Source organism: Rhopilema esculentum, chromosome 16 (assembly GCF_057945365.1).
Source record: "Rhopilema esculentum isolate cy_ngs chromosome 16, ASM5794536v1, whole genome shotgun sequence".
Lineage (NCBI taxonomy): Eukaryota > Metazoa > Cnidaria > Scyphozoa > Rhizostomeae > Rhizostomatidae > Rhopilema > Rhopilema esculentum.
This window is the reverse complement of record NC_142830.1, coordinates 10788170-10899858: the sequence shown is the minus strand read 5'-3', so window position 1 is coordinate 10899858 and position 111689 is coordinate 10788170. Positions and strand designations below refer to the sequence as shown.

Sequence of the window (111689 nt, the reverse complement as noted above, 5' to 3'; positions counted from 1 at the left end):
AACCGGGATACACTCTACTACTGGAATATCGTTTAGTAAAATACTTACAGCAGCTCTTGCAATCAAAAAATATCCTTCTGTGTTAACATTTCCAAGGTCTGGACTACTTCGCATTATCATTTTAATTCTAGTTAATGGCAACTGAAGAAGTTTGTTTGATTTGTTTGGTGAATCGTCAGCCATTTTGTACAGTCTTTTCGTATCTGGCGGGCTATCCAAACTGAGGCTATGGTCTTATTGTGAATATGAAACGAGGTCAATGCAGTTTTTGCATTGAGCTGTCTAGTTTCCATACTTATCGACCTAATGACGTAATTAGTTTACCCTAAACCTAACCCTAACCCTAAACCTAACCCTAACCCTAAACCTAACCCTAACTCTTACCCTAAACCTAACCCTAACCCTAACCCTAACCCTAACCCTAACCCTAACCCTAACCCTAAACATAAGTTAAACCTTTACTCTAACAACTAACCCTTTACTTGAAATAATTAATCAAACTAATTTATGACTATTAATCATGCTTATTTATGACTAACAGGTCGAGCAGTATGGAAACTAGACAATTCCTTTTTTGCGTCGGCGCTTCTTTCGTCCCCCCCCCCCCCACTCCACCCTTTCTCGAAAGCTAGCTCAACAATATTGCCAATGGCTGTGCTTGTGCTTCAGCAGAAAACCTTTCAAAAGTCAAATTTTCAACTGTTGAGACGGCAGTATTTGCCTATTTCCAAAATTGTATAATCTATCTATTTCATTGAGGGCTTTATGCTCTGGTTTAGTACAAATGAGTATAGACCGAACAGCTACAATCCTTGCCAAAAATAACTGGAACGCCTTCCCATTGCAGCATGCAAATAAACAAAGCAAGTCTAAAACTACCTTACCAAAATATCACTACCGCTTCATAAATTTCGACCCCCTCCCCCCGTACAATGTTGATTTATTTTTTCAATACTTTCATACAGCTTTCAGTGAAAAATTTTTTACATTCAGGATCAAAACAGCCCAATTGAACAACATTGTAATGGGGGGTAGGGGGGGATTTTTCAAAAAAAGCTTCAGCTTTGCGCAAGTGTTCCAACAATTTTGGCAAGGATTGTACCTATTGTTGACTGTCATACCGACATTAAAAGGGAAACATTTTCCAGTATGTTGGTAAAGCGTAATTTAACAGAAAAATTTATTACTAACTTCACACATATAGGCGTACGGGGTGAGTTAAGGTAGGAGGGGGGGGGGGGCTGAAATTTGTTTGCCCGAAAATTAATATAACCAAATTTTTAAGGAGTATACTTAAACATTTTTAAGGAGTGTGAGCTTTTATTATTAGTCAAAATTTATTAAAGTGCAACGTAATTGAAATAATGTTAACTAATAAGCATTTTTAAAACTTCGCTCATTTTTATTAAAAAAGTGAATCTCTTTCACGACAGCGACCAAATATCCCGATCATTTTATCGATATCTTTTTGTCAACATAATTTGTATCATTTTCAGCAGTTCATACACTTTTTTGCTTACCTGCATATTCTTGTAGTCATTGAACAATTTGTGTTCCATTTCTAGGAGGTCAGAAACTCAAAATCTATTTGTAGAAGGAGCAAACATTTATGATGATTTCTGTTGAAGGGTTATCATTCACACTTGCATTCCCTAATCACGGGCCAGTGGCATAACGCAGTCGAGGGCATCCTAATTCAGCGTTATTCAACCTTTTCTATCCACGGCATATCATTTGCGGATAGTTATTAATTTTTTCAATTTTATAGACCATTTAAGTGAAATTAGCTAACGTTAGCTAACGAGAAAATAATTCTCATTTTTATCTTTTCCTATTGTGTTTGACATGCTCTGCACCATTTAATGTGATCTTCTTTCTGTCCGTGAATAGAAGTCTCGTAGCAGTTTTTTGCTTCGGGCCCCAGATGCCCCCATTACGCTAAAGCACATAAAATGCGATAGTCACTATCACTAAATCGCACATAGATTTCTTCCAAAATTTCATTGAACAGAGCTTTCGATGGGTTTCGGGTTCTTTATCCTTGCAAAGAAAATTGGTGTCCTGTCTACTGCCTTTACTGACTCGCACTGGCAAGCCAAGTGCGTTGCGCTTTGTCCTTATTACCTATATGACGGTTCATTCAACTTTTCTCTTGAAATTACATGTCTTTTGGTGTTGGCCTCAATGAAATTGTAGATACCTTGAACAACACCAAGCTCATTTCTCATTGACTTACTTTCTGCAAGATTCAACTAATGGCCAAGGCAGTTTCAACAAGATTCAAGATTCAACTAATGGCAAAGAAGCTCAGCGGAGAACAGTCATACATTCGCTTTGCCAAGGCCTCAGCTTTGTCGCTCATTTTAGACTGTCGAAGCTTTGGCCAACAAGTTTCTACATACGCTTTAAAGCCCAATTTGTACAACTGCTGAAGACTGAGTATTGTAAAATTTAGCTGACACAAACTGACATTTGTTGGTGCTGACGAAAGTAAGATGTTTCATCAATAACGACAGTTTTTTTTTACTTCTTCAACAATCTTTTCAGGCATTAAATGGGCTGTTGCTGTCCTTGTCACTTTTTTGTGTTTTTTTTACCCAACAGATTTTTACCATATTCCATTACCTCCGAAAGCGCTCACGATTACGACCACTTGATTTTTTCATCTCAGATATTTTTAAACATGTTCAAAATGTAGTTCATCTTATACTTATTGTTTTTGGAGAAGGCTCCTGCCCAAATGTTGCTCGAAAAAATCAGCTGCTCGAATCTAGGGGGGCTGAAGCCTCCCAAGACCCCTCCGTCCCGTACACCTATGTTCACACATCTTTGTACCAAAGCAAAGGCCCATTTTGCTCCACCATGCTTGTCGTGCGCACGAAATGACACCACTTAGCTAAAAGTGAGAAGCGTTCTTTTAAGTATCGGTGCAGATTCTTTCTGTTGTGCATCAAAATTCAAAGGAAGACAAAGCTTTTAGGAGATCACAATGTCTCTAAAATCACTATAAAATTATCATGTTGAAGCCAGTTTACAAAGGCACTTTACCTCATTAAAAAGTTGCTTACTTGCTATAACAAACATTGTTACTATTGTAATCGACATTGTTCTGAAGATGGGATAATGAAGCAAAAAAAAATAGGAAGGGATTTTAACTGAAGGAGGTAGTCAGAACATGTTGCCTGCTAGTTTTTATAAATGGTGAGTATCGTAGCTTTGCCAGTTTTTTTGGCAAGGATTTTAGTAGTTTACGCAGTAAAGTTTAAGGTTTCAACAATAGTGCTGCTCGTACAGAGGATAATCTTCTGTAAAAACGACGATGGAATGAAAAATTATTTCATGATCAACATTAACACTATCCAGAGTTAATGTACAGAATAATGCTTTAGAAATTTATACAAACAGAAACCTGAGATGATTATATTCTTATGTCGAATACTCGAATCGCAAGATGCATATAAGGCTAGGTATGAGGTCGAGTTCCGGGCATTATTTAGCAATGTTTAATACACTTTATTGTGTCCCTTTTGATCAACAAGTGGGCGTGTTTCAGTATCCAAGAGGCATTGCTGTCTATGCACCTTGCATAAGAAACTAGCTTAAACAGATCGGGGAGAAGACAACGAACTAAAGCTTGGAACGATCAAAAGATTCCACTGCACCACAGAATTTAGTACCGATGAATTGATTAGGAATTAATGACTAAAAGGTGTTGAATTCATTTTTAGTTATCAAAGTACCTTATAACAGATTTCATTACCATAAGTTTAATGATGTGTTCGTTTTTTTATAACTTGAAGTGTCATGGAGTAGGATCCCAGGGGAGTCACTTAAAATTTTTATATAGGGGGTCCATCCGATAGTTATAGGTAAGAACTTTCTTTGTGATCGATACTTTTGGGTATCTGTATTTGATAATATATATTTTTGATACTTATGTGTCCAACTAGCACATAAAAATATTAAAAACAGAAATAAAAAAACAGATGTGTTTAAGCTGATTATTATAAGAAACAGTCTAAATCACTATGGCTAGCAGTCTCTAATGTGCTCGACAAAAAGATTTTGTCTTCTGATATTTCTGGATTTCATCAAAACTTTTTGACTGATACTTTTGGGTCTGTCAAATTTGTTTTCGATACCTTTGGGTGAATTTTGATAATTGCGGATGGACCTCTGCGTATATAAAAAGTTTGAGTGACTCCTCTAGTAGAGGGATTTACCGGTAGCAGGGCACAATCTTGATTATAAAAAAAAGGTTAGGACTAAATGTTGCTTCTATTACAAAAGCAGGTTAAAGCCTAGAGGCATACTTCTTTGCAACCAAGAATCCTATTTTTGTACAAATTTTGAAATCAAGGACCGTTCGTTTACGACAAAATCAATAACTGCAACAGAATTTTAATTTTCTTCTTAAAAAGATCACAGTTAATTATTTAAAATCAAAAGGACATTAAATAGCTACAGTTTTGCAGCAAAAATAATTTGTTAAAAAAATTTATTATTAAATCTTCAATTTAATTTCATTAAAACAAAAACATTTTATCGAAGCAACTGTTTAGTTATTGATCAAAACAACTTTAAAATAAGTTGATTTTATTAGATATCTATATACTTGTCCTTCTATACACAAAGAGCGTTTTTATCACTTTCTACTCTCTCTGAATCGCACCTTTACCTTTAAGCTTGGCTTTTGGTGTTTATTGTTCACCTGGCAAGAGAAATTTAATTCCCGATCGATCTTTGACATGGGTTACAGGGAAGTGCTTGATTCTGGCAAATGCCCATTGCCACTTTTCTTTTGACTTCTAAAAGCGCTAAATATTCTCTCTAATGCTGGTCGGCTTCTGGTATTACCATTGTGTAGCTGTTTTCAAGATAGGCAAATTGATTAGAAAAGACATGAAATTAAATTAATAAATAAAATTTATCTCAGAATATCTCAGGAAAATAGATAGGCCAGACCAAAAAAGGATCTAGATGTAGACAATACGACAAGGCCTCGAAAGAATTGACATCAAGAGACCTCTCCAAAGAAAAAAAGATTAAGTAAACACTTGGAATTGATGCAAGACAGGCATGAATGGTGCAAAGCTGTAAAAAAAACTGCATACAACTTCAAAATTTAAGTATTAAGTTTTATGTAAAAATAGAGCAAATTCAAGCCAATAGATTGCAACATCAAATTTTCTTTTAAATGAAACTTGACAATATATATGAAGCAATTCTTTCTATGGCTATTAATACCATTAGTTTCATAACGTTAGATTTATATTTTACATTGTTTTTCACAGGTATGGTGAAGTTGAGAGGGAACATAATGAAAAAACCAACCAAACGCTTTCCGTCCTTAACTTTCAGTAAGCAGGTCCGCGAACGTTCTTTTAAAAAGAATCAGCTGGGCTTTTTTAAAGTACCAAATAGCAAGTCCTTCTTGTCCAGCCAAAGTTAGATTTCTTTGATTTATAAAAACAGTAGACTTTGAGTACTTAAGCAATGACATCATAAAAACAAATTTTTAGAACTTTGAAATTTGGATCCAATAGCCTGAAAGAGCGTTGCAAAGTATTTTTTAATGTTCAAAAGCAGTTAAATGTGCTACAAATTGGCTGAGACATGGCTACAAGTTCACAGGATCTATAAAATCACTAGGTCTTTGTTCTTTAAACTACATAAACCAGGCCAAATAGCAACTATCCGTTTGCAAACCTGAAATCACAACAATTTAACTTATTTTCCATACTTTGGAGTACCTAAAGGTGTTTTTTAGGCTATGTGCTCAAAAGTCAAATATTCTAAAAAAAGTTTAATGACGTCAATCTTAAGAACTCTATTATCCACTTTAATCAGAAAACCCCAGCTGAAATTTGAGATAAAGCCATGGGAACTGAGCAGATTGAAGATTCTTTTTATGCTAGTTCTCTCAATTTGACAGTACTTTTAGGAAACACTTGACAGTGATATTCAAAATGAGGTGAAATCCAAGGCTTTTTAACAAGAGTACTAAGCAATTCAACACAGTTAGTCTGAGAAGGTAATTATAATCAGTTGAATGACCTCAGATACTTGAGCACATCTTTATTAAAATAAATGCACATGGCACACTGTCACAGTTCTGATAATACAAGCTGTTTGAATAATGTAATGTACTTGACATCTCCACTACAATTACAATTTAAACGTTTCTTGAGCTGCTTTTGTTAGATGAAAATTTGTTTGCAACTACTGGATTAAGAGAGCTTAGCAACATCAGACTCAAAACTACACTAACAGCAATGTTGGGGTGGGGTACTCACGGCAGATTGCAAATACGGGTTTATTAATTTTATCCAAGTATTATCTGCATATTTGCAATGAGTGAATACTGAAACATCCTTTAGGTTTAAAATCTTTGGCAAACTTCCCCTCTTCTTGATATCTTTAATGAAAGACCTAATTTCATTCCTTACAACAAAACCTTCTTCTAAAACCATTACCCAAAGCAAACACAACCGATGAAAAACGATCGCCATCTTACAAAGTAGTTGCAACTCAGCTGTCAAGAAATTCAGTAAGCAAACCTAGATTTTAAAGACAATGTTAAACGTTTTCAATTTTACCATGACCATTCTCTTCGACTGGAAAATTTGATAAAAACCTGACCTTGCTGTCGTTCATTCTTATGTTCGCTACTTCTTTAGCTTGTCGACTTTCCAGCTCTTCCAGTTGTCTTATCCAGTTATCTGCGAATTCTTTAATCTGTTGTTTCAAGTCACTGATGTCATTTTTGAAAATGTTGCGCTGAAAGTAACTCACTTTTCCAGATTCCCACTGAACCCTCCACTCCATCAGCTCTGGCTCTAAAAGAAAATAAAGCCGTGGTTTGATTCTTCCATGACTAGGTTTGCAATCGTCAAATTGCATTACTGTATTTCTTCTAATGAACCCCGCCCCTTGATAAACGCCGCCCTCTATTGAACGCCGCACCTTCAGTCATCCATTTGGAAAAAACGCCGCCCTCTGATGAACGCCGCGGCGTTCATTAGAAAACACACCACTATTCAAAAGCTATGAAAGTTTTTATGTCATAGAGACGAGGACTCTGACGGAGGAAGGGGTATTGAAATTCCTTGACATTTCCATAACATGAAGACATTTTTGTAATTTTCAAAAATTGTTCACACAATCTTTATTACATGTTTTGGGAAAAGAAAACATTGTTTAAAGTCTGTTTTTATTATTTTTCATCGCATTTTTCATTTGAAAAACTTTTCATTTTGTATTGAACACCGTCCTCTGATCAACGCCGCCCTCTATTGAACGCCGCATCCAAAATTTGGAGTTTGTAGTAAACGTCGTGGCATTCTTTAGAGGAAATACGGTACTCCAATCATTGGTAAAGTACAAATGACTTTATTAAAACATAAAAAGGAAAAGAATTACTTAAAAAGTGATATTTTTCTTTAGGCCTGATAATTGAAACCGCTACAGGAGAACGACGGAAATTGTTTGAGCTAACGAATGTTTGATTTTTTCAAGATGTCGAACAACGCATTAGGGATGATTCAAATGAATCTAAAACAGTATGAGTTATCGGGGAATTCGAATCATCGGGACTTGAGTTTTCGGGGCTGTTAGCTATTCGGGCTTCAACCTGTCATGTACAATTTTTCTGTGACATACAAAATATTGAATCATTACCATCGTGAATTATTGCAATTGGGAAAAACTGTGCATACCTTTTTTATCTGTGGCGCTATTGGGAGCCATTTGATATTTTCTCTTTCTCGCATTGACACATTCGCAAGTAAGGCCAACGAGAAAAAGTAAGACAAACGTTCCAAGGCCGATGAACACAATGTACTTGAAATAAACAGAATCAGCATCGAAAATATTTGCTGACTTTTTTGACGCCAAATTTGAATTCCCTCTTGTCTACAAAAAACATATATAGCCATACAATGATCCCGATATCTTCAAGGACTTATAAACTTAATATGATAACATCCATAGAGAAAGAGAGAGTAATTTTAACAGCTCCCCAATGGCCTCATTAAGCGTGAAACTGTAAGTCGCAACTTAAAAACCGTCTTCTTCTATAAACCAGAGTGTAAGAGTCTAATTATTTGTATTACCAAATTGAAGTAACATTCTAAACACTTGTATAATTTTTAAAACCTGGTGGAATTAAATCAATGCATAAAAAATGAATATTGGAATCAGCTGTTATTCATCGTATTTGCTGAGTGGACGAGCTTTAATATTTTTCCCTGAGTGCTGCAACTGGTTTGAGCTTAACCTAATTTGAGAAAAATGAAAATGCTTTCTTTCTGAGCCTGCCATTTGTTGACAAGGTCTGCATCTTCCTTCACAGACAATCAATACGTTAAATTCATGACTGCTACTTGCTGCATATATCAATTCACTTATGCAGACATCTGAAGCTTCCCGAGGTTATTTGGGAACCCGAGGTAGCTTGGGCCCTTGACACTCGTGCAGACACTCGAGACTGTTATTGAGGGCCAATAACTAAAATACTTGAAAATAAAAAAGTATGCATTGGGGGATCAAATAATCATATTCCTTCTTGTTTCTACTTGTCAGAAAGCATTAGAAACCAGTCCTCTTGTGCATTTCTTGCACACGAACTTCTGAAGCGGGTCCATTATATTTACGCGATTATGCAGATTAGACCTAAAATCGAGTGCGATTAACCGTTTACGGCATCGCTGCGATTACGGATATTTCCAAAAAATTTCATGATCAACGAGCATCGTAGGAAAAAGGTGCTGTTAGGCGGATATCAGACCCCTTATAATGGAACAACCTAACAGGTACTGTATACAGTGAACGTACAGTCTCTCCAGTCCCAGTGACCTTTCTTTAAAGTGCAAGAGCTTTCATTTTCTCGGCATAGCACTCATGGACAAGATCTTCATCTTTGTCCTCAGCTGAAACTTCACTTTTATTGCATAAACACGTTGGTTAAAGATAAAGAACATCGAATGTTTGGTTTTAAAATACTAGAAAAAATCTACGTTTCGTGTTAATTTTTAATACTAGCGAAAAGACTCTTTAGGACACCGTCAAAATTATTTTCAGGTCACGATGCCCTGCCCTTTGAAGTAAGTACAATTAATATTGTTTCGTTAATGAAAGCAACATAGCAAATGAAAAATATTGTGGCTATTGTGATGAAGAGATCATTTCCATTATCGGACAGCATAACCAATTTTATACATTCTAGTTCACTAACCCGGGCCAAGGCGTCGGTACTATGAATCTTTTATCAAAATGTTTACCTTTAATGGTTTGATAACTTTAGATATCGTAGCGTATATCTGACTTTGCTTGGATTCCAAGTAGTGGGAAAAGCACTTCCTTAATGCCAGCCCATCTCTTGACAACACTACTCCGTATGAAAATGAATAGTCGATAACTTGCTGTAGCCGCAGTGACTTTAACTGTTCTTGAAATTCCCCAGCTATATACGTGTCCAAGAGAATTCCTTGCACTTCACCCTCTTCGACTTTGCTAACAATTTCCTCCACAGAATTATAGGCTGAAAATAGAAATGATTTGTGCAAAAGTTTTATCTAGACTATGTTAAGGAAATGAGCAGACTATGTTAAAGAAAATTTAGGGCAAATACATGGATCGAAAAAGCTATAGAAGTTGCCACACCAATCTACTTTACCAAAAAAGTGATTTTTTTAAAGGATGTTTCTACTACGCTTTTACAATATGGAAAACTTTGCGTGAAATATTTGAAACTTACAGTTGATAATTTTATTCCATAGGCTGCCCCCCCCCCCCCCCCCACACACACACACACACACACATACACACAACTCCTATGTCTCTTACACCGATGTTTAGACCAGCGTAATAGGCAATTATAAATTTGGTCTCTGTATTAATTTTCGCCATCTTGGGGATTAGTTTCTTATATTCCTATTTCGCAAAAGGAAAGCCTTTCCCAAACACTCTAGTATTCACTAGTTTGAATGTAAAATTACAACTTGGTAGACACAGGTACTTGAAATTCAATATTCTTTCATTCTCTGCTCATTAATTTATAACTAATTCAATTCATGATGTCTATCCATATTTCGAATCATGTTACCTTTAGTCTCCGCGTTTCGCTTCACTCCAAGCCTGTATTCCTCACTGTTTTCAAGCACCCCAACCTTGGTACCGTACAGTTTTGTTTCGTCTGAGAGACTACTTGCTGTCAGCATTGTTGTTATTGTTGCTGTGAATGTTGATATAATTACCAAGCCAACCAAGATCCAAACGATTCCAAACAGTCTTGCAGGGAATGAGCGTGGAGCTTTGTCACCATATCTAGAAAATATTAAAGAAATTATGTGTCAGCATACTTGGTCAATACTCCCAGGTGTCATCTACCATGGCATACTTATGGACAAAAGCAAAGTCTACCATTAGCTGCATTCCAAAAAGCTATAATTAAATTCCAACTACGAAAAATTGTTGCACTATTTGAATCAACGTGTTGTCGTACGATATGTGGGTGTAAGCAAGGGAATCTAGTGTTGGGGCTAATGAAACGAAAGTTCCACAAGGTTCACGCCTAGGTCCTCTGACTTTGATTGTTTTATCAAATAGCAATGAGGATCTTCATTATTGTAACGTTTATTAATGCAAATAGTGTCAGCTCTACAACAAGTGCGCTTTAGCTGAACCTGGTGGGACCTGGTGTTAAATTTTGGTCTTCATAATAATTAACATTTGTTGTTAGGCAGCAAACAGTAAGGCAAAAACAAACAGGGCAAAAACACATTGTTACGATAGAAGCTAAAGAAAAACTCCTAGCTGCTGAATTCTAGCTACGGCTAGAACTTACCCCACTGTTGTCATGGTGATAAATGCCCACCAGAAACCTTCCCAGCTTCCTTCAATAAAGGAGTTTGGAAACTCGACTGGGTTACGTACTGTATCCTTAGAAATAAACGAAGGTATCGTTAAATATAAAAAGAATTTAGGCAGAAAACACAAGACTTCTTTATTGATTGAATATATAAAGCTTGAATGGATAAAGAGTACCATAGGTGCTATCTTGGACTGAACTACTAAAGGGGAAATATATTGATTCAGTAAGCATTCTTGCTAACTTCTGACAGAAACTTTTCCAGTCAGAAATTCTAGTTAAAGATTAAGAGATGGTGTTCTTATGGATGTTATCAGCAGAAATTTAGCAGAAATAATTTAACAACCCGTAAATTCTATCTCAAAAAAGATAAGAAATGTAAATTATTAATGTAAAGTATAGCGATTGATGGAATATTGAGTAAATATGGAATGAAAGAGCGATAGCATACCAAAAACCAAATTATTACTCCAGATAAACACGCAAGCAAAAATGTGATTGCAAGAATAGGCCACGTGCTTCCAAGAGAATCGAGAAGTGCACTCTTTTCCTTTGGTTTGTCTTTTATAAAGAAGGCGATTCCGGGCGATTCGACTAAAAATTGATAAAAAGTAGCTAAACTGCAAAAGCTTTCTTGATGAACAGATAAAAGTAAAATGCAAATAAAAGTTTATTATCTTTTAACTAGACAGTTTTGATGCAGCAATTTCATGCAGTAGAAACTCTATTGGAAAAGTTCACATAATGTGCACCACCCTACACTACCCCTTTCCTATTGATAGCGCTAAAACTTGTCATGATGCTTACAATGTTTATACGAATCTTCAATAAAAGACAACGTTTGCTGTTTATAAATCAAAATGAGCATAATGAAATTCAAATTACTAAGTAAAATAAAATTGGACATTACCAATGGGCATGAACGGCAATCCTTTGAACAAGGTTTGATCCGGAGAGCCATACAAAGGACAGCCAAAATCGACTGTTTTGTTAACTTCAATTACAGCTTCCACATCACTCGAGCCATTATACGGACCATCAAATGATAAAAGAGAGCAGTTTGCACAGCAAGCGATGACAACCTGAGTCAGCAAATCTTTGAAAAGACCAAATGGCTCTTGATTGGAAGAATTTGCTAGGTAGGGACTTCGCGCCCACCAAGCGGCTTTAAATTCTCCCGTGCATTCAGGTGGTGGAGTACAACCAAGGGCTAAAAGGAGATTTGAGAAAGCGTTAATTTCTTGACAGAATACTAAATCGATCTTCTTCAATACTAAATGCCTTTGAAGTTTTTTTCGAAGGACATTTCGTTTTGATAGCCAGGTAACCATCTTTGGTACTTTTGATGGCGAACAGAATCAGCCAAGATGATGCTGGAGTAAATTCATTATAGAGTTCATTTATACAGTATTTCTACTGGATACCAGGATGTATAGGTTTTTTACAACATACAAGGCCACCTTTCTCCTTTTGCACAGTAGTGGAAAATTTCTAAACTTTCTATATATGTTAAAGAACTCAAAACAAAAAAAATTAATGATCAGTTTTGGAAAGACTCCTTGTTTTGTAAAGAGGAAAGAACTTTATTAATTAAACAAAAATAGTCCTTACTGCAAGTGTTTTGTTAGACCTAATGTCACAACATCTAGAATACATAACTCCTATTTGACTTCTTTACTTAAAAGTCATTCATAAACTACTTGTGTTGGATTGGTCCGTATTTCAATCACCATCTGTTTGATCTCATCGATCAAGATGTCTATTGCTAGTGCATGTTCTGCATAATTTGAAAACATACCAATGAATGGCACACTGGTTTCTTTGCTGTTTATTCGCGGCGGTATCTTGTAACTGATTTTTGAAAAAGAATCTAACATAACTTATTCTAAAGAGTAACTAATAATTTGCTATACCATCTTATTGTACATATCTTTACATGCCCATTTTTTAAACTGCATTGCATTCATATTTCAGTCTTTATAATATGAAATACGAGATGTCACGAAGCAGGTACTTAGACATAAACAGCTATGTGTGTCAGTAAATTAGGCAAGTTGTGAGAAAGAAAGAGAAAACATCATACGTTCGCAATAATCAAAACCATCTCCCTTATATCCAGGGTTACACTTGCATCTGTAGCTGCCAGGTTGATTGTAACACGTGGCATTGCCTGTGCAGTTCGTGAAAAGGCATTCGTTGATATCTGCAGAGAAAAAGATGATTCAAAAGATTTGTATCTTAAAAGGTTTGTTGATCTAAATAAATTCAATGCATAAATAGGAATTTTCTGAACCAAAAACCTAGCCTTTTACTGCATAATTGTATTGTCGATTTTACAGCAATACAAGTAAAAATCATGTATGGATATGCCTAGAATGTAAAACAATTACTTTTCTTCATTCAAATCTGCAATATATAACTATTGAAATAAACCAGGTGTTAAGTAGTTTAATCCAAACATCCATGGATGAGTTAATCTCTTAAAATTAACGTGTATATAATCTACAAAAACCACACTTCAAAGCCAGTCAAAACCAGTTTTGTTGATTAAACAACTTGTCATATAGATGTAGAGCAATTTAGAACAGCATCTGCAATGAAATTGAATTTATTCTGACCTTAGATGCATTTAAGATGAAAACAAGATTTGTGCGCCTTTTGGACGTATCTGTGACCTATGCAAGCAGTATGCTTGTTATACTGGCATATCCCATAAACGTTAAACTCAAGATTGTCATTGAGTCTGCCTTTTAAAGTTGTCTTTACCTTCACAAACGGTTCCGTTTCCAGTCCATCCTTCGCGGCATTGGCATTTAAATGAACCATAAGTATCAGAGCACGTCGCTGCATCATCGCAAGGGTTCTTCTCATAGTTGCATTCATTTATATCTGAAAAATGAAATCAACTATTAAATTATGCTGCAAAATAACAAACAGGCTTAAGAGAAAGTATACAGAGTTCACTTCATTCATTCAAAAGAAAGATTCTTGGTTGAGACATTGTACAGAAATCGTTTCAGGGCGAATTGATTTTCATTTCTCATCGTTTCAAACTTCATGTACATTTTTCGAGGCACCAAACATCTTAATTAAATATCTCATATCGCTTGTCTCATGCTGACGATTTTGTGATGATTAGTTCCAAGCAATTATTTTTACTTGGCTTGATTTAAAATCATTTTTAATTGAGTTAAAATTTTGTTTCCAAAAAGTGGGATAATTATTACTTATTATATTACACGAAGAACAATCATCCTTTACAGAAAAAGGGTGTAACATAAATGAAAATAGACTTCAATTTGTATTCACTTTCACATCCATATCCATCACCATCGAAGCCTTCTTTGCAGTCACAACGATAGGAGCCAACAGTGTTTATACAATCAGCATCCTTGCTGCATTCATTACTTTCCAAACACTCGTTGATATCTAAGACAAAAATCCAAAGTACATCACTGCAATGTTGTCTAAATGAATGGTGTTGATAGTGAATTACTATGGCAATGACTATAGCAAGGAGCCGAGCTCTGAAACTGCAAAGGTACAATTGGAGATTTAAGTGACAGAAGTCGCATTTATTAATGATCTTCCTTTATACATCAAAACTTCGCAGTGTATATACCAGGTAAAATATTTTGTATCAAAGGCTATACGTGTTGACACAATCCGGACTAATTTGTAGCATAAAATCATTTGAAATTAGTTTCTTTGTGGTATTCAAGGTTTGATTACCTGAGCACATGGTACCATTGCCTCTGAATCCAGTGTTGCACCGGCAACTGAAAGATCCAATTGAATTCGTGCACGTTGCATTGGCGTGGCAAGTGCCATTCAACGAACATTCATCTACGTCTATGGAACAATCATTTCATTTCATTTCTTTTCATTAAAAGTTCTTTACACACAAAATCCCTCTAGCTTACAAATGGGAACGAATAAATAGGAATAAATAGGAACGTAAATATCACAGCTCATTCAGGTAGACGATAAAAAGAAATGGTCCCAAGCATCACCCTTTGGATATACCACATGTTGCCAATCTAGCCCCTAACTGGTGCCCATTAGTTAAGCGGAACTGTTTTCTATCACTTAATGAAAGCGTGAACTCTTTTCTAACTTTTTATCAATATTTCATCATTTACGGTATCAAATGCCTTTTTTAATCATGAATGAAGGCCAAGTTGAGTTGTTTTCTACCCTGTCATATCTGCCACATGTTCTCATACAGTAAAGAATAACAATTGTGAGCGATTTTACATCATAACAAAACATCAATAAAACTGTCAGTTCGGCCGTAAACAAACGTAACTCGTTAAAAAAATAATCGAGAGTTTCTATTTATCGTAAATGTAAAAAACGTAAGACAACAAAAGAAAATAAATCATCATTTGAAATAACAAAGGAAAATAATTAATCTTCAAGTTATTAAGAAAACACTTTACAGCTGCTGCGCTAAGGCTAGAATAAGCCTTAATACATCTGCGAAATGTGACTACAAGAAAGATAGAACATGACATTGTGTGGTTTGCACAGTGTTCATTTCCCTCGCAAAACATTTCCCTCGCAAAAATATACATAATCTCAGAAACAAAAATGGTCTATGGGGGAACAATCTGGCCTTGAAATGCACCTGTTCCATAAAGTTTAATTGCTGTGAAGCAAAATTGGAAATTTTTAATCTGAAAAGCCGTCAAAGAGCGGCATGAATAGTTTAATAGCTTTGTGGTGCTATGATCTAAATCTCCAGAAGTGACCTGAATCCTATCGATGGAAAAAGGCAGCTTTTCTAAGCCTCACCCTTATTACAAACCATCAAAGGTCTCTTTAGCTAAAAGTTGTCTGCATGTTTGTCGAGTGCAAAGGTTGTATTTTCAGCAGTATCATTAAACGTAGTGTTTTATAGCACTATCATTAAACGTTTACGCAAAACTCTAAGTTGGTGTAAAGTTATCAGGCTGAAAAGTTACCCTTAGAACGAAAAAAACGAATCAATTCGCTGACATATTAACATAACGATATTCGGTTTCGATTGGTTGTGAATTTGTTACTTGGTAAATGCCATGCAATTTAGAAAGCATTCGCTGTGGCGAATTGAGCAGTATGTTCTAAATCGACTTTGACAAAGGCATCTCAACTTCCATTGAGCATTTCGCACCAAAGTGGCGCCAAATTTCCATCACAATGTAACCAAGATAGACGTTCTCTTTAATTCAATTCAATTTGATTTTCAGAATACATTGATTCAGAACTGACAAACGTAATCAAGAATTATACAACAAACAATGAATTCAATTCTAATTTACGCAATCTAGCAATTTTTCTTCATTTGGATTCACTAAAGTTGAAATTACCTTTACAATAACGAAAACCATCTCCATTGAAACCATTGTTACACCGGCAAAGGTACGAGCCAATTGTATTAATGCAGTATGCGTCAGTGTGGCAAAGCATCTTAAGCTCCTCCGTAGCATTTTGTTTGCATTCATCAGTATCTGCAAGCGCAATCAAGTTTCAGAGTTTTCAGAATTGACAAACCTGTAGTTACTGAATCAATCTACTCTCTCTATCCACGTTTCTTATTTTTTCGCATAATTTTAGCCTAACGTGCTTTTGTTTCTTATTTCTTTAACGGAATTTCTGTGCATAATAGTGTCCGGATGATTTTGCTTATCGCTTTCTGTTTTTCTGCTGCTATTCTTTCATTTTTCAGTTTTTGCTGGTATTGTTTATCTTGAGTTTTGTTAAATTTCAGCCTGCCTTGCTTCTTATGTTGTGCCCATTTTTTGGGCAAATCTCAGCTTGGTGTTTCTTATAAGGGTCGTTCGTATAAATATAGGGTGTAGTCAAAGAGAGGTGTTTAAAATCGACGAAGGTTGAATGACTGAAGTTGTTGAGCTGTGGGATGCAAGAAAGAGGATAATCAGCTCATTTTTACAAGAACATGAAACCTATTTTTTCAACTATGGTATCCTCAAAAAATAGGTTTTAAGTTTTAGGCCTGGAAATATTCTGTTATTTTTTCTTTTTCTAACAAAGTTGCCCCTTTAAAAAATACGTGTAGACAGCCCCAGTGAGAAAAGTAGACCGTGCCAAGAGTTACTTTACATAACTGCCTACCTGAAATGTCGAGTGTAGAAATTCTTGAGTTGCGTACTGTTCCATTCATATTTGCTGTGCAAAAATAATAGCCTGATTCCTCTGGTCTTCCGAGTACTTTAAAGCTTTTCCCGTAGCCAACGACCTTCTTTAACTTTGTTTCCTAGAAAACGTTTCAGAACTTTGGTTTTAGAAAGATTCGGAATTTTATGAAGTGAACCTAAAATTAGGAATTAATGGCGGAAGCTTGAAATTTTCATTTGCAATTGACATCCTGAACTTCCTTATATTGAAAGTCTTTTCATTTCCCCTCGTTTTGAAAGAAGAAAGGTCTTTCAGACGTTCACTATCTCGAATTTTATCTCAGAAATTATCTGTCTCCAGCTCTTTTCTTATTTCCTTTTGAGGGAAACTGCCCGTTATCTCACAATTGACGAGCTTTCTTCTGAGCTCCGTTTTATTTAAATGTTGGAGGACAGTCAAGAAAATGAAATGATGAAATTTTATATGATAATTTACTTTATATGAATGATAATCTTAAGCTAAAATAGAGTTAACTGGACTTCGAATTACATCTTTTGAAAAAATAAAGTTTATGAAATTTTGCAAAAGAAATCTTGTCTTTCAGCCAGTGTCTTTTACCTAATCTTGAACCTTAAATTTCCTGATTTTTATTGGACTTCTATAATTTTGAATATTCGCTTTCTTCAGTAGATTTTACATTCCCTTATTTATGAGTTCTAAATAGCAGGCGTGAAGATACTGCCAATGATCGTCGGAAAATGTTTCCTTCGCACTAAATTCCTAACCAGCGACCAAAAATTTGCAGGCCCCCATTAAGCATATCTTCGTTACGTGAATCATGTAACTATGTAGCACCAGTAAAATTCAAGCAAATCGCAAGTTATACAAGAGAAAGGATTTTTTTACCCTGGGTCGACCATCTTTTTACCGAGGGTCTGGTACCCAGAGTAGGATTCTTCTTGCGCGACCCTTACACTTGCAAAGAAACCTTGCAGCTGCTCTTTATTGCATCTATCATCTGCCAATGTTTTTTATCTTATCACATCAAATAAAAAATTTATGTCACGGATTAAGAGCAGAACCCTTCTTACCCTGCTTATCCAATTCCACGTGTATGTTGTGATGCTTTGTGATCCAATAGCTGCACATTGATATTCAAATATGCTTGAATGATTGGTATACACTGGCCAAGGCTGCTCAATGAAACTTGGCCCTCTGTCGTCATAAGCCAGAGCAGCTGTCTTTTCTGTATGAAAAATTTTAAGGCTTGTCAACTTTGAAAACATAGAAAACAATGAATAAAGAGAAAGATTCATCTTTAGGAAGAAATTAATACTATCAGTGGCTTACCAAGCATCACAATCGACATCCTAGTTCCACCTAATACCGTCACCGAGTCATTTACATCGGTCAGAGTCAAGTAAAGACCAACAGTCTGCCATTTTTGAAGCTTCAATGACGTAATGAAACTTGTCCCACAAGTTTTACCGTTCTGGTTATCACACAGTGGAACAGAAAAGCTATGCTTCTCTAATTCGTCTGTTACAGAGAGAAACAACGACCTAAAATTGTAAAGGAAATGATGATGAATTGTCATTGTTTTGTATAATTAACACGAAGAGAATAAGAAAGTCAACTAGGGAACAGACTAAAGGTCGTGGCTTAGTGACATTTGGGAGTAAGCAAAACTAGTGTTTCAAGAAAATGAAAGTTTTCACAGACCGCCTCGGAACATATTTATAATACTTGCTTGGGCGAAATTAACTAATCACTCTGACATATAAGTAAATATTCTTTCACAATCCATTTTTCAAGACATACCCCCTGTACGAAGGAGAAAAACTACTAATAGCCTTAGTCAAATCCTAAAGAGGAAGGGGTGTTGTGAATCCCAGACGTCTTTCCATATTCCCTACCATACAGTTTTCCTTTTCCACATATCTTGCTATACTCAGTATAAAGATATATACATTTTTTATAGTAGGCTGATGACTCCTCGTTGCAAGGATGAAGCGCGTTCCAGAAAAATTATAAATGGTCTTTTGTCATTGTCTTTCTAAAAATTTTTATTTATATAGATTTATGTAGATATTGCGCAAAAAGCAATTGATACTAGCAAAAAGCAGATGCTACAATCCTTGACAAAAGTCCTTGGAACACCCTGCGACCAATGAAAGATTTTGAAGAAATAAAAGTTTCCGGCTGTAAGATACAGAAATATCCCCCCTCCCCCCAAAAACAATGTTGGCTGAAAAGCCTATTACTTACCCTAGCTGATAAACTGACATTGGACGAATTTCAAGCTTTGAAACTGTTGTTATTCAAAATTGTTTCAAAGGGGAAAGGGGGATGCTACTGAAGTTATGCAAAATTTTAGCTTGGTGTACCAAGACTTCTGGCAAGGATTGTAGCAATATAGATTTAGTCGCAGAAAAAACAAGTTTTTTGGTACTGGGTTCAGCTTATCATGCAGAACCTTCAGCCAATATAACATAAATTGCAAGCAAAATGCTGTTCTTATATCGGACATTTATTTATTCGTTCAACATGTGACTAAAAGTATCGTGGCATCGTTTGACATTTTAAATTTGACATTTTTTTGCATCTGATTGGCCAATAATGCAGGATGTATTGGCAGAAGCAAAAAATTAAAGCTGATGCTACGACAATGTTTCACAAATTTTAATCAGGATCAATGAATTCGACCTGCCTGTTAATTCTATCACTGATTTCTTTTCTCTTTGGCAATGCTAAACACGACTTTTTTAATTGAATTTACAAGCATGGATGTAAATATGCCGTTATCATGTTTACTTGACAAACGTTTAATTGGCATTTGAAAGTTGGTTAGCTACCTTTTCGTCATATCTCTCAGCCTGCTGTCAAGACTAATTACCCTTGAACCAAACATCTTTTCTTACCATTTTCTCTATTGAATATTAATCTTTATTTCTATAGAATCAGGAACGAGTTAAAAATTATGTTTTCTGAAATCAAAGATCCGTTAATTTATTAGATTCTGAGAAAAAAATTATAGCCTCACCTTTTACCCTTCCTTTGGGCAACAAATCTGAAATTGACAACAAAAAGATACTCTGCAGGCAGTTTGCTGATAAGCAAACCACGCTGAAAATCAAATTTCAGTTCGTTCTTAAAGTTGAGAATCCTTTCCCAGCCTACTAAGACTCTGGACGTTCTATTGCTGGGTTTCATCACCAAATTTTCAACAAGTGTCAGAGTGATTCCAGCGTTCAAAGATGGTATTTCGTATAATGTAGTCATGTTTGCATCAAAGTTGTTCGCGCTGTCTTCACACTCCAAAACCAGGCGTTCATTGCTGCCCAGGTAGACAACAGCAAATACAGGTTTGTTTTCTGGTGTAACAGTTCCTCTGTAATCAACGATGACGTCAGAATTCTTTTGGTCGTCATCTTTCCTTTTTGTCAATCGAAAGTTATTCAATGTGCTGTTTACGTTGCTAACAACCACTATGTATGGTCTATTCTTCAACGTTTTGTATTCAACTTCTGCATAATTAGAACGAAAGTACATTGAAAACTAACAAAGAAAAATTAATAAAAGTGAAGAATTCATTTATGTATATGTATCTTAACATAGTTTAAAGATTGTCCTGGATTCTTTAATAAAGAAAGAGTTTAAAAAAGCAATGTTTTAACCGACGTATGAAATATTCAAAGACAAGCTTTAATCCAAATCAATCTTATTGAGCTAAAAAACCAGGTGATACGGCTAAAGATGACAATTATAAGAAATCAATGTACAATCAGAAACATAGACATAAAATGAGTTTATTGATGAATAAACTCAATATGTTTGCAGGAGAGATGAGCTATAATCAAAGCCAACATTATAAAAATTATCAAGTAACTTTATTGCTTACCAAGTTTGATATTATCAATTACAGCTGCCTTCTTGACAACAGAAGTGATAATCCCTTTCCAGTATTGCAGCAAAGTTATGGTCATAAATGTCAAGCCCAAGAACTGAATATCGTTCTCTGGAGTGCACATGAATGTGATTTTCGTTGCCTTGTCGATCAGTGCAATACCTGATATTTGGTAGAGCCCACTTCCTTTGAAGCTTTCACTCAAAATTGATTGGCCGTGCTCAACTGATAGAAATCCGCATTCAACAACGTCCATCAAAGATGCAGTTTGTAGCTCAAAGTTTACAGAAATAAGATATCTACCTGAAATAGAAAGAGATTATTACATGGTTTTAAGCTTGATGATAAAATATGAAGGGCCTATTATCACTTTTAGGCTTCATAAAAATAAAAAGGGCCTACACATAGGTGAAAATGAGTATTTTTACATTAAATATATTATAGTACATTAATAGCGAAAATTGGGAAATTTTCAGCATTTGCAGTAAAGTTTTGTACGTAAAGTTACATTGTTTCATTTGACAATAAGTAAATAAGTAAGAAGAGAAGATATGCCTCAGAAAGGTGTTGTTCAAAGTTATGAACCTTTAAAACTGAAAGTTGTTGCAACGATTGAGGTATTTGTTATTGAGTTTTGTCACATTTTAGATACATAGTATTATCCTTTAAATTTTTTATATTCAAGAAGCGTTAGACATGCTGTTGTCATCTTGCAGTTAGGTATTAGGCAATTTCGTCTATGATACCAAAGTTTTAGCGTAGGCTTTTAGCTACAAACCTATAACGCCCTGCCTAAAAAGAGGGAATGCCCTCATTTCCCATGTTTTGATACTTTGTCAGTAAATTGACCTAAAGGTAGATAAATGTTCATGAATATAAGCAGGCTTCGCAGAAATCTTTATCGGTACACTCTTTTTCCAAAAGAACATTTGGCTCCAGTTTCAGTCTGGCGTTTCTTAGTTTTTCGCATAAGTTCAGCCTAACCTGTTTCTTATTTTGTTTCTTTTTTAAATTGAATTTTTGTGCATAGTAGGGTCCGAACATAAATGTGTTTGAGAAAGATATTGATGCCAATTCGCATCAATATAATCGCTTTCTGTTTTTCTGTCGCTATTCTTTCATTTTTCAATTTTTACTGGAATTATATTTCTTGGGCTTTGTTGAATTTCACCTGCCTTATATTTTATGTTGTTCTTAGTTTTTAGGCAAACCTCAGCCTGGTGTTTTGCATATGTCGCAGACCTTCGGCGACCGTCACCGATGCAAGTGTTCTCATATACTGCTTGTCTGCGATGCCCCTGCGATCTTCTGGCCCTGTTGTGACCATGAAAACAAAGAGCCTCATTTTGATAATTTTTCGCCAATTCTGATAACAGTGTTTTTACTTAATGAAAACGTCAGCCAATGCATAAAGTCAGATTTTGAAACAGAAAATATAACTTCGATGAGACCTTTGCAATTTTCTTCCAGCAATTAGCTTATAATCTCCTGTCTTGAAAGCCTTTACATAATTGATCGATAGATTTTCATACTTCTTTAGATTTCTTGGGACAAATCCTTCTGTTCGGCCATTTTCCTCGGCGCCAGTGTGGTCATAGAGGTAGACTGGGAGCTAGACATTTTTCCATCGGCGATCATCGCCGACGATCGCAAGAAACAAACTATTTTGGTTAATCGGTGATGATCGCTGATAATCGGCGATGTACAAAAACTTATGTCCTTATATACCGCAGGCATTGCAAGGTCCACATCGGCGACGATCGCAAGAAACAAACTATTTTGGTTAATCGGTGATGATCGCTGATAATCGGCGATGTACAAAAACTTATGTCCTTATATACCGCAGGCATTGCAAGGTCCACATCGGCGACGATCGCAAGAAACAAACTATTTTGGTTAATCGGTGATGATCGCTGATAATCGGCGATGTACAAAAACTTATGTCCTTATATACCGCAAGCATTGCAAGGCCCACATCGCGACGATCGCCGATATATGAGAACCAGGCTTTATAAAAAAAGCTTGTATTCGCACAATGTGTATGGAGTTGGAGCCAAAAACAAACTTTTAACAGTGTTCTTCTCAATTGAAACTTTACCTCATTGATAAAAAAGATGACAAATATAACTATTCAACATTTAATCATATCAAAAAATAGCATCGTAAAAAACTTTGTGTTTTCGGTTTAGGCAATTGGATTTGACATATTTCAAGCACATTTTTGCTAACTATTTATGAATCTGAAAAAAGGAGGCGGCCTTGTGATTCGTTTCTTTATTGAATGTTGTCATTGGCAGAATGACGGCAAAAGGGGATTGAAGACAAAACAACATGAAGCCAGGAATGTTGATACACTTTGCTTTGCTTTGTGTGTGATTTTGAGCAAGATTATTTTATAAATAGAAAAGTTCTTTCAACGTCATTCCTGATGTCTTAGTGATTTTCCACTCTGACGCCTTGCCATTCACTTTGTTTTGGTTTAACTGGCTTCATAAAGTAACACTTTGTTGGCAAAAATTTTAAGAACCTTGTCTTCTAGAATTAACAAGGCTCCAACAAACGTTTTCGAATCCTTGGTTTTCTAATTTGTAAGTAAAGCTAGATCAATTTCGAAGACCATTTTTAAGAAAATGCTTTGTTCAGTGTTTACACAAAGATATCCAATAAAGATAAAACAAGACGTTTCAAGCTTCTGCTGAAATCATTAGAGATTATAGCGACAGGATACCTATTATGTTAAAGGCACTATATCCCGGCGCATTTCGCTGGCAATTTAGATTTCCCATTGGTTGGACTACACAATAGACCTATTGTTACGTACCCAATCAGCAACGTAATTTGCAATGTTCTGTCGATCAGAAACGCGCTACAAAGCCTATTGCTAACTCAGAACGGTTGACTGACAGGACATAGTATCTTCAAGAGCAGCCAATGTTTTTCTTTGTCTTAGAAGAAACGACCTCTACTTCTTCTTCAGCTAATAAGGTTCTTGATTCTTGATAACAACAGAAATTTTCATGCGCAGAATTGTTGTTGATGAGCGATAAAGACTTAATACAAATTGACTATTTATTGTAAGAAATCTATACAAGCGCAAAATCCACGAACGTTTCTTAGTGAGTTGAGTTTCTTAGTGAGTTGAATTTCTTAGTGAGTTGAGTTTCTTAGTGAGTTGAATTTCTTAGTGAGTTGAGTTTCTTAGTGAGTTGAATTTCTTAGTGAGTTGAGTTTCTTAGTGAGTTGAATTTCTTAGTGAGTTGAGTTTCTTAGTGAGTTGAGTTTCTTAGTGAGTTGAATTTCTTAGTGAGTTGAGTTTCTTAGTGAGTTGAATTTCTTAGTGAGTTGAGTTTCTTAGTGAGTTGAGTTTCTTAGTGAGTTGAATTTCTTAGTGAGTTGAGTTTCTTAGTGAGTTGAATTTCTTAGTGAGTTGAGTTTCTTAGTGAGTTGAATTTCTTAGTGAGTTGAGTTTCTTAGTGAGTTGAATTTCTTAGTGAGTTGAGTTTCTTAGTGAGTTGAGTTTCTTAGTGAGTTGAATTTCTTAGTGAGTTGAATTTCTTAGTGAGTTGAGTTTCTTAGTGAGTTGAGTTTCTTAGTGAGTTGAATTTCTTAGTGAGTTGAGTTTCTTAGTGAGTTGAATTTCTTAGTGAGTTGAGTTTCTTAGTGAGTTGAATTTCTTAGTGAGTTGAGTTTCTTAGTGAGTTGAGTTTCTTAGTGAGTTGAATTTCTTAGTGAGTTGAGTTTCTTAGTGAGTTGAATTTCTTAGTGAGTTGAGTTTCTTAGTGAGTTGAGTTTCTTAGTGAGTTGAGTTTCTTAGTGAGTTGAGTTTCTTAGTGAGTTTCTTAGTGAAGAACATTACTGATTTTTACTTCTAAACAACCACAACTTTGTAATACTATTGTTTCGAACAGTTAGCTGCTCCCATTACTGTTAAAGACTACTTGCTTTCTTATAAGGAACCTACCTCAAGGCCTAGTTCCAAATGTTCCTTATTCGTAGACCTCAAATCATCAAATTCTAGTACCAAAAGCTCCTTAATTTGTTTGACTACAATAAGCCTTTACACTTAATAGAGAGAGGGGCGAGAAAGCATATGCGGAAACTACTCAATGAAATGAAGCACTTGACACACGAATAGCAAACAATCTATGCAAGTATTGGCTGCAAATAAATGGAACCGGCTTTTTAGTTCTTGATGCTTGCAGTTAAAAAGATTTTTCAAATTGGAAAGCTCCTTAGGGATTTCGTTTTTAGTAGCATAAGTTCTTTAAATATTTCGGCCTTCTACATTTAGGTTCCTTATAAAGTGGTTCCTTATCAAAAGAAGCGTGAAAAATGTGATTTCAATAGTCCGAACGAAGTACTTGATTCAACCCAGGGCCTATTTAAAGAAATTTTCGATACTGCACCTCTATAATTATATTTTTTTAAAGGAAATTTTTGTTGCAATCATCGCAAACCCCTGTGAACCCTAGGTGTCTTAGCCATGCAAGCGTAGCGAGGAAATGCCCCGAGTTTTGAACACGTGTATAGGCCATGATGTAGAAATCACATACAGACAGACGATAGTGTACGCAATCAACAATAACTCTTCAAAAGAGCAACAAAACAAACAGTAGCTACAAAATTTGAATAGAAACATAGTCATTTATTTCTTGTAAACGGAGTCACTATCTCATGTTTTGTCTGGACAGTACAACGAAAAAGTTTTATTAGGCTCTTTTTGTTAAGTTAAGTGAGCTTCTGCCAGATGCCCAGAGCATGATAGGGCAACTGATAAATTGTTAGTGAATGTTTTGTCTTCAACAGGATCAAATTACGAAATTTACAGCAATGCTGACATTTACAGGAGATGTTTTGTTTTTGGTTCTGGGCATTTCGTTTTGTTTAAAGTTTTGAAAGAGAGTCTTCCCGATGGTCATACGAGAATTACAATACATGAACTCTATATCGAACTGACGAGGAAAACTACATTTTGTGAACAAAGCAGGAATCTGGGATAGCCGCAAATAGACATTTTCACAAATCCCAAAATTGAATACTGCACAATTTCGAAATCAATACTGCACATCTTTAAATTAATACTGCACAAAGTGTGAAATACTACACACTAAAATAGGCCCTGATTCAACCTCATTTTGTATGTCTAAAAATCTTTGTAAAAGAAATATTTCAGATGTTGCTTTTTATTTTAGATTCAAAACAAAACTCAGAACTATGAAAGAGTATCAAATGATGTAGACTTGTAGCAGGAAAGATTGAGAAAATCTAGAAAGTAATGACTGCAGCTTAAAGAGATAACACCCAAAAGTTATAATAGTCTTACCTCCAAGTGGAATCTGGAAGTATCCCTGTGACTCGTTGTATGGAATGTTGTCTTGGTAACAGCCAGAACAGTCGTTCTTTAGTATGTCTTGGGTAAATAAAAAATGCATCTTGTTTCATCAAATTTAGTGAAATAAAATTGAAAAATTTCCTAATATAATGCAAATGGAACTTTTTGTACTAGGCTGACTGATTCAAATGTAATGGAATATACTATAATTGTTAAATGCTACCTATATTTTTTCTCACTCAACCCAGTTATTCAAAAAGCGAAAGTTTTTTGATACCATACGAGTCTTTTGCACATTCCTCTAGGTAGAAAATTGCAAAATTGCAAATCTAGTTCAGAGAGACCTTGCCTGATGACTTTGAAAAAGGATACAAACTTGAAAATAAGCTCATCCACCAAATTAATCCATGAATGCTCACGAAAATAAATACTTTTGCAAATTGCCATTACATCATAGATGGCTATAACCTAGAGAGAATTTTGAATATTTTCTGTACTGCTGAAAATCGCTTTCTACTTTCTAGTACCTAGTTACTTTTAACTTCCTAGTGTGATGCTATAAGTTTTCTACTAATGCTTTGAAACTAAATTTTTCCAATTGAGATTCTTAAAGCACCAGAATCGGTATCAGAGTCATCTTGACCGACAGATTTTCAATTTAAACGAGAGATCAAAACTTTGTTGCGTGTAATTGAAAGTGAAAAGAGAGCGATTTGCCAGAAGGTCATACTACACGTTATTTGCTCTGATGTGAAATAAGTGGATTAAACAGAATTACTAGTGAAGCGAAAATGTATAATGAAATTTGTTTAGCTTACAGCGAAATGTTTTCTTTCCATTGACTTGACCAACAAGGGACTTGCGAACACCGAGAGTTAGACCAGGTTTAGTTGAAGTGCTTGACAGGAACACAGCTGACATCATAGTTTTTCTCAAGACATAATATGTGCTTCGTCTGTTTAAACACTGTACTTCCACGGTAATCCTGTCTTTGTTTTTCACAAACAGAGCTGCAGAAATTTTGAGATACTCGACTGAATCAACATAACTAGTCACCGATAAAACCCTTTCAACGATCTCCTCGTTGATTCTAACATTCAAAGTCAATTGGCTGCCACGGTCAACATTCACGTGAGCAATGATGTTGAGAAGCAGAACGGCTTCCTTTCGAATGATCATTTCTCCCTGTCTTTCGTTGAATTCAAAAAGTGCTTCCGATTTCTTGGAAAATGCACCTGCAATGGCATCCTGTGACCAGTCCTTCAACGGAGAGCTCCATCTAAACGAAAATGCCATAATGTTTCGTAGCGAAAGTGTGAACCCAGGCGGAAGTGTTGATGACCCGTGCATGAGGCTTGTAATAGAAAATTTACTACCGTTGATTATAGTTATGTTTTGGCTATTGATAGCGCTTAGTACCAGGGCAACTGCTTGGCCTTGATTAAGTTTCACTGGTACAGTCAAAGTCATCGACTCTGGACCATCCCCTGAAACAGGAAGTGATTCCTCAATATAAGAAGCAGTACTGTTTGTTATGTCAATTCGTAGACTGACAGTTCCCTGTTTTTGAATATTTTGCACTATAAGCGTGCAGATGATGAGGTAAACCCCAGTGTGAGGAGCTTCGTACACGCCAGTATCTGCATTGAATGAATTTGTCAGATAGAAATCAGCGAAGTGCCATGACCAGCGATCGATATGAACGCTTTCTTTCACTGATTTATTTTGACTTGCTGAAAGCTTAGTCGAGAACCCTTCCATGTTGAAAGACTTAGAGAGCAGTACAGCAGATATTCCTGAAGATGCAGACAATTTACAGTCTTGACATCTGAACATTAAAAAGAGTTTATCATTGGAATCAAGATTGACTGCACCAGCAAGACTCAAGGTTCTTGGCTCTTCCCTTAAATTTTGTATACCGTACATCATTTCTTTGCCCTTCTTGTTGTTATTTCTTTTAAGAAAGACTTTTGCCTCAAAAGCTCTTTTTGGTGTGACTGTCGTATTTAGTAGCGCAGCTTGAAAAGAAGCTGATATGTAGTAAATTCCTGCTTCTTTTGGTGAAAAACTCTGGTCTTTGATATTCCAGTAAGAACTTTGTGTCCTAAATGGCTTCTCCCTAATCTCTTTATCAATATTTATAGCCTGCCATTTTGTTATAGTCTCATTAAGAACACTGCTGTTTATCAACGGTAGGAGCATCATAGGCACACGCGGCTCTTTTAAAATGATTTTCATTTCCCCATCGGATATTCTCATCTTGGATCCGAGTTTGCTTGTTATGATCAATGAGATGTAACTATCGTCCACTGTTTTGATCAAACCTGTCATAGCAATCATCCTCGTCCCTGATCCCTTAAGCTGTAACGTCTTATAAATTCCAGTTCCTTCCTTGGTACTTACTCCACCAGGAATAAGAGCAACTGTTACGTCATCACTTTCAAAAGTAGTGACGGACAGAGAAAGGCCTATAAAAGCGAGATTGGCAGGAAAAAAGACCTTGCCTTCCTCACCCAAAAGTCGAAATGAAGAAGACGCCTGGACTTCTTTCCACAAATTGACTTCCAGCCAGTTTTGGTTTTCAAACAAAATATCATGAGCGGATGATATAGAAAGGGTTTCTACCTTGTCATCCTCACCAACCAAGGCACATGAAAGCGTTGTCGCCTTTGAGACAATGATGCTTGCATTATACCCTTTCAAGGTCGCTTGGAAAACCTCCTTTTCCCGAAGCGCGAAAATTTTGCTGGCGTGGACAGTTATAGTTGTTTCTCTGTTTTGAAACTGCCTTCTGATTGTAAAAAGAGTCCTTTGGTTAGATTTAAATGTTACCTCAACAATGCCATTAACATATTCAAGAACTAAATTCAAGCTGCACACATAATTGTTGGAAACAACCGGAACAAAGATGCCTTCAGCACTTGAAAAACTTGTTAAGCTCTTATGATAGGCTTTCCAGTTGACAATTCGAGACTCTCTATTTTGGCCAATCCGCTCGTCTTCGAGAGTCCGCGCAAGGAAGCTCGGTAAGACACCAACTTGGCCTATCATCTGCATTGAAAAAGAACTCTCGGGAAGGATAGTTACATTTCCAAATTCATTATCGCATGTTACAAGTAGTCTTTCCCCAACAGTCAGGCGTAAATTCGCAGAAAGAGACAGTTCTTTATCAATGTCATAATTTGTGGTCCACGACGAAATCGAATGGCCAGCCAAAGATGACATCAGGCGTATGCCATACTGGACATTACGAAGTGCATTTTCCAACAAAATTTTCAATCCGACAAAATAAATACCCGACTGAGGCACCACTGGGAATAAATCTTTGTCGAAATTTATGCCATTGATGTAAAGGCCTTCATCGTTGGTTGGGTTTGTGTCCCAAGGCCCAACGTAGGTTGTTCCAGTCTTCGGAACTAACTGGCTCCGGAGTTTTTTTAGACTAAAACCAGCTTGCTGAAATGAATTTCCTGTAGAATAAATGAAATAACCTGTCAACTTTTTTTAAGGAAAAGCAGAATGGTTTTTTAGGCCGATAAAGGGCTGCTAAAAGTCGTACAGACGAGGAAGGCGAGACAGGTGGGGGCAGGTGGGGCAGGTGGGGGCAGGTGGGGGCAGAAAAAGGACGAAAGATAATTTAGAAACAGTTCACCTTGAGCAATAATCTGACGTTATACCTCGCATTTACAGTTTAAGAAAATAACTACCATTTGACTTGGTAAGAAAATGGCCCAGGGAAGCTACGAATAGTATTTGTCAACAGCTACCTGTCTTGCTTTTCAACAGTGGAGCATTACCTGTCTTGTTTTTCAACAGTAGAGCAATACCTGTCTTGTTTTTCAACATTTGGCATCATTTTAAAAAATTGCAGGTAGGATTGTGAACTGTTTCGCAAGGAGCTACAAAACATGCACCGCCACTCAAATACCTATTATCATGCAAATGAACTGCCTTTACAGGTATCTACTGTTTTGGGATTTCGATCAATGCATTAAGTCAACTCCTTCAGCTTAAATTAAAAGATCATCGAGAAATCAGCATGTATTTAATCTGTAATTTGCAAAGTTTTAATGAACAGCTGAGTACGAATAGAACTCAACCAAAGCTTAGTGAAAATTTATCTCAACAAAAGTAATGATAAACTAAGTTCGCATTAACTAAGCAGCTCTAAAAAGCCTTGCATGCTGTATCAAAGCTTTTGCATGCAAATCGAGCTTCTTTCTGCTTTTCTCTTAGTGCATGCATTTTTGTCAACTCGTCTATTTTTCAAACATAGACTGTTCTGTTATTAATATCACCTTCAACCTTATTATGAACAGGGCCATTTTCGTTTATAATCAACCACAATGCACGATGAGCTCCACCTTTGCAAAAAAGAGCCCACCATTAAATCCACCTTATCAACAATTCTAGATTCTTTTGAATAATAACGGGGGTAAGTCAATGGATTAAAATCGCACAACATTTCATAAAGGAATAATCGACTTACCTACTGCCTACGCTAAATAATAAAACAATAATCTGATAATAACTAAAACTGAACAATAAAGGGATAAATTGATGCAGTATTAAAGAAACTGAGCAGCGCCGCGGAGAGGATTTATGGGTCCCGGGTTGGGTCGAAAGATAAATAGTAAAGCATGCCCAAGGCAGATCCTTCTAGGGGGTACGGAGAATGCTCCCCCTGGAATTTTTAAAAAGGATTGTGGCTAAACTGTTTTGGTGGTTATTAATTCTGTTTGCTATTTTATATAATTTTAGCATAACTGATATCTTGACACCAAAATGCATAAAAATGAAAATTTCTCAGAAAAACGTTTAATTCGTCAACAAAACTCGACATAATGTTGTAAATAGATGCGCGTGCAATTGTGTAAATCTGTATGACGTACAATGCCAACCAAAAGTTTTGGTACATTAACGTCAGTTTTCAAAGGTATATTCAGCCATTCCTCATTTCCTCCTTAATTCATGTTGGTTTACGACAAAAAGACGTAGAGGATTTAAAAGTACGCTTTTCTGTAAATTCTATAATATATTTCTAAGTTATCAACTTTTAAGGGGGGAAGGTGGTGCGGAAATAGGAGTATTCGGGACGAGTTAAAAAATATGAAAAAAACAATGCAAATTGCTGAGTGTTCAAAGTACTTTTAGCAATGATTGTACATATTGCTGTATGTTCCCCTGCTATATTCACATTATTTGGTACACATTCCGAAGCTTTTCGACTTCTTCAGCTCGAGCCCACAAAGATTAGAAATTCTCAACAAAAATATAGTATCTTTGACATTCAAGCAGTCAATAACTCAAACTGCTTCTACCTTATTTCTTTATAGACTTTTTTCATTATTTTTTCTATTAATGAAAGTTTGAGGTATAATTTTTTATTGAGGTATTATTTATGGTCTACTTTAGCCAAGGCACCCCGTCAGTAACCCATCTGAACCCCCCCCCCCCTCCTCTCTCTCTCCTCTGCACTGAACATGGGTAATTTGGTCACAAATAGAAAATCCACGATGCCGTTGTTTTTGTGAATATTTCTTGTTCTTACAAGCAAAGCTATTGCAACGAAGGTTAATCTGTTGCCCGCAGACTTTCAGCACAATTTTTTTGAATACGTTACGAATAGAGAAAGAAGCAAATAAGCACTTATTAGTCAAAATGCATTTACTTTATGCTTATCGTGGATTTTTTTCAACAATGATATGGTATGATGGTTGAAAAATTGAATTTAGACTTAAGCCTATACAATTTATTGCTAAATAAAATATTTGCAATGATGCAATCTACCTGTTTTTCTATTTCAAAGTTTTCAATTTGGAATAACAAATTTTTGTAAATTGTTCTCATACAACTACCAATGACCTGTTAGATATATTAACTGCAGATGACCACTGGCTGATGAGAAAGCTACCTGATAAACCATTAGGCAATGGTATATATTTAACAGGCTGGGGTTTAGATGAAAATAATCCTTACAAGCCTAGATGTTGCAAAACAGGTTGCCATTTCAATGGAATAAAAGAATGTTAGGCCAAAGTTTTGGGCTCCAAACCCTGCTCACCTGCTCTGTGGTGCCTTATTTATAAAGAGAAAACATTGTACTTGTTATTCTCCAAAATTTATCATTTTGATTATCGCCTACGCGGCAATCCTGTTGCATTCCCACGGTTGTTAAATTTAAACAAATTACATTGTAGTTTTTGATTGGATTATGATATGTCAAAATAGGTTTTTCTACCCTCTTCAGAATTTCTTTATTCAGAGGTTTGGCCGCTCAAATTACGTTTGCAGAAATGGCATAACATGTTTGTTAATAGGCTTTGTAGGTTGGCTGAACACATTGTTAACAACTTCATCAAACCCTATGTTTAAAAAGCAGGAAAGTTTTAATGCAAATATTTAGGTATAAGATAAGTTAATCGTTAAAATTTGAAGCAGATGAAAGCTTTTTATTCATTTATTTCCTAAAACCATTAGCTCAATTTTCTCTTTTTAACACTATTGAAAAAACTTTGAAATTTCTCATTAAATGTTTATACACAAACGATAAGGCCTAATGGATAATTTCAATAACAATTGGCTAGCAATAACTCAAACTAGAGGGTAATAATAACGCTGATAAGTGATCGCGTAGATCTATGAAGAATAACTTATTTTGAGAGGGGAAAGTGAAAACACATTATGTGACTGACAAAAAATGCTGTTGTTGTTTTAAGGCATTTGGCAGGCATTATATCATGTCTTCACCGGTGGGCAAAAATGAGGGTATAATACGAACAAGAAGTTCTTGACTGTTGCTTACAGTAGCAGTTAGCAATTGCAACTGATGGTATGAAGTTGGGCATGTACTAAGCATATATTTTGAATTGGTATCGATCATATAAAATAATTTCAAAAGAAATGGTACTTTGAAACAATCATATCGATGATGATTACAACACTTTAAAATGTCAAAAATTAAAGGAATTTGCAGTAAGATGAAAGCATTAATTTTTTCACGGTTTACGTTCATTGCGATTTTGAGCATCTGTTGTTACAATTTTATAAAATTTCATTTCCCTTTTTTACGTCAGTCAAAAACTTGAATTTTCCAAAGGTTGCGATTTGAATATTGGATCCCTTAATTATAACTGCAGCAGCTGCTGTCAGTGATTAATGACTGGATCAGCATTTAAGTCATTTTCTTGTAATTTGCTACATAAATTTGTTCTTCGTTGGCATTATAGTTGCTACAAAAAACATACTTGTGCATGTCTACCACATCATCAATATAAAACATACTGTGGTATCTGGAACTGGTAAAAAGTACCAAAGGGCTGTCAGTCCTTTTTTCTGTTTGTAAATTCCACTCGATTATTGCCGTATTTCTCAAACCCATGTCATGTTTCTTATACTACTAAATATCTTTAAGGCAATGACATTTCAAATACCAGTCAAACAGGTGTGGCTCACGTGAAAAACACATAGCTACAACCAGAATTTTGGAAAAAGGGGTGTTTAAGTAATGCAAGTAGCAGCCAATGGAGAAGAGGGTAAATGGTTTCGAAACAGCAAGGACAATTGAATCTTGGCATATCTAATTGCAAAATCTATTATGTTACTACTAGAGAATCTATTATTGAAGTTTCTGCCTCCAGTAGGTCTAGCGAAGTTTACGTTCGGAAGGTTTAACATAAAGAGCTGCCAGGTCGTAGGGGATTGCAGTACTGTTTCCCACGTAAGTCAAGCAGTGTCAAGAATAGCCAGGTTGTTTGCAATCACAAGTCAGGTTGAAATAAAATAGAGGGCCAAAGGCGAAAACAAGCTGACAGAAGCGTCGTTAGATTAGAATAATTGTAAGCAAACAAAGCGATAATAAACAGACATGACAGTCTTTCTGTATTAGGGGACTACAGCTTCTAAGATTGCCAAGCATTTCTGACGCTTATCTGTGACAATTTTAAGTGACTGCTTTATTTTCAAATGCTTCATCTTATCAAGAATTGGACCGCATGAAGCAGATTATGTATATAATTTCACTTTCAAATAATAAATAGGAATATCTTGAAATCCAGCAAATTAGAAACACTTTCCAAAGACTATTGATATATTTTCTAAATATTATCAAATATTGCAAATGTATTGTATCCCTACCTCCGTGTAAGCTTGAGAACGTAATCAGTGAAATTATCAACAGACGAAACAATTCTTTGTTTTTGGCAGTTGTCATTCTACTTTCGTTCTTTTTCCAATCGATTAAAAGTTGTCATGCAGCTAATTGCAGAGCCACAACAAGATCTGTGCAAACATAATTGCTAATTCACTTTGTGTGTAACTTCAACACCTTCTGAGAATGTACACATATATTGAATATAGTCCATCCAATGTACGGAAATGCAATTCAAAACTTGATCCTGATCCTGGTATGATTAGTGGCTAAAAGCACTCTGACGAACTGCAACTCAAGGCTACTTCTGCATCAAACTGCATGGCTAAATTGCAATTACGGCTTATGACAAGATTTCTTTACTGGCCATCGATACTTTCACGGAGCAACCTCTTTATTCACGATAAGCTCTGCAAGTGGCAAATTGTAAGGCGTTAAGAATATTACGTGATGAAAATTCATTAAACTTTAACGAAGCTGTACGATTCATTCGGCGAGAGCGGTGCATTTTTAGCTGGTGGAAGATAAAATTCACTATACTATGCAAGGTGTTGATTCTCGACCTGCTAAAGCGCTAATCAGTTCTGTAATCGGCGAGCATAGTCTGTCTCAGTCGAGAGTCAAACCAATAAGAATGTCGGACAGACAGAAATCTCTGGGTTCAGACAACAATGGAGTTCCTTCAGTATTTTCTGAAACCCTTACTCGCTTTAGTGAACAAATCTAATCGATGACAAGATGTGTTCCAACACAAATACCTTGTATTTAATTTCTTGCTTTAGCTTTGTCTTTAACTCCTTTCTTGGTTTGGGTTTCTTAGCATCCCAAGTTTTGTTTTGCAAATTGCCCTGACTACACAATGAAATTTTTATTTTGACTTTCACTTTCCAGTCGTCGTGCACTTGCCACTTTGTGTTCGCATTTTCATTTATAGATTTTTTCGTCAGATAGCACTGCTGTTAAAACTGAACGCGCAGTGCTGGACAAGAGTGACAATCGCCAACTATTTTAGACGATAGCAAGCTGTACTAATGCGTGGAATCCACCCCTTAACCCCCCTCTCCACGAAAGAGTAAAGGAAACAGTCCTGATTGCCTAGAAACAAAATTATTGTTCTCTACTACAAACATTCCTTTTACATGGTATTAAAACCTTGCAAAGGTATCGACTAATAGTGATTGCATTTCTCTGACGTCTTTTGATTTCTTTGCTCTGCTGGTGTCCGTATTTATTTAAGGCGGCAGTGACTAGCAATACACGTTTACCGCAATTCGACCAAAGCTGGGTACACATACAAGCTTTACCTACCGCTTTTTGTTGTTGAATTCAGCAATCAGTTGATCACTCATACTTGAGGACAATCGATGCAAAATTGTTTTTCAATAAGTGTTTAATTTTTTAAGAAAAATCCTTACGAAGTTTTCTTCGGCTTTCGGCTATGTGTTTTATCGGCTGCTTTTAACTTATACAGCTGATCCTTACAGGAAATTCAAGTATAGTTTTTGTCTGATTTTGGATGAGGCAATTTAAGTTAGGAAACTGTTAACCATTCCCTTAAAGAAGTTTCATTGCGAACTGCCTTTCGTTCACTAAGTAAAACTTATAATATATTTATGAATATGCAATCAGTACTTACAGCCTCTTAAGTCTTTGATGCATTCGAGGTATTGGAAAGAGAAGATGCAAAAGCACTTTGTTTTTTTCTTGGCCAATTATGACAGAAAATAATGTCCATGCAGACTACTCAGCGCAACCACAGAATATAAAAAGCCCAATTTCTATTCTGTGACGTAATGCATATAGTAGATATATGAATATAGTCGGCACTTAATTTAAGTAGAGGTATAAGAAATGTTAAGACTCGCGGCAATGTTTGTTCCAGTTATACGGCCTAATCACAAAAATTCGAGGAAAACATGTATATTGAAAGAATCTCTTGAATAATACCATCTAATCTTCCTGCTGAAAAGCAAGCCTGTCTTAAACTATCTCAAGCGGTTATACATGGTAATTCAAAACTCATGATTCAAGCCTTTGATTGAATAACTCAGAAAAAATGTGGCTTTGAAACTGTGCTTCTTTTCATCGAAGACATGAAACGATTATTTTCTTGCAACAGTTTTTTACAAAATTGGAATGCAATGGGGAGACTTGAATCTGGAGGTAAAACTGAGTGGAAGTAGCTGAAGTTCATGAGCCCTGTTGACAAAAAATTTGGGCTAAAATAATGAAACAGCTATAACTAAGGCATTGAGTCATGGTAAATATTGGTTCTCCGCGGGGGGTTTGTCTGTTTCCATGTGATAAGTTTGTTTTCATGTGATCAGCGATCAGCGATGTGATTTGTCGAAAGCGAAAGGCATTTGAAAAGCCTTTGTGGCATTTGAAAGGTACAAATGGGGGAAGAAGTTTTTAATTTTTTTTTAGAGAGCAAGATAAAAGATAGAGAAAGAAAGAACCTTTAGAAACGGCGGAACAAAGAGCACTTACAACATCGTGTGTGCAGTTTGCTTGACAGCCAATCAGATTAGCGAAGCTATCATAATGACTCAGAAATTTTTGCAATTTGGGTATACGCTTCCTTTTTACCATGACTCAATGCCTTTAACCATAGGTAGAATATAATGTTTCTGTGCTGCATTTACCGAAAGCCACCTAACCGAGGGCTAATCCAGCGCAGCAGCCAAAAGTAAGCTGCCTGGAGCAAAACATTTTTTAATGGAGGAGGCAAGCCTCTGTTCTAATACAAAGGCTAGAAATTTATATATAAAAGGCAGTTTTCCTACACGAACACACCTGTTTCATCGCGCAAAACGCGCAGAAAATTTTGCTAAGTAAGCGTTTTTTTAAAGCTTCATTCATCATTCATTTTTAAAGCTTCAAAAAACAGCTTAGAAACTCCGCTAATCCTTGCAAAACTAAACTTACAAATTGCAAGCTGAAAAATTGCAACTGGAGAATTTGTGCATCTCAAACGAGACCGCCTTATCTAGTCGTTATTAAGGAATTTGTGTCAAAAACGACTTGCCCACTTATAATATAAGTCGTGACATTGTACCCGTCCAAGTATTCATGACATCCTAAGATACTTTTTAGCAACTGCCGGTATTGTAACATCATCTCGTATGACTGGTTCATTTTGCATGTCGGGTATATTTCTATTAAAATGACAAGCGCGCTACCCCCCTTCCCCCCTAATTTTTGCCAAGATAGAAATCAGCGTTTTTTCAATTATGTTTTTGAAACAGAGCTTTTAGCTAAAAGAGAAAAAAACAATTTTTATACTGATCAATTTTATTTTATATATTTACAGTAAACTCCCGATAACTCTATACTTCATGAGACCAATGAAACGGTTCGAGATACCAAATGTTCAAGATATCAGGGGGTTCACATGAAAGTATTTTGCAACTGTAATGCAATATCAGTTCGACTTAGCGAATGACTCAGATTCGAGTTACTGAAAGTTTGAGTTATCGAGAGTTTACTGTACTATCTTATTTACGCATATTTATATAATTTGTCTATAACTTGCATCTAACCAGCATGCCACTTTCCATATTATTGCAAGGTATTCTTTTGGAGGTTGAAACATGGCCTACTCAAAATACTCGAGACAAGAAAGATGCACATTTCTGTTCAGCAACAGCTTCCAGTATTCACATCGATGTGTACTCTGAAGCAAAACTTCACACTTTTTTCCCCAACGTCTGTCACTAGAGTTTTAGCATGACTCCACCGTTCCCCAACTTTCCAATAAACAATAATCAGTGTTTCCTGCGAAACGTCGAATTGTCTGTCCTGCGTTGTAAAGAATTCTCCTAAACTTTTAGGCTAGGAAATGCTTTTTTAACCATTTTAGAAGGTAGTAATTTCAAAAATCTTCCTACACGTCGGACCCAACTATTGTAGATCCGCCTATGTCACTTAACTTGAATCTTAGCCGTCCCCCCCGCCCCCTCCAAACCTAAGGTTCAATTTCATGGCGCCATCTCTGAATGAGTATGTTTTAGAGGTTGGGAAAAAGTTAACAGGTAAGAGCCTGGTTGTTTCTCGGGTTAATCGGAAATGGTTGCATCACATTACCTTACAGGCTTAACCTTTATATTATTCCTTTGGGTGATAATTTTTTAACATATTTGTACTTCTATAAGGAGCTCCAGGATTCAAGAGAGGGGACATTTAAAAGGCGTTTTTAAAGTTTAGAGTCATTGCCCCCGCCTTACCTTTTATTTTCTATTAGGTCTGTGCATGTCAAAATCATTATTCGTCTCTTCTTATTCTGCAATGAGGAACAGGTCCATAATTTTAAATTTTATTCTCAAAATTCACTGTTATTGCAAACTTGAGCATAGCTAATTGGGTCAAGCTGACGAGCGAAAAGTTGTGAGCTGATTATAATTTTTCTGAATTGATCTTTAAGTAAACCATGAACGAGTTTTATTTTCAAGTTTGAAAAGCCTATTAATATGGCTTGATTTAGAGCCTAGATGAGTAGAAAACTACAAGGGGATTTCTTCACAACTGATTAATTATGTATTGCAACACTGTTTGCGAGAGCAAATATTAGTTAAACCCTGCAAGCAATACCAACAAACTGACTATTTGTGAGTATTTTGGCAGTTCAATTTTTTAGATGAATTAATACGTTCAAGGATTTGCTTTGAATTTAAAGCAGAAAATTATCATGACCTAGGAACATTTTTGTTCCATTTATTATGTAAATCACATCAAATTAGGCCTTCCAAAGTCTATTATTTCAATTGAATACATGAATTCGAATCTTCCTTCTACTTCTCTTATTTCTCCTCCACGGCGACCCTTTTTTGCAACTCAAATTCTCCCTTGCACTTGCAGTACAAAAGTTTTCTTTTAAGGTTTTACCATAAAAATAGACTATGGGAAAGTCTATAGCCAAACTGCTTACGTCTAAAAGCACTATAAACAACATCAATTTTTTAAGCAACAATTATCGCTAAAGTTATAGATGTACAATCAATTTTTCGTTCTGAGAAATATTTTTATTCTCTTTTTGATTTTCAATACTTCATCGTGGAAAATAAGAGACTTGGAGTTAGTTATTAAGAATAATCTTCTAAGAACTTTGAAGAATTATATTTGATATTTTTGTATTGGTTGCGTGGATTTTGAAGTTTCAGTCAGGTATTGTCTGTTGATTTTTTTGCACGTAAAAGATCTTATTATCTTTTCCATATCCTAAGCTGGTTTCTTATTAAAACGAGTTGTTTTTCATAACAAGCCTCGTTTTGAATGAATGCTATAGTAGTCTGCTTTGCTCTGATAACTATTTTGTATATCTCATTATCTTAACTAGTTTCTAAAATTAGCAGCATAAAGAAACGATTCCCCGCCTTCTCAAAACATTAATCACCAATATTAAAATCAAACTCAAACTTTTCATTCAAAGAAATAATTTCCTAGTACATTGCATTTGTATTTAATAGATGAACCACAAATTGCGAATAATTTTCTTAAAAAGGAAACCGCATACAGTAGATAATTTACAGTTCAGTATGTTTGCTGTCGGACACAGTGGTGTGGTGGTTATTGGGGGTGGGGGTGTTGGGGTGGGGGGCCCTTTGAGTCCAACATTCGGCAAAAATACCATACAATCGGTAATATCTGTTGTTTGTTATTTCGGTTTTCTTTAAAAAATTTCTTAACATCGCTCAGAGGTCATTCTCAAACTCAAAGGGCTATCGCTGCTCTCAATTGAAAATCGCTGAGAGTTTGAACTACGATGAAGTTCTAGACTTCTTTACAAATATGTCAGAAAGGAGACTGAAATTAAAGTAATTCAAATAAAGCCTGGAGTCAAGGAAGACTCGTCATGTACTTGTTTAAGTATTTGTAAAATTGCGCTTTGATGTTAAGAGGCTTGTGCTGATCCCTTTAAACCCTGATTCTGCTAGGTATGTCGTATGATAACTTGGCCATATGCCCAATTTGACGTGTATAAAACGTACAGTTTGTAAACGAAAATAAGGTATAGAAAACTACAGCGATTTAAAAGAAGAAAAGAATGTAAATGATAATGAAAAGAACATCATTCGGTTAGTCTAATTAGAAATGTTGATTGGCTATACTAAAAATTCGATAATGTTCATAATCAGGTTCAAATGAGTAGATCAATTCGACTCTAACAAATTGTTTTCAGGTTTTTTATGAAAGATGGCTTATTCGCTAACCTTTTAATTAGCAGTGGCAGAAAATTCCAAATTTTGACTCCTTCATATTCAATTGATTATTTTTTGTAATTTGTCAAGACCAAAGGGAAAGTGAAGTTCATGCTGATGACGTATATTTGTTTTAAGGGACAGGTGTTTGAATAGGTCATTACCGCTTTCATAGTAGAAATCAAACATGAATTTAGCAACTCCAAGCTTATACATGTTATCAAAGTTGAGTAGATTATGTTTCTTGAATAGTGGTTTACAATGAGCTTGGTATTTGGCAAAATTTATAACCCTAACTGCTCTGTGAAGTTTAGATTTTAATGGCTTCAAATTAGTTTTAAAAGCACTTTCCCAGCTTAGTATACCATAAAGTATGTTAGATTAGACAAAAGATTTGTAGAGTGTAAATAGTGTGCTTTAAGGTACTAAGCGTCTTGTTTTGTATAATAAGTTAATGCTCTTTGAGACTGTAATATTTGGTTGCTTGATGTGTTGTTTCCAATTAAAACTGTTTATCAATGATTATGCCAAGATATTTAGTGTAGTTTTTTGATGCGGATTTGTAATCAAAAAAGTTGATTTTGATATATTTAAGGAAAGTTTATTGGCTAGTAGCCAATCAGAGATATTTGCCAATTCTGAGTTTTCTGTTTTCTTTGTAGGCTTATGTTTGAATAAAGATGGCTGGTATCAGCTGCAGAGGTGAAAATCCAGTTTTTGTGAGGAATTATAGATGTCATTAATATTTAGCAGAATGATAAGTAGGCCTAAAAGGCTTCCTTGTGGAACTCCACAGTTAATAGAGAGATATTCTGACATTTCACCATTAACTGAAACAGTCTGTTTTCTTTCTGTAAGGTAGGATTTGAACCACTATAGGCGATACGTCTTATTAGTGTCGGAGCTAATCCAACAGAATGGCATAATTAACTGTATCAAAGAGAAAATAGGTTTATCTTGCCAACATTTATATGCCTCACTGGTTTCTTTACTCTCTAGTCAAAACAAACTTGTATTATCTATGTATTTGAAAACATTTTACCTTTGTTGTCACTATTGATAACACTGAAGGTAAGGAAACATGCAGTATGGGAGTGGCGCAAAGGATGTCAGGATGCCATCTCATACCGAGCTCCAGTGGCGAATGGGGGGGTCCGGACCCCCCCCCACTTTTTTAAAATATGGACCTCGAGATTTGTCCAAAAACAATGTAAAACTCATTGGGGGGGGGTAGTATACTGTATGCTTGTATCAATAACAATTGTAAAATGCTTTGCTATTTACCGTAGCTAACATGAATAAAAAAATGGGGGGAAATTTTGCAAAAAGGGCGTTTCCCCGCATTTGCGAGTGTTTGAAGGGCGTGGTCCCAAAATATTTCGGGGACTACGCCCCAGACCCCCCCCACTATTGCAGCCCTGGGTACGCCACTGCCGAGCTCCATGTTCATCTCTTCATTGTATACTGTCAAGATGCCAATTATGAATTAATCAATTAATAAAGCTGCGAAAATGTCAAGTAGCTTTCGCCAAGCATTGGCAATCTGGTTGCAAATTCCAATAAAGTCGACCAGATGCGCCCACACATGCCCACACGAGACTAGTGAGATCTTATATCCCAAAAAACAGAATATTATATCCATAATTAGTCTGGATTTTGTATACAATCAAAAATGCAGGAAATGTTAACTGTACTGCTTAAAATGTTAATAAATCAATCGCTTTGGCTTTAGTCATAAAAGCTTATGCAAGGCCCGAAGCAAGCAGAAAGGAGGGAGACTAAGGGCAAATTAAAGCAAATGATTTGCATAAAGAGGGTTTGCTTTGTCCAGACAGAGTCACATTTAGAGGAAATAACAACATTTTCTCAATGAATTGGAAATAAAGGTTTTTGTTGTGTAAATCTAAATGATTCAAAACGCATACCCCCAGTATTCAGTGAAAAATGCTAATAACAAACTCCAATATCAACTAAACTACTACACAAATAAAGTTACAGTGCCGGACCAATCAAATCGTAAAGAACTTTTCTTCCATGATTTGTAGGCAGATCTTTATCCGTAAATCCACAAAAAGTCAACGTCTCACAAAAAGTCAACGTCTTGTAACAATCTGATTTTATGCTGAATCTTTTGTTTACAGTTAAATCGAACTTTCACCTGGGGCTTGTTGAGGGTTCTCGCATAAATTTTATTCACTCCCCCCTTTTAAGTAGCATTCTCTAAATCTTCCTGCCTTGGTAAGGCTATATCCAGGTTCAATATTAAATAATTCAACTTGACATGACATGTGTCCTCGAAAACGAATTCATTCACCTGGGCAAATTATCTATGAAAAACCGGCACCTTTTCACAGAAATAATCGTGCTTCAGTCTGATCTTCTGGCACCCTGGTTGCAATAAACATCATTTTTATATCAAAAACGATTGCCAGACAGATGTTTATCAAGCATGCAGGAAAAATGCCGACTGTCCAGGTCACAAATTTAAGTCTGAACGTTAAAGTCTTGAAATAAAGCGGATCATACCATAAGAGTCAGAGCCGTCAAATGCGTTTTGAATTTTGAGGGTTGCAGGGAAAGAAGAACAAATATAAACAAAATGCGAGTAGCCATATACAGTTTCAGGGTTTTAATGAACCAGGGTTTATTTCCACAAAAAGGATAGATATTGCTACTATACTGATGAAAGTGGTGACCTGTTTGGGTTGCTTGCTTCCAGATTTTTCAAAAAGGCTATGAATTATAGCAGTAATATGATTTGTCATACATCGAGGAAAACACAATTGTTTCTAGTACGACTATGCAAGGTGTGGCCTTTGCCCTGTTTAAATTATGAAAAAAGCAAACTTTTACTAGAAAGCATTTTGGGTTCATTGTTCACCGATTCCAATCATTTTAGGATTAGACCACCCCAACTGCTGTCGAATTTGTAGATGCACTTGGAAAACTCGAGAGGAAAACTTGAGAGGTAAATTCGAGCGGAAAACTCGAGTGGGAAAACTCGAACGTATGGGAAAACTCAAGAAATTTCGTTCCGTCGGTAAAAATGTAGCAGAAATCAATGTTGTCTATCGGAAAAAAGCAAACTCATATACTGAAAATAATTTAGAGCATGACTTATGGAGGCTTGCTGAATCTAAAGTTAGCACTTTCTAATTATGGCTTAATCTAGCAAATAAAAGTCTTCATTCGTTGAGATTTGGCCCTGGCGGAATGAGCAAAACATCGTTCATCAAACATAAAATATCATCCAACATTGTTGGAAAGAACATGTTCTATTCCTTTGGCCACTATGTCTTGATTGTTTGAAAATGTTTCAAAACGTGTGTTGATGTTTTACGAATATCAATGTAAAACATATTTTCTGTTCTCACGTTTGATCAACAATATTCGTTTGGCCACCCCTTACAACATTTGCTCTACACAGGCATGACAGCGCCCTTGATCTACACAGGCATGACAGCGCCCTTGATCTAGTTGAATGCCAATTTTAAGGCAATGCTATTTTGTCGTGATATTACGTCAAGAGCATCGCTTACCTTTTTTATCATACTTTCAAAAGTAAGTTGAAATATGACCTGCTGAAATTAGCTCTTCGTGCGGCATGGATTTGAAACTCAAAATGAAAGAAGGAAATGATGCAGTTAAAGCGCTGACAAACTTGAAAAATTTTGGTATTGGTACACTTACTGAAGGTTTTTTCGGGGCAAACAGCATTAGAATTGAGAGTAAATGTGGCAAATATAGTATAAAGAAAGGCAGCTGAAATCAGGACAATTTGGGAGCAAAGAGAGACAAGCTACAAAATGTACGTTGAAATATATTGCCTTAATCAACTGACCATATTAAAAGCCTGGAACGGAGACGATATGTTTCTATAAGACAAAAATCACAGCCATAAGGAAATTGAGATAGAGAAATACTTCTGCTTTGGTGTACAACCCTAGAAAAATTGGTAATATTTCACATTTGGAGAAAATGATTTTCCTAAATGACCTGTTTTGACTATGCTAGAAGATTTAAGGAATAAGGGAGAAAATTGTCCCTTCAGTCAAGACACTGGTTAATATACCAATACAAATTCATGATCAACAAGCACGGAAGAAAATTGTCCTGTCACTATGCGGAAGGGAATTCGTAATCAACAAATAACCTTATTGAGTTAAGCAGATCGCAAATCTTACTTGCCTTAAAACAAAACGGTTTTTTACTGTTTCAGGTCATTCCACTAGATAGCTCAAGAACACAATGGATCTCATGTTGAGCCTGGCTCTGACCTTAAAGAAGAAGTTAATCACTTTTCTTTCTTTTTGCTTATAGGATTTTAATTTAAATTCTTCCTGACTGTACTGTATAGAATCAAAATGCTATAAATAAGCGAGCCATTTGCCAGCTTACTACATTTACTTGGTTGCAGCACGTGTCTTCCTGGAGCAATCAAAAAACACAAGGTAATATTCTTTGAATGTTCTTTGAAATTAAATTTTTGCTTATTATAACAATTCCTGAATCGCACTATTTTTTCAACACTTGTTAGTTGCAGAATGTTGAACACCAGAGTGTGTTACTTTTCTGGACTTTAATTACCATTGTTTATGCTAGTTCTGCTACATCATTGCGTCTATCAATGTCTCACGGAACAATTGATCGGCTTTGATCAACGCCAAACTAAGAGCTCTTGAAATGGAATAAAAAATGTCTGTTGGACAGAGCAGTTTCTCATTGTCCTCGTCAACAACATTTATGCATGATGAGAGTCAGAAAGCTACACTCTGGCCATCGCAAATAACAAATCTTAGTGTTGTTTATAAAAGGTAACTGTACAACATCTCATTAGCTTTTTGTTTTCTCGTGTATCGTATAACAATGAATGCAAATTCTTTCTTATGTAAATAATTCATAATCAGTTTATAAGGTTCTTTCGTAGTACCTTTCCCCTTTGGCCAACTCGTTTTGTATAGCTATGCAATCAAGTGGATCGTCGCTTGGTATCTATTTAGGTACAGGGGTCTCTTTTATTGCCTCTAGGTGTCCCCTTATCTACTTCTCCTTCTTCTTACCTTTCCTTCTTTTCTTTAACTACCCATTTTAATGCCATCGCGTACACTTTAAAGTCCGTTTCTAAACTTTAATTTGTTAATGTCCTTTTTTCTTTGTAATTATGGCATTATTACGTTTTACTTTTTCTGAGGACGGTTTTAAGAAGTAAAGGCTATTGTCTGAAGAAAAAGTAGACATTTTTCTGAATTCTGAAGAAGATCTTACAACTGTTCTCCGTTTCGCTTATGCCAACAATCTGATGGCTATCTCCTTTCTGTAATAGCCTTGTTCCTAATGTATCTATTTTCATTAATATTGAGGAATATCGAGAAATGTAAATCATTTTTCAGGAAAGATGAAGCTGCTTATAGTATTTGGGTTCTGCTGTGTTATTGCTCTGACTGCAGCGTCAATAAATGAGAACAATGAATCAACTGTCATGGGAGAGGAACCCGATGCAAAGATGGAGGTCATGGAAAGCTCTGACCAAGACGAATCAGAAGACCAGCCCTTTGAAGACCGGAAAGAGATGAACAAAGACAACGACGATGATGACCTTGAAATGACAGAAGGCAAAGAGGACACAGAAGATGCCAGAATGGAAAAATCTCCCTTTTGGAGAAGAAGGCGTCGCCATGTCATTTACGTGCGTCGCCGTCAAATTTACTATTACCGCCGCCGTTATTCTTACTACTACCGCCGCCGACATTCTTACTACTACCGCCGCCGTCATTATTATTACCATCGACGTCGCTTCTACGGTTAAAGACTTTTTTACGTTCTCTGTTTCATATGCTCTTTGTTTTGGATACAGTTTTTAAGGACTGTTTCAAGTAGTCTGAAACGTTTTTCATAGAAAAGATCGCGAATTTGCACATTGTTTTTATTGGCCTCACTCCTGCATAAATGTAGCCTCACTCGATGTAATTGTCGCAGCTAGGTTCGTTATTTGGAAGCTTCGGCTTGATGTCAATCAACAAAACTTTACAATTGCACTTTAAACAATAAACTAATCTCTACAGGGACTTAAAAACATTTGACATGCATGACTAGAGCGAATCTAAAAATAACTTAGGTCAAATTGATCAAAGCACGTGCACAAGAAAGGAATTAGAAACTGCTCACGTGAAACCACTGCGTGCTTAAGGTGTAATGTTTGCAAGAAATGAAATGAAATAACATTTCTCTCATCTTTCTTTACCATGTACTATGAACTTAAGAAACTTCAACATGACAAAGCTCTCGAATATTCATTTTCAAAATTCTTTAGCGAAAGTAATCCGTTGGCAAGAGACTGGCTAGCATCAACGCCTTAAGGTGTTATGTAAAGACCAATTACATAAAAAGTAGTTGTATTAATCATTATCGAATTTTGAAAACCATGCGTTTGGCACTTTTGCAAACTTTCTTTTAGGAAGGGTGTCTTATAGTTTATTTAGACCAATAGTTCACTACATGCCTGCACATATTGAAGAGACACTGTTTTTCTATCATTTCATATTGTAAGTCATCAGATTTTGCTTTCCAGTATCAATCAGTCACCTTATTTGAGTAGTATTGATACTTTGTCCTTCAAAATTAAAGTTTTTCAAGGAGAGCATCGACATATGACGTAGGGCTTTACAATGCCAGTATTTGCACCAAACTGTATGCGCCAAGTTTTGCGTTTTTTTGTCCTATTTCAACACACATTGGTCTGAATCTTAGAAACTCAAAAGCTAGCTGAAGCAGCTATTGTGTTTACGAAACATTCAAAACAAAATACATGTGGAGCGGAGGTACAGTTGAATCTCGTTAAATCGGGTAAAGGAATGGTGTCACTTAGCGAATGTCCCTATCAGCCGAGGTACGACGTTTGGTTTGAATTAAGTGGGAGAATCTGAAGAAAATCGAAAATCGGATTTAGTCAAAGTCCGAGTTATACTGGGTGCAACTAAATGGGATTGTATTGTAACTCAATTCTTGGAACAGAAGGTCATTTCATTTGTAATATCACATTATGGTGAAATAAATTGCCCTATATTAGCCTTAATAATAGTATAAAGCATCTCGTCATGTACGCCCGCCTTTTAACGTTAACTGACCAGCAGAATTCACCTTCAAATGAACTGAATTGGATGCCATAATATTTCTACAAGAATCATGGCCTGCAAATTTCTTTGGGCAGTTTATGCGCTGCATGAATCAATAGGTCATGCGAAAACAATTCGGGGAAAAGGGTAAAGCCTAAAATTAAAATTGAATAAAAGTCGATTCTATCCGGCGGTTAGGAGAAGGATCTTTCTTTATTAGAATTTCCATCTTCTCGACATTTCTTTTTTGTATGACAGCAGCAATGAATTAATGTCTAAGACCCCGTTTACACTGTGCCGGACAAAATTTATCCGCATAAAAGTTGTTCGGATTGATTTGCGTTTACACTGTGCCGCACAAATTTTGTCCACTTTGCCCTCCCGTTTACACTGTGCCGGATAACTGCAGTCACATGACCTAAATCATGCACAGAACGCCCAAAATGAAGTCTTCTCTGGGCAACAAAATAATAACAAAATTCCCGCCAACGTAAAAAGACTTCATTCTCTCTTCAGAATCATCTGCTTCTCTGTAGACCAAATTCAAAAATTAGGCCTAGTTTGTTTTAATAGTTTGTTCTTGAAACAAAATGACACGGAACTAGCCACGAAAGTAGGGAAAGCTGACAAGGATGCCAATTTTACGTGGACTGGCAAGATACTGCACTTTTAGCATGAGTATTTATCGACAACAAGGCAACCAAGATGGCGGAAGGTCTTGATTGGGAGACAGTGAAAACTAAATAGGAAGAAATAGCCAATCGCTTTCGAGCAAGATACGATGTGAATAAAATTTATCCGGATAAAAGCGTTTACACTGTAACACATAGCTATCCGAACTAATTTAATCCACTTTCCTAGGTGAACTTATTTTGTTCGGATAGCCGCTCTCAAATTCGAGGGGATAGCGTGGGTCTAGTGTAAATGGGACGCCTATCTGAACTTATTTTGATGCGGATAAAATTTATCTGGCACAGTGTCAACGGGTCTCATATTCGTGGGGATAGCATGGGTCTAGTGTAAACGCGACGCCTATCTGAACTAATTTTGATGCGGGTAAAATTTATCCGGCACAGTGTAAACGGGGTCTAAAGAAGTACTATGAAGTCTTTTTGAGTGCCTCAGGGTTCGGTTCTTTGGCTATTGTTGTTTCTAATACAAATCAATGACGATGCATTGCAAGACACACCTTTTTGCAGATAATACCGTGCTAGAGAACATGAAGTAGCTTCAAGCCATGCAAAGAATCTTGAGACCAGGCTTACAACCTTAAACTTGGATGGTCTTCTGAAATAGTACCTAGTGCTGAAAAGACAACGTGTATGTTTTTCAAAAGAATAGTGAACCAACTAAGCAATATCAGCATCAACTTCAGTGCCAATGAATTTTAAGCAAGGTTTCATTAAACTGAAAAAAAACTTAAGGAAAAGCCTGCGCGGTAGATTTTGTTATACTTCAAAAGTTCATCAAAGGAGCACTTTTTCAAGTTCGTCAATTACATTTCACTAATTCATGCATTTCTCGCAGCGCTCGCTTTAGCACTGTAAGACTTAAAGTTTTCAAACAATATAATGATGATATCATATTTGTGCATAATTATCAAAATCTGTAGTACATTAATTAATCAAATACATACATTTTACTTTTTAATGAGCCCTACTGTGCTTAACTGAACATTTTTGTTATATATACATACAAATATATAAATTTATCTATATGGAGATATAAATATATAAATATGCGTACTTTTAATATTCAAAGAAGTTAGCATTTCTCTTATGAATTCTAATATTGATAATTGCTACCATTGTTATTGCCAACGTTGCCAATGACCCTAATAAGCAGTTCAATGAAAACAGAAGAATACAAAGGACTGCAACCAAACGGTGTTCCATTTTCATAGTTTTTGAGATGATTTTGAGGGCTTTTGGCTAATTGGCCAATGGATGAAAATGTTACTTAACCCTGTAACTAGCGCAGAAGGGGAATATTTCAATGACAGTTGCTACCCTCCTCTCTCCTAAAACTTACAATAATACCATTTTACCACGTTTCAAAGTGCCCATCTCCTAATGATGAAAAAATATAAGCATTTAAATTCTCATCTAGACAATTTCGTAGAAATAGTATAAAGCGTGAAACTCTGGAAGAAAAATAGAAAAGCGTGGTTTAGAATTTATGTAACATTGAAGTAGAAGTACCCTCATACTAGCCTGATAGCAAACAGATCAAAATTGGCTAAGCTCATTTCTATTAACCCGAACATTGCAAATAACCCAAAGAAGAGGTTCTAAATAATATTTACCTTGAATGCAGGGTAGTTCATTCGTTTTCTGCTACGGCTTCTTGTAGAAAACTTCTATTTTCATTATTTTTCCTTTTCTTTGGATTTTAATAACATACAGTATTCAGATAGTCTTCATAACAACTATCATTATCAATGGGAAAAAGGGAATTTTCTGAATGCCTAATGTCGAGGCCGCAAATAGAAACGAGACTGTTGGTTTCCTGGCAACAAATTTTTGTATACGATCAACCTTCGGGATAGATAATACCAACTACCAGCTCAGTGTGAACAATGTCACTTCTTGCAACAGCTTATCGTTTTGAGCGAGAAAACTGCAATGCAAAGGCACTTAAGAAAGCCATGGGTCGTCAAGCAGCCCGTATAAAGGTATTAATTTTTCACTTAATCGAAAACATAGAACCCGAATAATAAAAAAGCTCATAGACCTAGTTTTCCAAATGTTTTTGAGTTGTAGTGGACCAATTGTCAAATAATTTATTCAAAGTGACCCTAGGAATTAGCTTAATGCAAATTTTTTAATTTACACAACTCTTGTTCTAGCTATTTCCATTGAAGCCAAATTCTTTTTACAAATTTTCTAATAACTATGTCCTTTTTGCAGGAGGATGAAGAGTTCTCTGATCGATCATTTGAAGAACAAGCGTAAGTTGCTTTCATTAGTTCTACGGTTTTGTAGCAGTCATTTTTGAAAATTTAAAACTTGGAGTCTAGTCTCAAATTCTTGAATTTTTAGATGGAGATAAATAGAGAATTTCCCAAAGAAAAGAATGACATAAAACTGGTCAAAAACATGTTTGAAAGAAGTATTACAGAAGGCAGGATTTTATTTTTTCCTTTAAGAAGTTCCCTTCATTTTTTGCAATCAACATCTGAAACAACAAAGAGCAAAACAATAAAGTCCTGCCAAAAGATATGAAATATATTATATGAACTTAACTTAACTGAAGCGAGTGCTTGCAAAAACAATTCATGCATTTTTCTCCAAACAATGTAGGGATTTTTAGACAAAGTTTGGGTTACATACGGCCAGATTTGAAGGATAATTTCAAGTTGTAATTTTAGATGGATTTATATTTCTAATCAAGTTTCTTCCATTTTACCTCAGAAACTCGAGGGTAAATGAAATAGCAAAATGGTCAGAAAGCCTGGAAGAGGTAGGCACTTGTGGATGTAAATATTAAAAATATTTTATTACCTTTTTGGTTAACTATGCAGCTGCTCAGTTGTAATTATAGAACTATCAGCAATCACAAACATTTCATTTCAAAGTTTTATTATGAAAGAAGAATGATCACAAGTCCTCCTTGACATACTTATAGAGTTGACTTTAGTTGTAGTTTTCTTCCAATTCCACTAAGTTTTTGTGTAACAATAATGGTTAGATAAAAGCTATCAGCAATTTTAGATTGATGGAAAACAAAGGAAATATAAACATTATTGGTGTGATTTTGTTTTGAACCTGCATGGTTTAGTTGAGTGCTATATAATTTAGATGGTCAGCAGGAATTCATATCTTTTTGGATTTATAATTAAGGGGTTTGAGCCCCCAACCCCCCCCCCCCCCCAATAACACATCACCATATCTAAAATATTGAATATATTGGATCTTTGGATGGCTTCACACTTACAACATCAATAGTTGGATTTTTCTTCTGCTTTTACTGGCAGCAGGTTGTAACCATTCTCTGCTAACTGGTACAGTCATAAAGTTGGGAAGGGGTGCATTGATTTAAAATTACTCACTATTTTTAGTTTCTATTGAACTTTTATTTATTTGAAACCTATTAATATATGGATGTTTAAAATGAATTGTATTATGCAAGGTTCAAGGAAAATGTGCTTGGAAATTTTCTCTCAAGTTTTTCAAAATGTTGAATATGGATGTTTTCCAAGAGCCCCACATACTGACAGTAGCGTAAGCCTATATAAATATATGCAGTACTTATTTCTATACATTTTCATTGCAGGCAAGTGATAAAAGGAAAGTTAGAAGAGAAATTAAATCTGTCAATGAAGAGCTGAAATGTTCAGGGAAAGCATTAGTTAAGGTAGGTCAATTGCAATTAAGATAAAATTTTGTCTTTATATTTCATCCAGTTAGCCAGTGGCTGTTTGGTGAGGATTATGTTTTAAATAAAATTTTACACACTAAAATCAAAATTATATGTGTGAAAGTTTTTATTTGATTGGCTGCTTTTAAGAAAATGACCACTTGTGTGAAAGCATTTAAGTTAAGCAAATGAGAGAAAGATCACTGCAGGTCCAGATAAAACAAAAAGGGATCAAAGCATTCTATTTAGCTGTACTGTGCAATAAAATGAGCAAGCAGGGCCTTAGGAAAAATTTATTCAAATACAATAGGTAAAAGTACAAAAAGGTCTGTTTTTGAAATGACAGAAGATCAGCTCCCTGAGCCCTATAGCTTTAAGCCCCATTCCCTTCCTATCTTTATCTTTGTCTTCAAAAATAACAGTTACAAAGGAATTTCCTTCATGAATTCCAATTTGAGAAGAAAGCCTTTTTTAATTATGGCTTGAAATAAACTCAGCAATACCCAAGTAATATTGTTATAGTTGCCAGTCATCAACTGCCATGAGTGACCACCTCTCACTCCTAAGGGATAACACCCCCCGCTCTGGATCTGAACGTTATTTTATCCAAGCAGGCAATTTTGATGTACCAACATCTCAATAGGGATATCAGGTTTTTCATTGTTCTTGATAAAAAAACTCAGATAAAAATAAAACAAAATCAATACACATCTTGTTATGCTGCATCAAACTTCTCGCTGAAAATTTTCTTTTTTAGAAATTTCATATCCCTAATTATAATGCAAGATAAAATTCTTTTTTCGACAGGTGCGCAAGGCACAATTGGCAAATTTGCTTGAAGGAGAAAAGAGAAAATATGAAAGTGAGCTTAAAGCTTTGGGAAAAGCTTTCTATATAGAGAGACTGTAGCTTTTGGACTAAAATTGTAAATACATTTGAATTTTCAAACTTTTGATGTAACTTCTAGTTTTATGTATATATGTAGTTTTCAATTTTTTGTCCCTTATAATATTGTCATTGAGACAAAACCCTATAATATTTTGAGATCTAAGATATTGTACTTGTTAACTTATAATGAAATAATGAGTAAAGGGAGGTTACTTCTTGAAATATTTCAAGAGAAGAATTACACAGAGAGGTGTCCAAAAAACCGAAGACAATGGGCCCTTTATGCATACTTCGAAACTCTTTTTTTAAGATATGAATTAAAGGGTCAATTGATATCTCACTTTTCTCTTTCAAATTATACCTGCTGAACAAAAAGAATACCTGCTGAACAAACATGAATATTCAAGTCATGAAGTTGTACATAATATGTCACGTCTTATTCTTGGGTACCAAATTGCTGTGGGGTTGAAATAAAAGAGGGCTTGAGAAATTCTCCAAAAATGATAAGCAGAAAGACTGCAATTAGGTACCCAAAAGTATGATAGGGGCGAATAAAATTATATTTGGTTATTCTAAAGGACATCAGCATATGCCAAGGGTGATTTGGCCAGAGGGAGGGTAAGATAGGATATTCGCTGTTCTGAAAGTTCAGTAGTATTTGAACTTAATTTAACCATGTTTCAAAAAACAAAACAATTCTGCCTATGGGCACTGCAGTGCAGATGCTAAACGATTACGGAAGAGGAGCTTGCATCCAGTGGCGTACCCAGGGCTGTAGGAGTGGGGGGTTCTGGGGCGTAGCCCCCATAAATTTTTGCGGGGAAACGTGGGGAAACGCCCTTTTTGCTAAATTTCCCCACATAATTAGATCATTTTAGCTACGGTAAATAGCAAAGTATTTTACAATTGTTATTGACACAAGCATACAGTCTACTACCCCCCCCCAATGAGTTTTACATCGTTTTTGGACAAATCTCGAGGACCATATTTTAGAAAAGTGGGGGGGGGGCGTCCGCACCCCCCTATTCCCCCCCTTGAGTACGCCACTGCTTGCATCGATATTACCCAAAAAGTATTGCTAAATTGAGATAGAGCTGCCTGAAAAGAATTTGAAATGCGATAATGTTGCTAGATTGAGGGGCTGCAGCCCTTCCTGGCCCGTTTACAAATATTCCAACTTCTTTACCTCTTAGAAAGAAGGTCCCACTGCTCTCTCCTGCTTTTTTTTCTACCAAGTTTCTTATTCTCGATATCACTTGGTCCAAGGCAACTCAGTCTACAGCTACCAACCCTTTTCCAAAAGCATCTACTGGTCAAGGAAACTGATTGACCAAATTTAACCGGTTGGACGTGGTGTCCACAGCCTCAACCCCCTGGAGCTTCCAATGTCATAAAATTTCGGATGTTTATCAATCATAAGAAGAAGCAGGAGATAGCGGCAATTTCAAGTTGTAGAAGGAAGAGTGAAGTGTCATTATGCGAAGTTTGAATTTGCAAAATATTAACGTTTGCAACTGGCGCTGATTTAACATGATTTGACACATACAACTTCAGAGAAGTTTGTACGAAAACAAAGTTCCATCCAAATGCCTATTATAGAGAAGTATAACATACCACTATATCGACCAGCTCTTCTGTTACCATTCCTTTGATTGTTAGGTTTGAATAGTTGGAAAAATTGTTGTCATCAGATTTTCACCTACACTTCAACAATTCTGCTACAATGAACTCGAATTCGGGTTCATTCATTTCCATCTCAATGCACCTTCATCATTTCCCTTGCAAGAAACTTTTTTTTGGAGGAAAATGGATCAAGAGTAATTCTTCAGCCGTGCAGATGTGGAACTCTTAGATCCAAATGGCTTTACCTGGAAGTATCAAGAATTTTGGCGCGAAATGAAACAAAAGGTCTATTGGCACACAGGGCCATTGGCATGACTCTTGCGCCACTCTTTGCAAGCAAAAACAAAACTACTTTGATATACATTCTTTTATGTGCGTGTACTTTTTACCTGCCCTCCCTCTCACTTTTAAAGCCTTTGAGAGTGCCCCTGGCAAAGGAAAAGACCATTTCACGACACCTGTTAAAACTCTGAAGATTTAGGAAATGTTTCCCAAGAAGCGTGTGACTTAATGAATCCAACGTACTGGAAGATTGTTCATAGAACGATGCGAAAATGCAGCTAAAGTTTATCTTGCGTTTTATTTTGGACGGGGATTGCAAAACTTCTAGAAACCTTTCTTCTGATCCTCATAAGTAAGCATCGGGCAAAGTTTGGACTTGATTAACTGTGGCCTAGAAATGTGGAACTCGTTTACCGGCAGGAGTGCCGTCCTAAAAAGTTAGGAAGGGGGTCTGTGCGCTAAAGGAAATTTATAGAAGCCACACCAATGACCCCGTCCATAGCCACACCATGTATACTTGCATTTGTGTTTAAGATTCCGGTGAGAAATCTCCTGACCGGCGAGTCCCGCATAAAATCCCCCGCCAGACCAAGAAAAATGTTTCAGTCCACTGTCATGTTTGCTTTCTATCTCCCATGAAAAAATTCTCACCGGGCTTGTTACACACGGGTATTTTAGCTACAAAGTATCTTGCTACATCGGAACCTTAAAGACCTACATCGGAAGACAATATAAACAAAACATACGGCTTTGTTCGGTGAATACATATGTGATTATGTGGTTGAAAATGTATGTGTTTTGTTATACATTTTTACAAAAGTAAGCTTCACATGAGCTTTACGCTTCTTACACGTATACACAGTACACAACTGCAACAACCATAATATTGATTATGAGACTTATATACTAAAACCATGTCCACAAAATATTATGTTGTCAAACTGAAACTAGGCTGTCCAATTGTAATATTCTAATTTGATCGCAAGTACCGTTTTAAGGTTATATAAATATTAACGGCGTACATAATTTCGTATCAAATCTGAACATCGTGAGGCGGTTACAAACAATCAGCTTTCTTGGGTACCTCTGCAAAATGGGTGAGTTTTCTTTCACGAAATAGGGGCAAACACCAGATTCAGAACATAAAGGAGGGGGCAACTGCCTCTTAAGATAGCAAGTTTTTCTATACATAGGTCTATGTCGTGGGGAATTTCTGGCAATGAAGGGGGATATGCGCCCCTTGGGGGATCGGAGTCTTCCATTGACTATTTTATGGACTTTCATGGCGTCAAGCCAGTGGAAACGAAACTCCTAGTAAAACATCACTCTCTGCTCAAGGCAAAGAATCACTAGAAGGGTATAAGGGAGAATGCTCTGAGATGTTTGCTAAAAAGTGCAAGAGATGTACAACATGCATCAAAGATTAGCTCCGAATAATTCTCAAACCAAGGTTCTCGCCAGCAGCTATCGTTTGGCCTACTGAAGGAACAAAAGCGAAAGGCATTGCGATTAACAGCTTGCAAATTTGCAACACGAAATAAGAAACTGAGTCCAAAATAAGCAAATAATTTATATAACGAATGGTTTATGGTTATGAGCAATTCTAGTTTTGAAGACGTACACGAGAAGAGATAACACGAGAATTGGAAAGAAGAACTACAAAATCTACTTTCCTTGATTTTTGTGACGTAGAAATGATGCAGCTGTGGGACTGTCAGCTCATGGGCAAAGGTGAATGCAAACTCAGATGAAGGCAGAACTAAGCCTTTAACAATGCAAAAGGTATAAATAGGAATGAATAATTAACAGTAAATTACTTACATTGAAAAAGATGCGCTAGGCAAAACCCTATATTACAAGGCGATATAAAACTAAATCGAAACTTTCCCCTCTTGTAACCTGTCACAGCCCAACGCCACTTTATACACAGATTTTGTCGAAATTATCGCAACACAACGACGAAGTCAAAAAAAATGCAATAACATATGAACTGTATAAATTAAACGATAAGGGTTCGTTTAGATTTAAAAATAAACTTAAAAAAATAGATATCTTTTCTCTAAAACGCACATTCTTTAAAAGTCTAGGCTGCCGTTATAAAAGGTTCAAAACCACAAGATTTTGTCGCTCTCTACGAAAGGCTGACGCACAAAATTACCTCGGGTAAAACTGGCCGTATTCTGGTTTTGGCTGTTCTGACCCAGTTCTCCAACGTTGCACGCGGACGCGGTCGCCTTTATTCGGTTCATGTTTGGAAGCATTGATTGGCAGGGACAAGACTTCAGCACGTTTTCCTTTAGATTGATATGGAGCACTCCTGTCATCAGCTTCAGGAATACTGGACGGAAATTTATTTGCTTTGAGAGCACCCGGATCACTATCTGCGGTTACTTGACGCTGTAGGTTATTCAGCAACGCGGCAAGTTCAGAGTTCTCACCTTGTAATTCTTTCATGTTTGAATCATGTAACAGCTCTACAACCTGCTGCACATTTCGATCGAGTCTTTGTAGCGAAGACTCGATGTTCCTGTGCGCAGTAACCGCGCGGTGAGGATATTGCGAAATATCAGATGCAGACACGATGACGCGCTGTGTTGGACTCAATAGCCGCTGCGACTTGTTCATCTGCGTCTTTTGGCGTAAACTTGCAACTTTTTGCTCGTCAGTCTTATTAGATTCATTATCGTAAATGCTTTTAGTTTTCGAAGAGTCTTGTAATATACTTGAAACTTTCTTTTCAAGTTCTTGCTTCTTTTGACGAAAGTTATCAAACCTAGCTGCCATATCGGGCGTATAAACGGGAGTGTTTAATTTAGCCGCGCTTAGGCCAATGACTTTGGTTTTCAATGGCTTGTCGAAGCGCCTGATCGATGCGGCGAAATCCGCCTTTTTCGAGTGTAATTGTGCTCCATACCCGAGGGGATTATTTCTCGAAGCATCAAATCTGTCGATCGGAGACGTACTAGAGTTATTTGAAGAGGAACTAGACAAATTTCTCCTTACTAACTTTCCGTCCTTTTCTTGGAAATTTGGATCCAATAAAATTCTCAATTTCTCGTCTAAACTTTTTGCACCAAGATTTTCCACTGTCGTGATACTTCTTGCGTGACCAGCGTCTGCTATTGGGATCGATTCCGAAATAGGCGATTGTTTTGCGTCTTCATCAGACGTCTCAAATTGTCCCAAGAACAAATCTAGCTGTCTCTGCTCGCGCTCCCTTTGATCAATTTCATCTTGAGTGAGCTTGTAAGATGGCGCCTTTTCATCGCTGCTGACACTTTCAGCTATCCTTCGAGAAGTGATCTTGTACTTTCTTGCCGATACTGGGCTCGACAGCGAGTCTAAACTTTCCTTCCTGCTGCTTGCATTACTTTCACTTGTAGTGCTCACACTGTCGTCACTGTCCCTCACTTGAGACGACAACACGTCATCTCCTATGCTCTCATCCTCCTCTTGCTTCAAGTCCCTGATAGTTTTCTCGCGTTCTTTGTCAATCCTCTCTCTTTCCGCTTGTCTCTTCTCCATCGCCACTTGATGCTCTACGCTCACCTGCTGGAGCCGTAGTCGCGTTTTTTCGCTTAACATCGCCGCTTTGTACGATTCAGATGTAGTGTCCCTTTTGTCGTAATCCCTTACTGTTACTTCAGCCCGCAATGGTATTTGCAATGTAATATTCGCCCCGTTATTTTGCCGTAACTGTTGCGGTTCACTTTCACACGAATTCTTACGCGATTCCGATTTTGGTTGCTTTACGACAGTTTTATTTCCTTCAGTGCTTGGCCCAAGTGGCACAGCTCTGGAGTACTTTGCCTTTATTTTTGATTTCACACGAATATGGTCGTCTTCATTTTCTCCTTCTGAGGCACAGTGATGTTTTACTGAACCGGAATCCTGTAACAAAATTTGAGGGTCTGACGCCAGACGCCTTAAATGCGGAGCCGTCGAGTCGTCTGTTTGTACACTTTCAGAATCAGGACTCAAAGAATTATCTTGTTTACCCATTTTCTTTGAAAACACGGGCGATATTGCTTTATTCCTCAATTTCAGGGAAATTCCTGATGTGAAGTTCGTCAGGGACATTATTGCCGATGCCACACCCTGGTGGGATTGAAAAGAAGACACAGTCGTTTACAAAAAGCTAGATTGGAAAACTTCGATGCTAAATATTGACAAACAATACCCACCAACCCTCCTCCCCTACCCGAATTCCTAACTAGGCTTTATTTAGCTCAAGATTATCAAAATCGCGGTCGGCGGGTTGATATTTTACGACCCGCTACTTGACAGCATAGCTATCTGTTTATGTGACCCCTGTGTTTTTTTCATCTTTATATCCATAAATATTATTATGACGCCATGATTCGGGAATCCCCTCTCGGAATATGAATAAATACATACATTTTGTCTGGGTGTGAAACGGCCATATGAGATATATAGGGCGGCTTGAATCTTCCTATAGGTATACAAGCAAAATGAGCTCTTTTTGAATTTCTGAAAACTTCTTTCTTGTTGGATGTTTGACGCGGCCAAACAACCTAGAATCAACCTAGAATCAACCTAGAATCAACCTAGAATCAACCTAGAATCAACCTCCAGCGACCTCCAGATAATTTGATTTTGAGACCCCTGACACAGATTCAGTGTTCTAAATCTTACAAATAAACAAAGTATTTGTATCAAGTAATATATACCTTATCCTTTACATCTTTTGTTCCAATATTTTTGTTTGGTTGTTCTCCTAGAAGAAAATTGACAGTGACTTAGTATGCAATGACAAACGTATTACATTTGCACTTTTTAGAGACATTTCACCTGGCAATAATACCCGGGACACATCACCCGGGACAACTGAAGCCTTGGACACATCTTTTGTGGACAGGAAAAAAATGATTACCCAGAAAATGTTTAAGCAAATAAAACTACGGAAAGGGTAAATTTCTGTCCCATTTTTGTCGAAAATGGATCAAATTTTGAACTGGAGCTTGGAGGGATGTCAACGTCATTAATGGAGAATGATTGAAAGCTAAAAGAATGAAACTAAATTCTTGAGAAAACTTTTTCAAAAATATTTCATAAAATTTACTCGAAACATAAACATACCTTCAAAATTTTCTGCCATCTGTCCTAATGACTCGAGTAACCCTCTTGAGGCAACATAGCATTTGTTTCCATCAGGGTCAGCCTTAAAAAAGATGAATTTACAGTTAACATCCCTCAAAAAGAAAACCTTTTTCGCAAAGAGTCAATATTGCTCTTGGATCTTGTTTTAAAAGTGCAAAAAAGGAATTGTAAGGTCACGAAGTCTTAACGTGGGTTCTTATCCCAAAACTGGCCAGTTTGGTTGGTTAAAGTAGTTCAAGCGAAAATGCTCTTTAGAATAGAAAAATTACGAAGTTTCAGGTAGAAATGGCATTCCTAACAACAAAGTGCTGAAAGTAAAAGCGAAATAGAAATTGTCTGGGTTTTTCTTTGCGCGGTTTACTCTTACTGAATGCAATTTCAAAAGGCGCAAGTTATTAAAAAAAGCGTTGGTTTTACGTAGCAATAATGGCAAAAGAAACAATAATGGACAAACAAGAGTTGGGGGACATACCTGCATACCCTCTTCAACTGCACACTCCATGCTGTCATCTACAGAGTAAATCCAATCGGCCTAAACGAAATAAGGCATTATTTAGGTGATTTATAAAAGCAACCAAAAATGAATAATTCTAGATCTACTGTGTGTCTTCCTCTTTGATTTCTAAAAGCATCCCTGCAGCCACTAAGATTCTTAATCTTACTCCATGAAAAACGATTAGAGACAACTTCACAAACATCTGCTGAAATTTGTAAGTACTCCTTATTTTTTAAAGATAATTGAGGTCATACAATGAATCAAAAACGTTTACTGAAGTTGTTCAGAAAGAAATTAAGATGAATTTCGGTATTCAAAAACGCAGTGAGGTACCTATAACGACAAAATAATAAAACTACAAAAAGCTGATTTGCTTCTACAACTGGTCGCAAAAATCAGATGAAAAAAAGTGAGAGACCTAAAAACCAAAGATGTACAGTGAAACCTCTATTAACGGACATCATCCTTCAAATGACCTTTACCTCTAACGTACACCTCTCTACAACGGACATCATCTTAAAATGCATACCTGTCTACAAATAGGGAAATCTCCCTACAACGGACAAATCCATAAAAAGGACACCTCCCTACCACAAACATCTCCATAAAAGGGACACCTTCCTACAGTGTACATCTCCTTAAAACGGACACCTCCTTAAAACTGACACCTCCCTAAACCATGTTTACAATTTTCATTCAACAATCTCGGAAAAAATACAAAATTGATGATTGCCTTTTAACAATATGCACACAGCACGTTGTTTTAGAGTCAGAAAAAACCGTACCTGATGAATAAGAGTTTCAATAATGCGGCATTGGTCAGACATGTCCTTCACCATTGAAACCATGTTCTCATCACTCGTGCGAACCACAGTTGGACCAAACACGATGGCTAGATTCTTTGGTTCCATCTAAATCAAATTACGAATAAACGCTATTATATAAATAATTTATATAGCTGACGAAATCTTAAAAATCGTATAAAATATTGCAAGATAAACACAAATGACATGTTGAAGTGAAATGATTAAAAAATACAGCATTCACTGTATACTATGAGTTGTTGAAACACAAGTTTGGAATTTTGGATTTTTGAAACAAAAGTTTCGAGTTTAATTATTGAAACGTAGGTTAGGACTGGAGTTATAGAAACACAGGTTTAGAATTGCGTTAAAATCGAAGAACGCGTTTTAGAGATGGAAACGCATGCTTTGAGCTTGATTGTCGATTATCAGCGAAGTTTCAAATTGCAATTGTAGTATTTGAAGAAGAAGGAGTAATATTTTATTAGGTTTTAACATACCCTGTTACTGTCTGAGTGGTCTGCGATAAGTCGAAGGTGATTGATAAGATATCGCAGAGTTTGATTGTGGTAATCTGGCAAAGTACGAATCTGGAATAAACAAACATTTCAAGATAAGTGAATTAAAGAAAATTAAATGAAATTAATTCACTGTTGTAGTTCATTTTCACGCTCGTAGGTTTTATCGCATTTAATCACCAATCTTGTGATATTTATAAGTGAAACTGGATTACAAATAGAAAAGTCTTGAGCACGAAAGGAGATAAGAAAGAATTTCAAAACACAATTATATGACTAAAGAAAAGGGCAGAAAAATATATATAAATATAATTAATGACTTTTTTGAATATTTGATTAAAATGGTAGCATCTTTAAAGATAACCCAATACGCGGCCATTCGTTATTCAATGATTCTTGCACAATTGCCAAGAAGGTCCATTATTAAAATATCAAGCTTTGAATTTTGAAACTGGTCTCTGTAAAAAGAAGCCTCCATATTTTTGCAAACAATATCTTGTGATCACTGGTCTGTGAGTTATTATTCAAAACAAAAGATCAAATTAAACGACGAAATAAACATAATTAATATTTTCTGCTTCAGACGTGGCACATTAGAATCGGATTAAACAACTTACGAGATGTCGAAGTGACCGGAGTCTTTCGTTCGAATCTTCTTCTCGATTTGCATCGATGAATTTTGAATACATTTCTATATGAACAAAAAAGGTATATTTAAGATGAAGAAAGTTTGAAACAACATTCGCTATCATAGCATAACGATAAACAAGGAAAATAACCTAAAAATCAAGTAATGAACTAACGACGAAATTTTGAAAGACGAATAAGCGATGTGGAAACAACGGAAATAATATTTCTTTTCATGGAAAAATTATTTGAACTTTGGAAAAGTAGAAAGTGTAAGTAAGAATTGGTCATTATTATTTCAAGAACTTCAAATTTGTATCAGTACAGGAATTGTTTCAGACATAAAATAATGATTTTATGATTAATCTAAACTAACCTTTTGGAATTAAGGGCTCGGGCAATTTCCTCAGGAAAGATTTGAGAAGGCTGCCAATATTGTTCAAGTCATTCCATTTCTGTAATCAGATATAATTTTTATCAAACTCATATGAGGGAGCACAATTCACGTGAAAGTGGAGCCAATGACTAAAGTTGAAAATGAGCCATGTGTTTCAACTCATCAGGCGATAAGGCATTCAGAGAACGAAGCAAAATGGCCATTACTATCACAAAGGTGTACGATCAAAGGTAACATTACGAAGTATGAACTACTTTCAGTTAAATTAAAGAATAAATCAATCTAGAGGTACTAATTTCCTCATTCCAGGGACCCGCCTCTCTGGTGCTCGTCAAGAAAACTGGACGTGAGAAATTAAGGGGGTTCCTACCCAAAAAACAAGTGCCTATTACTAAACTAGAGGGAATGAACAAAAAGGAGGTTTCAAAATTTTGATGATATATGAAAGGGCCAAGGTCGTTTTTCCTCACCTCCTCTTCGAAATTGATTGCTTCTGGCTCTTTGTTGTCGAGTTCATCTTGCAGCAACTGGACAGCGGCAGCATTTCCCGGCACTCTGTGCAAACACAAACAATGTTAGCAGACGATTCATTGCTGCTTTAACACATACTGGAACTTGTATAGAAAAATAGCTTGAAAATTAGAATCTGATATTTGTTAATATACGCGACCCCGCATATGTAAGCATCAACAAAAATGGGCGTACATGATACCAATAAAAAGTATGCGTTTAACCCGAGCGAAGATATGGCTGACTTTGTCATCAAAACAAACTTCAAAACAGAGACACGAGAAAAGCAAAGCAGTCATGTGCATGCTGAACCATTCGTGGTCATGAATCACATGCACTGATTTTTTATCATAAAACGATATTGTAAATGAAGAAAAAATATTGAGTAGCTCCAATCATAATATTTACCTGTAAATCCCAAGATAATCTAGTCCCTTTGATTCAACAACTTTGCAGCAGTGTTCAATGATAACAGGTACAAACTGAAAAGCAATCGATTTTATCAGGAAGATTCCAACATCGACTGAAGTCATTCAATGACAAAGTACGGGGTGTCATATGTTCTGTTAAAACTATCACGGGCTTAAAAATGTCGCACTAACATTCTTGTACCGCCCTAGAGACTTCATAAATTAAGAGAGTACCACAAGGAAAGGTCAAACTGAAGGACGTACCTCATTTTCTTTTCCAGGCGGACACTTTTCTAATGACAACCCGAACGTATACCCTGTCGCTTGGACCTCTTTGTCTTTTCCATGCGAAATATGAATGTTGACCAGACCACGTTTTTTCGTGTTTTTATAACCGAGAGTGAAATGTGCTAATAAACAAAAAACGGCAACATAAGTTGATACCCCAATAGTATTTCACGAGTATTAAAATACTATGTGATATTAAAGTAACTCCTCTTTCGGACAGCAACTGAAAACAAATAGGATGTCAATGGACCATGGACAGGGAAACAGTCTTAGCAAAATTACCAAACCATATTCAGTGTCTAATTAACTTTATCATTCAACCTGGATTTATCAGGATTGCCTGCAAAAAATATCTTATCAACAATGCAAATAGATCTGACTCATAATTGCCACTTAGTGAGACAATGGACTATATCAATTCCACAGAAAAAAATAGCCAAAAAATTAACAAGATCGACTATCAATCTGTATACGAAAAACGGCATCTAAAACAAGAATTGGTGTTTGTATATGAATAATATCTTACTTTTCTTGAGGGAGAGTCCTCTTTTGCTGTTGCTCGACTTTGTCGTTCCTGGGGGCGAGATTCTAAAGAAAAAACAAGAAAAAAATTGTTATCATCAAAACATCAATTCTGCTTAATACTAAATAGAAACGACCTTAAACTTTATGGTTTTGATACAAAAAGCAAATCATCAACTGAGGAGGGCTGTTAAGAAAAAGTACACGCGACGCATTGTTGTTAAATAGGTGCAGAACATTTGAGGCAAAACTTGTGAGATAAAGCTTTAAGTGAGATCAAAAATGTTTTCCTACCCGGTGCTTGAATCTCCTCCTTCGTAACTTTTCATCTTTTTGACAATAACACTTTCGTAAGCATTGACATTAGTCTGTGGGGAACAATTAAAAATCTAGAACATGATGAAAATAAGAAAGAAAAATAAAAGTCTACTACAAAACATTTAACCAATGACATCCAAAAACAGACCTGCTTCTTGGAAACAAATCTCATAATTAACAGCGTCTTGATCGAGTAGATCAAACATTACGGCCATATTCCGTGAAATATTGCCCAGACCCGCCCCATTTCAAAAAGGAAACGGTGTTGGGCGCACTTTAGGTGACTGTTTTCTCGCGAGCAACCGCTTTTTGGCAGTTACGGACTCTGTCTGTGCTGGCCCCTTGACAAGATACCTCTTTAGCCAAAACAAGAAATATTTCATTACACATAGTTCTTTCTAATCTTGAAAGCACACGCATTTTCTATGAAACAGTCGAAATTGTCAAGGATCAAAACGTTCTTAGGCAACCCTTATATAGTGTTTAATATGTTTTTAATTCTAGATCATATAAAGCCTTCTTCTTTTTAATAAACCTCAAGAATGACACCCAGAAACCATTTCCATCAACTTACTGTAGTATTTACATAGCTGCAAGCTGTGGAATGTTCTTAGTATTAGTCCAACCTAAGCCTTCCTTTTCTTAGGATGCTCTTTACGTTTACTGTCTAAAGGGTTGCCTTCTTATAAACTATGCTAGAGATAAGAAATTTTCATGCCTGTAATGCCAGGCATGTTTTGGAAGAAACCTTTAGAAAAAAAAGCAACTTCATGCAAAATAACCGGTCTAGGAGCCTTGCCTCAGACCTCCACGCGCCAATTAAAATTACCATGGCCAAGCTGTTCAGGACATCACTTCAATAACATCATGGCGTAAGCTCTTGGCCGACAAGCTCGTGGTCGACAAGCTCGTGGTCGACAAGCTCGTGGTCGACAAACAACTTGGTGTAACAAGATCGCTCCTCTGGTCGTTCAAAATGAAAGTTATGTAACATATAGAAGTGGGCGTTGCACGTTCGGATTGCACTCACTGAATAACTTAGCAGCGGAGGATAAACCACGGAAAATAATTTTTCGAGTTGAAAACAGCTTGAACAAAAATTAAATCTTCTGTAAATTCTTCTTAAATTTCATCCAAGTGTTTAATAAAACCTTCAATTTTAACTTATAAAAATGTTCTGATAATGTCTATAAAATTAAACGATCAATATCAGATGAATAAGATTTATGTTAAACCAAATTGTATTAAACATTTTTGACGAAGACCTTTGAATAACCCAGTCAATCAATCAATAAATAAACCATCTCATTCTAAGACTCTGCAAAACAATTTTACAATAAATAGTTTTAAGGAGCTTATCTGGAGGTCTGAATGGGATGATGGCGAAAAGCAAATGGATGTGAAGCCTGCAACAGATTTCATAGGCAGGCCTCGAGTCGTGCAAATGCGACGTTTTCTTTAAGAATTTCATACAAACAGGCAGGGCCCGTCTTCATGTTGGCTGGGGATGCACAGGAAATTTTCCCCCTTTCCTTCAAATTTTCTTTCTTGCTACCAAAGTTTATCTACACAAAATTTCAGAAGAAAGCATGCTGGGACCTTCAAACACTTAGAGATCTGACACTTTGTTGGTGCTAAAACACTATACGATTGGCATTTTTCTAAGAACTGTATTAGTGTCTCCACGCCCATTCCTACCTTTAAATAACAATTCAAATTTTCCTAGCGCAAAAATTGCAAAATCAGAATTCAAAATATTTGCACAAATTATAGCAAGTAACTATAAAAAACAAAGCAACAACCCAATAATGTTATTATATACTCTCGAAAAAAAGACTTAGATAAAAGGAGCTTTATTGGATACGCGCATTTTAATGACTGTATATCCTTCATAACAACTAATCCTGTTTCACCCACGGAGTTAAACAGAAAATCTAACCAAATGCATACTTCTGGCTCTAATTCTTTCATTCTGTTAACCTAATCGCTACCAGTGGTTCTTAATATTGAGGAACCTGCTATTTTATCCTTGAGTGGGTTTGTTTTCGTGTAAAATCGATCCACTTCCGTTCGGACAACTTGGACTTAGTCTAAGCTATGGAAAGCCCTAGAACTCCAGTTTCAAGACCAAGTATTCCAGTTAGGTTGACCGTTCACTTGTCTCACAGCCCCTCCCCCCCTCCTGCTTTCTTTTGAAAACTAGAGCATCTTCTCGGTATGACCTTATATGTAGCACAGTCTTGCAGTATGCCTATTGATGCGCATTTGAGCAGTAGAATGTGATTGAACGGTCAGGCTTTATAGGTCAAAACCAATTTGTTACATTTTATGGGATACCTTAGAACAGAATCACAGAAGTCCATAGATAAAGAAATGTGGCTTACCCTATAAGAGAAGTAAAAAATCATTTAACAAAAGCTCTCCCTGCAAAAGCTCTCCTTATCACCACACGTGTGTAGAGCCTTTCAAACTATAGTAAAACTTTTGATAGGTCACGTAACTGTCAGGTAACTGGTCATAATAATAATAATGTTGATTATAATAATGGCTAAGCAATTACCCCGTGGCCACTTCGATGTGTGCTCTACCAAGCTAAACAGAGTGTCAGTCTCCATATCTTACGCTAAAGACTTTAAGGACAGTTAATGCCCAAAAGATCTTTGCACTAAATGGCATTTTGACATACGGTTGCCTTTTAAACAGTACTTTGCGTAAAAGAGCGCTGCATTTAGCTTAGGCCGTGATTCAAGACAAAATAATATGCAAACGTAACAAAAACAACCTAAGAAATGGCTACTCACGTCTTTTTCTGGATTGTTTTCCCGAATAGAATTCACCCATGCCATCAAAGATTGAGTGTCTTGGGCCTGTTACATGTAAAAATGAAAACACAGTTTGAGTATATCTTTCAATCCGGTCTCGTAATATCAACCGCAGTTCATGAGCTCTAAAACCATAACTTAGAAACCGCCGGGATTCAATTGGTCTATGAAATAAATCGCTTGACCATAATCAACTGAAAAGATTGCAAGCTAATGATAGCATTCCTCGGTCGTCGGCCCAGTCCATTCCACTGGCTGGAGAGGGATTCTGCTCGACTGCTAAGAGTAAAAGCCTGCAAAGTTGGAAGCAGGATAAATGTTACAACAGGACGTCTAAAGTTGCTGCGTGCTGAATTTGGAGGAACACACGTGTAAATATAACTAGAACACATTGGGAATTTACACGTGTATAATAGCGTTTTGTAGCAGCTACCTTGTAAACTACTTTATTGTTGATTAACAATAGACTTCAATTAGGTTTTGGTACCAAAATGCAACTAACAGAAGGAATACTGAAGTACTATTCATATACTTAAAAAGACCCGAGACCAATTAGGCAAGAGCTAAACAATAGGTGAGAAATTAATGACACTTTCCCAAAGGTGTAGAAAAGTTCTGCAATGCGCATGTACATACAAAAAAGCACTGAGTAAACGAATCCGAATCTCACCCATTTTAAATAAGCGTTTCTCTTTCATGTAGCTTTCAGAAAATCTTTTTTCTTTCCTTCCACTAGATCAACGACTACCTATCGTTTCTATTCAGGTTTTCCTTCTTAACTCACGAGGCAACGATCCGAAAGCAACATCCTCATCAAGTTGTATGCCGTAATATTCCTTTCGCATAAAATAATGGCTTGGTCTTGTCTGAATAAAGTTTTAAGTCGCTACAGATGTTGCCAAACACATGGCCGGTGGGCGAATCAGTGAGAATTTCAGGAAACGCGAGGGGGTGCAGAGGTGCAGACAGGCAAACAAATTTAATCAGGTGATTTTTCATACGGGTTTGCCCGCGATGAGAGAAACGGAAAAGGAGGCTTTCTAACTCCACACACATGCTTTCATTCGCATAGCTCAGGCTGCAAAATTATCCGAACACTTCGCATGTATCCTTGAATTTGAAGGTATCGACGTTTTAAAATAAAAGAAGAAGCATTATGTGATTTAGGTAATGTCATGCCTGACGACATGGATTAGCTTAGGGTCGGCAAGATAATGAAATTGGCAAATTAAGCAGCAAAATACTAGCAGAATCAGTAAAACTTCAACGGGTCTGGAATTTGTTCACCAATGGAATTTCTGCATGACCAGGAAACTACACACTTTTATGTAGGAGCCAAATAATTTTTTCCATCGCTCGGTTATTTTTAATTTTTATAAAAATTTGAGGCTCGAGTGCTCTTACTTCAACATTCATCTTCTCCAACTCTTTTCAAAAATTGCTTCCAAGACCAGTACATAACGGTTTTAATGGCCTTTTTTCGTAGCACGGTTGATCAACAGAAAAAATCTACTCTGTTTTGTGAGCAGGAGAGTGATTTATTACAAGCACATTGTTTTATTCTTATATTTTTCTTGCGTTTATTTTATAACCTCCGGTGTTTTTACAAAATGTCTTACTCTTATTTAAAAAAAGTGTAGTCGATAGTTCTAACAAATGTTGAAATTGGGCACAGTCTAATGTCAGGGGATTGTTAAAACAAAAAACAAAATGAGAGGAAAATTGAATGCTAGAAACACCAGATTTTCATTTGTCTACAAATATCTATAAAAGTGGCCTTGGTAAAACAGATTGAATAAGTCCGCAACGCTCAAGAAATAACCAATCGTGTATAAATAACATGGTCAAAGTCTTTAGCAAGTTCACAACGACGGTTTTAATCCGCAAAGATAACAAGCATTGATTGGGAAGAGCATCTAAAAGGATTTGCGAAATCGTATGCACCACGTTTTATGATGCAAAATCGATGCCACAAGCCATCCGCTTGCCATGTGTGCTGTTCGCATCAATAAGAGTCAAACCTTTAATGCAGTGTATTTTATGTGGTAATCCAATGGAGGGGCATTAGTTAAACTGGATAGTCGCGTTCATTGTATCGTGGCACACCCACATCTATTGTCGTCGCTACTTGGGCCGTTGCTTCTAGGGCCGCCGCTACCTATTCAAAGGGGAGAGGATGATCCCATCGGCCGACCAGCCATTAATCTTATCTGTCAAACCCCCAACGCTATGACCCTGCCTTAATCTCATCTAATAAACGAAGTTGATTAAATTTTCAGGAATTTCATACAGCGTTTGTTATTTAAAACTTTTTTTTGGAATTGTACTCGCATTCGGAATTTTGGGAAATTGTACTCGGGATGTTTAAGAGGAAATACCCATCAGATTGTTCTCCTCCCAAAATCCATAATATTCTGCTTAGGACTATAAAGCAGAAGAGCTCAAGATGTACAATATTGGTGATGCACCCTCTAAATAATCCTTTTTTTAAATGCTTGGACAAAATTTTTGAAAAACTTGAAAGTGAAGAGCTTCTGTTATTTCAAATAGATACCAGCTATTTGCATTAAGTTTCGAAATGAAACAAAAAAAACAAAGCACCCACCTGGAATAAGTACTCAGAACCAGTTACAGTAGTCAGCCTCAAGACATGTTTCCTCTTCGCGTAATCATGGGCGATATCAACTAAGGACCCTTTCAGGTTAATGATTTGCATCTGTTCCTCGTCGTAAGTAGTACCCTCAAGCTGCAAGCAAAACCAACCAAAATTATGCACGTTAGCAATGGAATTCGCTTAAGATATTGCTGGACAAAGAAAAGTATGAGGAAGTTTGTTTGATACATAGGAAAACCAGCCGAGGAAAAGTGAGACAAAAAATGTGCGTGATGATATATGGCAACCTGTTGGGTTGTTTAATGTAGGACGATAAAGAGAGAAAATAAAGCACAGGCACCTCTCATTTTTTAGAAAGAGCATGATCATGATTTTTTCAATTGTTTTAAGTTATGACGAAGCTCAGTTGGGGTCTGATCGCTATTAAAATTAAAATAGATCATCTTATCATTCAAGAAAAACATAACCAAACTTCAGAATCCGTTCAAAAACATAATACTTCACATCAGATGTAGTTTGAGACAGTTGGATGTTAAAGGAGGGAAGCTCGTTGGGACTAAATACCTTTGAACAGTAGACATCAGTAGCCAGGGCTGTTGAAGGCATGGACAGCTTTAACAGGCTAGAAATATTTTAACACCCCCCCCCCCCCACCCTCAAAACAGAGCTAGGCAATTTCATTTGGAGCAAGATCAGCTGAAACAGTTTTTATGAAGGTATAGGAGTAATATGAAAGAAAAAGAATTGAAAATATCATACCTCGATTTTATCCTTATAACAATAGAGATAATGGCCGCGAAGAACAGTGTACAAGGCTTTCCAAGCTCGGGAGCTCGCACGCTACAAAAAAACAAGGAATGCTGTAGAATTTGCAAGACACTCAACCACAGTTAAAATGTCAACCGGAAACAGGGAAGGAGGGGGAGCTTTTCTTAATACACTGGGAGGTAAATGCGATTTCAATTAAGCTTCCTGTCTCATTAACGAATAGAGAAAGTAAAATCTTATTATAACGACTAAAAAGGTGTCTCAAAATATTCTTCAGCAAGAACATACTCTCTATTCACGTTCAAGAAGGTTTCTCTATTACTTGCAACAGGCTCTCTATTACGCAAAAGATGGAAATTATGCTGCGAAACTGATAAGATTTCAGTCCACCCTGACACTTTTAATTAACATTCGTACACAAATCGGCTTAAAAATGGTGAACGGATCTTGAAGTTTATGTTCTGAGTTTTGGCCGTCTTTTTAACCGAAAATATTTGTGAAGCACTATGATTAGCGGTAGAATAATGAAAAGTGTCTCACCCTTCTGCCATCTGAGGAATGCACAAGCTTTTTGTTAAGCCAACCTTCCTTGACAACCTGAAACGAATCACGTGATGACGGCAAGCGCTTCATAACTTTTAATCAACAAAATTTAATGTAATATAATGTGACATGATAAAATAAAGTAGGAATTATATAAAATAATGTGGTGATAGATAGCTAATGTAATACAATTAAGTATAATGCAGATAAAATGATAAATGTAAGGATTATATTGTTTTTATAGACATATAACACCCTTTTATCTCATGAATTATACCTTATAACGTCATTCAACATAATCATATCTTTGATGAAAATTGAAAATTCAGTAATCAAAAAATTCTGCTTACAAATAGTGCTTACAAAATAGAGATTAGAAGTTAGTGCTTACAAAATCGTACTCTCCTACATTCGCGACGAAAATATGGAGAAAACCTTTCATAATTTTCTCTATGCATCCGAAAAGAGCGTGATGCTCAACTGACAACGGCTGGAGCAATTTTGTTATGGCTTATAGTGAGAGGGTTTCTACATCATACACTGTGATCGCTTGATTTACATTCCGGTGCTGAATTACAAACGCTCTTTATTGCCTAAATCCAAACAAAATTTGCCTTGACCTTTACTGAATGTTATCTCTGGAAGACTCTCTGTTTATTGGCGTTGATGTGAGAACTTAATGACGCAATGATACCAATGTAAACGATGAACACAGTCAAAGCTTTGATCCCGTTTTGACAGCAACCCGTTTCGGATTAACCGTGTCCGTTTAAGAGTGCTATACGTATACGATCCCATTCATAAACTAAGAAGAGACCCTAATTTGTTTTGATCCGAGAATCTTTTAAGATGTGAAGTTTGGTCATCATTTTGGAATTTTCGACCACCAGTTTTAAACAGGAAAATCTAATTATCATTTTCGGCCTAATTAGGGATTTTCCGCAGCGACTGAATTCTTGGGGATGGAGGGTAAAGAGAAAAATTTTCTGACAGACTTCAGAATCGATGTATGCGAATCAACAATGCATCGACACTGACCTGACTTGTCACAAAAATCGCGACCGAAGTTTAGAAAAGGGAGCCATTACCCCTCTGTGCCTTAATCCAAACCGTTCATGACACCACTGGACTTCCCAACACCAGTTTCAAATAAAAAAAGTCTGTAAACCAGCATTCGCTGAAGGGCTACCCTTCCTAAATCATTTGAACTATATGATTATAGTCCAGTAATCTTCCTCAAATGAGCAAACAGTGTCCAGGTTTGAATGTAACACTGACAATTCATCGCATGATTAACTACACTTTTTTTATTAAAACAATTTAATACGAGCCTTAAAACCGGTCAAAAGTTAAGAACAAAATAAAAGCAAGCAAGCTGAGACTGAGCTTCAGTAAAATGTGATTTTGAGCAATGTTGTTAAACTTCCTTAAAAAATTGCACCTCAAAAACGAGGAGTTTTTTTGCCATCTAGGGGTGCTTATTTAGTGAATTTTGAAAGTTGTCAGTCAATAAAGGATATTTTCCATACTTTGTTGGCAAATAAGGCCTGAACACCCCTAGGGGACACTAGATAGCAATTGCATCGCTTATACCCTAATAATTCAAGAAAAAGCGAAGAACACCCCAGCCTCAAATTTACGAGAGAAAAAATTAAGAACAGCCAGCCTGAAATTCAATTTACTGGTTCTTACAAATAAGAGTGTATGGAACCTAAAGAAATCAAATACTGTGATTCAAAAAGTATTCGTTTTCCGGTGTGATAGGCCCAAAGATTTTATTGGCATATGAATGTTAAATTGAATGTAATTCTGTGTTTTGAACTTTCACTTGAACTTTCTTTCAAAGTCGTAATGTACATGATGACGAAAACTTTTGTGGCAAACAAAAAAGCTTTGTCAGCTAACTCCTGAAAATGCGAGGAAGCATCTCATATAAGATTAATTGTTTATTTTGGTTTTAACGGACATCCGTCATGTTGAATTTAGTGTGAAAGGTCACGGGAATATTTTGAATTCATTTCGATTGATTAATTTTGGCTGTAAACGTGCATAAGTGTCCTTGTTACGGCTATAAACAGGGGCATAGCTAGCGCTGGGGGTGCATGTGATGTGACAGCCCCCTCCTAATTTTTCATTTTTGGTCGGCAGATCTTCAATTGGTCCAAGTCCGTCTGAAAAATCGTTAGCTTGTCGGTCAAATTGCCTATCGAAAGATTAAATAGCACCCAAATTTTTTCTTTATCTTTGTCTCTAAATTTTCAATTGATTACCCTCCATCCATTAGACTGCAAAGTCAAGCTAAACCACTGGCTATTCGAGCTCGCTTACTTCTCCTAATGCCATCATCCTTACAACTTACATTGTATAAACTGAAAAAATCTTTAAAGCATCCAAAAACTTTCAGTAACAGGAAACTTTATACATCGGTCAAACAATAACATTCCATTATTAAGGGGTCAAAGCTTTGCGAAAGAAACCTTCACACAAAGGGAGGTTTATCTAATGCACACCAACTCCTCAGGTCCCATGCAGTGGTAAATATTTTCTACTGGAAAAGCACTTGATACAAAGCTTTTACGATGGCTAACTATAACAAGGCAGGGATACTCGTCGAAAGCCTGTTTATATGTGGACACGGTGAAAAAAACAAAGCTTTATTATAGCATACAATTAAAAGTTATACCAAGGACAGGCGATGTAAATAAACTGATCATTTTCAAGTAAGAGGAAGATGTGTTAAATAACAACTTACAGGGAGCAATTTCATGTCATCTACATCAGTTTCAACTGACTCTTGTGAATACTGCCGATGAAGCTGGTGCGAAGTCTGAAAAGATAAGGGATATGTGAGAATACTTTATACAGGTATAGTGATATATGATACAAGGTATATCAGGGATATGTGAATATTCAACGAGTTTGGAAGGGACTCTGCAAGATGCTTTTTAAAAAGAATAAACAAGTCAAGGATATTTGGTAAACAGACATTCGTTAAAATGATAATGGGTTGCAAATACTTTGCTTCTATGATGAATTTACTTTTTCTACTGTTCAGTGGCAGACGGTTACTGCCAGTTTCATTTGATCTTAGTAAGGCACAAACTTGATCTTAGTAAATATGGTGACGAGTCTAGGTCTAAATAAATAGTAATAAACATGGCGAAGATTCGACTTTAAGATTGCAAGGGACAGCTACTGGCCTCAGCTTGAATTATTTTTATATCAGGAGACTTTTTTAACTTGATCAGGTGGAGAGCACTTACTTGCTCTGAAAGAATATATTATAAATTATTATTATTAATATTTTTATTAATATTAATATTATTATTAATATATTAATATTAGAATTAATATTATTAATAATTATAATCTATATAAAGAGAAGGAAGGAGATGGGAGAATATTAAACATCCTAGCAAGACGATAATCAGCATTGTTATGGTTTGGAGAAATGTTTGCGTTTGTGCGTTGGCATAAATAGGAAACTGGGATAGCTTGCTTACATTTAGGGTATCACTGTCTTCATCGTCCGCCTCCTGGTTGCTAATGTCAGATAATTTGTGCGGGAGAGTAGTCGTTGGTGATGTTGCAGTTGCAATTAAATATGAAACACGACGGTTTCCTTTCAATAAATATGCTTCCAGATTCCCATCCTGCAAAAGAGAAAACATGATCAGGGCTTTAATTAATTACACATTAATGGAGACCAACAGAGAAAACAAGATTCCTTTCTTGGATCACAATGTATCCAAGGAACTGTAAGGGGTTATCTTCGCCCCGGTAGTAAAGAACAGCATAGAATTAGGGGCATTCTAATAGTTGTGCTGATACGCGAATTCAATTTACAGCTTCGTTCTCAATCGATCTCAGATTAGGATTTACCACCTTACTTTTAACCTGGTTAGAGTATTTGACATTGTGAGTGTTTGCATTATAGACTAAGTGATGATTTAAAATTTTAAAACTTCGAAACGTTTAAACCTCAGCAGCGAATCACAGTTAAATCCCTTACGAGTCCCAAAGTCTAAAATGTTTGTCCTGTATCCGAATCGCAAGACAACAATTCAGTATAAGGAAGTTTGAAGTATTTTTCAAAATAAAAGACATTAAATTGAACTGTTGCATTTATTACGATATCGATCACACTTGTCTACCTATTGTAACATTTAACATCTTATCAGTCCATTTTTGTCCATAAACTTGATACGTTTTGTCTACCTGTTCACTATGTGATCTATTCGGGAGTAACTGGCATTGTTAGCCCCACACTTGACCCCAAGATCTGACAATACCAGGGCCTTGGGTGTAAGCTAAGGTTTGTTTGCACCTTGCCAAGTATGCTACTAAGCGACTAGCGTCAATCACAACAAACTCTGCTTCTTTTGCTCTTACGAAACTATTTCTAGAGAAGATTTGATGTATTCTCCACGTTTTCTGAGAACACCTTATTTTGCCTTGTTTAGAAAATGTTGAAACTGAGAGTCGCAAAGTAAATACTTGATAAACAAACAAGACTTTTAAAACATTAATGTGCGAGAACATTGAAACATTAACAGGAAGAACCGCAGGATAGGCTGTCCGCCGGATTCTGTGAATCTTGCAATGAGTAAAATATAAACACGAGGATAAAATTTAGGAACAGAGAAAAACGGCGACGAGAATTCAATGCTATAAGATAAATTTTCAAAATAAAAGTATACCTTTAATTTGGTTTATTTTGAAAATTTATCTTATATTATCAGATATCATCAGAAAATTTATCTTATATCATTCTCGTTGCAGTTTTGCTTTGTTCCTGAATTTATCCTCATTTTTAAAACATTTTCGTCGAAAAACATTTTCTTGCTGTATAAAGCAGAACACTTTAGTCAAATTAGGGTCAGCAAAGAAGTGGGCCTGCATTGGAAATTAGGGGCCGTAAGAGTGGATCTACGTAAGAGCAAGGAACTTTGCTTGTTCGCGAAACTCTTATGGAGACAATTTTTAATTGTTTTGCTCTTATTCCTATTTTAGAGACGGCAACAGTAAAAATCTATTCTGTTCGTCTAAAATCGGATGCAAAAAGAAAACAAAGAATTATCAGAACATAGAAAGTTTAGTCCAACAAAATCCTGCTAAATTCTAAAAACTATCGATATCAAACAAAAAGTTAATCTCACCACTTCCTTGTTTTCCACAGCTGAATCATCATCTGAAAGATCAGATGAGCTGGATATCTTCTGCTGTTGCGCTCTTTCTTTAGTTGCTACAACAAATCCAATTTTGGCCTTCTCCTCAATCTGAGTATCCCTTTTTCCTATGTTGCCACCATGGGTTCTGATGCCTCGTCTTGCAATTTGATTCCTATCAAACGAGCTCTTCGAATTGCTTTCAACCAAAGTCGCTTGTGACGTTAATGACGTTAGATTACCGCCAACTCTAGGCCGTTGCCCGCGGGAAATGAGATCTTTAGGGTAGGTTACAGTAGTAGACGACTGAGTGTGGTCATTCTCTGCTAAAGATACGCTCAGAAGAAAGGTGGCATCTCGCGAATTTCCATGATTAACAACATTCTTTTTGACGGCGTTTGAATCATTCTTTGATACGGGTACACGGAAATCGTCCCTAAGGACACTAATAGCGGAAGATTTTTTGCCATTTTCGCCGAAATTACTTGACATCTTGTCTGTGTCTGTTGTACTATGCGGCGCGATTTGTAGCGCCTCTTTGTCGAAATGTTGTTTGATTATTACCCGCCCTTTCTTTGCGGCATTGTCTTCGGTATTTGTTTCCTCTGGAAAATTGTGGCGCAACGCTTTCTTTAGCGTGATAGGGTTGACTGCACCGCGCGATAACTCCCGTCGCGTATCTTCATCGTCCTCACTTGGCGGTGTCAGAATTGGCTTACCAGCAATAAATGTCACACAAGGATCAATTCTTTTTGTTACTTTACAAGGAGGAGTTGATCCACCGCTATTTCGCGTACCCGGCGTGCTTTTACCAGAACTTGAAGTTGAGCCTGTGTGATTTTGATTCACAAACAACGAGCACTTGTAATCTTGCTTAATAACAGGAGCACCCGCTGCAAAACTCACACAAGGATCATATTTGGATACCTTTGTTTTTGTAATCTCAGCATTGCCGTCATCACGTGACCCCTTTCGGGATCCGGCGATTGGTGCGGCCCATTTATTTAGACTTGGCTGCTGCATGTCGAAATCTTGAGCCAACTGCTCTAAGCCAGCTGTGTACCCAAGGGAAGCTCCGTCATAGACGTATTCCTGGTATGCCTAAAATAGAAATGGGTAAAATGAGATTCTTCCAGCCACTTCGAGTTGAAAAAGCCTACACATAATGCATTTCCTACCTAATACAACATTTTTATCAAAGAAAACATTTTGCAAATATTTTGTAGACTGATTCTAAAACAGCTAGATCGAGCAACGACTGGGCGCTGTCGATTATCCGAAACATGCCACTATTATAGTTTTCGGCATAATCTAGTAAAACCCTGGAAAAATCTAGAAGAAAGATTTTACAAACAAGCAAGCTTGTAATGGCGGGTTTCCTGATCAGCGATCAAAACCCACCTAAGAAGTAAAGCAGAAATGATTCTAAAATAGTGATTATTCAATTTTATTTGCAAAAAAATAAAATCAACAAGTCAAGAAAGATTGTTGACGCTTTCGAAAGAAGAAAAATCGCTCCATTTTCTGAAATTGTTCTCCGGCTTACATGGGAACGGAAGGGAACAGATAAATCCACTTTCGTACAACTCTAAGCGTTAAAATTATAGAAATATCGCGCGTAAACGCTACCTCTTGGTGTTTATTTTGGAACGGGACTAGTTGGAACGGTCTACAATAGTTACCAAGTCATGGCAACCTACTATCTCGTTTTTTTGCCTTATTTTTTGAAATATTCACAAAAGACCAATTAAATACATATCATTATATGACAGAAAAATCCATCCCTTTTAGACGAAGGCAATTAAGAGCCACGAAGACCTCTTTATGACGTTGTTGTTCATTCTTTGTTTGTTTTCTTTGCTTTGTTGGCTTTTCTTTCTTTGAATATTAAATTCAAATTGTAAGTGCCCGTCCTTGGAGGGAACTCCGATGACACAGTGTCTATTCCCACCAGGATGGGCACAGTAGTTGTATCATGTATTATTTAGAGTTTTCTTTAAGTGATATAAAAAAACTTTATGACGTATGATCGTTCGTTGAAAGAGAGGTTATCGGCTTCATGTCGGTTCGTTTGAAGCTGCGCAAGGCCTTTTTCTGGTATGCTTCCCATATCGACTTTATGCAAAAATACAAATTCGCCACAGAAAGATTGACAGATTAGTCTTGGATAAAGCATGGTGTAGAAATACATTTACGTCAAATTTGGCTGGCTTTATTAACTGTCTTAATGAAATATGAACAATGAATAATGCTGAAAAATGAAATCCTCAACACTGAAATCGGTGAGAATAAACACAAAGTCAGATACAACTTGTAACGGATAATAATAAAAAGAATGGTATCCCCAAGGATACTGAGTAAACAAAAAATTCGAAACTTTATTGCGAGGATTGTTTCAAGAGAATAAGATAAGAAAACCGTTCTGGGAAACTGATAAAAAGATGTTTGTAATTCCAGTTTTTGTAACAAGCAATCTTTTATGTCATAACACGATCAAGAATGACCAAGTTTAGAAAGATGATATACCTTAAACAAGTTTGAGGTCGAGGTAATGACGCAAACTACAGCTGTCATAATTGGCTTTAAAGGATGTCCGTGTCTTCGGCCTTAGAAACACAGGACACAACAGAATGGTTTGCATGATCAATGGACAATACGACCAAAAGACCGCATTGCAAAAGTCCCCGTAACGGAAGATATAAGCCACAGCTGAAGACTGAAGGAAATTTGTTTCTTTGCTGTGTGGGATCTCTCAACAGCACTTAATCATGAAACTTTTCACGGCAAATCTATTCACAGAAACTAGTCAAATATCCTAACATTTTGCGTCAAAAGCTAGCGGAAGACGTCTTTGCGCCAAGGATCATAAAACCGATAGGCGCCTAATTTCCAGAGAAGCCAAACAATTAAGGGATATAGTTTCTTCGAAGGATTCCTGAAGCGCTAGCGGGAATATCATTAGGGCACAGAGTTCTATCATCAATGCCTTGACTAGGGCTCGTACAAGATAACCGTATCAGGTTTAATTTCATCATATTTGCCAATAATCTTTTTATCAATCAGTGTCTAGCGGAATACAAAGTATGCAAATATAATTAAAATTCGGTTGATACGCCTAACCTAAAGGTCTGTGAAACATCCACCAACGAGATAAGCGACAGTTTATGACGAAAATAAGTCAACACCCCTAATACTATTTGACTCAGAATCGACAAGGAAACGAAAATGCGATGTTCTTACCATTTTGAAGCGAATCCCGTATTCGAACAAACAAACAACAGTGTTTAACGCGTTCTCCGCTCTCTCATGACCAGACATTCCTGCCATCAAGTTAGCTTAGAAATACCTTTATCGCGACTCCTGGCATCCACTTCAAGTGACTCTAATCTGCTAAAATCGACTGTATACTCTAGTCGCAGCTTTGCCCCCATTTCTAGAGCACAAAGACTCCACAAGAGTTTATTTCCATGGTTTACTGGTGGCATACCTCTCTGGAGGCACAATCTTCATTTTTCAGCGAACTATCACGTGTTTACTTCACAAATCAAGAAGCAATAGGCGACTTTCCACCTTAACTGTTTGCCAAATATAACAAAAGCAACAGCCTCTTCGTGTTTACAGCAAACAAACAAATGAAAGCTCTGAGGCCATAAAGATGCTGCAAAGAATTGCAGGGAAATTCTTTATACAATATCTTCGTCTAAAATTAGAAATGACAAGGAAAAGTCCACTCATAAATTTGTAAGTGCCCGTTCACCAATAATGACACCCCTGTGATACTGAAGACAGTTAAGTGTTAAGTTGCCAATGGCTGCCAAAGAAATTTTAAAATCCATTTTCTTGGAAAAGAGTGATACATACGCTCCTTCTCCATAGCGCCTACCGTAACGCTCTAAAACCTAAGGTAACACCGTTCACGCCCACAAAGCGACGGTCTTGGCTGCTATTGTGGCGAAACAGCTCTAAGTCCTAACGCAAGAGTCGCTGCGGTCTTTGCGCAAGCTTTATTGCATCTACAACGAACATTTTGTTGCATCTACATTAAAAATAATTTCACGATAAAATGGAGAACAAGGCCTCGATTCCAGATATTGCACTTGCAGCCTGGTATGGTTATCTTCTAAACTGCATTAAAATTCCTGGCCCTTGGAGTAAACCTTGATTTTGGGAGGTGGAAGAAACAAAATTGGGTCGTTGTTTCATTCTGATTTCCTCCATTAGAAGCATATCGCAAACAACTGCCTGGATAAGCCTTCCACAATTATGCACTTAAAAGTTAACGAAAAAGAAAAGAAAAGCAAATACTAATGCATTATCTTATGTACCCCTATTGCTTTATATAAAAGCTTGTGACAGACTTGACCAATATAGTGTATGTGAGGGTCGCCCTAAACTACTGAGCCTATGTGATCAATATCTGAAAAATTTGAACGCGATGAGCTCTATTAGAAGCACCAGGGGCGATCCAGCAAGCTTAGTCACCAAATGGCCCCACCCCTTTAGGCTGCCTCTCACGGACAAATGTCCAAACTGGTTCATCTGATATAGTCGCTGATTTGCTCATGCTTCCAAATTCGATCTGTCTTTTCTCCCACTCAGAAGAGTCGGAGTCAACATAGCTTAAAGCAGCCAATTTACATGCAGAAAGAAGCAAAATATGCCATATTTCAAGTCATAGATCAAAGATTATGAGCCAGTCCATTGAATGCATTTGGAATTAGATAGAAGTCCATATTGCGTACTTCAAAGAACACGCGAGGATTTCTTATGAAAAATTACATGGAAATTGATGTAACGAAAATTTTGCCCTGAAATACATCAGTATATATTTGACAACGAAACCACATATGGCTTTGAATAATAGGCCGCTAGAAAACAAAGTTTAAAAATAAAAGAAACAACCACATTAATATAAATAACGCGATTATGGATATGTGGATTTTCGAATAAACAACATAACCTTATGAAAGCAGAAGAGCTCTAATTTGTAAACATAGAGAAACTGGATTCGGCTGCCAAGCAGTGTGGCGAAACATAAGCTTAAAATGTTTTCATTTACATAAATGTTTTCTCAACAATTCTTATAATGCTTGTTAAGATTTAACGAAGGAAAACAGCCACTATCCTGTTTCTTTATCAGAGTTTTACAATAAATCACTGCAGAATAATATTCTTGAAAATGTAAATGACAATGATCTAGCAAAGACAAGAGCAGTTCGAGATGACTTACAAAGAGGGTAGTGAAACAAGCACATGGGCAACACCTTTTTGGCATCTAAGATTGGTCTTTGCATTGCTGTTAAACTATAACTAGCTGCGAAAAGGGCCATTGTTAAACAATGCTTTACGTTTCAACCCCGAGATCACGCATGAACCAAATACCTACTTTGCGGGCTCATCTCTGCTCGTCCATCTTCCTTTAAAAGAGAATATACCCAAAGTCGACGTTAACAACAAAAAATGTAACCACCTCATTAAACTAAAACGATGATTTGGTTCGTCTTAGGGCATTCATTCCTTGGAAACCGTATGGAATTAAATACAAAATTCACCTAATTCTCCTAATTTCCACTTACTATTGCGAGATTGCCTGCCATGTAAGTTGCAGAAAGGCCCACCCATAACTCAACTTTGATCATCGCATACAGAAATGTTGACAAAAATTTATGATCCTATTAAGGTAAACGAAAATTTGCCAGGAGCAGCAAAGTCACTTGGCAGTTCATAACATGGTAAATGTGCCACACCCAATCCGAGCTTTCTTTTTGTTGCTTATCCGAGAAAGGGTTTCAGCGCTAAAGGGTACTGTCAGACGGAAATATGGACTCTTTTCACAATTCACGATTCACAGTGAAAATTATGAATTTCAGTGAAGTTACAACTCAGCAACAATGATAAAACTTGGCGAATATCATCACAGGGTGGAGTAGGTTAGGGTGAGTCAAAGGGAGAGGAAAGTTACTGTACTAGCTGCTTTGAGCCTCCTAGTGTGGTTACCAGATTCCATTTGCTACTGGAGGGACTGGATAACCAACATAACCTTGAGGTAATCCTGGAAGCAAATTAACCTACCGGTCTCAGAAACTTTTTTACCTGATACTCATTTCAAAAAGGGCCCACATTTTCCGAAAAAGGGGCGCCAGACTTGCCTCAACTCGTTAAGGGAGGGGCAACTGCCCCTAGTTGCCCCCCCTTAAATCCGCCACTGCTCCAAACAGAATGTGTTCATTCAAACCACACAAGTGACCTCCGTTTAGCACGGCAAAGAATGCGAGAAATGGCGCTTCTTGTAAATATCTGATGTCCAAAGAACTTTTCCAAGTAGACAAACATAAGCAAAGAACTGGCTAGATTCAGTTGTGGAACTGAATCAATAAATGCTAATGGACAAATTACCGCAATATTTTAAAGAACAAAGACGTCTAAATTTGCAAAGATCTGATTAACAGGGGTGGCATGCGTGAAGTTGAACCCAATAGAACCAAAAGCAAGATTGCGGCTTGCACTCCACCATACTCAGAGTCACGTGACTAAATGAGTCCAAAAACATGAGATGAGCCTATTCCAATCTTGGCCTTTGAAATGAACCTTATCAGTCACAATAGGATGAAGACAAAAATACTTTGCATCTATTAACTTTTTCAAAAATATTAAGCTATCAGTATCTTCAAGAAATCTATTAAAGAGGTAAGACTACTTGGAATGACATAAAGATTGTGAGCATACCATCCGGGCAAGACCAGCTTCCTTGCAAAAGCACAAGACACTATGCAATTGACTGATTTCTGAACCAGGAGAGGAATAGATGGATATGACTTGTATATAAAGTGAAACACCTATTCACATAAATCTATTAATCAAGAACAAATAATTTGTCCTTAAATTTCATTCTCGTTTTCAAAGCCTCCAAAAAACAGACAAACCAGAGGACAATGGAAAGCCCTGCATGTTCCCACAATATGAAGGTTTCCATGTCTTCCTTTTCAGGGGCTGTTTTACCCAGCATGCCTTGATATATCACATAAGCGTAACTCTAGTTAGAGAAATATCGACGCTGAAATGTGAATAATCATTTCTATTTTCAGAAAGGTTTAGGCCTTTTTGAAATCGGCGGAGAAATAATACATGTTTAAAGACCAACAAGGATGTATCAAGTTTATCCAGGACATCATGAATGAATAACTATGAACCTCAGGAATAGCAAAAACAAGACTAATCCATGAATTGGACATGTTTTACTCGGCTTTAAAAGGGCTCTATGGACAGAAGCATGGTGTATTTGAAGGATTTACGGTGGTTTCCCATTTATCTTTGTTTAATAGTCAACTGATTCGAAAGATTCGCTCTTGAAAACAAGGTAGCTGGAATCTTATTTCGATATGAGTAAAAGTCGGTTGCCAATCACTGAATATACTTCAGGCAAGAGGAAATGACAGTCGGATTCTGGGGTAGTAAACCAAAAGTGAACGATCATATGGTCGAAAGCGAAACAGAGCCAGTATAAACGCTCCGTTCCCCGGTAAACACACATTGGCAGGAACTGCAGCACAGGGCTAAACAAATTACAAAGTCTGCGAAAAGACTGGATTTTACGTTGTGAGGAAACGAAAGGAAACAACACAAACCACACGATGAAAAGATAATTTCATCTACAAGGAACTCGGGTTAAAAGACGAAATAATACGCGCCATCACATTCTGAATGCGTATCATATTTTGATATAAATACCAACATCCTCTGATTGAGTTGGCTCCATTTATTTTTTGTAAAATCTATTTTTTATGACACCTGAGAGTAGAAAATGCTTGCAGTCTTAAATCAAAAGTGAAATAAGTTTACGAACTGGCAATGGCAAAGGAAGCTTCATAATACGACCATAATCAGTTGATGCTATTACAGAGAAATAGTCTAAGCCGATTGTCCTGTCTTATGAGCCTAGGTATTCGTTAAGGCAAAGTTGGAAGCGTCTTACAAAGTTAATTGAAAATTATTCCCTCGGCGCTTCTATAAAAACCGTGGTGCAGTATCTTAAAACTCCAGCTACCTTTCGATTGCAGAAACACAATAATGTTGCACAGCTGATGAAAGCATTTAACAGAACCTCCCATAGTTTGCGATGTTCTGAGTTAGCAATATAAACCCTTGCCTGGAAGAAGCCCACGAGGAGATTACTGCACTTGTTTGCAACTAGATCCCTGTTTCTCGGCCAGCTTACAAGCAGCCTTGAAGAGGGGCAGCAATCAACATAAACCTTGACAACAAGAGGTAGTGTTCGCTATTTGCGTATACATAAAATATATATCGACCAAAAATGTATATCCTGCGATATTGACATGGGAAAGGTTAATGTAATTTGATGGATTTAGTTTTGGATCAAACAAGATACACTGAAAATTGAATTAAAATTTATTGAATAAATAATTTTACTTACCAGTTGCAGTATGTCTTCATCTCTCGGTACAACCCCGATTTTCAAATCACCATCACTAGAAGATTTAAAAAATTCTTTGTCAGGATATGCATTCAAATTTAAATGACCGGTAAGTAACACAAAAGCTAAGCACAGCTTCAAGCGAGTGTCGCAAGGGGGCCTCGTGCGTTTTCCGATGCGTTTTTTCCAGTGGCAGTTTCCTTTAATGGCAAATCTAGAAACAAGTGAGTGCCAATGTTTCAACTGTTGCTAGATGCGAATTATGGGTGAAACTACGCCCTGTTGCACAGCTTAATTCCACGTTAATATTTCGGTTTAGACAGGGCAGATTAACTTCTCGATGGTTTTCTAAAGGCGCTCTGTCTCAATGCGTCTGTGGTTCTATTCATTCTTCTGTACTCTATTGCTAAACAATAACATCCTCTGCATTTTTTAGAATAAGGAGCACAACTGCGTTGAAGTGCCGTATTATTTCCATCAAACTTACAATCAAGTCTGCGAGTCAGCTAGGACCGTAAACTTTTGTCTTCTTCATTATGCGTGGATATGTCGATGTAAGGTCGCTCAGTTGCATCTGATCCTCGCCGTAAAAGTCTCAGACGGGGGATATCTCAAAGACAATATCACCTCAAATGCACAGCTTCGAAATTTAGTCCCATTTATGACCTTGTTCGAGGTCAGATCAGATGGCCTGTTTTATCAATGGGCCACTCAAAAACCACAAGTTCAAATTACCTACAGCTCAACAAATATCGCCAATTTAGCGACCACTTCATCATTTAGATCTAGACAGGTATCCAAGTAGACTGGGAAAGAGCGAATAATTTAGACACTAAATTACATTGTTCCAAGTATAACTCTTCGTCGGGTAGAAAGAAGTCCTTGCAAGAAGCATGTTTCGGGGAAGTGTAGATCGGTCTAAACCAATCAACGTACCAGTTAAAGGCCCTTGTGCAACCGGCATGCTTTGCGACCATATCATTAACACCGGCCTAATTTCACACTGCATGAGAATACCAAACACAGTCAATCCTCATGTAAAACCAGCTACCACAAAGCATGCCGGTTTAGCCAGAGCCTTTAATTGCTCTTAACCAATCAAATCTTAAAACAGATAAATTAGTGTCAGCATTTCATCCGCAGTTTCAACGATCGTGATAAATAAGGAGAAGCTGCCTTTTAAATTGGGGAGTAATATAGTTCCGAGAGAATAGCTAGATACAAAGAACACAAAAAGAATAAAAATTGGAATGCAAAACGAGGCGGAAGATGGCTCAGTGGTTAGCGACAAGGAATATAGTTCCAAATGTTGGGGGATTCGAGTCTCAAGCTCTCAGTAAATCCAGGCGTAGGAATCACGAGGTTGGATCATAACTTCAAAGTGACCTCAAATCTACCTTCTGCAGCTAGGTAGTAACAAATACAATATAAATCAAAAATAGATTCAGAAGGGTGGAAGGAAGAATAAGAATAAGATTGAAAAATATAATAGATAATTCTTTGAAAATTATTTGCTTGAGAATAATGTGCCTCTCAAGGGCCTTGCGTTATATAGGATTCTTTGGTACACAGCAAAGTCAAGCAAAGTCTGTTGTAGGATGCTTCTCTTTGAAGATGCACTGAACCTAGGATCATCTTTGGATGTCTAAAGAGGAACTTTCTTCACTAGATTAAACTGTCTTTCTTTCACTCCAAATTTCGTAACATTCAACTATTATTTACGCACTTATTTGCTTTTTGCGTTCAACTTAAACCGCGTCTCATTCATCGACGTAGAACACGCTTTAATTACATGTATTATATCATGATGTGGTGAATGTGTAGCACCAAGGTCTTAGTATAGATTCTTGATTTCCCACAAATGGCAAACATATCATCCAAAATTGAATACGTAACGTCTGCAATATTTGTAAAAATGCTGCAGAAAAATATCTTGTCTTCAGTTATGTGATTCTTATGTATCCAGCAAAACTAAAATCATAAAACAATACTTTAAATTTCAGTGCCTCGGCTCAAAAAGACCATCAAATCGGACAGAAAACGAACTTTCTAAAGAAGAAACCACAAAACTGGAGAGGGATAAAACAATTAGACTAGCCGATTACAAGAGAAACATACTTTTATTCATTAACTAAACAATTCAACATTTAAGGTTGGGATGTTTTAATGTGAATCACTTTAATAACTTTCAAAGTAGTATTATATTTCTATTAAAATATCGGTTAGGGCAAATCTCTTCATTCAGAATATGAATCGCCATTGATAACATTGTCGAACCGTTACGACCAATGAATTGTATTAGACGTTATCAAAGAGAGGTCAATAAAGCTTCAAGAAGAGGCTACAGCCCTGATTTTGCTGACAGGTGCAAAACGGTAAAAAGACGCACATCAAATAGCCAAAGGCCCTGGTGAATCGTAGAAAAAATCGTACTAAACACCGCATCAGAACATTACCAAAAGATCTTCATTTTCTTTAGATTCAAATTATCTTTAGTTTCAATAAAAGGTCATAAGAAAAACAAATTGAATTGCAGTGTTACTGAGAATCTGGACATAGCTACGGCAAGCTCAAATCGTATACAATTATTGGGAGGGGGCAACAGTCCTCACCCCCTCCCCCCAGACATTACGCATCTGAATACGTGGCGTGTTAGATGACATAAATACTCGATGTGAAGAGAACAGATGGAGTACTTGATGTAAGCTGTACAATGGGTCAAAGCTGGAGTGAGAGGGAACAATTCAATGACCTAGACTAGAAGGACATGGCATTACGGAGCATGAATCTACTAACGAAGATTACGTGAGACAGAAAATGTTTTTAATGAATTAAGACTAAAGCTTATGCAATCTTGTATCTAATGAGCGATGTTGATTTGATCAAAAGGTTCCGCTCGCGAATAAGCAATAAGATTTCCTGACTTACAACAAGGCAGTCTTTAATATGCAATATCTACTCGGACTTCGTTATGTTTGCGCTAAACAACAAAAAATCTCATTCATATGCAAACGAACAAATTAATCATTTAGTTTTGATTCTAAAGCCACGGCAATCAACGAACCAAATGATTTGGTTGCAAGCAGAAAATCTGTGGTCATGCAATCATGTAAGATTCCCGCGGATTACCAAGAAGTGATTACAAACAAGCATCATATTCTTCAAATTACCTTGCACACATTTTTCTTGTTAAGGCACTTTTGAAAAAGGTAGCATTGTAGCAGGAAAAGTAGAAGAAACCTACAGTATGATGGACATAGGCAGACGTGTAGTACGAAAGATGAAAACATAAAAAATGAGTTTGAAGACTCATGCAACGGGAAGATTTCTAATTGGAATGTTATTCGTAAACGCTTTATTTTAATGCTATGCCACAAGCTGCAAAATTTATTAAGTCATCTTCGACCCCTACACGTGGACGTTTCATTTGTATTTTCCAAGGCAGTTATTTTCTTAGATTTGTAGCTAGTAGCATTCAGCGAATATCATCATATAGTAAGTATAGATTTCGAGCAGAACAGAGGCTGAGTGTGATATCTTTCTAAAACACCTTAATAGCCTACACTCAGCCCTCCAGTTTACGTTTGAAAAGAAAGAAAATGATTCCTTGCCATTTTTAGATGTTTTGGTCGAAAAGTCTAACACTGGATTTCTTACCAGTGTATATCGCAAGCCCACTTTTACTCGGTCAGTACATACGCTGGAATTCATTTTGTCCAAAACAACGCAAAGTCAACCTTGTCAAAATATAGTAAGTAGCATTGCGTGACACCTTTCAATGTGTGAGGATTCTACACAATAGACTGCAAAATATAATCTGATATTATGTTACCACGCTTCGCCCTTATTGTTCCTCTTCGCTCGCGGTCGAGCGGAGATTGCAAGTCTGCTGGAGCACAGGCAATGCCCAAAACTTTTTATTCTCAATCACTCCGCTTATAGTTACTCCGCTTATAGTTACTCCGCTTATAGTTACTCCGCTAAATGTCACTCAATTGGTTACAGTCACATAAAATTTAGCCCCAAACATGCAAAATTATTCAATTTAGCTCCGTCTACAGTCGCACTTCGCTCTTGGCACAGCTTTTACAGCTTGTGACTATAACTGCAGTCTTCTGTACCCTGACAATTCATAACAGGCTAGTGACTACCATTTTTGAAAAGCGTCTACCGATGTCACCTTTCTGCTCGCCCGCGCACTTCAAGTGACCTATACACACTTCATGCGTTGTGTGCTGAAAATTAAACCGCGGGTAAAGAATGGGCATTAAAGCCAAACAAATTCATATCTATTTTTCAGCCGTGATTATCAAGCATAAAAATATCGTTTGAATAAGTTACGGTCAGAAGCCTAATTGGAAAATTAATCTGGCCAGTTGCGATCTTTTTTAATATAAAGGAAACATGAGAATGCTGAACCAGTTGTCACGAGAAAGTTTGTAAATAAATAAGCAAAGGTAAAAACTGAAATATAAGTAAAATAAGGAAATCAAAGTTGAAATAAATTCTAAACGCAAGGTGATACGAAGGTTAAAAGCAAAGGTTATGAGGCAAATACCTGACACATCTGAAGAAAACTAGTAGAGCGAAAGATGATTGTTGTAATATGATTAAAGTTGGATATATCATGATATTTCATTTCAAACTTCACGGAGGACGAACGACGGTAAACAGCATGTATCCTCAAATTTCTCCTTCAAAAACATGAAGCAGTCGAAAGTTTGTTGCATTCAATCAACCTTCGCGGTAATTGCCTGCCACGTCGCCCGAATGCTGATTTTTTTATGCAACGAAGACCTCGAATGAACAGCAAAACAAAATAAGAAAACAACATACACAGATTGGTAGAAACAGATCATAACAAAGACTTTGTAAACAGAAAATGGACTTTGCATATTTTGCCAAAACATATAACTTGTCGGCATGAAGGGACGATATTTTTGAGAGTGGAAAGAGCAATCAGATCGGCCTGGTTTGATACCTGCTTGGAGGCAAAACCAAAGTATTTGTATACCATGTTTGTGAACAGTGAAACAGAATACTATCCACATGGAAGCATGGAAGACCTGGAGAGAACCCAAACAAAACTGGTCATTTTCAGAGTCAGTAACTGTATAAATTGAAACATACCTCATGATCATATTCAGGTTGGCAGGTAGATGAGAACAAATTGAGCGCGGTGAAATTTACAGAGCAGCTTGAGCTTTCGATAAAAACAGCACCAGCAACATAGAGGTCGAGTTCTGGCATCAATGTTAAGAATATGCTACGGATATATCTCGATATTGAGGAGGATATTTACAAATTGGATAAAATGAAAACCGTCATAAAACAATAATAAGATCTTTGGTAAAGCAATCGACTTACCTAAATCGTACTTTCAACCAAGCAATGCCATCATTTAATCGCTTTAAAATTATTGTGCTTTATAAATTGTGTGCCACGCAGGTATCATGCAGCATGCACAGAAGAAAGTAAATCTTGCAATAGCTCATAAGAAACATGCAAGGGATCCTAGCAGACAGTGCATATATGTTTGATGGATAACAGAAGACGGTGCATATATGTATGATGAACGAAAATCAAAAGGCGATTTTATTGAGATTTCGATATATCAACTTTTCAGGGAATTACTAATCCCAACCATTCGAGAAAAGTAGTAAAGACGAAAGACCGCGTACATGTATATGTATGTTTAGAGGCATAGCAGTTGATAATGAACAAAACTCTGTCATCTGTGATTTTATTGAGTTTTCGAAATGCTATTAAAGATGTTTCAGGGAGCTACTAAGGAAGATCAAAATAGAGATCAAGTGTGGGTGCCAGCCAGGACGTAGGGCATGCTGTCCCCTACAAGAGGAGGCATACAGCACTACTATTCCGAACCAATCTTTGAAGCTTGGAAAAGTGAGTATTGGAGCTCTGAGCTAGACACTGTTTTGGCGTTTTCTCTGAAGTACGTGTTATCATACCCAAAATAAAGTGGATATTCACATTGCCGCAAAACCAACCTGCACGACTTTAATAGCAAACACAACTTTCCCTAAAAGCACTATTGCTGATAAAAACTTCAAGAACAGCTATTTGGGTCAGCAGTAAAAATTAACCTTGTGTAACAACAACCAAGACAAGTATCGATTCAGAAAAACCACAGCTTACAACGAAATATGAAAGATGACTCGCTTCATTTTATGATTTGACCAACAGCACTTCAAAGATTAAAACTCACAAAGAGGCTCTTTGTTTAGAGCAAAGATGGACGAGTTAAATTCGCGAAAACCATCACGTGCGATTAATTAACGCTAAAAGGTTTCCCAAAAAGTGATATATTGTCACTGTAGTAAGCTCAAAAGAATTGGTACGAAAATATTTTATTCGACACATGCAAGTTCTCATCTCCACCGCAAAGCGTTGAGATTAAAGACATTTTCAATTAATTTAAGGCGTGGTTTGCGAATGTTAATAAGACAGAAATGTTTTCCCGACTCATAAACCACTTAACTTACTTCAAAACATGCTTGTCAGCGAGACGAACAAGCAAAGGCCATGCGTGTCGAATTCTCAATACTATTGCGCATGCTCTACTCTGCAAAAACGGGGGTGATTGGTTCACCAACAAAGTTGATTGCTGGCCTATGTAATATATAGATCAAATCGTGTATGGAACATTTCTCGTTGAAAAACAAGTCGAGAGCTACACCACAAAACAACTGTCATACATAAGTTATTTGATCCTGAAACAATCTCTGCCAACAATTTCTTGAATAATAGTCTGCTTTTCCAATTTAGTTGCCAATCCATGAGCATTATGATTGACTTAACAGAGCCTGCCTGATAAACAGTAAAGCATAGACTTATTTTTGACACAATAATTCTGCTGGAAACCGCTACAGCATGGCTTTAAGTCACTACAACTTCGATCACCAGCAAACCATGATCGTAAACAGCTTCATGAGCCAAGGCTACCACTCACTAAGTAAAAAGCAGGTTACAAAAGTGTGTCAAAGACTTAACAAAGAAAGGACCTTGCTTCCGTTTGGTTCTCTGACGCAGGCATGGGTCAAAGAAGGTCTGGTAGCCAGCTTTCGAAGAGGGCGATCTGAGGGTTTATTTTTTGATGATACCGTCGGTTTTGGATAACAACTGAAAAGTTTGATAAATTAATGTTAAGAAGCCCTTTTGATTCAATGAATCCTTCGACCAAATCTATGAAACTATCAAGCAATGGTATCTCGTCACAAGCGTCCCAAGTCACCTGTTTTTAATACCTGTAAACCTGCGATTTTGTTGCAAGAAAACAAGATCCAAATTTGCGTCAAAAATCACAAGTTTGTGCAAACTCAAACCTCACTGGTTTCTTATTCACTGAGATTTTAACGCAGGTAAACTTTAATAATTATCTTCTTTGCATAAAAACCAGCAGGTGACAAGCATCAATTTATAGGACCGAGGCTGGTTCTTTCAAAGACAAAATGAGGTCGGTGAATGAGAAATCGATTTCTGTCTAGCACCAACAATCTGCTGTAAAAATGTCTCCCAATTAAACGAAATGGGACAGTTGACATAGGCCTAAGCTTACCAGGAAATTTACAAAATTCAGACACGCACAAACTTTTCTTGAGACAAAACTGACCTTGAAAGACAAAAAAACAAAAAAGAAAGCTTTGCACCAACACACAACAAAAATGCAGACTAATCGAGAAACGGGAGAAAAGTATAAAAAATGCATCTTCCCACGAAAACATGATGACCAAGGTCACAAAACATGAAATTTACAGGGGGAAGGTTGTTATAGGATATAACCTCTTTTACACGATAAACCTCTCAATCATCAATTTTTTCCGTATAACGGGAGATTGGTATTTGGCACTGATTAAGGATGTCGAGACATCAAAGCTTTTACATCCCACATCTGAGCTAGAGTTAAGCTTCCTGACTATCAGAAATATGGAGTAGCACACGTTTGTACTGAAAAGCAGTTCTGAAGGCAACTCATGAACAGGTTCTCGGCCTTGTAAAAAGTTCGGGATGGAAACTGTTCGCAAACATACACAGTAATCGGAAATTAATAGAAATAAGTATGACTTTCATCACAAATAATGATAGCTTTTGTCACAAGGACACATTATGGGGGCCTAATACCAAATTCAAATTCAACTAAAAAGTATGACAAGGAAACCTTTCCGTGGAAGCTAGAAAAATTTCACTGCAAACTTCTTAAAAATTTCAGATTTCGAATATCAAAAGCCACCAAAAAGGATTTTCAAATAAGAGCTAGGCCTGTTGTTAGTAAAACTATCCTACAATAAATCATTAAGATTTCTGCAAAGGACAGTTCTCGGATAAGCAATTCAAAGCAACGTGGATCGTGGATATTTCAATAAGCATCCTACCTGATAATGCATAGCGTTTCAACTGGATATCCGAGTAGAAATGAGGTCAATTCCTTCCATTCACAAAATAACCCATATAGTAGCGGACATGTAGAATGGATCAGTTGTATAGGAAGCATGTATAACGGATCAGTATAAATCCACCAACGGAAAAAAGCCGGAGTGAAAAGAATAAAAGGTGGCTTTTTCCCTGCATTGGAACAGTGCAGTAAAAGCTAGCTTGCTTTGATGCCAACCTTTACAGAACGAATCCGAAAACAATTCGTTGAGCAAACAGTCGCTAAATTTAATCACTTGATGTAAATGGACAACATTCGTTTGTTTGATCGATAATCACTTCTTTACATCGCAAAGAAGTGCGAAATTCATATGAGAAGAATGTTTAACTCAATATTTTTAAGCTGTTTAGTTTGAACCAAGGAGACCAACTCAGCGGGATGCTTTTCATATCGATTCACAACAAGGAGCCAAATGCCAGACTCACGTCTCAAAAGAGCACCAGTTTCATTCACAACGTTGAATTTAGAATGACAAAACCTTTAACACGAGGCTTCATTTTGAAAGGTGTTTCGAAGTTTTTTGTTAATTAAGGCACCCTTCGGCAAGGCAGAATGAAAACACTTAAATATTCTTACATTTCATATGGAAAACTGCCATTGCCAGATTCATGCGCATCAATGACAGCAGCAACAACAAAATTGTTAAAACACAAACAGAAATACCAGGATGATATCGCTTGGATAACACCGCTTGGTCAAAAAGGTCTTAGAGAATATTCGGGCTTATCGTCCTTCCCGCCCGTATTTACCAGCAGCGAAGGTATGGTTCATAGAGAAAAAAATCACGGAAAAATAAATAATTTGATACATTTTGAGACTATGGCAGCCTTTCCACTATGGCAGCCATTCCACTAGCCCGGGCTAAAACAAAAACGGGTTAAAAGTTATCCGTTTCTGCGTCGCGTTCCCACTAACCCACTTGACAGACGGATAAGTTTAAAAACGGGTCCCCACGTGGATCAGTTTTCACCCGGGTATCTTTAAACCCACCTGTGGACTAGTGGGGACGCCAAAGCCGGGTAACTTTTGATCAACTTACAACAACAACAACACTTACAACAACAAAACTCAAGGACTATTGTTGTAAATACTGATTTCTCTCATAGCTTGGCATGTTTTGGTTTCTGTTTATAATAATATAAATCTAACTTACCTGAAGTGTTGTGGGCCAACGACACATTTTAAGCCTGGGTTTATTTTAACCTAGCTTAGTGGAAACGATCAAAAACGAGCGAGCAACAAACGAGCTCAAATCAAAACGAGCTCAAGGCAAACTAGCGTTCCAATTAACTTACTTACATTTTAACCCGTTTTAACCCATTTTAACGGATTGAGATATTCCTGAGATGCAAATACTTTTGTAAACCAGCCACATGCTTCTAGGTAGTAATGTCATGCATATGCTTAGAACTGGCATAAATGGAAAAATAACAATAAATAGGTGTTAACGCCCTCACAGGACCAGGTACTCGAAAGAGAAAGACTCCCATGCACGCACGATAAACCATTGGATTTTACCCCTTTCATAGAAACAAAAAAACATTAAACATGACAAAAATTCGACTCACCAAGCCTGGATAAGTTCCACTACTTCAGTGTGAGTCTTTCCACCAATTAGATTCCCGTTTATTGATACAATTCGATCTCCTAGAGGCAAGGAGTAACAGTTCAATGGTCTGAAGAAAAAATAACATTGAGAAATGTACTGCTCCCTCACAATTAATGATCATGAAGGACATTTCTACTGAGGGTTATTCAAAAAATAGCAGCTGTGATTTTCTGGTGATGAAAATCAACAATGTTTTAAATTAAACCATATTTAAATTACACCGTATTTACAATACATGCATTTATTTTTAAAAGATAAATGTCTAGCATCATTCGCGAATTTTGCTTCAACTTTTCTCGTTAAAATTTTCGATCCTCTCTACATGAGAGTAGCACAAAGTCCTGCAAAATTTCTGTAACTCAATGAATGGCAGTTATACGGGCCCTTTAACCTGTGGAAATAGGTCCCATATCTTAAATGAACAATTCAACCAAAGCCCTCGAATAACGCAGCCTTGAACGTCCTGGTTTTAATAAAAAAACTAATCAACAAGTGTTTAAAAGAGTTGACATTGTCGTAACCATAAATTAAAGTTTAGCCTAAAAATTTTGCTTGATAAAATATAAAGTAAACAAATTTGATTGTTTGACGTGTGAAAAAGCCAAGCAGACATTGCCGTGCTCATTAAATGGGCCTTCTATTTGCACAGGTTAAACAATGCAGGTTAGTGCATTGGATTTGATAAGAATAACGACCAGTATACCAGAGCCAACGACGTGGGTGTCGTCGTCTGCTGGTAACTGTTTTGTAATTCAAAGCAAATGTTTGCTATATCACATTTACCGAGACCAAAAGGCCATTTCTTTTGAAAGGGCGAGGCACTGTTTTCATCAGCCAAGCTGGAAAAAGCAGGACATGGAAAGCTTAACAGAGGGAAGAGCTCATAGAAGGTTGATGACATATATTCGAGCCCAGTGGTGCGGCACTGTTTCAGGTTTTGTAGTCTGTATGTCTACGGCCAGTCCAGATGAGTGCACGACCCCCCTTCTCCCTCCTTTGGAAGTATACAGCAATCAATTCAAAAAATGAAATCGATCCTTCCATGGGATCGATAGAGGAATCGATCCTTTCATGAGTAACAACGACTCACCAAGCCTGGTTAACTTTTGTTAAAGCCCCTATTTTTCCTTGGTAGGTCATAAAGTTTTCTATCAAAAAGCGATTAACCCTGAGCCATTTAATGTCCCGAAACACACCTGTTGCCAAGCATTTCCAACCAAATTCATCATCAGTAACAAACTGGAAGCTAATCAAGTAGCTTGAACATTTTGCAAAAACATTACTCAAAGCAAGAGTCGCCAGTAGACGCTGCATTACTTAAATGTGATATTAATTATGAGAAGCAAAATCAACTTCAATCTTTCATATGAGAATTCTTTGAATTACCAGCAATGCAAAGTGACCAGCTTCAAATTCCTCATTTATTTAAACCATTAGTTAATCTGTATGACCTAACATCTACAAACTCGACCCATACACAAACAACTCGGTAAAAACAAAGTTCCGAGAAACGTAAAAAAAAGATCACATATTGGGATGGATTTTAATAAATTTCTCGGAGGGAGTTTACCAAAACAATTTCAATGTAACTTTTAAAATAATCTTTTTTGAGAACGCTTGTAATTAAATCTCTATTCTCTCCTTTTATCAGAACAACCTCCATTTCGACAACCTCTATTTTGACGACCTCAATTTCGACAACCTCTTTTTCGTCAACCTCAATTTCAACTCCCTCTATTTCGAAAACTTCTATTATGACAACCTCATTTTCGATAACTTTTTTTGCAAGCCTCTTTATCCAGGGGTCCATACGTAAAATAATCTCCTGTCTCATTTCCCGCAAAACCATTAAGGCTATTGCCATTTTTGCATCTATATCACTTGTTGCTTTAAAAATTCTAGCTTGCAAGTAATTTTCTAAAAAAATTTTCACAGTCTCTTTAATTCTTTTTCTACGATTTAAACACAGTAGAGTCAATGCCTTAAAGCTGCCCATTCGCCCTTTGCACTACCTTAAAAAACCCCTCTGGCCATCGCCTCTGGCCATCGCCTCTGGCCGTCGCCTCTGAACGTCGCCTCTGGCCGTTACCTCTGGCTGCTTCTGTGGTTTTTAAGGGCCTTTACTGAGGTTAACTGCCTTGGCATATCATAATATCTTGCAAAGTTCTCATACCTCTCAGCTTACATGAACCTTTCCATCATCTTTCTAGAGAGGGTTTCAGGGGGAAACCCAAATCTCGACAGTATACTTGATCAGCCATATCCAGGTTCTAATTTTCACACAAGGTTACACAAAATCAACGCAAAAGAACACGTTAGAGAAAACCGTATTACCAGTCGATTGGCCTGGTACAGCAGAACATGAAAAATCTGACAGAACGTGACAAATCTACAGTAGCCTTTGGAAACCCCACAAAATAACGCCTGTCTGTGCGTTTTAAATCAAGATCAATATCAACAAGGCTGAGACCGAATAAGACTTTATGGAGAAGCGATAAATTGAAATTCCTTAACAAAGCAAGCGAAGTCCTGGACTTAAAATCCGACAAAATATTGGTTAACCTAATTCTCCGCGCCATTACAACATCAAAAGAACTCATTTCAAAAGCGAACCTTATTTTTCCAAGGCAATAGATAAACTGTATCGGTATCAATCATGCATCAACACATGTTAAGGCAATAACGTATAAATGTTAATCAGCATTTACGTAACATCTCTAAACGGTTGGCACAGCAACAAGTTTAAAGCTTTCAACTAAAAGCTTAAAGCTTAAAAACGAAATAGTTCAGCATTTAGGGAAACTAATGCGCTGTCGTTATTAGAAATACTTTTTCAGCCTGAAGCTATCAAAACAGAACAGTTGCTAGAGGGGTGAAGTATCACTTTATGCTTTCGTCTTATGCTCTCATAAATCTTATTCACAATTATGCTTTCATCTTATGCACAAATAGCTACGCTATTCAAGGTCCAACTGAAAGGAATTTGTGTTCAAAGTTAATGAAAAGAAACGAGTACGAAGGCTCAAACGTTGCACGGAAATGAAACATACATATATATGGTCTTTTTCGTTAACATCTTTAAACAATAATGATACAAAAAGATTTTGCGATGACCAAGGCTCACCTTCACACAACCCGGCCGACTCAGCAGCACCTCCAGGGGCAACATTCTTTACAAAAAAGGTATCCAGAGGTTCTGGTTTCTCATCCGTCACATCTTCGTTCGTTTCAAAATCACTCCAGCAGTTGTCTTGATCATCATCATCATCGTCGTCTCCCTTAAAAGATAAGAAGCTAGTTGAAGACTCAGAATTCAAGACGTTTTCCAAGATAGGAATCAGTACTAATTTACTGAAACCAACCAGGTAATTTTCATTTGGCCAAAGCCTTCTAATCGATGGTTAATCTGACTTGTCAGATTTTAGTTAACTCTCGGCAGATCGTTTAATTTCCAGCCTTTCATTTCCAGCAACAATTCAAAGCCGTTTTCCAAGGCCATTTTTTCTTGACCTGCTCCAAAAACCCATTCTAACATTCGTCAAAGATCATAAGAGATCACATGTTACGCGATCTCCGGTTATTCCACGGCTTTTCGCAAGTCCCGTCGTAGAACCTATTATCTATTGGCTGGACCTTCAGCATAGAAGAAATATAGATTCCGTCCTGGCATAACACTATGACTAAAGGCCATCGCCGTTTGTCTATGCGTCTACGACTTTTCTACTTACTTGCTTATCATTCTACGTAACGTTCATTAGAAAGAGCAGTATCTCTGGGGCGTGGCATTTCCTTTCAAAACATTGGTTAATACTTCCAGTAACTTAAGTAAAATGAAAACAGAAGAGTGAAAAATTAATTTACGTACACACCCCAATTACGGCTATTTCAGACAAATTATTTTGTCGAATGACAAGGAAACGTTGTTAACTTGAATTTGCACAAACAAAAGTGACGGGGAGAGCATCTTAACATCAATTTGGCAAAAGGGGGTTCTCGCATACACAACCCTGAGCGAAGAAATTTCTTGAAACAGAAATATGATCTTCTAAGTTCATCATGTCTTAATGACTTATGAGGATAGTCCATTACTCTTGTTCTCATATAAAGTAAAATAATATTTAACTTTATTCTAACTAACAATTTTGAATTTCTGAATTCAAATTCTGAATGGAGCCCTAACAAGCCTCCAATCTTGATTTGTATCTTAACTGTCATATTCAAGGTAGGCAGCTTGCTTAAACTGAAAGCAAAGATAAAATTCTTTTCTCTTTGCCATGGCCCATTCATAGCACTTGATGTCATATTTTTGGGGCATTTCTATTAATTTGGGAAATGCGTCATACCTCAAACATGGAAGTTATGTTTGAGTGAAAGGGATTAGACAACCGTAAAGAAGTATGCATGATCAACAATCAGTCAGGTTCTATCAGGTCATGTTTAGCTATGGCAACTGACCTTCAAGGTGCAACGAGAAAGCAGCCAAACTATCTTGATGACGTTGGATTGACGACGAAATTAGACGTACCTCAATTACATTAAATTGCAATCAAGAAAGAGCCAATACGGCATATAAAGGCCAGGCACATGACAACTTACCCCTTTGTAAACACAAGAAGGCGGGTAAACAACAAAATATCTTAATGTAAAACCATATCCATCGGCATCACGTGGAACGTTGATTGTCCTCGGCCCAGTCCAGTTGCGTGATCCAGTGCTAGGACGCTGAACTGGCTTTGATTGAGTCTGCATTGAAATGGGATGCACCTAGAAAAACAAGAGAGCATTTCAGAAAAATGTACGTTGAGGTTTAAAGCAGCAGGTGGCAATGGGATGACATTTGATACCAGACAATAAAAATGAGAATATCGCAAAGGACTGAAATTCATATCAAGGACTTAGCGTTGGACTTAGCTAAAACGATTCTAATTTTTTAAAATGCTGTTTTAAAATTGAGCGGTTTTAAAAATTTTTCCATTCTGAAAATAATAAAGATCCCAGGAAAAATCAGGGGACGCACCGAAGGGGACCCTGGGGGCATGGCCTAATACGTTAAAGCAGCATGCATATTCAGGAGGATAAATTTCATGAGGATGTTATTTTCTACTGTATGATCCTTCTGGTTTGAAATTCAAAGCGCGACCCCTGTTTGCCATTCTTGTCATTCAGGCACTGTTACATTTGAGAGCTATAAGAATTGCGATACCGCCATCCAGATATACGTAAATGACAAACATTATTCATCTATATAACCACACTCAAAGTAGAATCCTTCAATTAAGGCGTAGAAAGACCACTTGTACCAGAGGAGAGCAATATACTAGCAATGTACATTGCACATATCGAGAGAAGCATCAGTCAAATTGTCACAGGAAAGTACATATAAAATTGATTATATATATATTGTATGAAACATTAAATGGAAGAAGATTTAATCTGCTGCTAGAAAGAGACAATGCAAAAAACAAACCGAAGAGACCTGATCAGAGAAAAACAAACTAAAGAGACCTGATGCAAAAAAAAGAAGACAGAAGATAAATCGAGTGTCTAAAATATCTTTTCAAAAACTGATACGGCTTTGAGATAGGTTTTATGATTTACTTCTAACGTTCCAGTGAGACGAGAACAAAGGCCCATTAAACCAGTTACTTTTTCTCTCCAGCCATAGATATAAAGCTTCTTTACTGCAATGTTAAGTTCTTCAAGCTGATATTTTGCTCTTCCAGACAGATTTATACTAGACTAATTTTAGTCTTATTTGACTGAATAAGTTAGCCAATTGTGGTGAAAACTCAAATATGCCAATATATGAAGAGAGATTAGTTAGTAATTCTAATTCGTTGTTATTTACTATTCAATAAAATACTGTAAAAAGACCTCATTTATTACTATAAAAAAACAAAATAAGACATCTCCACAAATAAACACAATTATATTCATTGAAGGCCAACTGTCAGTTCGATAATATACGTTAATATCTTCAAGGAGCTAAAAAAGCCTACGGCACATATTTTGCTGTAAATTGAATTTATATTCTGATTACGCAATCACAGCCTGGTGGCAAAGAAAAGAGGGTTAGTCATGCTTTAGTAAATATTCTTCGGGTACTTGAAATGAATAATCTGAATTTTGACCACACATGAGGTAAGTGAGCCTTTCATGCTGAAAGAAAATTTCTAGAAAGAAACAACGGACACAGATGGAGATGACAGCAAAGAAAGTGACAAAATAGTTAAGAAAATCAACCAAATAATATGGGGGATTCAGACAGAGCAGACGCTTTATACTGAAGATAGAAAGGTGGTTTCTTGTGCTGTGCATAAACGAACAGGTGAAAGGCAAAGAAACTTTAACAGTTCAGAAGGTAAGATATTCATTTTAAAGCCCACGATTTGTGTCTCGACATGAGAAATAGTATGAGCTGTGATGCGCTAAACCATAAAAACAATATAACTATGCGTTCAACATTTGCATGAAATCTAAATGCAAGCATTATATTAAGTAGATAGAAAGGTTTTTAAAGCAAATGAAAGTGATGAACGAACTCGCCATATACAGATAATAATGAAGAAATGGAGCCCAAAGGTTTTTGAAGCAAATGAAAGTGATGAACGAACTCGCCATATACAGATAATCATGAAGAAATGGAGCCCAATGTTTAGGCAAGAAAACCTAATCAAATGCCTTCAAAAAGCAAGGCATGCGCACAACATGGATTATAATCATATGGTTATGACTGATGTAAATAACAAAACTCGCTGTTACAGTCGATAGACACGAAACAGAAAACCGTTTTAAATCGATTTTATTCTAAAGGAGGATCTGCCTTTTGAGATAAAAAAATAATACAGTATGATTCTGATAATTCGAACTGATATAACTCAGACATTCATTATTTCGAATTGCCTCTCCTCGCATTCTCCTTTATTCTTCCCCACTTTCAGCCCTGATACCATGATAAACGGTCGATTAATCGAACCCTATTTTTATCCCTTTAAGGCCATTTTCTTCCGATAGCTCCATTATTTCTTTGGATGAAAGGCAAATAACAACAATCACTGATCTCTAAAATCACTAAGTAATAATTTGCTCCAACAGTCGTTAGCTCGCCTCACTTGAAGGGTTTAGTTTTCGAATTATACTATCCAGTTTATAGATTGTAATTTCATTGCCAGATATTCTTAAATTAACATTGAGAAGTATCATTGAAGTAAATTAAGAGAAGCATCAAGACACCGGTAGCAAGCAAACAAGAAAAAAGAAATAAAATTAGCACATCGACTGCTAAAAATCTTCTTCTGATTCAAGTGTGTGTGTGTATGTGTGGGGGAGGGGGGGTTACGTAAAATTGTTTGTCCTTAATGTTGGTTTCATCTTAAGGGGGAAATTAATGACTATTGTTCAGTAGTGGTGTCGTAGAGGGGGGCTTGGGGGTTTAGGGAGCGCCTGTTGTAAAAATTCAGAGATATTTTGGAAGGGCTCAGACCCCCCTCCGCCAAATGAAACAAGCCAGTATATGTGTGGTTCGGCGAATTCATTACTTGGCAATGGGAAATAACCCTGTATTTTGCTACTGATTTTCCATTAATGAGCAACTTGCTATCAGTCTTTCTGATTCGGTGATTAATTTGAATGATTTCATAACACACCAGACAATCTTTAGTATAAATGGAAGTAGATAGGATGTGACAATGGATGTTGTCTTGGGTGTGGCATTAGGTGTGGCTTCTAGAAGTTGCCTAAAGCACAGCCAATCTTCCGAACTTATTAGGGCTGCATCCCTACTATTGTTGTGTCGGGTATTCAAACTACATAAAACGTGAACCCTTGAACTGCCTGGAGCTATCTACACGTATCTTACATATGCCTGTAGCTCATAATAAGAACACAACCCAATAAATAGTTAAGGATATGAGTAATACTACAGTAAGGTGGATGGCACTGGTGTATTGGTGTCATTCTACCAGATTATAAGGAAAATTAAGGCTTTATATCACTTAGAATTAACAATATATCAAGAATCATTTACGGCTTCTTTCAAATATCAAAGAACGTTTTAAGCCTTTACAATTTCGAATGTTCTTATAGAAAATATATGTATATTAAGGCTTTAAATGTTTGGTACAATAATACAAAGAACCAATACAGAGAACGGCACCCTTTTTATCCGACAGTGTGCTTGCGGCACACTTTGGTGGCGTCTTTTTCCCAGAATGAGAAACCATGACAAGAGAAGCAAAGCCAGAAGGAGATCAACGGTTATCAACTGTAATGCAGAATGCTGGGGTTGGCCTGATCAGTGGTATTTTTTTGTAAGACGTTAAATTCTATCTAGGCGTTGTGGCAGCGAGAGGACGCGGTAAAATATCAACATGAGCTATATCTTCCCACGATATCAGCAACCAATTACATAGTATCATCATGAATAGATCTACAACCCCTGCCAAAAGCCTTGAAACGTTTTAAATGTTTCCAGCTGTAAGATCCAGAAATATCCCCCTCTCACCAAAAAACAGTGTTGGTTGAAAAGCCAACTCAACACATCCGATAAAGCTTCATTGAATGAACTTTTTAGCTCTGAAACTCGTGCTGTTCAACCATGTTTCAAAGGGGAGGAGGTGCCGCTGAAAATATGGAAACATTTTAGCGCAGTGTCCAAAGACTTTTGGCAGGCATGATAGATAACAGAGGATAGAAGTGACAAGAGAAGATTAATCTAATTTCTAGGGTGTTAAACTTAATTCAGTTTCTATTAGTATGAGGTGGGTATGATATGCTTTGAAAATTGAAGCACTGAACTCGGAACGCTGGAATGACGAAAGTGCAAGGGCGCTTCAGGCGTCATATAAATGTCCTTAAAAGTTATAAATACCATGTCAAGGACACATTCATGAGCCGGCAAATTTAACCCCCTTGTACCTTCTATCAAAAGAGGCATCACTCCCGGCCCTGCCCATTCTGTGCTCCTAATACAACTCCAAAACGATGCACCTTGCAACCGGTTTTTATATATAGGCCTAAAGAAAAATTCAAAATGTGATGTAAGCTTCTATAAGGTCTTAATTTAGCTACTGCACATCGATATGAGTGCTTTATGAAGACGAGATAAGATAAAAAGTAACGGGTGTTATAAATAGCATACAAAGATAGCACCTTGCGTTTTGAAGAACTATACATAAAAGATATATTTGTTTCTATATAACGATATCTATGCATTTAACGTGGAATATCTACCTGTGGGTTAATCTTTTGAGCCCGAGTCACTGATATACTTAGGAGATATAATTCAGTTTTAGAGTTTTATATTGAGCTGTAAATTTTGCAAAACTTTTTAGGTTATTTTTAGGTTCCAAAATTAGGGTATATTTAGTTTGACATATATTCTAAATTTAGGCCGTATTTTAAAGGCATGTTCTTTTTTCTTTATTGACTTTAGAAAATAGGAACTGTACTAAAAATTGTGGGCATTAATCAGTCAAATGCTAGTATTACGCAAATCTCAACAAAATCAATTTTTATTATCATTATTTATATTTTATCATTACAAGGATTTTTATGAAGTATTAAAGTTTTCTATTCATAAACTATAACATGAAGTAACAACAAGCAACCACATTGTTCTTTAAAAGGCTTTACTCTGTTAATTACAAACTTTTGTTTTCTCTATTGATAATCTCTGCATTCGTTTCTAGTAAAAGACTTTTAACAAGATCCCGAGATCGATAGTGTCTGTCGATTTGATTTTGCATGTTAAAAAGATTAGATCATTTTAGGCAATCGTCAATATTCCACCCAGTTCCCCATGCTGCTTACATGTAGGAGCTTTGGCAAATGCCTGATTAAATCTTCTTTTTGATTGCTACAAACAGGTAACATTCTTCAAAGCAACCAACCCTCACAGAGTCATTGGTGTGAAACCAGTCAAGCGCAGAGGTATGGCGCCTAGTTTCAATTTGATACTTGAATAATTCATCACTGAAAAAACGAAAATCCTATAAACTGATTTTAATTGAAAACTTCAGGTACCTTATTGTTGGTCCAGGTTTACATAGATTTACGCAGGTAACATTAAAGAGCAGGGATATAATCAACGCTTATGGTTATATTCCACCACAAGAACAGTGGATTCTGTTATAGCTGGTAGTGTCGTTTAGGTAACAAAGAGCACCGGAGGGAGCCTCAGCAAGTTTCACTTGGGGCAGGGGTTCTTGCGTCGATTCTTTCGATCCTGACTATTTACTCCATTATGACTTTTGAAGAAGCTTTGCCATGTCTCTAAAAACCGATGGAAAAATGTAGGGGTGTAGTGCTAGGGGGCTCAGGGGGGCTCATAGGGGCTAATGGGGGCTGAGCTGCTCCTGCTGATGCCAAAAATTGGAAAAATTTTGTTTTAATAACATTGTGTGCAAGAGCCCCCCCTTTTTATTCTAATAGCACTACACCACTGGACAAATGATGGACCATCTTGGAGTTCGCGACGCCATGATGGAATTATATTGTTCTATGGTTAGTTCCAATCCCTCAGGTGGGGCAAACCGGTGAATCATTCATGGTGGCAGATAGAGGCCGCTCTACTAGTGTGGCATACTCCTACAGCAAAAACAGGTCTCTTCCTTAACAGTTACCATACGCAGTATGGCAGTTTTGTTAGGTGTTGTACAGCTACCCATGGCAGTCTTAAGAGTGACGTATGAGACCTTAGTCAAGCAAAAAGTGTACTAAGGATGATAAGCAGGTTCAAAAAAGAGTTACGAGCTAATATAATGGAAAGGAAAATTTAATTTACGTAAAATAACTAACCTTCGAACGGAAAGGTTTTCTAGACCCTCCGTTTTTACATAAAACAAACTTTTCCGACTGATATCAATTTAAACTGTTGAATGGTAGTTAGATGTACAGTTAAGAAAAATAAAATTCCGGTTACCGTTCGGTTAAGAATGTGAAGGCGTGTGAGCGAAGCCGGAACGACTTAGGTTTAGGGCTATTCTCTCCATAAAAAATGCAAGGAATGACGAAGTCTAAGTTGTTTGAGAATTCATAAGAACATTACAATCGAAAATTATTTTCACTGTTACTTTTAACAGGAAGAAAACAAAAAAGGATAAACTTAAATAAAGAATCCAAATGAAACAGCCACTGAATATCACTTAAGATACTTGGAGAGGGGTTTTCTGACTTGGACAATTTATTGATATAATACATTGATAACCGTATTTTTTAGCTTTTTTAAATATATATCTTCTTTGTACAGGGCGAATATATTCAATTAAGAGTTCCTACAGCGGACAATTGACAGATAAACATGCTTATTTGTTTATTGGTGATTAATATAAATTTAGGTAGCTTCATATAGAAAGAATATTTTATTATTAAAATAAACATTCTTTACATAGTATTTGTCACAAAGTAATTTCGTGCAGTGTCAATGATATGAAGCACAGAAATTTACCGCGAATGCAGGGCAATAAAATCAGTCTGGAATTAAAAGCTTGAACGAGATTTCCATGAAAGCAACCTTAAATCCGGCAAAAGGATCGGGAATAAAGCAGATGCGGAAATTCGTCTTAAATGGGAGTGACACTTAAGATTTTATACAATGCGATTACGACGTTACAACATTCATTGGTTTGGACGAAATATCTCATGGCAAGCTAGGGTTTTCCTAACCACATTTGCTTTTAAACCAATCGCATTCTGTTCAAGTTTAAAGGTTTGAATAGCCTTCGCGGGAATTTTTATTACAACCACCAAACAAAACACTGCATGAAATCGATTTCAATGCAAATATTTGTTCTTTAAAAATAGCATACATCAAAGGACAGAGAGGCGACAAAAATAAATGCCCTGCACTAGACAACATGTTTTTTGAACGAACATGATGTAATGTCTGAAACGATCCTTGGGCACTGCCAAATTCTGGTAGCTAAAAAAGCAATGTTCTTCCTATTCCGCGAAGGAGGGGATGCAACACGGGTAGGGGGCTGATCCAGGCCTTCCGTGTCAAGTGCCTGCAACCAGTATCAATGGTAATATTTCATGTAGAGTTGGTTGTCTTGCGGTAGACATCAATCAATTACAAAATCGTCTGCGAGATGCAGACTTGCAAATTCAAATCATTATATTGATGCCACGAGTCTCCATGCATCCATAGTCAGTCTTTAAAGAATTATTACTATTAATAATTACATCACATATGCAATACTTATGAATTCTTAAAAAAGACTGTTATTCTGATGGTCCAGAGCATCCTAGCCTAATGGTTGTCTTCTTCTACCGATCATTAGACTGCCCCAAGCCATTCCAGAAAAATGGGACAAACAATGCTAACAAATGCAACAAGAAGTGCTAAGTTAGAGTAGTCCAATTTCATGCTCAGCAAAGCTATTATACTATGCTGATACTGGGATAATCAAGAGGTAAACCACACTGCAAAAATCTTGTACTCCTTAGCAAAAATCATTGTTTTTGGAAAAAATCCCTAAAAATCCTATTGTTTAGAAAAATCTTGTATGATGTTTGGATTTAGAGAATTTGATTAATGTTTTTTGAGTTACAGTATTGAATGCTGGTTGTTTGTTTTGTTCCTTGACAATATGTTGTTAAGTGTCTGCTTGAAATAAGCCTTGAACTAACAAAATGCCAATGATAATTTGATACATCTTAGGACCTAGCAACCTCCCAAGCCAGCTCCCTGAGAGCTTTAATCCCTTCTTTGTGTCATGGAGTCAGATAGGGAATTATTTACCCATCATATATCCTGTGTTGGCTAGAGGCTTTGCTTGAAGGCTTTATATACTGGCCATGACGGTATGGTAGCATAGACAAAGAATGATTTGGGCTTAAACTAGCATGGAGGGGATAAAAGAAACATCATTACTTCAACTGTATATTGGTCATTATCATCAAGTCACGAAAAGTAATGTTTTTGTCAGCTTTCTATGAACAATTAGGCTTGAACATGGGTCCACATTAAGATGAGGTTTTGCTGTGTAAATGAACCTGAGCCTCAAACAAACTGAAATTTTAATGGTTCAAGAAATTTACTAGCATAACTATTTTTTATCACCCCCCCCCCCCCTAATCATTAATGAGCCTTTATTGCTTTCAAAAGGTGTTAGACATTAATGAATATCTAATGAGAACATTAGCAATGTTGTATCTATTCATTGTCTCTTAATAATGGTGTGTGCAACACTATTATTAAGACATGAGACAAGTTCACTTTGGCAAAGTGGCATTCAGAGCATAAAGGCACCTATTTTGCCAACATTATTTCATTTTTTTTTAAGAAATGCCAAAACTTTTGTAGGGGTGAGTGGGTTTAGCAAGCAAGCTTGATAAATAAGGACATGTGATTGTAGCATGAACAAACTAAGGGCCTGTTTACACGATGCCACTTGGCCAGGATATCGCGCCTAGACTGGATGTTTTTTTATTTGGGCTTACATGAGAAGCACTGCCGGGGCGGGTTGAAACTTGGCGCCTTTTTGAAAACACATTTCACGCTTTTTTTTAAAATTAGCGCATTCATATTTCAAAATGGCTGCTCAGAGCCTGAAGGTCAAGAAACATTTTACTATCTGCAAAGTAGTTGTTTGTCATGGTTCTCATGTTAAAGGCATGGGCATTGACGCCAATTTTATCCCGGCAAGGCGGGCTATCCCGCCTGTTCCTGTTTACAGGGAGAAAATCAACTCCACCAGACGGGATATCCTGCCTTGCGAATAGGGGATGAAAACATCCCTGTAAGACTGGACAGGATTAAACTCCCATGTAAACGCAAAGTGACAATTGTGTGTGTTTCTATAGGCAGCTGAGGTATCACGGCAAGGCAAGATATCCCTAAGATATCAAGAAAACTATGACTTGAAGAACATGTGATTCAATAATAAGATTGTGATTAATGATAAGAAAATATACTGGTAAAAATGGAAAAGAAAATGAACAACTCTAAATTTATGAAGTACCTTACAGTTTGAGGTCAAAGAAGCAAAGACAGGAAATCTGAGGACAAAATACACTGATTTGTATCAAAAGATAATAACCATAACACTATATGGGGAATCCTCTGCTTGATAAATCTCTTCAAAAATTCAATGCTGTTGCATTCTTTTTTATAAGGACCAGTAAATTGAAGTTCAGACTGGCTGATTTCAATTTTTTCGAAAACCTGAGGCTGGATTGTTCTTAACTTTTTTTTAATTTTTAGGGTGTAAGCAGTGCAATTGCTAGCTATTGTACTCTAGGGAGATGTGATACATCCTTTTTGCTCACAAGTTTACCAAAAAAGGCAATTTGCTGTTTTTTTTTATCACAGGGAATTCAAAACAACAAGACTTAAAAAAAGTCTCCAACACTCCAACTCAACTCTACTAGAATAATTTCTTTACCCTAGTGATGTTACAAGGTTGATGGTGTAAAATAAATAATATGTGTAAAAAATATATATGATGATATAAAGATGAGAAGTCTACAAACATAACAACACACTTGTCGATGTTCTTGTGAAACACAACTTGAACACATGTCTTGTTCTATAGAGACCCCACCATAATTATGTCAAAGTGGTAATATGGCTACCCTCGGTCATAATAACAGCTAATTTTTTCAATAGTTGGTCCCTTTGAACCCTCCAACCACCTCCCCTTCAAAACTCCATCTAGAGGGAACCGGACGAGGTGATGTGAGGCCAATTAAGAACCAATCCTGAGATTTATAGAATCGTTATTTATTGTTAACACAGAACTGATTTCCTTTGAGGAACGACGGTGGAACATTCTGTAAACAAGGTGAAAGACCAGACTAAGCATCATCTCGAGAGACCTGCAAGTCACGTAAGCTGAATTTAGCAGGTATGTATATAATAAAGGAAAATATAGTAAATTACGTGCAAGGCGAAGCCTTCACCACCCATTCCACAATCATAAAGATGACTAGAATTCCAGCTATTTGAATTGTTGAAAGACAACTGAAGGCTAATATACGAAATGACATTCATAATAAACTCACCTCGACCTTTTCAGTTCCAGTTCCCACGCTCTCATTTCTGTAACCTCTTGACATATTTTCGTCTTGAAGATAAACTGTATCTTCTCTGTGTCTACATGCCCAAGTTTATTATTAGCATTCATTCGATTCTGCTTCTGTATCAATCAACCCACGTAGGGATTATCACCCTCCATTTTTCCAACACAGCAGTATGTAAAGGCTACAGATTCCTTTCAATTCAGTTATATATACAGTTAGTGTACAGATATCTGTCTGATTTCTATCTTAGCCCAAATTGAAAAGTGATTTGCGACAAAAACGAGAGCAACAAGACTAAACTAGCAGCGGGTAAAAATGAACTCCACACAGTGACTGACAAAATTCACAGCTTCCAGTGACGATTGGGTTGATAGGCTGTTTATCTCTACCCAGTTGGCACAGTAACTTCCGTAGCTGTCAGGAAGTTGCTAATATATCACGCTACGAACAAAAAACTGGTCAACATCCAACTGAAATGGGCGCGAGTCTGAGTCCGTGCTAAAGGCCTAACCTCCATCCACGTTCAACAGGATCATACCAACCCTGACACGGAAAAATTGTCTCCTTTCACATACAATTTCGAAAAGACGTGTCTCTTGGATGAATAATTCAAGAGCAATATAAGTTCTTTGGCGTATATTTTCTACAGTAAACAGCGATCTTTGCCCTTTGCTTCCAGCGTGACACTGTACACAACTAAACTACTATCTTCTTGGCTGGTACACCGAACGCATGCTTGTGTGTCATATATCTCAAGATGCTGCCGCCTCGGAACCAGCCGTATATTGTTCTAAATTCAATTAGAAATTCCAGTCGTTCAGAAATACCAAATTGTTTTTGTTTCAACTTTTCCATGCTATCTTCAAATTTTGTAAATATATTCTCAAGCGATTTGTAAATTTGTCCATAGTTACGCTTCTCAGGAGGAACAGTTTAAAATGATATTAACTATGACATTTTATTTCGTCCGACAAGTAGTGTATGAATAATTTGACATACGTATAATAGATAAGTTGTAGAATCAACTTAGCCTATATTTTTCTCAATATTTTATTATACCATATACATTTTTTGTTTATAAGAATACAATAAATTTTTTCCTGCGTGGATGTTCTTAAGAATTTTTCGTTTTGAGCCTGAAATTGCTCTTATAAAGTATAATTTTTTCCAAATTTGATATGGTTTTAGGGGAATTGTCTGCTCCTGAATAAAAACCACACTTTTTGAAAAATGAGATATTCCAGCTTTTGTGATTCCCTGTGAAGATCATAGCAAAAAACAGGCAGCTACTGAAAAATGAGCCAAAAATAAACGAGCTGAGGCTAGGCAATATTTGTATCATATTCTTAAAAACTGGATGATTCTGTGTCTGAATATTCTTATAAACAATGTTCTAGTTAAAAAAGAAC

The 111689-nt window shown here is 36.7% G+C and overlaps 4 protein-coding genes across 8 annotated transcripts in view; 1 reads left to right on the top strand and 3 right to left on the bottom strand.

The window, feature by feature from the left end:
* The window catches only part of LOC135682734 (chromatin accessibility complex protein 1), a 5218-nt gene extending 4991 nt beyond the window's left edge, over positions 1 to 227 (bottom strand). Inside the window, exon 1 of the mRNA XM_065197743.2 lies at positions 49 to 227. Within this exon, the coding sequence (XP_065053815.2) occupies positions 49 to 183 (135 nt within the window). The 5' untranslated portion in view covers positions 184 to 227. The remainder of the gene's footprint in view (positions 1 to 48) is intronic.
* A 3095-nt stretch (positions 228 to 3322) lies between these two features.
* LOC135682248 (uncharacterized) lies at positions 3323 to 36167 on the bottom strand. 3 transcript variants are annotated; one of them, XM_065197048.2, is made up of 22 exons: positions 36015 to 36167; positions 34366 to 34788; positions 27048 to 29699; positions 26221 to 26307; positions 20892 to 21200; positions 20034 to 20517; positions 18341 to 18552; positions 18082 to 18236; positions 16988 to 17129; positions 16222 to 16362; positions 14603 to 14722; positions 14180 to 14299; positions 13637 to 13759; positions 12954 to 13073; positions 11781 to 12080; positions 11322 to 11464; positions 10847 to 10941; positions 10106 to 10326; positions 9282 to 9541; positions 7719 to 7914; positions 6643 to 6839; positions 3323 to 4867 (listed from the first exon to the last, which is right to left on the bottom strand). In XM_065197048.2, the coding sequence occupies exons 2-22, from the start codon at positions 34439 to 34441 to the stop codon at positions 4754 to 4756; spliced, it is 6267 nt and encodes a 2088-aa protein (XP_065053120.2). In that variant the 5' UTR covers positions 34442 to 34788; positions 36015 to 36167; the 3' UTR covers positions 3323 to 4753. The 3 variants fall into 3 exon arrangements, with proteins under 3 accessions (XP_065053120.2, XP_065053121.2, XP_065053119.2); XM_065197049.2 differs by lacking the exon at positions 36015 to 36167 and adding an exon at positions 35137 to 35617; XM_065197047.2 differs by lacking the exon at positions 36015 to 36167 and having other exon boundaries at positions 34366 to 35617.
* A 14036-nt stretch (positions 36168 to 50203) lies between these two features.
* On the top strand, positions 50204 to 53022 carry LOC135682159 (uncharacterized). The gene is made up of 5 exons (XM_065196921.2): positions 50204 to 50361; positions 50597 to 50637; positions 51101 to 51149; positions 51963 to 52043; positions 52854 to 53022. The coding sequence occupies exons 1-5, from the start codon at positions 50266 to 50268 to the stop codon at positions 52953 to 52955; spliced, it is 369 nt and encodes a 122-aa protein (XP_065052993.1). The 5' UTR covers positions 50204 to 50265; the 3' UTR covers positions 52956 to 53022.
* Positions 53023 to 55578: 2556 nt separating this feature from the next.
* Positions 55579 to 111241, bottom strand: LOC135682158 (rho GTPase-activating protein 23). 3 transcript variants are annotated; one of them, XM_065196918.2, is made up of 25 exons: positions 110263 to 111241; positions 99853 to 100020; positions 98381 to 98534; positions 95216 to 95294; positions 85196 to 85250; positions 76756 to 77865; positions 75100 to 75249; positions 74349 to 74423; positions 71594 to 71650; positions 71045 to 71125; positions 70277 to 70417; positions 67651 to 67716; positions 64826 to 64899; positions 64536 to 64597; positions 63986 to 64131; positions 63720 to 63793; positions 63272 to 63356; positions 62781 to 62859; positions 62395 to 62468; positions 61760 to 61849; positions 61242 to 61367; positions 60433 to 60492; positions 59940 to 60021; positions 59531 to 59577; positions 55580 to 58937 (listed from the first exon to the last, which is right to left on the bottom strand). In XM_065196918.2, exons 1-25 carry the CDS (start codon positions 110314 to 110316, stop codon positions 56994 to 56996), a joined length of 5133 nt encoding a protein of 1710 aa, XP_065052990.1. In that variant the 5' UTR covers positions 110317 to 111241; the 3' UTR covers positions 55580 to 56993. The 3 variants fall into 3 exon arrangements, with proteins under 3 accessions (XP_065052991.1, XP_065052990.1, XP_065052992.1); XM_065196919.2 differs by lacking the exons at positions 95216 to 95294; positions 98381 to 98534; positions 99853 to 100020; positions 110263 to 111241 and adding an exon at positions 90326 to 95206 and having other exon boundaries at positions 55579 to 58937; XM_065196920.2 differs by lacking the exons at positions 95216 to 95294; positions 98381 to 98534; positions 99853 to 100020; positions 110263 to 111241 and adding an exon at positions 85683 to 90317.
* Between the last annotated feature and the right edge of the window lie 448 nt (positions 111242 to 111689).

Bases quoted from the DNA above. Each gene is read 5' to 3' on its own strand.
- LOC135682159 (XM_065196921.2), top strand. From the start codon at position 50,266: ATGTCACTTCTTGCAACAGCTTATCGTTTTGAGCGAGAAAACTGCAAT. The intron at 50,638-51,100 runs GTAAGTTGCTTT...ATTTTACCTCAG, and splicing joins CGATCATTTGAAGAACAAGC to AAACTCGAGGGTAAATGAAA. The intron at 51,150-51,962 runs GTAGGCACTTGT...TTTTCATTGCAG, and splicing joins GGTCAGAAAGCCTGGAAGAG to GCAAGTGATAAAAGGAAAGT.
- LOC135682158 (XM_065196918.2), bottom strand. From the start codon at position 110,316: ATGTCAAGAGGTTACAGAAATGAGAGCGTGGGAACTGGAACTGAAAAG. The intron at 63,357-63,719 runs GTAAATATTATG...GTGTTTGCACAG, and splicing joins GATTATCTTGGGATTTACAG to AGTGCCGGGAAATGCTGCCG. The intron at 60,493-61,241 runs GTACGGTTTTTT...TATTTCGTTTAG, and splicing joins TTGAAACTCTTATTCATCAG to GCCGATTGGATTTACTCTGT.
- LOC135682248 (XM_065197048.2), bottom strand. From the start codon at position 34,441: ATGACAACTGCCAAAAACAAAGAATTGTTTCGTCTGTTGATAATTTCA. The intron at 13,760-14,179 runs GTGAATACAAAT...TTCATTTTTCAG, and splicing joins TGATGGATATGGATGTGAAA to ATATAAATGAATGCAACTAT. The intron at 12,081-12,953 runs GTATGATGTTTT...ATCTCCTTTTAG, and splicing joins TGGTTTTGATTATTGCGAAC to CCCTTGGTTGTACTCCACCA.